A 128,967-nucleotide genomic window follows, 5' to 3' on the forward strand; every position below is an offset into this window, starting at 1 on the left:
TCTGCTGCATTGCTAGTACTCAGGAATATTTCACATTTATGGAAGTGATGATGTCATATCCCAGAAGAATAAGAATCAGGAAAGCCTCCCATCCTAACATGACAACGTAGCATGCTTTTTTATTACAATTAGATAACTATTCTTTATGAGGAAAGGCAGTTAATTGAAGTCAGCCACGGGGAGAGTGAATTCAGATGTTTTCTGGTGCACTTAAAAGTATATCTGATGGGACTTTCTGCTCACTGCTAGAAGTGAGCTCGTTAGAAAACTTAAAAGATTTGTTGGAAAATGAACTCCTTTCTAAACATTCTTCAAACCCACCTTAAGCAAGAGAGGGAAGAAAAATGGTACCTTAAAGGGAGTGCCCACTGTCAGCTCGTGATTGTGTACATTAATGGGATGATGGAAAATCCCAGCATGTGGACAATGTTTTAAAAAAACATTTAGCTTTGACTTTAAAATACATAGTTAATGTTTGCCAAGGTTAGGTTGAAGTAGCTTTTTCTCGGGGCGCCTGGGTGGCGCAGTCGGTTAAGCGTCCGACTTCAGCCAGGTCACGATCTCGCGGTCCGTGAGTTCGAGCCCCGCGTCGGGCTCTGGGCTGATGGCTCAGAGCCTGGAGCCTGTTTCTGATTCTGAGTCTCCCTCTCTCTCTGCCCCTCCCCCGTTCATGCTCTGTCTCTCTCTGTCCCAAAAATAAATAAACGTTGAAAAAAAATAGAAGTAGCTTTTTCTCTGTGTATATTGCCTGTTAAATGGTAGGAAGGTGTGTGTGTGTATGTGTGTGTGTGTGTGTGTGTGTGTGTGCACGTAGTGAGCATGCATGTATATGAGTGCATGTGTACATGGGCATGCAGTGTTTATAGATTCAAAATCTCTAAGCCCCAAAGGGAAAACACTACTAACTAGTAAGCATTGTCTCTAAATGTTTTTTAAATCAAGTATTGTGTTGATAAATCATTGATCATGTGTGCCATTGATTAAGGGCTGTCTTCTCTTAAGACAGAATTTTGGTTTTTTAATCAAATATTTTAAGTTCCTACTATGGGCAAACCATTATGCTAGGGATGAGGAAGATGTACAGCTTGACTTATGAATATCCAAATGTTTTCAGGAATCCCCAAAGTCTGCGCAATTTCATTTCCATTAAAAGTAACATGAATGCTTTCAACTTGTGCTACATGTTGTTAGTTCTAGGCCCAGTTTTCTTCTCACCCTCTCCCAAGTTTTCAGTTACTCTCTAAATGCTTCTGTCTCCCAAATGTATACCTCTTGCCCACTCATCTGCTTTGACCACCAGACACATATCCCACATTCAGTCTCTGCTTGTATATAGATGGTACTCAAAATTTAGTGTGTCCAACTAAACCTAGCAGTGGCATCTAAGAGAAGTTACCACTGTCCTTTCAGTTCCATGACACTTCCATCTCCCTCATTCTCTATGTCTAGTCCACGACTAAGTCATGCTGATTTTCTTGGTTAAAAATCTTTCATATCCACACGCTTCCTCTCCTGTCCATAGCCACCACTCTAGTCTGGATCACCATGACTTTGCTTGGATGACTCCAGTAGACCACCTCTCACTGGCACCCCCTTCTTCCCCTCTGGCTCCTCTCTAATTCTCTTTTTCAAAATGTGAATCTGATCTGGTCACCCTCTTTTTTTTTTTAACATTTATTTATTTTTGAGACAGAGAGAGACAGAGCATGAACAGGGGAGGGGCAGAGAGAGAGGGAGACACAGAATCTGAAACAGGCTCCAGGCTCTGAGCTGTCAGCACAGAGCCCAACGCAGGGCTCGAACTCACAGACTGTGAGATCATGACCTGAGCCGAAGTCAGACACTCAACCGACCAAGCCACCCAGGCGCCCCTGGTCACCCTCTTTATATCAGACCATTTACCAAGTCCCATTGCTCGTAGACAAAAATCCAGACTCCTCAATGTGGCCTCCAAGATCTGCATAGCTCCTCTGACTGTATATATTCCTATGAAAGAGCCTGAAATAATCTTCACCTGACTTCATACAGTTAACTTCTGGCTGCTTTCTAGACCTTACCTCAAAAGAAACTTCCACAGGAAAGTATCTTCTTGCCCTTTAAACCGTCATAGCACAGTGTACCTGTCCTCCATAGCATACAGCTAGCTGTGCATTTAGTTGTATGATTACTGATCAGTGTCTACCCCCACAGAACTATGGGTCCACAGAGAGTAAGGACCATGTCTGTTTGCTCATTAGTATATTCCTAGTTGGAGAGCTGGCAGGAGCTTTGTCCTGAGGATCTCCCAAGCCAAGTTAAGCTATTTGAAATTTATCTCAAAGGCAATGGAAAGCTTTTGATGGATTTTAAGCAGGGAAACAATGCGATTAGATGAAGAATCACTTTGGATGAGATGTAGAGAAATCCAGACAAATACTCCTAAAACAGAAATGAGGCAAAGTCACAGTAATAGCTGGTTCTTGCCATTCTACTTTTCCTATCCCTCCTTTCTAAATCCACTGAGGCAGGTTACCCATAGACCCTTTCAGATTCTTGATCATTGTCTAGTCATTTGCACATTGGTTGAGTTCCTAATACATGCTTGACACTAAGAATACTAAAATGATTCAAGCCCAGATGTATATTCCTAGCCCTCATCTCCCACTCTGATGGGAGAGACTGTCCAGTAAGCAGAGAGTATAATCCAGTGTGGAAAGTACCACAATGGAGTTTGAATGGAGTTCTCAAGTGCATAGGAGATTATAACTAAAACAGTTCCCTGGGGGAGCCAGAAAACGCCTCACAGAGGAGGTAGCATGGGAACTAGGTGGAACCAGGTAGGAATGGCAGATTTTGTCAAGTAGAGACAAATGAGGGGGCATTGTAAGCGGCTGGAAAAGCATGTGAAGGGCACAGAGCTGTGAAGGGAACAGCATATTGGGGAATGGCTTTAGCCCTGCAGTTTCACAGCTGCAGAGAGGGTGTGTGGGGATGGGAATGGGGAAGGTGGTAGGAGATGGGAAAAGACAGGTATGTGGGGCCATCCTGTACAGGGCCTGGTGTGTGTAATCTGGGAGTATAAATATAATTCTGTGAGTTGCCAGAAATCATGGAACCACTCATGAAGGGTCTAATGGTTTATCAGGAAAGCAATGACTGAGCCAGCAAGAGTAATGATGTCCTGAACCCAAGAAACACAAGAATGATTATGGTCCTGAGAGAGGTAAACTGAGATCTGGGCCTCTGAGGGAAGAGAGGGCCATGGTTCTAGCAAGCTCACTGGGGCCCGCCCCTGGGAGTCTGAGTAAGTGAGCCCGGTCACACACTCTTGCATGTTCCGCCATGACAAATGTCCGGATTTGTGTTTTGCAGTTCCATGGAGAATGGGAGGCCACCAGACCCTGCAGACTGGGCTGTGATGGATGTCGTCAACTATTTCCGAACAGCAGGATTTGAGGAGCAAGCTAGTGCTTTTCAGGAGCAGGTAAGTTGGTCTAGAGAGACACAAATGAACACGGTTACCTGTTCCCCACAGTGGGCACAGGGAATGAGGGGGGAGAGGACCAGTGAGCAGTGAGGGATCTGTGAGTCTGTGCGTGTCCTCCACATCACACACTGATCATACCAGACCCTAAGATACTGAGGAGGGTGGGGAAGGGCAGAAGGAAAGTGACAAGCTAATGATTCCTTCCTGCCAGAGGAAGCCCCAAGCCCTGGGACATAGTCACAGCTGCAGGAAGGAGGGCTAAAGCTCATTTACATCTGCATCCTCTGAAAGATGGGACAGCCCTCCCTTCAACACAGACACCCTGGAAAGGAGAAGACAGAAAAGAAAGGAAAATGAGGGATGGATCTGACTAGAGACATGCAGCACCATGTACTACTGGCCTCAGCACCAACTGAGCTAGTAAGCCCCCTCCAGTTTGCTTTCTGGGTGCTTAGCAAGGTAGAGGGGAAAGAGTACGGATTTAGAGTTAAACTCTGCGTGACCTTGGGCAAGTTACTGTATCTCTCTGAGTCTTGCTTTCATGTCCACAACATGCGGCCATCAATGCCTCACTCAATAGGGTAGTGGTGTAAAGATTAAAGGACTGTGTATGCACAGGGCCTGGGGTAGGCCCTGCACAATGTTTTTGCCCCCAGATTGTTAATTCTCTTCTCTCAGGTCCAGGGTTGGTATTGGAAAGAGGGAAAGAGAAGCAGGGCCCCTCTCCATTGTCTGCATGATTTCGGACTCCATTTTTAAGGCTGTGCCAGCTCTGTAGGGATGATGCTCAAAGGGCCTTGACCATGAGGAAGCAAATTGAGGGGGCATGTTTGGTCTACACCAGACCAGCCCTGCAGGGAAACAGAGATCCTATCTCCCAATCAGTGAAGGATGCAGTTTTCTAAGCATTAAATTTACTTTTTAAGTATTGTAATATAATTGATAGAATTATAAGTTGAAGAATGTGTCTGGCTGCTTTTTCCATATCTGTTTAGCCATCTCTTATTCTCTACACTGGGTTTGGGTAGGTAAACTTTTCTAATATATTAATATATAAATCTCTAAATCTCCTTCAATATTTTTTTCAAACCTGATCTCTGTCTCTCCCTCTTTCTCTCTTAATCTCTGTCTCTTTCTCTATTCTCCTCCCTCCCTCCTTTCTCTCTACATATGTATATGTGTGTGTGTGTGTGTGTGTGTGTGTTTGTATGTGTGTCTATTTGTTGTTGTCATTAATTTGGAAAATTTGCCAAAATAGCTGCTTAAATCACTTCACACTCATCAGAATAGCTAAAATTAGAAAGATCAATAAATTTAAATGTTCATGAGGATGTAGAACAAACACATTCTCCTACAGTGTTGGTGGCGGTGTAAAATACTCAGACATCTACCCCATGATCCAGCAGTTTCATTCCTGAGAATTTACACAAGGGAAATGAAAGCATATGTGCATAAGAGATTTGTACAAAACTGTTCTCAGTAGCTTTATTCATAACTGTCCCAACCTGGAAGCCTAACTGTCCATCAGTAGGAGAATGTAGTATAGTCACACAACGGAATACCACCCACTAACACAAACTAACTACTACTAATGTAGAGCAGTTTGGATGAGTCTCAAAGGATCACACTGAGTAAGAGAGCCCTCACACAGGAGTTCATACTGAAGAGTGCCTATCTTAGTCCATTTGGGATGCTATAACGAAAATACTAGAAACTGGTGGCATAAACAACAAACATTCATTTCCCATGGTTCTAGAGGTTGGGGATTCCAAGATCAAGGAGACTGCAGACTGGGTGTCTAATGAGGGCCCTCTTCCTAGCCAGCTGTCGTTTAGCTGTGTCCTTGGATGGAGGAAGGGATGAGAGAGCTCTCTGGGGCTCGTTTTGTGAGGACACTAATCCTTATAATCACATCTCAAGGGCCCTACGTCCTAACACTATTACCAATTACCTTTACTACCCCCTGGAGATGAGGTTTCAACATATGATTTGGGAGACACACAAACATTCAGACCGTCACAATTCCATTTAGATAAAGATTGAGAACAGGAAAATGCATCATTGATAGCAAGAATTAAAACAGTGGTTGCCTCTGGATAGGTGGGAGTGGAGAATGACTAGAAAGCGGCACAAAGGAACTTTCTGGATGATGATAGCATTTCGTGTCTTGATGAGGGTTTGGATTATACATATACGCATCTGTAGATGCACTGCATATGCACAGGTTTATGATGTTTCAGATTTGTGTGTTACATAGCGTCTACCTTTTACTTCAAAATCAAAAGAACTATATAACAAAATTAAACAATTTGGAATATGCAAGCTGAAATATTTAGAGAAATATACTGATGCATGCAACTTACTTTGAAATGCATCAAATATGTATTGACAGTTGGATAGAGGAATGAGTAGATGGACAGACATTATAAAGCAAGTATAGAAAATGTTAATTGTAGAGTCTTGGTGATGGTCATAAGGGTTTTCACTATATAAGTTCTTACAACTTCATGTTTGAAAATTTTTATAATAAAATTGTGGGGGAGAATAGCTCAGGTTGAAAAGCGAAGGCTGATTGGCTGGAACATATTTTATTTTCGGTTTTAATGGAGTGATATCCATTTGTGTCATTACAGTTGAATAACTCCCTTCTAAAATTAAATTTAAACAATATTGTGAAAGGTTAACCAAAAAAAGGACTTAGCTAAAAGGTCTCTTGGCCAAATTCCCAGCTTCCCAAAAGTGTTTTTCAGATTGCACTTTTACTCAGACTCCTCGGAGGCAGATGTCCCAGACTGGGGGCAGAGGGGGGTGTCCTTTGGGCCTTCCAGATTCTGTGCAGGACCTGAGAATGGAGCTGGCCAGCTCTGAGTTTGGCCCAGGAGCAGGCCCTTTCTCCCAAGGATGACATCACTGTGGTACCAGCAACACCGGGAGGCAAAAGGGAACAAATTCTCCCAAAGCATTTCATTCAGAAGTCCTTCAAGGGGGAAAGGGCATCATCTTGCTACTGTGCTGAACCCAACTCAGGAGCCTGAGAAATGGTCTAGAAGCTCGAGTTCCTTCATTCTCATGGAAGGGTGGTTGGAAAGAGTCTGCCTTGAATTATTCTCTGGAAGTAATCCCCGTCTTCCTCCTGCGTGTAATTATCGTCATCTTCCCTCCTGTCATTAAAGGAGGTAGAAGAAGGGAAAGGAAGGAATCACTGGTCAGGCCCCGCTGATAAGACAAGTAGCTGCTGTGATTTCCATGAGAACTGAGGATCAGGATCCTTTACTATGTTAGCCTGCCTCTTCCATCATCATGCCTCAGAAGGATTCATGTTGAGGCACCTGGGTGGCTCAGTCAGTTGAGCGTCTGACTTTGACTCAGGTCATGATCTTATAGTTCATGGGTTGAAGCCCTGCATCAGGCTCTGTGCTGACAACTCAGAGCATGGAGCCTGCTTTGGATTCTGTGTCTCCCTCTCTCTCTGCCCCTCCCCCACTTGGACTCTCTCTCTCTCTCTCTCTCTCTCTCTCTCTCTCAAAAATAAATAAGCATTACAAAATAAAAAATAAAAAGAAGAAGAAGAAGCATTCATGTTTCACCTCCAAGGATCTTCCTGCAGTGAACCTCAAAAGTCAGCAGTCACTCTCCAAGTTCATCCTAGATGGGAAGACTGAGACCACCCCCAGCCCAAACACATGTCCCTTCCAGGTACATCTTCCAGGTCTCAGCAGCTAAGAAACAATAAGAAGCACCACAGTGTGAAATCTCCTGGGGGAAAGCTTTTCTGCCATTGGACAGTAGCAGGACAGGACTGGAGAGTACCCTCTAAACCACTTTGGAAAGAGCAAGTCTGGAAAGGATAGTACAGTTGTCAATAATGTGGGGAGCTTAGTTTCATGGCTGACTGTTATGGACTGAATGTCTGTGCCCCTCCCAAAACTCGTATGTTGAAACCCTAACTCCCAATGTGATGGTATTAGGAGGGCTTTGGGAAATAATCAGATTTAGATGAGGTCATGAGCATAGGGCCCTCGTGATGGGATGAGTGCCCTGGAAAGAAGATACCAGAAAGCTTGCTTGTCTCTCTCTGCCATGTGAGGGTACAGCAAGAGGATACCACCTGGCAGCCAGGAAGAGGACCTCACCAAGAACCTGCCCATGCTGGCACTGTGAGCACTCCCGGCCTCCAGAACTGTGATCAGAACTTAGCGCTGGCTAAAATAGTGACATTGATGCCAGACATGTCCACCTTCAGCTGGGCTGACTTTCAGATATCCATCTTCGTGATATGGTCTCACAGTACCATACTGGATATTCTGTTGCTGTAGCAACCAGACACAGATGTGGCTTTCTAGTAGCATGCCTCCTTGGAAGATGTCAGGCCATTGAGTAAGGTTTGTCCAAAGGGCAGAAATGGTGTCCCATGTTCCTGGGGTATGAAGCATCTGGTTAAGCTGGTGATTTTTGCATGACTGCCTTTTCCCTGTGCAGACACATTGCGCTGCCACATGACAATGGTTTCCATTAAGTTTCCTTCTGGTACAGTGATCTCTATCAAGTTTTCTCCTGTAAAATTGTTTTGACCCTTCTGCGTAAGCCACAACTGTAAGCCAAAAGAACTGTCCGGAGGGAAGGTCTAAGCCCCTGCCTAGCCCCTTGCCCCACCCAGGATGACCCAGTGTCAATAGTGTATGTGTGTTTCAGGTTGTTTACTGTTCTGGTCAGTCCCCTTTAAGACCAGTGATATCACTCACTCTTCCTTGGTTCACTGGCCCCATTAACATAGTGTTCCAGAGGGTTCACTGACCTGTAAGAACAGCAGGCAGTGGGAGTCCTTAGTGGAGGACACAGTGATGACAACTCTGTCAGTGCTCTCTTTCCTATGGACACCATGGTGTGGTGACTATTTTCCCAGGTGTCTTCTGGCAGACAGATCTCTCATGCTGTGGTGAAGAGTGTTAGTTAGAGTCATGACTCCAAGTTTCTTTTCTCCTGATTGATATTGATCACTGGAGGATCCTGAAGAGTCTGCCCTTTCTAGGACACAGGTTTCTATAAAGTGAATGTTGATGTAAACAAGCAGAATATTGCTCAAGCTGCTGCGTTAATAGTCAGGTATTAGTTTAGAACTGGCCTTGATGAAGCATGCTTTCAATGCACAGCACAGAGCACAAAACCACTTGAGATATTGGGTATACAGTGTTGAATTTTGGTGACTAGATGATATGGCACTTGCCCTTAGATACAAGTTGCCTGGTTTTCAAGAGTCAAAGGTACTTATGAAGTTAAAGGACTTTTACTTTCCTAGCATTAGTTTTTAAGAGAACCCTCTGACTAATCTTACTCAAAAGCATCTCCGCTTCCCTCACAGAACATTTGGGATAAGGTTTACTCTGTCAGACTCTGAAGGCTAAATGAGCACCATTCTCCGGTATGAAGCCATTTCTACTGAGAGTGCTTTTAGTTGCCATTTAAGGAATTCTGGCAGTCCGGTTCATCACCACTCAGACTGGACCCTAATGTGGGTCACAGCCAGCTCTGCCGCTCGTCATGTAGTCACTACACCTCTGTGTCTTTGTCTGACTCACATAGTCACATTATATATGAAGGAGTTGGAAGACAGCAGTCTGCCACTCAATCAGTGTCCTATAATTCATATTGTTCAGGTTCCTCAAGCTTACAAGTGAGTAACATCGGTGATTCTGTTTCTAGAACAATATGTATCACTGAGATTTTTTTTTCCTCAGAGTATCATAACAATGGAATGTGCAATTCATGGTGACAAATTAATTTTACTCTATTATCTCCTCACTGTCCCCAAACCACATGACTAAGAGCAGTATTTTACTCTGAAATGCCCAACTGGTTGTTTAAACCATTCATTTGGAATGCATTTCTTTTCAGATGGCTATTTGCTAACTTTCTGAAGCCACTGACTTAACAAATATGAATACAAATTCTCACTGCTACAAATTGCCAAATAACATTATTTCCAAATGGAGCAGTCAAGTAGGGAGACCAATCAGAGCAACTCTGAGCATAGTGGCTGAAGTCATTGCCAGATGGATTTCAACTGTAGTGATTCTGGTGGATATTTCTAACTAGACCCAGGACCAATCTAGGTTTTGGGAAGCTTTTTACAATTTTAAGAGCCCTCCTTGTGGAGAAAAATCAGGAAATATGAATACACAATTACTAAGGCAAAAGTTAAGCTTCACTAGCTCCATGGTACATTCAGCTCTGAGTTAGATTAGTTAAGTCCCCACAAATTAGAAATCACTTTTATTACTTGTTAAGCTTTTTATAATACCAACTACTGAAAATATTTAAGGTGCTTTGACACCTTAAATTTCTTTACAGTTGGAGGCTCCTGAAATGCTTAAAATATTTTATAACATAATCAACAGAGGAAGTGGCAACTCAGATTCTGCCACTGTGTCCTTCCAGTCCACGAATATTTGGGAAATAGTTAAAAAGTCAGTGGATGATGCTAACAATAAGAAATAGTCAAGAGAATTGAAAGCAAAACTGATAAGGAATAAACCATTTGAATTTTTGATTGAAATAGAATATATTTCTATAAACCCAAAATCCCAAATGGTTGTTTAAGTCATTTATTTGAAATGAGACCAGTTATAAGACATTATCACATAGCCAGGTACATTCATGGTGCTTCTTTGTCTCATTCACTTGTTCAGTTGTTTCAATAGTTATTGTAGCTTTTTCTAAGGCTTATTAAAATAAATATAAAACTGTTGAAGTAATTAGTGCTCATCATTACAAGTATTATTTTACTTTAACAAACCACCTGAAATGATTGTAGGTGTGGGAATCATTTGAAGGAAGCACAGAATATTCCTGGCAGGGGAAGATCAAATACAAAGGCATGAGGACACGAGAAAAGTATGATTTATCTTGAGAATTCCAAGTACCTTGTAGTTAGAGGTGTGGAGCAGGGAACATCAAGGGATAAGCCTGAAAGATAAACAAAGGTCCAGGGTACAGACAATCTGGTTTGCCTGGCAGACGGAAGACTTCACCTGAAAGGCACTGGGAAACCATGGAAAGATATTAAGTGGGAAGCAAGTGCCAGGATGAGATTTGTGTTTCTGAAAGATCAGTCTGGTGGCAATGTGGAATGTGGCTTGGAGGACAACTAGATGGAAGGTGGGAAAGCTGGCTGTAATAATTCCACTGGGGAAAGGAAAAGATGGCTTCGAAAATATGGGAAGATGGCCAGAAAAATTTAGTGGATCATTGGCAATAGAGGATGAAGATTTGTCCCATCTCTGTTCTCTGCTGTAACCCAAGACCGAGCTCACTGCCCACAGATGGCAAAGAACGGGACTTGGGTGACTGCCAAGTTTCCAGATTGGGTGGGTTGTAAAGTGGTGCCATTAACTAGGATGTTTGTGGGAGGTAAGTTGTAAAAGGGCTAAAATGAGCACAGTTTGGGACACATTAAATCTGAAGGCCTGTAGTACCTCCAGGTGGACATATCTAGCAGATGGTTCAAGGGAAGAGTAAGACCTAGGGGCAGAGATATGAGGTCATCAACAGTCATAAGAAGGATGAGAATGAGAGAGGCATATAGAAGGGGGGGGGGAGAAAAAGGTCAAGGTCAGCACCCTGGGGAACACCAAGGTTTTTAATTGTTGGGACAAAAAAGGCAACTATGAAAAGCAACTGAGAAAGAAGTCAGGGAGGTGAGGAGAGAACCAGTAATGAGGGGTTGTACAGAAACCAGTGAAGGAGGAAGTTTTAAGAAAAATGAAATGATTGACAAGGTCAAATTCCTCAAAAAGGTGAAGCCCCAGTGGAGTCTGCGAATGATGGTGGGGTTTCAGTGGAGTTGGGGGCGGGGGAGTATTGGTGACTATTGAGGTGGAGGACCCTTTCCTCCAAGCTGAGGAATGAACAGGAGATAGGCAAGTGGAGGGAGAACCAGTAGGTGGGGGTAGGGGTGATGGCGGTATATAGACATGAGAGCTCTTTTCAGAGAGAGGAGACACTCAAACTTATTTACATGCAGGAAAGTAGCCAAAAGAATTAGACAGGTTAAAATTCAATGAAATTGAGGACAGTTAAATAAAGCAAACTCCCCGAGGATAAGGAAAAGGATGGGATCAAAGAGTATGGAAAGGCAAGGATAGGAGAAATTGGAACCCTCATGTATTGCTGGTGGGAATATAAAATTATGCGGCCGCTGTAGAAAAGTTTGGTAGTTTTTCAAAAAGTTAAGCATAGAATTACCATATGGCTCAATAATTCCCCACAAAGAATTGAAAAGAGGGACTCAAATAGATACTTGTACACAAATATTCACTGCAGTATTATTCACAACAACCAAAAGGTGGAAACCACCCAGGTGTCTATGAACAGATGAATGGATAAACAAAATGTGGTATATACATACAACAGAATATTATTCAGCCATAAAAAGGAATGAAGTTCTGGCACATGCCACAATATGGATGAACCTTGACAACACTCTCCTAAGTGAAGTAAACCAATTAAATATTGTATGATTCCATTTATATGAAATATCTAAGACAGGCAAATTATTCATAGAGACACAAAGCAACTTAGAGGCTATTAAGGACCGGGGGCAGGGGGAGTTACTGCTTAATAGAGCTTCTGTTTGGGGTGATGGAAGAGTTTAGAAAATAGATGGTGGCGATGATCTCACTACATTGTAAATACATTCATGCCACTAAATTGTACACTTAAAAACAGTTCATTAAAATGGCCGACTTGCTGTTATATATATTTTACCATAATAAGATATAATGTCGGCCATAATATACATGGTTCATTTCATTCAGTTTGGTCGATAAAATATTCAGATATTTTATTTTGTTGTTTTAAAAAGAATATGAAGGGATTAATTCTGAGCAAGACAGGGATATCTTCCCCTGTCCTTCCTGTTCTTCCTCTATCCTTCCTGTGCTCCAGGGACATAGGTGACGATGTATACCGATCTAGCTAAGATGGCCCTTGTCCCCAGGGACAGTAAGGGAGTTCCTGACAGTCTCTATTTCCTTTGCTAAACAAGAGGCAAGCTCCTGTGCTTGGAGTGGACAGGATGGGGAGAGGTTTAGTAAGGAACTAGAGGAAAGCAGTGACCGTTAAGAGCGACCACCATGGGGAATGGGAGAGAGATCTGATTGAGGATACCCAGAACTATTGAGGACTTTTACTGACCCAGCTGAGACCGGCACAGTGCCCACATCTAATGTTTCATCTTCACAGCATCTTGATTTTTTTTTCCCAGCTGCACCAGGTATAGGAGTCAGAGAAGCTGGATTGCTACACTGCTTCTGGATGGGGTGCTTGTGGCATGGGCACAGTGGGTGGCTAATAGCCTAAGAGAGCAGTTTGAGAGGGCATATAAAAGAATGGTTCCCAGTGCCAACCGGGGGGTGCAGACTTGATACAAAGAAAGAGCCTGAAGGAGACTCATAACCTTGGAAAAAGTGGATTTGAAATGTGAAAGTGGGTGTAATGAGAGTGAGGAGTGAGAGATAGAATTTTAGATTTTTAAGTGTTGCAGGATTTTGTAGTCTTCTGGTTAGTGACATTATAGAAGGTTCTAGAAGTAAAGGTGAAGTTGTAGAAGTGGTGTATTCTACTAACTGCTGTCCCAAGTAGATGAAAACATGTGTCATGGCATAATTATAGAATTTTGTTTCTTTAAAAAAATTTTTTTAATGTTTATTCATTTTTTTGAGAGACAGAGAGCTCACGCACGTATACGCACATGAGTAGGGGAGGAGCAGAGAGAGAGAGGGAGACATAGGATCTGAAGCAGGCTCCAGGCACTGAGCTGTCAGCCCAGAGCCCAATGTGGGGCCTGAACCCACAAACCTCAAGGTCATGACCTGAGGCAAAGTCGGAGGCTTAACCGACTGAGCCACCCAGGCACCCCGACTAGAAGTTTGTTTCTTATTCATGTAAATAGTCCAAGGTGGTCTTGGGAGTGTTCTCCTTCACTATAATTCAAGAACCCAGGTTGATGGAGGCTCTGTCATCTTCAGCAAGATCAGGATCATCCAGGCATTGACATCCAGTTGGCATAAAGGTAAGGTGCAAGGAGGGGCACACGTAGGCGGTTTTATGGGCCAGGTGCACATAGAAACACATCATTGTTTCATCTGTCATTGGCCAGAGCGTGGTCACATGGTCATACCACATTGCAAGGAAATCTTGAGAAATGTGTAGTTGTGTGTCCTGGAAAAAAGAGCCACCAACAGGCCTTGCTACACTTGAGCCTCGAAGTCATTTTTTAAAGCATTTCCTGTTGTGATGCTGCTACTTAGTTTTGTTTTTAAGTCCAGAGATAAGTTTCAAAAAGGCTAACTTTAAAAGATAGCTGAAGTGAAGAAGCCTTATCTGACCATACATGGGAAGCCTTCACTTCTAATTCTGTTCCTTGTATCTATTCTGGGTTTTGTTTTGTTTTGTTTTAAATCTAGGCAGACATCTCTGTAACCCAGTTTCCTCAGTTGATGAAGTGAGTTTCATTCTTTTTCCTTCATCAGAAATGTGTACAAGATTTTTTTTTGTAATAGAGCCCCTTTATCACCCACTTTGTGCCAGCAGCAAATATTAAATAACACAGAGATACCCATTAAGTCACTGAAGGCATGAGCCCTCACAATGAGCCAAAATGGATTTTGTGTCTGATTTAAGGTCAAGACCCGTTTTGGTTCTGACTATTACTTTAACAAATAAGGGAGACTTCTTTCTGAGCCACATAAACAGTTTTTTGTTTTGTTTTGTTTTGTTTTTCCTGTAGACAAGCTGCTTAGTGTTGGTTTCTTAAACTAGGTGAAGTCTTCCTAATATGTATATTATCCATCTCAAATTTTCCACCAATAGGAATGCAAGGCAAGCACAGCATCAGCTGGGAGTCATTGGCTGATAATATTGAGCTCATAGTCACTCCCCCACATTGAGCTGCAGGATCAGGGCCGATGGAGAGGGTGGAATTGTAGAGGACACCAAAGAGGAATTTCTTCCCCAGAGGAGAGTTTGTCCCAACAACCATGTGATGAGATTCAAACGGTCTTGGTGTAGACTTGAGTAGTTCACCATATTCCTTTCCAAAATTATATGGAAATTCTTCTGAAAACAAACTCTGTGTCTTAGAAAGGAAAGGTCTTTTAAAGAAACATGGTGAATTACTACAAAGTACTAGGAGTGCCTCAAAATGCTTCCCCGTCTGATATTAAGAAGGCTTACCACCAGTTAGCTCTTCAGGTACATCCAGACAAGAACCCAAAAAACAGGGAGGAAGCTGAAGAGAAATTCAAACAAGTAGCAGAAGCCTATGCGGTCTTGTCTGATGCCAAGAAACCCAACAACTATGACAAGTCCAGAGGAAACCTCATCAAAATGGAAGATAAAGGGGACTTCAGCAGGGACAAAAACTGTTTGAAAGAGGAACCAGGGTTTGAGAGGCCACACTGTGGCTTTCAAAATGTCTTTGAAGACAAAGACCACTTCTCATGGGACTATTTTTCCACTGGTCATATGGGTAGGGCCAGAAGATTCCACTCCTCCTTCTTTGATGTGATCCCCATACTGGACACAGGATTTTCCACGTTTGTATCCCTGGGCTCCAGAACAAGTCCCCCTTCCTCTGAAACATTTTTACCCTTTGTAAGCAGTGGAATGGGAAACTTCAGACTGGTCACCACTTGTAGCCAGATAGTGAATGGCAAGAGAGTTGTTACAAAGAAAGTTCTAGAAAATGTGAGGGGGAAGACCGAAGTGGAAAAAGAAAACCTATTTCATCAGATTCCTCCACGTCATTGGTAAGGAGTCTGTGCTTTGTTCTTTCACAGGGAGACTTTCCTATAAGGCTGGTGAGTCTGATGCGTATCAAAGACAGAGTTGGAATCTGAGAGTGTGTTAAACAGAATGGACAGAAACCAGCTTAGTGCAAACCCCTCATTTCACAGAGGAAAGAAATAATGGGCCAGATGTTAATGCAAGATACTAGGAAGCAGCAGAGTTTGGCTTCTAGCCGGTCTTCTGGTCTAAACTGAGCTTTCATTTCCTCTCCACCGTATAGGGGGTGGAGATCACCACCACAAATACGGCTTTCTGAGTTAGTTGCAGGGTCTCACCATCATAAAGCCCATTGACTTCTCTTTGACTTATTCCTTGTCCTTCCTTGCTATTAACCGGTTTGCCTCTTGCTTGACGGCCACTCTTTTTCTCTTCCTAGCCTCTTTCTCTTTTCTCTTCCCACCTCATCTTTCTTCCCATACATTTCCAACGGACCATATCACAATTAGGCTCAACTGAAAAAGCTACCAAGGTGTAGATTAGTGTTCGCAGAGAGAAAGAGTGAACAGTAAATGGGTTAAGATTTTTTTATATACTTTTTTTAATAGCTAGCATTTATTGAGTACTCTGTAGGTATCAGGCATTCTGCTTCACGTATATTATTGCAGTAATCCTTTCAGCAGTGAAATACAGTAGCTACTTTCCCTCCATCATATAGATAAGGAAATGAGGCTTAGAGAGATTAACTTGCCCAGCCCCACCTAATAAGCAATAAAATAATGTCTTACTCTAAAACACATGCTTATCTACTGAGCTGTAACATCTAAGGAGCCTACTCATTTATTTTTAGATCAAGGGTCTTGCCCTCATTGGAAATTTACACCGATCATCTCTAAGCCTTACTTCCATGCAAGAGTACTTGCTTGAGCTTCTTAAGTATGCAGACATTTTTTTTGCATGAATATTATTGCCCAACAGGTACTTGGTTACTCTTTCAGGAAGACAGAAGCAATGTACAAAGCTTCACTGAAAGTGACAAATGATTATCCCTTAACACAGGAATGTAAACAGGATCCCAAAATGTGAATTATCTCTTTGTTTTGACTTTAATCATGATGTATATGCAAAATCATGTATATGCAAAATCATGTTTTTTAATGTTTATTTATTTAACTGGATCTGGTCACACTCCAACCCCTTCATTTATACTAATAAACAAACTGGGGTATAGGAGTTGCTTGTGGAAAATTACTGGTGGAGTCTGCATCAGAAACTCTGTCTTCCAGTTTCCAATCTCATGCTCATTCTAGTACACCATGCTGACTGGCAAAATTCGGATTTCATTTGCATCCCAGTCTTTTATAGAAGTTATGTAACAAATGATTTGCTTCCTTAATCAAGGAACTTTTCTGTGTTTGCAATTTTTATGAGACAAAATTTTTTATGTAGTCTTTGAGCTTTTTTAATCTTACCGAATTTTCTGAAGTTGAACAGGAATATGCCTGCATCCCTCTGGCAACGGGTAGCATTCAGGCAGGGAGCACGCTTCCAGAAAGGAAGCAGTAGATGGATTTGGAATTGGAACACATCCTGTTTCTCTCAAAGCCTTTGCATTTCCACTTGGTAGTCATTGAAAATCTCCCATATGTCAGGCACTGTGCTAGGTGCCTTCCATGAATGATTTATTTCTAATCTCTAGAATCCTTCAGGGGCTTATTTCCATTTTACAAGTGAGGAAACCGGGGCTCAGGGAAGACAAGTCCTTTACTTTACCAAAGGTCACACAATAAGTTGCGGAGACAGGGTTTGGACAACAGTTTGCTTGACCTGGAAGCTCATGTTCCCATGATGTCGTGTTCCACTGCCGTTCATTTGAGCTGCTGTAGTCATGGCTTAAGAGGAAGGTTTTGTTGTATGTATGAGTTAGATTCATTTCAAATTTTTAAAATGAGGATTGCCAGATGGAGCTTTCTTTTACCGTTGCTAGTGTGAGGTGAACTTCAGTGTGGCTACTGAACAAAGGGAAAATCAAATTGGAGCATGAAACTTGATTTTCTATTTTGTCTTAAATAAAATCCAAATTTCAGCATCTTTCACAGACATACTTGGCTTCTGACAGAAATGCTGAGTTGTAGAAGGAGTTTTTTGCCAGCAAAGATAAAAAAAAAAAATTCACTTTCAGTTAGTCGAGGAAGTTTTCTTGTGTAGAAATGAAAGCAGTGTCATCTCTTCCTGAGGCCTGTTTAAAACATGTACAAAGTTAAGTATGAGCATTTGCTCATACTTTGTTGTCATTTAACAACAAAGGAAAGTTGGAGAGCAGGAAGGGCTTTGCTGGTTTATACAGCATTCCAAGCGAATCAGTGTTCATCTCCGTCAATCTAAGATAGACTTCGAGCTTTGAAGGAACCTGTGATTCAGATTCCTGTGACCTCACAGAGCCTTCAGAACTGCTACTGTGGTTTCCGCATGTCAAAAGCTCTTCTGCAAACTCTTATGCTTACGGGTTTTACTGAGGGGGCAGTCTTTGGGCTTGCTAGCTGCTTAAGGAGAAGAAAATACTTGAGGGTTAGCGTCCATTCCTATGTCCTCATCTAATTTTTCACTCTTGCCCTGTCAACTAACTGCTTTATGCACCATGTTTTTGAATAGTTGTCTCTCACAAATTAATGTGAGATCTTTTTTTCCTAGTAATCGGCAAAATAAAGGTTTTCAGAGTTCAAAAACACCACAGAGCGGTTATAAGTAATTCCTTGTCCTTCTGCTCTGGTTCATGGTAGGTGGTTGACAAATGACATGAGGACCATGGGTCTGTTGAGGAGTAATGACAAGCGATTGTCTAACTTATAGCTCAGGAAGCATTTGCGAGAATAGTATCTCATGGAATCCTGTCAGAAACCCCAAATCCCCACGTTGCCAACCAAGGAGACAGAGGAGGAAGGGATTTACCGGTCACAAAGTGAGTGTTTCGTCAGCCCACTAGCCCAGTGCTGTTTCTCCACACACAGAGATGTACAAAGCACATGTTCTTCACAGTCTGGCAAAACACAAGGGAATTTGGAGTTCTAGGGATCAGTGTAGGAAGGAGTCACAGTTTTGTAGAGTTACAGTTATACACCATGTCCCCTTGTCTGTCCATCAGTGGGAGAGGTGGGTACAGACATGTCAGGGCTTACCTAACATGCACACTTGGTCCATCTCTTGGGTCCAGGTCCCCTAAGAGCCAGCTCACTTGTCCCCACAATAAAAAGTAACAATAATAAGGTGGCATTCAGCATCCTTCTCAGTGATCTCTTTCCAAAAGTTCCAAACCATTTTCTGTATTTGGGATCCTCATGTCTTTGATGGGAAACCTGTTTGTATTTCACCTCCAAGCTTTGTGGTCTCCAGGGCACTCTGGTTGGGTACCTCAAGGGTGTGGGAAGTGGACTCCGAGAGAACAGGGGCAGAGCCCTGTCCCTCGCTACCTTATTTGGGATCTTGAGGATCCACTGAGAGGAAGTATGGTAGGACCTGCAACACAAGAGGTTGGTTTCCGGGTTGAGGCAGGATTGTTCTTCTTTTAAAGGACAGGAAAGAAGTTCACCGAAAGTATATCATTTTTCCATTGTCCATTGTTGTGAGTAACAAGATTCCAGAAAACCTAGGACTCTATGGCCCCATTGGTTCATCTATACCACACATATTTACTTGCAAGTGTCAAGCGAAACAGAAAGGAGTTATGGAAAAAACATTGGCTTTGGCTGTAGGCAGATGAGTTCAAATCCTGTTACCTTTGCCTAACTTCTTGATCTTCACACCTTGCTCCTTGTGTTTGCCTGTAAAATTATGATAATCCCTGCCCGTCCTAATTTATAGTTGTTTTAGGAAATTAAGTACACAGAAATTCCGCATAAACTTTAATATATTTTATAAAAGGAAAGTGTCATTATCTTTCAGAAACAATATCTTTGATCCCTACCAAGTATACATACCAACTCCGCCATCATTTTTTTAAGATGCAACTTTAGCAATGTGGTCTTGACAACCAGATCAGCTATGGATTGCATTTAATCCAAAAATAAAAGTGGAAGATGGAACATAAAAATAGAGGCGTCCATTTTTTCCATTTGGCATAAATAAAAAAGTAATGTTTTTAGCTTGGAGACAATCAATACGTCTTTTCTTTTGAACTTTGGATTTGGACTTACATGTTGCTTTCATCCTTTGCTTCCATTGTAGGAAATTGATGGAAAATCCCTGCTATTGATGACAAGAAATGACGTGTTGACAGGACTTCAGTTAAAACTGGGGCCTGCGCTGAAAATCTACGAGTATCATGTTAAACCTCTGCAGACAAAACATTTAAAGAACCACTCTTCATAGTACAGTCAAGTTGGGGTCTTAGACCTCAAAAAATACATAATGACATAATTTAGTTTCATGTGATGAAACTTTGTAAACAGAATACATACATGTGTATATGTAAAGAATTTCAGTCAAATGAAACGTTATCCTATTGGATAGACTAGGCAATCCATCGGCTGACCTGAATTCAGCCAGGAGGAGCAAGGATAACTTATAGACAGGATGGTTTTCCTGGTGGATCTTGTCAAATTGAGTGATCTTTGACACGATTAGACACCCCTCCCCACCAAAGGGATTTTCTTCACAAATTGCTTTCCCAGAATCCTTGAAAAAGGATTGAATTGAATGATCTTTTGGTTACAGATGTAGGGAGATTAAAAACAAGAACACTTGGGGGAAGGGGAGAAAAGAAAGATTGCTGTCTCCCTTGAATTCCTCTGCTCCTTAGAGCTTGTGTTATTTGGATGGAATTGCCGACACCCTTTTTTATAGAGGGTCCTCCACTTGACCTTATTAAGGTTTCACTGGGATATACTGCGATGTTTGAGACGATCGTGCGTCATGGCCCCTACAGGAGCAGAACCTCTGAAAAAGAGAAACTCTGTTGTGTCTTCGGGATGTCCCTCCATCTTCAGCTTCTTTCATAGGGGTAACGGTATTTTCTGCATAGATTTACTTTCAAATTGGCTCTTTGTTTCCGAAGAAGAAAACATTTTTTCACTTTATGGTTTGTATTTATACGAATTTGTTTCTGAAGGAATTTGCCAAGAGTTATAGATCAAAAAGCCTTGTTACTAGTACAGAGTATTTTTATATATATTCCTTCATGATGGTGTAATATTTTTTTAATTGCTCTGATGCTCTGTTGGATTCTTGGTTTGAGTACTTGTTTTTAAGAACTTGAAAAAGTGGGCTTGCTACATCTCTGTTCAAAGAGACATTGGTTCAAATCTCTGTGTGTCAATGCCTTGTTGAACTGGTGCTTTGTGGTCACAATAAAGCATTGCTTCGGTTTATTCCCAGTGTATGTTTGATCTTCTCTGTTTGGTTGCCTCTTCAGTTGGGATTAAGGATTAAGGTCATTCCTTAAAACCATGGAAAGAAAGTTAAGCCTAAAAAAAAAAAAAAGCAACTTTGGATATATAAAACATTTAGATTTGTTTGTGGGTTTACCTTCTTTATGAACTACATTGTCCAAATAGGCCTTGTTCCTTCTCTTACCCCCATCCAACAACCAATTTTAGGTGTCATTTTAGCCAAAGTTTTTTTTTTTTCTGTAGGCCACTGAGGGTCATGATTTTCTGGAAATTTGGATGAAAGCCATGTACTTTCCCTCCAGACCAAAGCTCATATTCCCACATATAAAACTTTGCAGAGTTGATGGACTCCCTGAAGTTCTGTCTTCCCCCTCCTCAAGTTGAGGGCCACTATTTTAGATAGTGTTATAATTCAGTCCCCTGCAAAGATCATTTCTGTAAAGACCAGAAAGTCTGAAGATGAGCGTGAAAAGAAAACAAAAACAAAAACACGGGAAGTGGTATAATGGGTGGGGTTCAAAATGCCTTCCAAATTAATTGTTATGGAGTTTATGGAGTGTCTGAAATTTAAATTATGCTTTGTTTTGCATAAGTGGGAGAAGGGGCTGCAAAAGAGACATTTTCCATCCCCACATTCTCACAGTCTACAAAGCATGTAAAACTAAAAGGCAGAACTTAGTTAAGTATTATGAGGAGTGGTAGTGATAAAAAGTGAGAGGTGCACCTGCTGGAGACCCAGGTGGGAAGGAAGGAACATGGGATCCAATAGATAGAAGATGCGATGAAGAACTGAATTAACCTCCCTGCAGGAATTTCCCACAAGTGAAATAGTAATGACGTTTGAACCCTCTCTGCCTCAAAGGGATAGCATGCAAATGTCCCAGCCATGCTTCTGTGTATCCACCTGATACCTTATGTATGCGTCTAGAAAAGATTTGGCTGTGAGTAATAAAACAAAAACTGTCTCATATCGGACAAAGGGCTAGTAGCCAAAATCTATAAAGAGCTCACCAAACTCCACACCCGAAAAACAAATAATCTACTGAAGAAATGGGCAGAAGACATCAACAGACAATTTAATAAAGAAGACATCCAGATGGCCAACAGGCACATGAAAAGATGCTCAATGTCGCTTCTCATCAGGGAAATACAAATCAAAACCACATTCAGATACCACCTCACGCCAGTCAGAGTGGCTAAAATGAACAAATCAGGAGACTATAGATGCTGGCGAGGATGTGGAGAAACGGGAACCCTCTTGCACTGTTGGTGGGAATGCAAACTGGTGCAGCTGCTCTGGAAAACAGTGTGGAGGTTCCTCAAAAAATTAAAAATAGATCTACCCTATGACCCAGCAATAGCACTGCTAGGAATTTACCCAAGGGATACAGGAGTGCTGATGCATAGGGGCACTTGTACCCCAATGTTTATAGCAGCACTTTCAATAGTCAAATTATGGAAAGAGCCTAAATTGTCCATCAACTGATGAATGGATAAAGAAATTGTGGTTTATATACACAATGGAATACTACATGGCAATGAGAGAGAATGAAATTTGGCCTTTTGTAGGGACGTGGATGGAACTGGAGAGTGTTATGCTAAGTGAAATAAGTCATACAGGGAAAGACAGATACCATATGTTTTCACTCTTATGTGGATCCTGAGCAACTTAACAGAAGACCATGGGGGAGGGGAAGGAAAAAAAAAAAGAGGTTAGAGAAGGAGGAAGCCAAAACATAAGAGACTCTTAAAAACTGAGAACAAACTGAGGGTTGATGGGGGGTGGGAGGGAGGGAAGGGTGGATGATGGGTATTGAGGAGAGTACCTGTTGGGATGAGCACTGGGTGTTGTATGGAAACCAATTTGACAATAAATTTCATATTTAAATAAGTAAATAAATAAAATTATACCAATGGGGGGAAAAAAACTGTCTCCCCACTCTCACCCCCACATTGCCAGGTAATGTAAACAAGACAGAAGGTTGTATCTTCTCTTCATTTAAATGTACAGCCAGGGGGACCAGAGATGATACAGCCCTCTATGATGTCAGACATTCTTCCTACCTTTTTGTTCCATCATGCATGCTGTTTATTCCCAGAATCCTTTCATGGCCCAAGATGGCTGCTTCAGCTCCCCCCATCACCACTTGACTTCCAACCAGCAGGAAGAAGAAAAGGGAAAGGAAGACACCTTCTCCCTTTAAGGAACTTCCAAGAAATTGTACATATTACTTCCTCTTCCATCTTGCTGTCCAAAATTCAGCCACAGTGTCATACCTAAGCTGGAAGAGAGGCTTGAGATACTCTTAGAGCCCATGGGCCCAACTAAAACTCAAAAGTGCCATTATCCTACCACTATGGGAAAAGGAATATTAAAGGACAATGTCCTATCACCACTGTCAGCTGGCAGTTGAATACTTTGAGCAAATGAAAGTATGTCTTTAGTTGTATTTTTCTCTAGATTTGAACTTGGGATTACACTCCATGCAGTCTTTGGATGCTTTTATCACAGTCGCCTTGTTCACTAACCCCAACCTAACTCAACTAAGCTTTCGACCTGGACTGCTCTATAAATGCTTGTCATGAAGAAAAAAAAAAAAAGGGAAAGGAAAATATCTTAATTGAAAAGCAAACTGAAAAGAATCAATTCATTTCTTAGCCCTCTGTTGACAGCTTTCAGGCAAAATTAGGAAATTAGTCTGCCTCTCTTACACCCAGAATAAAGGCCTACAACGGGCTGGCCTAAGTGCCTTGGCAATAACTGAGGGTGCTTTCTCCCCACCCCCCGATTCACGGAAAGGAAGTGTTATCAAAACAAGGCCATAGGGAGAGGCTGGAAGTACTTGAAATTCAGCAGGTAGGCAGCCTTTGTCTCCAAACAGCTGTAAAACCAGAAACGGCTGATTCCTTTCCGATCACACCAGATTTCTGTTAATGTGATCCAGGTCTGCAGCTAGGAGCAAACACACACACACACACACACACACACACACGTGGGGAAGCACTTCATGAGCGTAAATGGGAATGAGAGTGCCTTGATGCCAAATATGTTTTATGTGAGAATTGTTTGATGTGGAATTTGATTATTCTCAACCAGAGGGGCAGACAGGATATCAGAATCATGAAGGATTTAAAAAAAAAATAATTGCCACTCCACCTCTCCTCCCCACCCCGCATTTGAGCCTCCGGTTCAGACTCTACAAAGGACTATAATGAATTGATTTAAAGGCAAGGTCACAAACTGGTCTCTTTTCAGTGGAATCTAAGCTGACATGTTGTCCTTTGGCTAGTGCAGTATGTTTGTGTTCTTACAACTACATCTGCAGTCTTCTAGGTGAGCCTGAAAACTCCAATTTATTACAATCTTTTTAATTCCCTAATACCTTGCAGCCAGCAACTGCACACTTTTACATTGTCATTACAAGGTATATGAAATTTAGACCCCTGATGTAAAGCAAAGAACACACAGAGAGCCTCCTCAGAGTAAATTAATTCAGGAACTAGAGCTTATAAGTAGATTTGGTTGAAAAGAAAACAAGGTGGCACACACTGAGCTGGAATGTGCAGCAGCTTTGAGCATCATTTTTGATACTTAATGGACATGGTGACTATTGAATAATCTTCATATTCAGAGACCAGTTGGTGGCAGTCTCCTCGTTCTATCCTCAATAAGTACCCTATGAGAACATGGATTTTGTCTCTCTAAGCTTAGCATACACGGTCAGGGGCACATGCTATCCTTGTGTTGCATTAGAGAAATAGATCTTTGAAGGAATTTAATTTGGAAAAGTCTAATGACCCTCAGTTGCCCAACCACTCCTATATTTGGAAGCCAAATGCAAAGAGTACTTACTGGTGGTGACCCATCTGCCTTTGACGGTCATTGCAAATGGGATCTGCAGGGGTCAGGCCTGGGCACAGAGCCATTAAGTGTTTTTTGTAATGACTTGGAAGATGAAGTTAAATGTTCAAAGAGCAGACTGCTGTAGGACAGATATGCTTCTTATGAGAAAACTTGTTAATTCTGCTTCTAAACCAGGAACAGAAGCCACAGGAAGGAAAGAGAGAGCAATGGGTACAGTAATGAGCAGCTCGTTAGCTTCATGCTGTAGCTCCATAGGCAATTAAGTGGTTTGGGTACCATTGCTGGCCAGTGGTGGCCGTTCTACATAGAGAGAAAGAGAGTAAAACGATCACATCTCATTCTTTGGTGACTGCGGCCGTGTTGTATCTTTTCGAACCTCAAGAAAAGAGTTGCATCTTGCCTAGCCCTGGGGCAGAATAATGGAGGACCCTGTCAATAAAAGCAAGAGAAGTCTTTGACTACCCACCAGAACATACCTAGGTTGATGTCTCTTTACCGCAGTTGTGCAGGGTTTTCCTGTCCACCATTATCTTCAGGGAGAAATCCTGAAAGCTGGAGGTGCCAGGCAATCTCCAAATGGAAAATGTGCCAGACTTCCACAGAAGAGGTGCCTGGGCAGAGCTACTACCTTTATCATAGCAGAGGTGGGAAAGAGGTCAGTGAATTAAGGTGTAAATAATACTGATGCCCTTGGTAGCTGTGGAGCAGGCCATGGCCTGGGGAAGCCAGACCTATAAACAACAAAATAAGGGAACGTATGCCACAAGATAGAATATGCTATCATCTAAGCATCTGAGATCACAGAGCTTAGAGGCCTTAAGTTTCCAGAAGAGTCAGGTAAAGCAGCAAGGACAGACCTTCCACAAGATTCTCCAGCTCTGTCATCTGTGGGGCAGAGACATCTACGGCAACGTTGCAAGTCAGACGTCTTCTTTCTAAATTAAACACAGCAGACTCATTTGGTAAATTGTGCTTCATTTCCTTTTTCAGTGGGTCACACTCTTACTTTTCTGTGCCAGGAAATACACAACTTGAAAATAAGACTATAAAACTCACAATTACAAACATTTTGAAGGACGCTCAGGAAAACTCCTCAAGCAACCAGCAGTTCCTGTTTTTAAGACTTTGTGTTTGGCACTACGTGTTAACTACACTGGAATTAAAATATAAATAAGTAAATAAATAAAGAGGCAAACAAACAAATAAATTCGTGTTTGGGACTGTGTTCCTCTCCTGTGCCGCAACCCAATGACACGGGTTGATCTACACCGTGCCGCAGTGGGTGGGAGGACTGAGGCTGCTCCTATAGACCTGAGCTTGAGGCCAGCCCCACCATTTACTTGAAAGGGGAACTTGGGCAGTTATACGGCTCCCCTCAGCCTCAGGTACTTCACCTGTTCTCTACTGCAGCTACAGACACAGAGCAAAGCAACACTAGGTCAGCACTGTCCAATAAATATATAATGTGAGCCACATGTGTGACTTAAAATTTTCTAGCGGTCACATTTTTTAATGAAATTTTCTAGTGGTCACACAAGGGAGCAGGAAAATCATCTAACATATCCAAAATATTACTGTTTCCATGCACAATACCAAAATTATTGACATACTTTACAATCTTTTAAAAATACATTTATGGGGCGCCTCGGTGGCTCAGTTGGTTGAGCGTCTGACTCTTGGTTTTGGCTCAGGTCCTGATCTCAAGGTATATAAGTCGGAGCCCCACGTCCGGCTCCGCGCTGACAGTGCGGAGCCTGCTTGGGATTCTCTCTCTCTCTCTCTCTCTCTCTCTCTCTCTCTGCTGTTCCCTCGCTCTCTCTCTCTCTCTCTCTCTCAAAATAAATAAATAAACTTAAAAAAAAAAAGGAATGCCCTTTAAAGTGGATGCATAACTTAAAAAAAATAAAAATAAAGAACAAAATAATAAAACACATCTTCAAAAGCCACTGCACATTTCATACTTACAGCACGTCGCCATTGGGACAGAACAGCTCACGTATACCATTTAGGGCTGGTTTCAGTTGAAAATCTAAATAACAATGACTTAGACAAATAAGATTTCCCTACTGTATATATGAGGTCTGAAGGTAAGCAGAGCAGGGTCAGGACAGCCACCCCGCAGTCATTGGGTCTCAGTCTTCTCCTAGTGTGTTCCTCCACCATCTTCAATACATAGCTTCCTATGTGGTCCAAGATGGCTGCTTGAGCATCGTTTATCACAACTGTATTCCAGCCAAGAAGGAAAGAAGGGTACCTGTTTTGAGAAGTTGCATCCAGCACTAATACTCATATCTCTGTAACAAGAACTTCAATCATTTGGCCATACTTAGCTATAGGGGAGATTGGGAACTGTAGTGTTTATTTCAGATAGCCAAGTATTCAGCTACACAAAGACAGGAGGATGGATGCTGTGGGGAAAGTAGCAACCCTTCCATAATACCAGTCTCATAAGACTGACGGAGAATTGAATAAGAGTACATAGTACAGATATTAGTATAACAGGAAAATTACATTAAAGTATGATTTTATTACTATGCTCTCACTCCATATCAAGCCCAGAAGAGTCACAGAATGAGCAAACATATGCTCAGTCCAAATACTGTTCATTTGATACATTCTAATGCTGCTAAAAGATAAAACAATTACTTTCTTAGGTCCTTGGATTTGGGGTGGTTTTAGATACTTTATCTTCATAAGGGCACATAAAAGGAAAAAAAAACTTGCATTATTTAAGCTCCATGAAAAATTGTTATGCTGAGTTAAGGGAAATGTGCTGAGCAAAATGCATATAAGTTTTTATTGGTCCCCAAAGACCTAAGTTAGTTGAGGCATTTGGTGAATTCTAAATACATCTCATCCCTAATTCAAAATGAACATTCAATGACATTCAAAATGGTTTTGTGAGACTAATGAAAGGGAGCCCTCTGATACGTCTGGTCTGTGATTTTAATGAAGATGTGTGTGGGTCAAAAACAAACATCAACAAAATTTTAAAGATAAAATTTTAAAAATCTAAGTAGATCTGCATTCATTAATTTGAGCCAATTAGGTTGACATCAGTCTGTTTAATTATCTATTCAGGCAGATTTCCTAATTAATTTTTAATGCTAAGGTGACTTCTCCTAGCTACCCTAATGTCTGTAGGTTATTCATCAACCTTCTGTATGGTGTGCACGCAGAATGCGGAGTAAGTTAACATTAGCCTAATTTACACAGAGTTAAAAAGGAAAACTTTGAAGCTATGGATCCACATTGGAGGAGGAAAGGGACCCTGGACTACGGGTTAGCAGATCTGGGTTCTGATCTGTTGCTGACTTTTCTGTAAAACCCTGTACCAGTCTCTTAACTTCTGTTGGTTCAATTGCCTCCTATGTAAAATAAACAAATCCAACCAGAAGTTTATGTCAGCATTCAATTTCTATGATTTTCTAAGAATCAAATAATTTGAGTTACATGTGTCACCGCTCCCTCCACCATTCAAGTAAAACTCACAACACTGTCATGTTCTACAATGTCTTTTCCCCTGTATATCTGGGGTCCTTCTCTTTTATCCTAAACACACTGTTTTCCCTTTCTCATACAAGGGAATCAGTGTACCTTCCTTCCAAGTTTATTTGAATATATTCCTTATGTGTAAATTTCCAGTGGAATCTTTTACACTTTAAGGATTGAGTGTAAATGACCTCTTTGGCAGATATTGAGGTCCCTGTAGAGGCATGAATGAGCACTTTGCTGGGAAGAAGGTCCATAGCCACTCTTTCTCAATGGGATATCCATAGAATCTAAAAACCTTAAGAATTCCTGAAAAAGAGCCCAGGCAAATGGAAGAACAAAAGGCAGCCGCACTCTGACAGAAATGGGAACAAAGACTATGAAAAATTCAAAGAGAAAAAGTTTCCATTATTTGGAAGCAGGAAGAACCCAGTGAGTTAGAAGGCTTGAAATCCATGACTTTAGAAAGAAGCTCTGGTTTCCTCCAAAATGCAGCTAAGGAAGCAGAAGTTAAACAAAGGTTTTGCAAAGGAGACTCCAAAAGGCAAAGTCCATCCAGTCCCTAGTCTGGAGGGAAAAAAAAAAAAAAAATCAATGCTCTTTCTGAACGAGGCCTAGGAGGTTAGAAAGAAGTTCAGATTTCTGTAGTTAAATCTTTGCACGTGGTTGAAAAAGCTAAATTCTGTTTCAATAACAAACAAGTAAAAACACTGTTTCCAAAGAGTGATTTCTATTGTATTGAGAACAAAGGGAGAAAAAGCAGGTTACTAAAGGGGAAGAAAGGTGTGAACTTAAGTCTGACTAAAAAGGAAAAGGAATGGAATGCATTTTCTGAGGCTGTTTCAATGAAAGTTCTGAGATGAACTTTAGAGGATTTCGACTAAGTCTTAGAATTTTGGCTGCTGAAACCACAAGCCCCAGATGACAGCTGCTCTGTTGGGTGCCAGGCAAACTGCCTCCAGGCAGCAAATGGGCTGGAGTCACCTGCTTTATTCCCCCAGGAAAGTACTTGAGATGGGGCCGGGGTAAGGATGGGGGGAAGGGAAGAGAAAGCACTGTAGAGCAAGTGGGGTTCCCAGTAAAACTGGAACAGAGAGCCTGTAGCTTCTATAACAAAATTACAAAATGTTTTGATACAAATTACCTGGCCGGTGTTTGTAGTTCAGGCTGGCCTGCTCCTCTGCCAGCACTGACAAAACCGGGTGAAACCCAAAGCCTGTTTTTCAGCATAATTTACAATTCTAAGCACAAGAAAACATTCTTCACAAAATAGGATTCTGGCCCTTGAAAATTTCAGACTCCAGGCTCTCCTGCCTGGGAAATAACACCTGGGATACAACATCCAATAGCTCATTTGCAATCGACTCAGGAGAAGCACAATGCATGTATGTTCAAAACGGGCCACAACGTCTAAGGATTCTGCTCTAACATCAATTTCTTCTCTGAAGCAAATACAATGTTTCTAAAACTTTCCTGACCAAGATAATAGCTAGTAAGAAGGGCCTACGTTTTTTGTTCTTGTTGTTTGTTTGTTTGTTTTTAGAAAAAATCATGTTAAATTCTAAATTCCTCTTTAAACAGGATTATCAAATCAGCAGAGGAATAAAATGTACTAAGCAATTTGGCCACCCAAGTGACATGATATAGAAGCCCATTTTGTAACATGAGTATTCAGTGTGGCACAAAACTTTCCTTATCATATTATTTCATCCTGCTTATCTCGTGTTCTTTCCCAGCAGGCACTAGCTTGTGTGGGGTTTCCAGCATTTTCTAGGGCTTGCTGCTCTCCGGCCTCCCATCTCTCACCTCACTCATAAAGTCCAAAGAAGATTTTCTACTTGGGTCTAATAACACACGAAAAGAAGACAAGATATTTCATTTAACAAACACATACAGAAATTTCTTTTTTAAAAAAATATTTATTTATTTTGAGAGAGAGAGAGAGAGTGCATAGGAGGGGCAAAGAGAAAGGGAGAGAATCCCAAGCAGGCTCCATGCTCTCAGCACAGAGCCATCTCACAAACCGTGAGATCATGACCTGAGCTTTCAACCAACTGAACCACCCAGGTGCCCCGTACAGAATTTTCTGTGTGTCAGCCATAAACATTATCACAGCACTTTACAAACATTAACCCATTTGATGCTTGAAATACTTCTGAGTTAGATTCTATTTCACCTCTATTTTACAGATGAGGATACTTATCATATAGCTAGAAAGAAGTAGATCCAGGATTTAAGTGAGTTTGTGAAATTAAACACTATACCATGCTAGCTTATGTAGTATTACAAAGGGGAATGAAGCAGAATTATCAAATAATACTAAGTACTTATATGTAAGCATTTATAAAAAATGGAGATTTAAAAAAGTTAATAAGTGTAGATTTTTTAAATGGAAGAAGGTTCCATGTTCATGTGGACAGGTTTTCATCATGGGTTTCTAAAATTACAGTTTAATTATAGTTTATGAAGCTCTATGGTATATGATATATACCATATATGTATATTATATATAGTATATATATATAACATATATATATAGTGTTACTCAACTGATACAAAGATAATCACCAGTCAAGTCTGTATATATCTTTAAATCATCAATTATATTTATTTCTCTGATTATAAAAGTAATAAATGTTCAGATATGGAAGATTCAGAAAAGCACATGGCAAAAAATAAAAATCACTCCTAATCCCACAATCTAGAAATCATCATCACTGATATTTGTATAGAGTGTCGTCTTCTTTCTATATGTATATTCATTGATTGATATATTGACTCAGCACTTATTAGATGGGTTCTTTGTGCCAAAGTGAGACCTTATTCAAAGAAAAATAAGTTATACTTTTTTTCAGTGTGTACTATATATTCTCTAAGAGTTGTAAAAGTCATAAAACCAATACATTAAGATTATAAAAGTATTTTTAGAGTATAAATAAATTCCCAGTGATACATATGCTAGAGCATTCTTAGAAATCCAAATATTCAGTCCAATTGAAGTCACAATGGTGAAAGGTTTCAAAAGATGATTTTGTCGTTATATTTTCTGCAGTACCCAAAAGCAGTTTTTGCATCAGTAGGATGAAAACAGTGCTTACTTTTGAACTTGTGCACAAAGTAATTGATATGACACATCCATTAATTCATGATTATTTTCTTAGTGAATTGGTTCTAAAGCGTCTCCAAGATAGGAAGGCACAAGACAACTAAAAAGAAATCTTGATTTATGACTGTTCTAATACCGTGTAGCATTTGTAAAGTAAACTGCATCCATAAAGCATGTTATAATTACTAATCACAAAACACCTTGCTGAGCTAGGAGCAGAAGAATTCTTTCATACAGGAGGAAAATTAACACTATAAATCAACATACTAGTTTGAAAATTTGCATGGTTACATGCTATGATTTCCAGCATCACAAGAGGCTGAAGGAAATCCTCAATTGAGAGTAGGCTCCTGGAGATGGTAGCTACTTTGTCACAGCTTCGAAGTCAGCTTCCTCTTGACGGTTCCAGTAATTCTGCCGTAGGGATTGTCTAATGGTAGCAAGACCTGTAGAAAAACCACATGGCAACTTCAGAAGCATTAAAATAGACCTCTCCTGTTTTCTATGAATCAATATTAAATCAAAACCAAAAACAACAACTCACTAAATAGGAAAAACGTATATGCACTAAAGTCAAGTTATTTGAAGCAGGGTAGTGCTTTATTTTTCTGGCAATAGTGGAGGGATGAGTTGATTGTCCAGAAAATTTAAGAGTGTTTGAAAGATTTTAATCACTGGGATATAAATGTTTCTCAAATACATTATCTATCTCTGCTTTTTAAACAGAATGTGGTGAACATAATTTGGTCTTTGCTTGAGAATTCACTTTGAACACCTATCAATGTCCAATGCGATCATACCACGCCTTCAGGAACATCTGAGGTCCTCAGGGCTGTTAGCCCAATACTAAGTGGTTTCAGACAGCTGTAAATTTAGAGATGTTCTGTCTTCCCACCCTGTCATTTGTCACTTCTCTGCTGTTGTCAGTGCGTCCTGACTCCCTGCTTCTCATGTGTTGCCCTCACTCTGTACACGCCTGCTGGCTGAGGGCCTGAGAGCAGCTCCCACCCTCCAACCCCAAAGCACAGACACAGAGTCAGGACAACTTGTGTGGCTTCTCAGGTGCCTTCACGCGAACCCCTGGCCCCAAGGATCTGGGCCTTCCCGTCTCGGGGCCCCCACGCAGGCTTCGGGTGGGAGCTGAGGAAGCTGCAAGTCTGACTTCTTGGATATAGGGACACACCTGGCAAGCCCTGTGACACATCTTTGAGCTGGGATCAGTGCAGGTCACAGGTGTTTGGGGGCCCTGAGGAGACCTCGTTTCTTTGCTGGTTCCTCAGCTGAGCACTGCTCCAGTCATGACCTTGACCCTTTTCTGTTTGGGGCCCATTTGTTGTACCTTTGGTCGACATGGCCAAGATTACTTTCAGGTCCCTCTCTTGCCCTTTAGACGGTAATTATTTTAAAGGGCGTTAATTCTAATTAATGGTATTCTGGTAATCGACATCCTTTCCTTCCAGTGACATAAACGATGCTGCCTCCCTGTTCAGTTGAATGAACAGTACCTGGGATCAATGTTGCTCTCGTCTGTGACTCACAGTTCTCTAGAAGCTATCCCAGGTGCCTAAGCCTTTGTTTCCCAGTGCTGTTCCCCAGCCTCCACCTACAGCTGTGGTAGCACAGCCTGATGGAGCCCATTAACATAATTTGCAGGACAGAAACAGGAATAGAGAAATCCTACCATTCTGAAAATGGCTCAAGAGGGGAAAGACAGTTCCAATCTCCCAGGACACACTACTTCAGGCTGTCTAGTCAGACACACTTGGTTTAACCTTCTGCCATGGCTTAAAACAAGTCAGGGTGTTTTTGCAAAACAAGGTTTCCTTTCAAAAAGTGCATTTCCTCGTCTGTCTTTCTTTCTTTTTCTCCTTCCTTCCTTCCTTCTTTCTTTCTTTCTTTCTTTCTTTCTTTCTTTCTTTCTTTCTTTCTTCCTTTCTTTCTGTTTATTTATTTTTGAAAGAGAGAGCATGCGAGTGAGGTAGGGGCAGAGAAGGAATCCCAAGCAGGCTCCATGCCATCAGTGCAGAGCTTCACAAACCATGGGATCGTGACCTGAGACAAAATCAAGGGTCAGATGTGTAACGACTGAGCCACCCAGGCACCCCCTCATCTTGCTTTCTATAATTACAGTTGGAAACAGTCTTTCTTCCTTTCTGTTTACATTTTCTGTTTATATGCTACTTAAATTGACTACTTAGTCAAAAGTTAAAGATGATGAAAGAAAAGGGAAATAGAATCTTTTTTTTTCTCTTTATTGCCTCATGATGGAAGAATAACAAAGCTGTGACCCTGTGCAGCACTTTCGAAGTACATCTCCGAGCTGTCTCCTCTGGCACACTCTGTTCTTTCTTTGTCTTTTAATCTCTCTAGCTTCCAACCCTCCTCCATAATCATTCATCCACCTCTAAGGCATTCCAGCCCCAGGTTTTGAAAGGCCCAGAATCTAAGAGGACTCTAATCAGTGGCAACTATAAATATTCCAAAAGCAACAGCTGTTAAGAGTTTGGGTTGGTGATATTATCATCCCAATTTTATAAAGACAGGTAAGGGTGCAGGGGTAGGAGGGTAGACGTTCTTTAAATAGTTTTAAAGTTCTCTTACCTCTTCTTTGTTGATCAATCCCATTTTGGACATGTCAATATTAAAGTAGTGAATGTTTGGCAGGCTGATTTCCATATCTTCTATCTGGAATCCAAAGGAATATGGATCACATTGGGCAACTGTGAATCTATCTCTCTGTCACTCCTCCCCAGTAACCCAACTGCCCGTGAGTCCATTACTCAAGTTCCACCTCCGTCTCTGAGACACTTTCTGATGTTCCTCTACTGCGTGACACAGTTGTCTCCTGCTAGTCCCATTATTAGATGGTGGACGCATTCTTTCCCCCTCCAAGTACAAAATCGGTTTTCAGAAAAGTAAGCGTTCCTTGGGTCAGAAAACAGTGAGAACTTCAGGATATTAACTGGCCTCCTGGTGGTGGCCAGTCAACCTCCTAAATTCTTCCTCAGTCTGTTTCCTCCTCTCTAGCCTATCCTGAACATTTACAGACCCTGGGGTAAGAGTACAATTGGAGGCCCACATGCCAGATGTTTAAGGTTATGAATCAGGCAAGCAACATTTTGGTTTTTTTGCAGGGAGGGAGGAGAGGGAGAGGGAGAGGATCCCAAGCGGGCTCTGCACTGTTCGTGCAGAGCTCTATGTGGGGCTCAAACTCATGAACCATGAGATCATGACCTAAGCCACAACCAGGAGTCTGGCCTTTAACCAACTGAGCCACCCAAATGCCCCCAAGCAAGAAATTTTTAAGTGAAATATGTTCTATCCTTTTTACTTGACAAATATACCTTCATAACAGCCTGGAAAGCCAGAACCTAATTGAAATTTCTCTGACTGCTTGCAATGCAGGATGTTGTAGTGTGGGAAGAGCCAGACCCCAGCCCCTGGCCCATCCCTTCCTCTCTTTTGGCCTCATGTGGACATGCTAGCTTGAGTGTTTGTAAGCAGTTTCCACCCTTTTGCCCACTCGCAGGCCCAAGGGTATACACACTGATGGCATGATCTGCCTCCAGAGGGTGGATCTGGGGAAGAGGTTTGCGCAGGTTCTAAAAGTGGTCTCAGGGTTCTTTGGGCAGTTAATTCTGGGGTGCAGGTATCCAGAGAAACTGTAAAGGGATGTGTGCCCCTGTGAAGGATTTGTTGCCTTGGCCCCACTGACTCTTCATCCAGTGGAGAAAGGACAGCCAGAAAACATCCTGGAAAGTTCCACGTCATGGCAGGATCCCTCTTGCCCATGTCTAAGACTGGTACTCTTTTTCTCCACCCATCATGGCTTTACTTACTTCAGACCCTCTTTGCCAGATTTCTGCCTCCCAATACCCTCCCTGCAGGTCTCCTCATCTGTGGTCTGCTGTCCTTTTAATTTACCACCCTTCTTTTAAAGTGATCTTTCTAGAGTGCAAATTCAGTAGTGCTACACCTTGGTTAAACCCCTCCGTGGCTCCTAAGAGCTTTGAAAATAAAATACAGACTATAAACAAGCCCACAAAGATCCTCCTGGTCTGATCTCTGCCTCATCCTTAGGCACATGGAAAGATGTTCATTCCTGGCACTTCACATATGCCAAAACCTCAACAGCAAATGATTATTCCATGCTGCTCCTGTCTTATACCTACCATGCTCCCTCACCCTTGAGTGTGAACTCAGATAACCAACCCCTACTTGACCCTTAAGACTCAACTCAAACACCTCTCCCTCCATAAAGCCTGGCTGGCCCAATCTTCCATACCTGAGTTAGGTGCCTTTCTCTGTATTTCTATAATGCTTTATGCTTTACTGGATCGTTAGTTTACTTATTGTCTTCTTTTACCAAATGATGAACACTTTAAGGGTAGGCACACTGTCTAATTTATCTTTGTATTCTTCATCTGCTGACAGAGATATAATAACTACTCAATAACATCAGATGGATGGATGGATGGATGGAATCTGTCTGCATCTATCCTTCATTCTCCGGCTACCCTGAAACATAGACTCTTGGCCGAATTATCCCTCCTTCAAGGCATTTGAGTGTCCTGATATGAGGCTTAAATTGTGGCAGGTTGTAAGGACCCAAAGAATTTTCGACTAACTAAAGAACTACAGCAGTGGCCCATGTTTTCAGGTTGGACAGATTTTTCCATTTTTTGCTCTCTTCTCACTTGCTATAACAAGCTTTTGAACAACAACAGATGTCATTTTTCATGTGTCTTCCACTGTCTTATTTTAACTCTCAACTCTTCTGTCAGCGCTGACAGGAGACACAACAAGTTCTCTCAGTCTTCAGAATGGCAAGTGACAAAACATACCTCAGGAACCCGGCTCAAAGAGTGCACCTGGATGTCATAGAGGGTCTTCTGGACAGAGGGCGAGTACTCGCCTTTGTCATAGGGTCCAGCAAATTTCTCCAGGACAATATCCCGAACAGTATCCCTAAAACACAGAAAAAACAACTAAGGACTCATAGGGTGGCCTTTTAGGAGTGCATTATAAAGCTAAGAAGCGGTGACCTTCTCTCCCTGCAGTAAACAATTTTATTGCTGGTTTTAGAACAGATTAATATCGGGGCGCCTGGGTGGCTCAGTCAGTTAAGCGGCCGACTTCGGCTCGGGTCATGATCTCGCGGTCCGTGAGTTCAAGCCCCGCGTCAGGCTCTGTGCTGACAGCTCAGAGCCTGGAGCCTGTTTCCGATTCTGTGTCTCCCTCTCTCTCTGACCCTCCCCCGTTCATGCTGTGTCTCTCTCAGTCTCAAAAATAAATAAATGTTAAGAAAAAATTAAAAAAAAAAAGAAGAGATTAATATCTGGTAATGCCCCCTAAAAAACACCTCACTTCCCCCTTTTTTTACCCACACATGTGCATGCATGCACACACACACACACACACACACACACACACACACCCTATTCAACAAAGGTATTGAGTGTCACTAGGCTATCTTCATCATCTGGAACTAGGGCCCACCGGGCATTCCAGGGTAAATCTCCATCACATTTGATGAGCTTATGAAGAGGACCTCCAAATACTCCAACCCTCTTACTGCTCAGACTGGCCAGTTCCTTGAATTATTATGTTTTTAGGGGTTTTGTTCTGTGCCAGGCTCTGTGCTTTGGGTTTTATGTGATTGCTTCATTGAATTCTCTCAATATCCTGAGGCAGGTGCTATTATTATCCCCAGTTTAGACGTGAGGAATCTTGAAAGTTATATGATCCACACTAAGTTCCTTTCCTGAGTGGGTGGCCCAGCTAAGACCCTGACTCTGCCATGTTCAATTTTGTGCTCTAACAGAAATACATCAGCCTGCTGCCAATGGGGAACACGCGGGAAAAAGAAGATTGAGGTGAAGTTCTCTGTAAGTATTTTCAGACACATCACATAATAAAAGGAGTAGAGCAGAACTATACCACTGGGAAGAAGCTACCAGGGGGCAGATACTAGCTCATCAGAAAGTAGTAGATTCTAGCAATGAGAACTTCAGCAGAGGAATGAGATGCCTGGTCAAAAAGCAAACTCAGAGTCCAGAGGCCTAATTCCTGTTTGCCAAGGATATTATAATGATAGGCGTACCTTTACGTTGTTAACACATTTATCATTTATAAACTGCTTCTGTAAACATCATCTCATTTCGAGTTTAGCCCAGAGTGACCAACTGTCCCAGTTTGCCTACCAATCAAAGGGTTTTCCAGGGCGTGGGACTTTTCAGTGTTAAAATCAGAAAAGTCCTTGAAAAATTGGGATGCGTTGGTCACCCTCATTTAGGCCTCTCTGTACCTACCGTGAGGTAGTAAAGCCGAATATCATTATCCTCACCTGATATGGTGGTTCTTAAAGTGTGGTTCCTGGTCCAGCAGCAGCAGCAGCAGCTGGGAGTTTATTAGAGGTGCAAGTTCTCAGGCCCCACCCCAGGCCTACAGAATCAGAGCCTCTGGAGTTATGTCCAGTAATCTGCCTTCTACTAAGCCCCCCAGGGAATTCTGACACACAGTAAATGTTTGAGAACTACTGATATAATCGATGAAAAACCAAAAGGTCAGGGAATTTAGGTGGTCCGTTCAAGGTCACTTTAGCTAATAGCAGCTAAGATTTCCACGTAGGTTTAGTAACGGGAAGAGAGCATAGCCAGCGCCAGGCCTTAGCACACACTCCTACCAGGTAGTATCAAAGTCCACGTCTCTGTACTGATGATAGCGCCACTTGCAGTACACTTGGGTGGCAAAACACCTGTCCTTCACCTCGGGGAGGGTGGTGAACTGGTCCTTGATGAATCCTTCAAATCCAGACTGGGTCGTTTTCAAGACCTTGAGGTCTTTGATTCCAGAATGAATGACTGGAGGTCCTGTTTCAAGTAAAAAGGTAAGAGGCTCTGAGGTCATGGATAAAATAGTGTCTTCTTATTGGACAGCTAGCTCTGAGCATCCTGGTCACTAAACCATGGTGCACCGTTGAACAAAGAGCTACCTTACTACCCATGTTGTCTGTCTCCCTGTCTCCTCTGAAGTTATGAGGGTGGTGTGCCTATCTCTCTATCTGGATTCCACGACTCCCTGCCTTTCTCCTGCCCTGGCAGAACTTAAAGTCAAAGACTAAACCTCTGTCTTGTGTTGAAACCCACAGAAATGAATACCTTCCTCTCAGCTCCAGGTACAAATGACGTCTAGGCCAAATACTTTCTCCTTGTTGGGCTCCACTTCGCTCAATATATAATCATGATGAAATTAGTGAGTAAGCTCCCCCAGAGCAGTTCTTCTGTTTGCTACTCTGACTCCCTTTACAGGATGGGAGAGGGTTAGTCCTCGTGTTGATCATCTACACTGGCTGATGGCTCCAACTATCATCAGATCCTCAGTTTTCTTGTGTTTATGAGCTCACTGAAACCAGAAAACTTCATGAATGAGTAGCATTGTGGACCTGGCCCAGCCTAAATAGAGACTGGGACGATGAGGCAGTGACCCACCCATAGGGCATAGATATGCCTAGGGGAATACCCATAAAGGCTTTTGGTTTTTGGCTGAAGGAGAAGGAAAGTTGGTTCATAGAGACCTGGGGGAAAGAGGGCAGAGCTGGCAAAAATAGAGGGGATGATATGGTTCTCCTGCAGTCCTTGACATCACCCCATGTGGCAAATGGGGAAGGTGGAGGGATGATAGGCATAATCTGAAGAAGATATTTACTTGTCTGCCAGGCAGTTCTCGCTCAGGGCCCAGGTGACAGATGGGGGAGAGAGTGAGGGGAAGATTCTCTCTTTTTCTATGTGAAACACACTCTGGCAGTTTGGTGAAGCCTGGCTAGAACAGGGCACCAGGTGTCATATTGGGAAGACCCAGGGTAGAATGTTCTGTAGAGAGCATCATTCTTCACAAAGCGCAGGGACAACTAGCACAGCCAGTGCTGAGCAGAGCCAGTGAAGCAGTATTGTACCCAATGGGTGCAAACGTCTCCCTGAACACGTGTGAAACAGACCTCCCGACTGTCAGGAAGTGGGAGAATTTGGCTGGTGAGAGTTTGGTGGTGAGAGAACTATAAGGCCAGGAAAATTCAAGAATTAACATCACCATTCCCTTATTTGTATGTGCAGGCTGATGAGGCTGGAGGTTCAAGGAGTGCTTGGGTACAAACCACCAGTAGCATAGTGCCATGACAGGATGACTAAAGTCATCTCTTTAAAGCTTTGAAGTTAGTCCTGATTAAGATCTATCCTTCTTGGCCTGTTTAGTATATAACTCAAGGGCCAGAGGCATCAGGCATCTATGTTGTACATGGTCTTAGTTGAAGAACAAGAATATAACTCATGATCCTCAATTAAAATCCAGGGAAGCTCTTAATAATCCAATAGTTTACATCATCTATGTGGCTTCAACTGCTGTGGCTAACTCAGGAGCTGTGGAGCTTCGTAAGTAGGTAAACAATGACCACATTTTGATATTTTCCCAGCCACAAGTGTACATCTACCAAAGAGAGCAATGGCCAGTGGTTTGTAGTAGATCTGCTGATTAAATAAGGTGTTCTTATCAGAGTGCTCCAGGATAATGTGTCAACTAAAATGGTATTTAACATTTTGAAGTCCTCTTTGGAAACTATATCTGAAGAAGGACCAAGAGAGACACCAGCAACGCCTAATGCTTTAAGTTGCCTTCGTTTATTGGATTCTGGATGTGTGAAGACATGATGCTGCAAAATCAGCATTTCTAAATGCTGTATAGAGCTGACCCAAGTGAGGCTAAGCTTAAAATACAAGAGAATTGCAGAAACAATCAATAAGTGTCTATTGAATGAATGAGTGAATGCATGCAACAAGATTGATTCACATCAAAGAATCAGTATTTCACAGCTTAGTCTCTTTTTCTTTTAGACAGTTCTCCTCCACTCATCTTTAGCATTTCCCTTCTTGATCACCCCCACCCAAATATAATACACAGCATGGCAGGGGAAGGGGAGGACATCAACATTAGCTGAAGACTTCCTGATGATCAGCATGCATTTAGTTGCTGCCTTTTTCAATCATTATCTTACTTAATCCTCAAATTCTATTAACTATTTTTTTAATGTTTATTTATTTTGAGAGAGGGGGGAGGGGCAGAGAGAGAGGGAAACAGAGAAACCCAAGCAGCCTCTGCAGGGCTCAAACTCATGAACTGCGAGATCATGACCTGAGCCCAAATCAAGAGCCGGCTGCTTAACCAACTGGGCAACCCAGGCGTCCCTCTATTAAATAGTCTTATATAGGAGACTTTCAACCATTTGCCCATAGTCACATGGCTAGAAACTGGCAGGAGTGGAATTTGAACTCAGCACTTCATTATCTCCTCCTTTTTGGATACTTCCCCATCCCCATGATGTTTTCTCCTTCCTTTAACTCTGTCTTCCCATTTCTTTACAGTTTCTTTCCAGGAGACAAGAAGGTTGCCATCTTCCCTTCCATAGTATTTTTTGAGAGCCTCAGACAGAGCCCCAGCCTGAAAAATACCATCTCCACTAACCTGAAATGGAAACCGAAGCATCATTTTTAGAAATGGCCCCTAGGTATCTTAAAAACTTTTTATTCCTTAAACATTTCCTATTAAAATACGAAGACCCCATAAAGGAGTGACTTCTGAAGCCTTTATAAACTAATATAATCTATTTCCAACAGTAATCCCTTCTAGAAAAAAACCCTATAGAAATGAAATAAGGAGTTTGCAATATGGAATGAGGTTAGAACAAGCAGGGTTCGTGGAGGGGGAATAAAGAGAAAGTGAATGAGAACCAGAGGCAAATTTTACCTATTTCATTGTTTCCTACATAGCACTATATTGTCATCAGCATCCACATAAGCCAATAAGATTTTGGCTCTTCCAATGGTCTTAATCATAAAAGGATTTCTGGATGCATTGATGCACAGTGGTTGAGACCACAGCCTTGCAACTCAAGATTTCCTGAATTCTAATCTCAGTGTTCTCAGGGCCTCTCCTCCCCTATTTTATGAGCATTATTCCCCTCAGAACATTACTTAACCCCTCTTTACCTTGAGTTTCTCATCTTGCAAACAGAGATGATCACCAATTTGATAGATGTCGGAGATAACGTCCATGAAGGACTTAGTAGAATGGCTGCCCCACAGAAAATCCTTTATAAAAGGTATGACCATGAGGTTGTGATAATTGGCTTTTTCCTATCAACTTTAACTACTGTGAATATTTCTCATGTTTCACAAAGGCTCATTGGGTTCTGCAAACCACTTCTGACCTGCCGTCTCTATCCACCTCCAGCTCTGGGATGAGATTTATTGCCCTCTGGGGAGTGTCAGTTCTGCTAGGCAACTTTTTAAATGTCTATTTTCTTGCTAGCATCTGAAAATGAAGAAAGAAGTTGCATTTTTATTTTTTAACATTTATGTATTTTTGAGACAGAGAGAGACAGAGCATGAATGGGGGAGGGTCAGAGAGACAGAGGGAGACACAGAATCCGAAACAGGCTCCAGGCTCTGAGCTGTCAGCACAGAGCCCGACGCGGGGCTTGAACTCACGAACCGCAAGATCATGACCTGAGCCGAAGTCGGCCGCTTAACCGACTGAGCCACCCAGGCGCCCCAGAAGTTGCATTTTTAAATGTGTGTTGGCCTCAGTTTCACATAGAATAAAATGTTTTATGCTCCCAACGACAATTAACTATGGCCACAGTTTGGGCAGAACATAAACCATCTACTCTGGTGCGCTCATTGTTCTATGAAGAACAACAACAACAAAAACCCTATTCTCTTTTAATATGATTTGCCCCCCCCCCCCCCCCGGCACACATTAGACACTCTGGATGAAATCGAAGAGCTTATTTTATCTTCCCTGTTGGCGGTGCCCCAGCTTTCTGAACACTGGTACGAACCTGAGCCTTTCAGAATCATGGACCCATCGACTAAAAAGTACAGTGGCTTACGCACTCTGAAAACAACTTCAGCTTAGACTGGCAGAATTATTTCAACCAAAAGGACTGTCCTTTTCTAGGTTATTTGTCACGAAACCACTTAATCAGCTTTTTTTTTTTTTTTGCCTTTATGCCATGGTTATAGGGTAATGCAAAAGGAAGATTTTCACATTTTACTTTGCTAGAACATAATCTTTGCTAGCTTTTAGTGTCCTCCTACACACTTAACAGATTGTGGTTTATCTCTCAGAGAAGCATACATCCTACCCTTTAGCTCTCTAAGGGGAAGAAACTCACTGTGAATTAATAGAAAATAAGCCCAATTCCTTACCTACGCATCAGGTGTCACAAAGCACAAAGCTTTATTGAGCCAAGGGAAAAAAAAAATCCTGTCATGAACAGGATAATTGCTTCCATGTTTAACACCTCCAAAAAGGACACAAATAGCTAAAAGGAGGATATTTTAAAACCATATTAAATCATTCTAGTAGAAAACCTCAAACTTGTAAAGTGCTAGAAAAAGTGAAAACTAAATATCATTTGCCTTTGGGAGTCCCTTTCACTCATGCGGGGAGAGTGAAAGGTCCCTCCATGCCATTCTGGAAGGGGAAAGATGGCATCAGCCATGTGGGAGGAAGTTAACTGGGCTTTTGTACAGCAAGGTTGTGGTTGAGGTGAGTTTAAAGGACTTGTGTTTACCAAAAACTCTTCTTTTGGAGAAACTGAAGAGTGCTTCAGTTTGACACCACAAAGGGCACACACAGGACATCGAAAAGGTCTTGGGTCTCCCCCTTCCTCCATCTCGCTTTTTCCACCTGCCCAGCTTGATGCCTCTGAAATTACTGTCCTCCAGGACCTCAATTTCATCACTTTTTTTCCCCTTAAAACCACCTCCTATGCCCCCCTGGTCTCCATGTCAATAGATCTTTTTTTTTTTTACTACCAGAAGACAATATCTCTTAGTTGAGATGTGTTTTCCATCTACCATCTACTTGGCTCTGTTTTTGCTGAATTTTTTTCTTTTTAAAAAAATTTTTTTTTAAATATTTATTTTTGAGAGACGCAGTGACAGAGTGAGAGCAGGGGAGAGGCAGAAAGAGAGGGAGACACAGAATCCAAAGCAGGCTCCAGGCTCTGGGCTATCAGCACAGAGCCCGACATGGGGCTTGAACTCACGAACTGTGAGATCATGACCTGAGCTGAAGCCGGGCGCTTAACCGACTGAGCCACCCAGGTGCCCCAGATGAATTTCTATACTCAGTGGCAGATTGGGAGGAATTTGATTCTTACAGAATTGTGGGTTATAATTCAAATAAGGCAGAGGTTTGGGGGGACCATTTAGTCCAAATTAGTGACTCAACCATCCCAGTGATTTCAAGACTCAGCTATGCTTGTAGTTTAGGGAGACACACGGAAGAAAGAGCTTGGAAGAGCCAGTCTCCTTAGAACACCCAAACTAACAACTTGCATCACATGGACAGCCTAGCTCTTCTCTCAGAGTTTGGCAAGTCACAAACATAACTACAGTCCTCATCCCTTTGCGTGAAAAAATTCGTCTCTCCCTTCCAGATTCTCCCATGGAACTAACAGACTTTGAAACAGGCAAAAGTACACTTAATGATGTAGCTTTCAAATATCCACTAAAAAAAGAGTATAATGGGAGTTTTACAGCAATTCTCAGGGTCTAAAATGGTGCTCGAGATTCAGTAGGCTTTCTATAAATGTTTGTTCAATTGATAAGAAAGAATCCAGTCTGTCAGTTACATATCCTGCTGGGAAAAGTCCCTATTGGGAGCCACCTGGCTAAATGTGTGATTAAGTACATGTGTTAACAGGGCAGAATTCTCACCAACTAACTAGCCCCTCATCAAAAGCATTGCTTACAGGTTTGTAACAGTCTTTGACACGCGAATTGGGGCTTGTGTGTGTGTGTGTGTGTGTGTGTAATGATTACTTTCTTCAGTTAAGCCTATGCAAGGGCACTTCTTATGGCAATGCCTGTACATTGACTTACCTCACAATATCTGCAGTTTTAGCTTTTGGATAAAAAGCAAATGAAGAATTAAATTTTGCTCTCCTAAGATCATAGATCTTTACTCTCCAAACAGGGACAGAGTGCAAATGTCATCTTTATATACACAACACTAGAATATACACACACTCATATACATGTACACACATATACTGCATACGCTTAAGGCAATAGATGCTTCTTCTGCTCCCTGATCCCTGCCATCCCCACATGATATCAGAGAGACTCTGGATTCTAGATGTGTCAAGCTGGAGCTTCTGGGAACACAGCCACAACAACTGCAGTATGCTGAGGCTTTGTGGCTCTCTGCAGAAAGAAAAAGCTTTGGTTTTACTATGGTGACTAGTTTTTCCATTCTGTAGCAAACAGGTGACTAGAATTCAGGCTGATGATAGCTCCTGGTAATTCCTGGAAAGAACAAGGGTATGAAGAGTGGCTTGTATTCTTCTTATGATCAGCAGAGCCCTATACTCTGCCACTCCACAGGGCCCTGCTAAAATATTCTTGTGGAAGTCACCAGTGATCCATTTACCAAACTGCACACTTACTGTTCCACTTTCTTTTAATCTAGACTTCTGAACCTTCCCATAGCAAAGACTGCTTGCCATTTACTAAATCTATTTCTTCTTCCTCCTAGGTACCTGGTTAGACTACATTTCCCAGCTTCCATTGCAGTTGGGTGGGGCTGAGAGGTTAGGTTCCTTCCCAGAGAAGTGTGGTGCTCTATTCTCAGGCCTGGTGTTATGCTGGAGGGGGTTTGTCTCCTCCTTTTGCTCCTCCAAGCTCTTTTCCTCTCCTGGTTGTCTGGTAAGGGGATCTATTCTCAAGGTGACCCAAAAAAAGTAAGGATAAAAATGTTAGGTTGCATCAACCTGGGTTCCTGAGTAACTTCTTGGAGCAGAACATTACCTCAACACAAGTGCACACAAACACACACATACACACACACACACACACACACACACACTGAACTGGACTTTTACAAAAAGCAGTGAACTTCTTGTATGGAGCCACTGCATAGGATCCTGTGCGTTATGCATCCTGTTATCACAATAACTATCCCTGATTTCTTAATTTATTTTTTCTTTTGCCTCCACAACACCACTCTCTCCAATCTTCCTTCTATCTCTCTGACCTTTCTTCTAATTTTTTGAACTGCCCAACCTGTAAACTGAGGAATTTCCCTTGGGACCTGTCACTTTCCTCTTCTCGCTTCACATGTTTTTCTGGAATGGCTCTTTCTTGCCCACAGCCTTACCTACCATCAGTCTGTTGATGGTCTGCAAATCTATTTCTATCTCTTATTCCCCCAAATCACCAGCTTCCCCCTGAACACTTTCTAATCATACGTGTTCTCCTTAGCCAACTCCCCCAAGCCCTCGACTTTAGGGCAACTTTCTTCTCTCCAAGCTCCACCCCTATCCAATCACTCAGACTCATTCAGTACCCTTCAGAAATGCCTCACATAATGCCCTCCTCCACCTCTGCAGTCATTCTCTCCATCTCTACTTCTCACTGCCTTAGATCTGACTCCATCATTTCTCCATCTCTGCAACAAGTTTCTAAATGTCTCTCTACTGCCTGTTTCTGCAGCCAGATCACCATAACCTTCATCAGAATTACTGAACAGGACACACACACACACACACACACATACACACACACACCTACCTTTCCTGGGTCTCTATTGCCATCCTAAATAATAACAATCGTATCTATCATTTAAGGGGGCGCCTGGGTGGCGCAGTCGGTTAAGCGTCCGACTTCAGCCAGGTCACGATCTCGCGGTCCGGGAGTTCGAGCCCCGCGTCGGGCTCTGGGCTGATGGCTCAGAGCCTGGAGCCTGTTTCCGATTCTGTGTCTCCCTCTCTCTCTGCCCCTCCCCCGGTCAAGCTCTGTCTCTCTCTGTCCCAAAAATAAATAAACGTTGAAAAAAAAAATTTTTTTTTTTAAAATAAAAAAATTAAAAAAAATAAAAAAAATAAGGAATGCTTTCTATGTGCCAGGTCCTGTGCTAAAATGCTCTATATTAATATTTATCTCCTTTAATTCTCTGGGAAATTAAGGTGGACACTGTTATCCTCATCTTACAAATGAAAACCACTGAAGAAGCATAAGTAACTCACAGTCACAAAGTTATTAAGTAATGGAGCTCAAATTCAAATACGGTATAGTCTGATCCCAATACGTATGGTTTACTGCCATGTAAAACTACTTCCAAATTATACTCATCTTGTTAGTATGGTACATGAGGCCCTTCAAAATCCAGCCCAAACCAACCTCTTCACATACATCTTGGCTCCTTACACTCTAAGAACTAGACCTTCGAACTTGCTACTGTTCCTCAAATGCTTTGCCCTTTCAACACTAAAATCATTTGTCCAGGATGGTGGTTGGCATAAGGCAGATATCCAAATTATGTTAGTTTCCCTCTTCCACTTCTTCATGGCTCCTACCTAGATACATTCTGTCTCTTCCACCTGTAATTTTCTTTCCTCTTCTGTGCCCAGCATATTCTGAATCATTTTTCAAAAGTCAACTGAAATATATCCTCCTCCCCTGTCAAGCTTTCCAGACTCTTCCTAGGAAGACAATTTTTTGCACCTCTTTGCTTCCCTAGCATAACTTTGATGCCCTCGTTGCAGTTTTTAGCCCTTTTATTGCAATAAATCTTTTTATAAGTCTATCTCCTACTATTCATCTACTGCAAACTCACTAGGGCCAGGGAAAGTCTTACTCAACTCTGAATTTACAGCCCTAGGCTACATAAAAAGCCCTCAAAATCCAATTGTTGAATGAATAGTATTTCAACATGTTCTTATTCATTAATTAGCTCTCCCAAAATAGAATTCTAGACCTTATCTAGAACTATTATTTTACAGACTTGAAAGTTGAAAGAGGAATATGCTATGCTAAATGTTGCGAAATCACTTAAAAATGGTTTAGAGCTAGGCTAATCAATATGGTAGCCACTAGCCATGTGTGGCTCTTAAGCACTTGGAATATGGCAAATGTGAATTGAGATGCCCTGTAAATATAAAATATGCACAGGATTTCAAACATTTAACTTTTTAAAAAAGAATGTGAAATATTACATTAGTAATTTATTTTTATTACATACTTAAGGTGTATTGTAACTATATCAGATTAAATAGAATATATTATTAAAAGTAATTTATTTTTTGCATTCCTAAAGTGACTGCTAGAAAATTTTTAAATTACATACGTGGCTTGCATTACATTTCTGATGGACTATGCCAGCTTAGAGTTTATAATTTTACAAACATGATGTGATTTGAGAAGGAAAACACTGACCTGGGGAGTTAGGGAAACTTTCTTTCTCTTTCTCCCCCAAAGTCACATTCAGAAGGAAGGAAGGAAAGAAAGAAAGAAAGAAAGAAAGAAAGAAAGAAAGAAAGAAAGAAAGAAAGAAAGAAAGAAAGAAAGAAAGAAAGATGGAAGGAAGGAAAGAAAGAAAGAAAGAAAGAAAGAAAGAAAGAAAGAAAAAGAAAGAAAGAAAAAGAGAAAGATGGAAGGAAGGAAGGAAGGAAGGAAGGAAGGAAGGAAGGAAAAGTAAGTTTTATTTTAACTAACAAACAGCTCCATCAGCAAGTTAATATATATGACTACACATTTGGGGGATTAAGAAATCATTATCTTTTCAACTTAATATAACAACTAGTTATTCAGTCTCCTTTATATGGCAAAAATTACATAACTGTTAATCAAACACCAAGACGTCCCTGGCTGTGCCTAGAATTTAATACAGATAGCAAAAAATATTAAGTAACAGCTAATACACTAGAACTGTCTGAGGAAGGGCTTTATCCAATAGAACTCAGAATGAGAAGAGACTTCTATTTTATTAAGTTTATAATGTTTCTATGTTTAAGAGATGCTACCTCAAATTCTTACTGAAGAGAGCTAGAGAAGAAAGAGGAGATACAGAAAAGAAAAGGAATGGAAGAGAAGAGGAAAAGAGAGGAGAAGAAAGAGAAGAATGATTGAAAAGGAAAAAAGTTCAGAGTCCACACTCTCCATTTATAATGATCATGAAAGTTCATTTTTTATTAGGATGGAGACCTTTCTACCACATTTGGCTCCACAGTTCCTAGAGGTCCTCTGGCCAGTTATTGCCCCGCCCTGACAATCCTAACCAAACAGTGGAAGACAAGCTTTGGGAATTTTGATATTTGCTAAGTTCAATCCTCAGTACTAATAAGGTCCCTATTGTAATTATGCTCCGTGGTTAAGTTTTAAATTTCTTAGTGAACACAAAGAATTACAGAATTGTCATTGCTATTTAAATGAGGTTCCTTCTATAGTAATTATAATAATATCAGTGGTCTTATTATTATGAAAATAAAATGTCAGGGAAACGTGATTGTTATTTACTATTTCCTATAAAGGTAATGATAATTAGTAGCATGGTATAGTACAAAAAGTACTGGTCAGAACATTCAGAGATTTGGGGTTTTGTCAGCCCAGGCCTTTTTTTTCCCCCTCACCTCTGAATCAGGTAATAAAAATGATCTACCTCACTCAACCCCTAGATTTCTGGCAAAATGTATTATTTATTTTTTATGTTTTTACGATAAAGGAGGAGATTGTTTTTAAATATACTCCAGAGTCACAGTGCTCATTCCCATCTCAGATTTAAATGCCTTCAAAATCCTCAACAGTTTTCCTCGATATTAACAAACGGAATTGTTTGGAAGAAAAAAAATATTGAAATTGCTATTGTAGAATCAAAGCATGAAAAATACTTTCTTACCACTCCTCATCTGTTCCACCTCACAGAAGTGCGTTCCAGTGGGAGTGTGAATAAATGCATGGACATGCTTAACTCCATTCTGAAAATTAGGGACAAAAAATCGTTTCCAGTAAAATTTCAGCATATGTCATAAAGCCAATTTCTTTAATTAAACCGAGAGCACAAATAACTGAGCAAACCTTTTCAAGACGCTTCCAGGGGACTTCTTCCACGTAGACTTGAGCTCGGATGACATGGTCAAAAGAGGAAAGGAAATGTTCACAGATGCTCATTGCAAAAGTTTCTATGCTTTTGATCTGTAAAGTGAAACAAAATGCTAGTGATCAGAAATACCTGCCCCACTTAGAAATAATTTTTAAATATCCACGGAGTTCTCTTTCCTGTTCAAATCCTTTTCAGAATCAGAGAAATACACATTTTGAAAGAACCATGAGACATGAATTGGTCCTTATCCCAAATTTTCGTAAGGTCTCCTAAATGTAGTTAATACAGCACCATTACCGGGGTGAGACTACCCTGTTTTTAAAAGAAACCTGTTTTGCAGGAAGAAATGTGTCAATCAATGGATGAGCACAAGAAAACTTAACATTTAGATTCTCCTTTCGGTGAGCTCAGTCATCACCCACGCCAACGACAATACTACAGTGGACTCCAAAACACTCTGGTGTCTCTATGAGGTTGCCAAATGGGCCTCCCAGTTTCCCAGGGGAAAACATTAACACAGGGCCACTTCTGCTTCCTTGCTTTGCAAACAGACCTTCGATTGACTATCCCTCACTCCCACCCCCATGAAGCAGCTCCCTACTTCCACACAAATTCTTCATAATAATCTCTAGACAATGCGTTATGGTCTTAGCAGAGTCTACAGATGATTTATGGCTTGCCTAAGGTGGACTATTTGTACAGGTTTCCCCAGGATAGTTCTGTTTTATGCCTGTTGTCCCAGAATAATTATTTAGCATCTTATTTCACTCTCAGAAGTGTCCTAGTTTGGAAAACAAAAATACTAACTCAAAAAGATATATGCACCCCATGTTCATTGCAAAATATGGAAAATATGGAAACAACTTAAGTATCCTGTCAGTGGATAAATGCATAAAGAAAATGTAATATATATTGGTAATATACATAATGGTGTACATATTTATTTATATGGTGTGTGTATATATATATATAGTGTGCGTGTGTGTGTGTATAAATATATATATATATAATGTATATTCATCTAAAAAGGAGTGAATCTTGACATTTGTGGTAACACAGATCATAGATGAACTTTGATGGGATTATGCTAAGAGAAATAAGTCAAGAAAAGACGAACACCATATGTTCTCACTTATATGTGGAATCTAAACAAAACAAAAACAAACAAACAAAATCAAGTTCATAGATACAGAGAACCGATTGGTGGTTGCCAGGAGAGAGGAGATAGGCAAAGTGGGTGAAGGGAGTCAAAACAAACTTCCAGTTATAAAATTAGTAATCATGGGGATGTAATATACAAGACAGGAAATACAGTTAATAATACTGTATTATGTATTTGAAAGTAGCTAAGAGACAACTCTTAAAATTTCTGATGACAAGAAATAAAAATTTATTTCACCATATACACAAATATCAAACCATCATGTTGTGCACCTGAAATACAAAGTTGTATGCCAATTATATCTCAATTTAAAAAAACAAAAGAAAAAAAAGTGCCACCTTGTTTTAGATAAGAAATTATATGGCCACTCTATCTACAATGAATGAATTTGAAATGTCTTTAAGATCCAGGTCCATTCCTTCACTTTTCTGCATCTCTCACATAGTACAGGAAATATGAGAATCTGTGTTACCTGGCCCTCTTTTGTAGTGCAGTACCGTAGCCTATTTTCAATTTATTTTTTTACGAGAGCAATGCCTTTTTCTATAGCCATGTTTGTGCATGCTGGGCCACTCTGAATAGCAAGAAAAAGGTTCGGGGTGGAGCTAGGCCTTGCAGAAATTATATTTCAATTAGTTGGTTCATTTCATGCATTCTGAGTGTGGATTTCATGCAAAAGCATGAGAAAAGAAACTTTCTAGTCTACATTTCTTGTCTTTTTAGACTTCTTTGCAAAAAGAAAAATCATCTTGAGTTTCCCAGAAATCTGCTGGAGGTCCGACACAGCTTCCCTCACACTTAAACTAGAAGTTGAAGTGCTAAAATATCAGATACTATCAGCTCCAAGGCTCTCTTGAAGAATACAGCTACCAACATATATGGATACTAAGTGGTCATGCAGTTGAGAACATTAGGAAGCCATTAAAAATTGGACCAATAGATTTCAAAATATATCTTATCCTCAAGATTTTCTTCTATAGTAACACCAGGAAGAGAAATGGTACTTTCTTCTATAAATGTACACCATTCTAAAAGAAAAAAAAAAATAGGTAACAGGAATCAAAGAAATGCATGACAAAAAATGTGTAAAAATTCTATTCTGAAATCCTCCCAGGGCTTTGATTTGCCAATGATCCTAATTAAGAGAGAACATGTAAATTTGTCAGATAGGATTCTCTTCCTAAAAGATGTAGTAAGTTGAGAACCAAAAAAAGCAAAGAAATGAGATTAAGAGGGGAAAAAAAGAAAAAAGCTTTTCTGTAAGGCTGAGAATTTTAGAATCCAAAAGAAAAAGAATTAGTGGCCCAAATGTAAAAATAGGGTTAGAAAGTAAAGGGAACTTGCAGTAAGCAAGTGATATACTCATGTTATAGTTTAGTGAATTCTGCATCAAGATAGGTAACAACATAGGGGTGCCTGGGTTGCTCAGTCAGTTAAGTGTCTGGCTTTGACTCAGGTCATAATCTTGTTTGGTGATTTCGAGCCCCACATTGGTCTCTGTGCCGACAGCTCAGAGTCTGGAGCTTGCTTCAGATTCCGTGCCTCCCTCTCTCTCTGTTCTGCCCCTACACGCACTCTGTCTCTCTCTCTCAAAAATAAATAAACATTAAAAAAAATTTTTTTTAAAGACAGGCAGCATCTAAGAATGATACATACCCCTTTAAATTTTGCCAAGACGTGAACTGTGTTCTTGATGGTGTCTGTGGGGATGATGTCTGAATTATCTCCATGCAGATAATCTTTTTTGGAGCTCAGAGTAAGTTGCACTGAAGTTGCCACCTCTTTAATGCTGTGATATTTCCCATCTCGCTGAATATGGAGAACTTTTACCATATCCTTCCCATAGCCGGTTCGGACAAACTCCACCTCCTCACTCTGCAATGAAAAAACACTGTCATCGTATTGAAGAAAGATACATGAAAACAAAAAGTCACCTGCAAGTTCTTCAAGCCTTGATTTAATCGTATAATTATAACAGGTGAGCGTTAAGAGTATTCATGAAAGCAAGACCCTATCCTACCTTTGAAGAAAAACGGGAACTTTTATGGAGAAAAGAAAATTGCAAGAATCATATGAAAATATATCAAACTCGCCTGAAGACAGACAGGTAGATGGCTTTCTTGATAATATTAAGTAATAATAATAATAGTAACAGTATCTCCTGGACCAAACTATTTACTCTGTTTTATTTAATAACTGCTAACTGAATCCTTGGAACAGCTCTGAACTAATATTGTTCCCATTTCACAGAGGGAGAACCTGAGGTTCAGAGTGTAAGTGACTAGCTCTACTTCACACAGCGAGTAAAGGATAGAGCCAACAATTCATACTCAGATCCGTGGGCTCCAAAGTTTATTCTCCTAACCACTATGCAGACTGCCATTCTTCTACAAAAATGTGTGACTATGTTAACTGAAAATAATTATATCCTGTTTTTTTTTTTTTTATACAGAGTGATATGCTAGAGAAAATGCCCTATGATCACTAAAAAAAATTTGAAAATTGCTTCCCCTTCTTGCTGCCGGGAAGAAGAGTAATTAGTGACAGGGTCCAGATTCCCTTCAGGAGTGCAGAGCCAGGCCATCTGGCTGCAGGAAAAGCTATGCTTTTAGCAAACAGACACTTAATAAAAGCCTGGTGATTGACTCATTAGTGCCCTTATTTGGAGCTGGCGCTCTCACGAGCAAATACATCCATCTCCACTGCTAGGATTCGTAAGATTTGTCCCTGGGCTTTACTGGTGTTTGAAAGAAGAGGCAAGCATCAAAATTGAACATTAAGATGATAATGCAGAAAGTGACAAAAATAAAAGTAAATGAAAAACAACATGCAGTGAGAGTCTGGGGAGGGTCACAAAGAAGGAACCTCACCTGCTAATTGCACATAGGCTACCTAAAAATTTGTTTACATAAAGCATCACCAGATCCTCTGGGAGGAGTTGTAAAATACTAGCCAACATTAGAAATTATTGTTATGTTCTAAAGGAAAGTGGAAGATATGGGAGGTTGTCTTCAGTCTTGGGGACACAGCATTCCTGGTAGGGCATGCTCCTGATTTAAGGGACAACTCTTGGAAAGGCCCCTTAAAAGCCTCTGACCCAGTTTTGGAGGGACTCATCTTCTAGGAAAGGATCAATGAGAAAACTCAAAGAGCAGACTTAGAGGATCTTAATAAGAACTATACCACTGATGGGGAAAGAGTCACTGCTTGTGGTTGCAGGGGCTTTGGAATCAGACCACGTTCAAACTCTATCTTGCCATCTACAGCTTTGTGGCTTGCAACAAATACTTTGTTGGCTCTGAGTCCTTAGTTTCCCCAGCTGTACAAATGGAGATAACCACCCCTACTTGTAGGAGTTGCTGGTGAAAGGCCTGACTCAGTTCCTAGTACCTAGCTGCGGTGAGGTCAACCCCAGCAAAAGTGGCCACGTCAGGCCTGGCTGTGGGCACAGCCCCAGCAGAGACAGTAGATGGGACTTTGAGTAAAGGCACCGGTTTTTAGAGTAGAGAGCACTGCTGGCAGCAGTCAGAGGAAGACTGTGACGTGTCTTTTGAGCCACAAGGAATTCCACCTGGGGGAGGAAGGCACTTGGCTGGCTGGGGGCCCCTGGATGGCATGAACGAGGATCCAGAACCAAAGGTCTCCAAGATTGTCCATCAGCCCCGGGATACACATGAATATTACTTCTCAGTCCTATCCACTGTCATTAAATACCTAAGCTATGGTAGCTCGGTCTGTGAAAGCAAGTGGTTCCTGCATGGCACATAGATTCAGGGGCACCTGGGTGGCTCTGTCGGTTGAGCGCCTGAGTTTGGATCAGGTCATGATCTCACGGTTTGTGAGTTCGAGCCCTACATAGGGCTCACTGCTGTCAGTACAGAGCCAATTTGAATCCTCTCTTCCCTTCCCCTGCTGGCTCTCTCTCTCTCTCAAACACAAATAAGCATTTTTTTTTTAAAGAAAGATTCAGTGACAGCCACCCTTCAGATCCCTAACTTTGCTCTCATCTTGCCACAGCCTGTTTCAAACTCTGCTTCAGCTATCCTGAGCTGATTGTACTTGCCCAGGACTCGGCAGCCTTTCTCTGCCTGTAGGCTTTGAATATGCTATTCCTTCTTTCCTGAACACCCTTTCTCTTCCTTCTGCCCAACTACCGACCCCTTCTGTCACCTGCCTAACTTCTTCTAGTCATCCTTCAGGTCTCAGATGCCACTTCTCCTTCGGGGAATCAGCCAGCCCGCCCTTCAAGGTCTGGTGCCCCTTCTGTATGCCCTGGCAATACTGTTATCGCCTTATCACAGTCTTTATCATATTATATTGCAATTGCCTCATCATGTGTTTGATTTGTCCAAAAATGGGAAATTATGAAAGCAGGAACAATTCTCAGTTGTCACGGCAACCCCAGTGCTCAGCACAGTGCCTAGAACACAAATAGGTGCTTAATAAACGCGTTGCGAACGAATGAATGGTGCACCCCCACCTCCACCTCTTGCGTGGTGACACGGAATAGTTCAAGAAACACCCAAAAGATTTCAATACAGGAATTGCCACTTCAGCTCAAACCCCAATCAGGAAGTTCCTCTTCTGGGGAAAGCGGGGAAGGCGCCATCTGCCGTCTGATCACCACGGCCTGGAGATCACAGGCACAGCGGACTGGAGAACAAAGGCCCAGGAAGGACCAAACTGAGTGTAGAGAGAGTCAGCCATGCGGCACAAAGTGCTCACCCTGCTTAACAAGACAGAGCACTCCGCACAGCGCAGCCCTCCCGGAGTTTCTGCACGAGGTACACAGGAGAGGTCAGCACTCCTCAGCAAGCTCCTGACCGGAGCAGAGCTTGAGTCGTTACACTTGCTGGGCAGTAAGTCAGAAGAAAAAGGACATCACCATGAGGATGGAGCAGAAGGGAACAAGAACGGTGTGGGACGCCCGGAAGTCTCTTGGTAGGACCCGACAGAACAGATAACGGTCCAGACCAGAAATGAGGCTGTCCCCCCCATTAAGACTCCCCCCAGTTCTGTAGTCCAAGAAATCGGAAGTAGGTGCCAGAACTGTGTCCTGTATAAAGCACAGTATGGTGCAGAGATCCATGTGCATGATAGCTGCACAATGAGATACCATGAAAGGTCACTCTCATCTGGAGGGTTGGCAGGTGGCTGAGAGGGTAGGCTCTGGGCTCTGGAATGAGGCAGCACAGGTGTGAGTGAGTCTTTGTTCTGCCACCTATTAGCTCTGTACTTGGAGGTCAATGCCTCCATCTATAAAATGGGTATAAGAGTAGTGCCCACTCTCAGGATTGCTGTGAGGATAACATGAGGAAAAAGAAAAAGCACTCAGAATAGTGCCTGACAAATAGTAAGTGTTTAATAAATGTTAGCCATCATTATCATTGATAAATAATAACTAGATGTCAAATTTTGCATCAAAGGGTCCTTCCAATCACTGTTGCAGAGAAATCCCCAGGTTACACACCAATCCAGAAAGACCGCTGCTAGTATAAGGCGTCCTTCTGACTTCATACTTCGGTTGTCCTTCTTTGGGCTTGTGTGGCTTCAGGAAACAAAGTCGCAAAAGGAAACTCAATTTCCCAGAGTAAAACTCTGGATAGAACATCAGAAGGAATACATCTTTACCAGGCTCTATAAAAGAAAACTCCCTTTTTCTTAGACATGTCTTGAAAGATAAGGGGATGGAAATCATTACTTATCTGCAAGTAAGACTGGAGAGAACTCTCAGAGATTTTAAATTAATCTTATTTTTCACTTCTGTAATGAGCTAGTGAGTGTTCTCTTATCTGCAGGACATGGTGAAAGTGCTAGTGGTTATCGCTACAGGACGAGAGGTTCTTAGCCAGGAATCTGGTAACTTCTAGAAGGTCCAGTGGATAGGTTTGAGGTGGAAAATATTAAGGAAGATTTAAAAAAAATTTTTTTTGTAAGTTCAAATTTTATTTTTTTAAGTTTATTTTTATTATTTATTTTGTGAAAGCGAGTAGGGGAGCGGCAAAGAGAGAAAGGGAGAGACAACCCCAAGCAGGTTCCGCGCTGTCAGCACCGAGCCCCACGCGAACCGTGACATCATGACCTGAGCTGAAATCAACAGTCGAACGCCTGACTGACTGGGCCACCCAAGTACCCCATGTAAATTTAAATTTTAAAATGACTAGCATTTTCTCTTAAGTCTTTGAAGAGCTTCGGTAAGCCTCGTGTCTTCCCTCCATAACGGAGAGAAATGTGGAAGTGGTACAGCTATTTAGACCCTATCACACAGGCATAAAAATCAACTCCGTTGCAGCGTGTCCGGATGGAAGAACTGTGCAGGGAGACAAGCCTCCCTCTCTGTCTTTGGAATGTGCTGGAGAAGTTCTTCCAATTCTGTGCCCAGGTTTTTCCTTTGCCTGACGCTTTCTTGGGCATTCATGAACAAAAAGCTTTCAGAGAAAGATGCTGAACTAATGTGAGAAAAAGAAACACTCGTCCGAACCATTTTAATATCGCTTTGGTGGATCTTAACAATACGTGAGGATAAGAACAATAACGGTGAATCATAACCTTAGAAGCAGCTGGTATTTTTCTGGCTGCCTCAGATCTACTCAATGTCAGATGGAAAAATATTGATATCTAGCAGAAAATGTCATGTTGCTTTAAGCTGCAGAATGGCTTATTTTTGCTAGCAAGGGGGTATGACTCTAAAAGGATTTGTCAAGCAGATGCTTCAGAAACAGTCTAACAAGTCATATGCATAATGATGGTAGAAAGAAGGTGACCTGTTACCTAATGAAGAATCCATTTACAGGTGCTTAGTTATTTTCATACTTCTGCCTATTACAAAGGAAGAGAAACTCATCACTAAATGTCAGAGGCAATGCTAATTTTCTTGCCGGCCTCTCCACAGCACCAATAGCCTTAGGGCTGGGAACTGAAACAGGGAAACCCCTCAGGAGCCTCTCGGATTGGGGGCAGGAAATTCCACAGCAAAGAAGTAATGGAGACCTCCAAGAATGCAGTTGGAAGAAAATTTTACTGAAATGCACACATTGAAAGATAATGTCTTTCCAAATGTGTAAGTCTTGAAAATAAAAACAACCATTTAGTGAGGGTTTCATATATGTCAGGAACTTTGCATGTATTATTCCCTCTAGTCCTTTGTAAGAACCTGTGAAGTGGATATTTTGATCCAAGTTTGACCGCGGGAGATATGAGGGTTAGGTGTCCTGCCAAGGTCAACTGTTACTAGGTGACAGAGGTAGGAAAGGAGAGCCCAGTCCATTTGCTGCCAAATGACACGCTCTTTCCCACCACAAGCAGCATCCCTATACCCGCTTGATGGTTAGCCCACTCTTTAGAGAAAGAAGGGAACCATTCTGATCCCAACAGGAGAGAAATGGCCATGTTACTGCAGAAACTTGAATTCCTATGCCATTTTTTAAATTCTACTCATTGGAATCTACATTATCTTATCTACTCCACACACACACACACACACACACACACACCAAACAAACAAACAAAAATCCCTGCAATTTAAGAGGAAGAACGCTATTTTATTTTTTAAAAAAATTTTTTTCAACGTTTATTTATTTTTGGGACAGAGAGAGACAGAGCATGAACGGGGGAGGGGCAGAGAGAGAGGGAGACACAGAATCTGAAACAGGCTCCAGGCTCTGAGCCATCGGGCCAGAGCCTGACGCGGGGCTCGAACTCCCGGACCGCGAGATCGTGACCTGGCTGAAGTCGGACGCTTAACCGACTGCGCCACCCAGGCACCCCGAAGAATGCTATTTTAAAAGAAACTAAGTCAGAGATGGTAAGTGAGCTTCCCAAAGCCACATAGCTAACAGGCAGGCTGGTACAGTGGAAAAAGAGCCCTTCTGAGACTGAAGAGCCTTATTCTGCTTACTCTGTACCAGGCTGAACTTACCCAATGCCCAGAGGTACCCCCTGCCCAAACCACCACTTTTTCTGGAACTTTAGTCATTTGTTAAAATTACAGGGGAATTCTAAGCTCACATGGACTCTGTGGGTATGGCAAGGCTGTTCACATTGCAAAGTACGGGGAGAATGAAAGGCTGACTGCCCTTTGGGGCAGAATGAAAATTCAGCTTGGTGTCTTCAATAACAAGACGCTACCTTTGAGTCAAACACTGACTTTTATCTGGGTAAGGACTACTGCAAACATGAGCGATATAAGTTTATTTGTGGTCTTTAAAACCACATCGCCAAAGGACCCTTTTTAGTCCATCTGCAAAGATAAAGAAATAACTGTGCCACAGAAGAAAAGGAAACAAGGTGGGAAGAATGAGCATTTAATAAGCATTAGTCATGTGCCACAGGCTATGCACACAGTATCTCACTGAATCCTGAGAGCATATGCTATGAAAGTACAGATCACGAGCCACCTTTAGAAAAGGAAGTTGATACTGTTGAGGTTAAGTAGTTTGGCGTGAGGTTAACTACATGGCGTGTAAGAGGTAGGGCCAGGCATGGAACCCAGGTCTGCCTGATTATTTTCACTATACCCAGCTGCCTCCTTGACAAAACATTATAATAACGTTCTTTAAAATGGGATTTTACCTACCTACATACTCATTTTTATTTATTTATCTGATTAGATTTAATTCATCCTAAATTCCACATAACCCCAAAATAGAAATCTCTGAAATCTTTTTCATTTAATCCATTCATTCATCTATACTTATCCAGCCACTTCTAGGTGATAAGCACCATGGTAAGTGCTAGAGATACAATAGCAAACCAGTCAGACATTGTTCTGCCCTGATACAGGGCATTATACACTAGATAGGGGTTATACACTAGAACAAACTTTCTCAGTAAAGAATCAAAAACTTGGTATTTTAGGCTTTGCGGGCCATATGGTCTCTTGCGGGCCATATGGTTGCAACTGCTCAACTCTGCCATTATAGCAGAAATAGTTATACGTAATACATCAGTGAATGGGTGTCACTGTGTTCCAATAAAACTTTATAGAAACAGGCAGTGGGCCAGATTTGGCTGACCCTCGCTCTTGAGAGGAAGACTCAGAAAAGTAACCAAGTAATTAGAATACATTGTAATAATTGCTCTAATTGAACAAATACAGCAAAGTCTGGGATACCTAAACCAGATTAAGAGAGATCAAAGATAGTTTCCAGGAGGGACTGGCATCCATAGAGCTATGAAGGATGAGTAGGAATTAACAAAATAAAATTTTCTGACCCTCTTCCTTTAATTCTACTTACAGCTTCCTTTAACAACATTTTTCATGAACAATTCTTTGTTTTACAAATGCCTGAATCATGTTGCTTGTCTCATCGATTTTCATCAAAATAATTCAAGTCCCCTCCCCTTCCTCCTGCAACAAGAGTATCAACTTTTTCCTTCGGTTTTTCACATTCTAGATTTTATCCAGTATCTGAAGTGGTCTTGTAAAAGTTTGAACATTAAGGTAAAGAGATAGACTCTCTGGCATGTAAATCACACCTCAAAAAGCTATTGAAAATAACTAAACACAGCCGGCAGCCTGACTTCCAGAAGTCCTCACAGGATGACTAAACTTTGATGAAGCCAGCATAGACCAGGGTGTGGAAAAACCCAACTTAATCTCAATCTCAAAAAGTTCTTACAGATAAAGCTTCAAAGAATACGAATTCACAGCCAAAAATAAAAAAAGCACACAGGGTAGCTTTCAAGGTGTCATGAGAGAGAGCTGCAGAAACAACAGACAGTGAAGTGTGACCTGCAAAGGCTCTAGATACTGGAATCATCAAACACAAAATATAAAATAATATCTTTAATACCTTTACAGAAATAAAAAGAGAAGACTGAGCATATCTCCTTTTTAAAAAACGTTTATTTATTTCGAGAGAAAGGGAACACAAGCAGGGGAGGGGCAGAGAGAGAGGAAGAGAGAGAGAGAGAGAGGAAGAGAGAGAGAGAGAGAGAGAGGAAGAGAGAGAGAGAGAAAAAGAGAGAATCCCAAGCAGGCTCCATGCTGTCAGCACAGAGCCCTATATGGGGCTGGAACTCACAAACTGTGAGATCATGACTGAGCCGAAACCAAGAGCCAGACGCTTAACCAACTGAGCCACCCAGGCGCCCCTGAGCATAGCTCCTTCTTGAGACAAGGGTGTACCTTCCCTTGAGCAAAAAACAAGAGACCAGAAAAAAGACTAAGTAAATTTGAAGGAAAAAAAAAAAAAAGCAAAGAACTTCTTAATGCATTAATAAGTGCATTAAGGAACAGATTTAACACAACTGAAGAAATAATTAGATATTTGAAAGAGATAGATTAAGTAACAGATTAATGTTGCCTAAGAGAGAACTTGAGAACCGAAAGATAGATAGATCCAAATAAAGAATCAGGATTAATGAAGACACTGGAAACAGAATATATGCAAGAGACATAGAATGTACCAGGACAATATGACAAGAGAGAATGTGGAAGAGGCACAATTTCAAAGAGATCGGGACTGAGATTTTCCAGAATTACTAGATGAATGAATACAAACCTTCAACTATAAAATAAGAAGCCTATTACCAAGTGAAGAACTCTACCTTGTTCACTACACTGGGCCAACTTATAATGAAGGGATTTTCTGCTATTTTTAGAGGTAATCATGTCGTGAAGGTATATGTGGTATTTTTGTAATCTTATGCTCCTCGGGCTTCAAAAGAGGGTAACGTGAAAACCATTCTATCCTGTTTGCATTTTCTCCGTCCACCAAATTCAGTTTCTTTCCATAACAGTACTTTGCCATTTTTAGTGAAAGTCAAGACATACTGGAATCTAGGCTTTAGGGTAATGTTGAAATCCTTGGAGCCCCTCAGTACAGCTTTTGATACCTGGTGATTGCATAATAAAGCTTGTTGACTGACAATCGGCGCCATCAGGTCAGCGACAAGGAGAGATAAGAAGAAAGCTTCCTGAAAGTTACATCTGAAACAAAGTAACCTAACAGCATTTTTCCAGACTTTGAAATAAAATTGGATTTAGCAAATAGCATCCCAATACAGATGTCCCCCAACCACAGGAAGGGCTCAGGTTATAGTAAAAACAATCTTAGCTATTATTTGTGGATCATTTACTTTTGGCCAGGCACTGTGCTAAGCATACAATGAGGAGAAAATAGGAATTACTTTATATCCTATTCAACAAAGGTTCTTTAGTCTACATAACTGAAAACACGTTGCTTATCTTCTCTAAATGCATCAATAAATCCTAAGCCTCATGTACTTAGTTATTATCATTGTAATACCAAAAGCTATCACAAGATAAAAATAACTTTATTTCATTTTAACTTAGAAAAATAAACCTCATGCTATGAAAATTTTTAAAAATTGATGAAAAGTTTGCAGTTGCTGAAATCTTTTTTTCTGAACGCAATAAAAACATATATAAAACAAAATGATACTCATGGAGGAATGTTCAGAAAAAAAATGTTGTTTTGTTTTGTTTTGTTTTGTTTTTTTCTAACTTGATTGTTTGCAAACCTGGCAGATAAGGTACAGCCTTGGCTCAGAGCAGCAAGCCTCAAAGTTTCGAGTGCACTGGCATCATCACAAACTTTATAAAAAATGTAGATTCCTAAGCCCAACTGGGAGAATTCTGAGTTAGCAGGTTTGGGCTAAGACCCAGAATTCTGCCCCTTTTGCAAGCACCACAGGAAAATGTGGGTACATGGTCCAGACACCCCAAACAAAACTCTGTCTTAGGAGAAATAGAGCCTCAGGCCCTCCCTTTCCTACGAACCTTGAATCCTGAACAATTCGAGTTCAACACAGAAGTGATCTGAGTTGCAAGATGCCAGTTTGGTGTGGGTCCCTAAGTGACTGGTCTGGATCCATAATCCAAGGGGTAGATCAGAGCTATCCTTCTGGTAAAGTGCTCCTAATTATGAGAGCATCTTTAAGAAGTGAGTCAAAAGCATCATACACTTAAGGAAATCCTTTTCATATGCCTGTCTCCTCCCTCCCCTCCTGTAAAAAGAGAATGGTCTCACCTTTTTATAGTCATTGTGGTAATAGGCCATTTTCTCTTGGCTTTCAACTTCAAATTTAGTTTCAAGAGTGAGAAAGAATAGTTTGGGCAAAACAGATGTTTGTAACATTTTTTATTTGACCTGAAGGGTGAGCGGTCAATATGTTTACCCGATTGCATTACAACCAATTGGACACCAAGGCCTCTCAAAAGTAGAGCACCAAGTTGAATGGCTAAAACCAGAGGTGGAGGCAATACGTAAACATCTTTTGTAGAATACAATTAAATTGCTCTTTAAGGCAACCCTTTGAAGTCCACTTTAGGAAAAGTTTACTTAAGATTGAGAATATTAGAAGTGACAGATCCTAATTTTTGCTAAGACTTAAGGTTTTGTCATTTCTGCTTAATGTGTGAACTGCAAGCATTTGCTTTCACTCATAGAGAGGCTAATCGTGAGGGGAAAACATGAAATACATTTAATTCAACCTCTACTTATCACCATGGAGTTTCCCTGCCCACCGAACTTCATAGTACATGATGTTCCCTCAGAAGAGTTAACTGTATATCCCATTTTTCTCGCTGGGACTTTTGATGACTTTGCAAACTAGTCAGCACAAAGGCATCCGGAGTCACGCTGGCATGTTGTGACAGAATCACACAATTACATGAGGTTCGCCCCATTCTGAAAATGCCCGAACAGCGAACAGCAGAGGCAAACGGAAACAAAACATCAGAGCCAGCACAGCCTGAGCGAGACCTGAAACTCAGACTCCTCGTCCGGGGGGCAAGTTTCCTGCTGTGGTGTGGAATATAGGTGGCAGATAAAAAAAAGAAATGACAGCCAGACTTCTAAGAACAGCCCTTCCTTTGCTCTTCTTCGCCCTCTTTGGGGTCCTGGAGCCGACAACAATATCGTGCAGAAATGAAGAAGGCAAAGCCGTGGATTGGTAGGTAAATGAAATGGAAGGATTTGTGCATGCAAATAGAAAGCCAGAGTATGGGAGGCAAACTGGCTCACTGTAAAGTTCCACAAGGAGTCTTCCCCCTCCCTCTCCCTTCTAAAAAGAAGGGAAATTAAAGTACATGCATGGACCAAATATCCAGAGAGGTCCTGAGTGAAGGAACTTCCACCTGAGAAAGCTGCCAAGCAGTGCCTGGTGGACCTGATTCGCTTCTCCCAGCGGGCCAAGGCCGGTGGCCCCAGATGTGGGGGGCCAGTTGGCAGGTTCCTTTCATTGCATTGCGCCTTCCCTAACGGGACCCTTCCAACATCCTTTCAGAGATTTGCAAAGGAGAGAAGGCAGATTGCTTTTTTTCTGACATGGGACGTTGTGCCTCTCCTTCTGAGAATGAGAAAGAGGGCTTGATCGAACACAGCAGTGTTTGGTTAACCTTGTTTATTAGGGCAGCACAGGAGCACAGGAGTGGGTGGTAGGTCCTTGGCCTCCTTCACGCTGTGGAAGAGACTCAACACAGCATTGCATTATGGTTATGGATTCTTCTACCGCTTTGATCGCTTTTTCACTCTTTAATTAGGGTGTTTAGGTTGAGCATTATGATTGGCATCAAGCTTTGTGTAAACTTCAGGCTTGAGAACACAGAGACACTCAGTCTCTCAGCAGTTACTGAGCTCATGCCAGGCCCTGTGCTGAGGTTTGAAAATACAAATATGAATGAAACATAGCACTTGCCCTCAAGGAGCTCAATTATGTGGTGAGGGTATAGATGGGACCTCTAGGGAGCATGAGCCCCCAAGCTAGTTTTGAGCTAAGTTTTAAGAACAATTATGAGCTGGTTAGATTTTTTTTAATGTTTATTTATTTTTGAGAGAGAGAGACAGCAAGCAGGGGAGGAGCAGAGGGAGAGGGACAGAGGATCCCAAGAAGGCTCTGCACTGACAGCAGAGGGCCCAATGCGGGGCTCAAACTCACAAACGGTGAGATCATGATCTGATCCTAAGTCGGATGGTTAACCGACTGAGCCACCCAGGCACCCCGTGAGCTGGTTAGAAAAACAAGGCAGATGCAAGGGCATCGCAAGCCAATGAGGGAGCAATGGGGAGGTACAGAGGCAAAAAGCAGTGGAGAAGGTTCAAGAACAGTGTTGCTGGTGCTTCAGGAGAATGGTGGGAGATGGCAGGAGGTAAGCTCAGTGAGCAGTGAGGGCCAGGTCATGAAGGGCTTTGTGTGTTGGGCTACAGCGTCTGAATTTGACTGTCAAAGGGAGCTACCGAAGACCTTCCAGCAGGGATGTGACGTAGTCAGATTTGTATTTTAGAAAGCTCACCGGTGGTACGGTGAAGGCCAACTGCATGGAGACCAGTCTAGAGTCATGGACTCACCAGGACTTTTGCAGCATTAGAGATGAGATGATGTGTGGACCTCATCAGTTTAAAGTTTAAAGACGCGGTAGTAGAAATAAAGAGGAAGGAACACTCTGGGAAAACTCGGTAACAGATGGGCTGAGGGTCGTAGGAGAGAGGGAGAAGTTAAGAAAGACTTTCAGATTGCTGGCTTCTCTGACTGCGTGGATGTGTTCCCCGTCTGCAGGAGAAGAGCAGAGTTGGAGCGAAATATTATAAACTTGGTTTCAAAAATATGGAGTTGGAAGTCTCTGGGATATCACTGCATTTAGGCTTATCTGGACCTCAGCATAGAGGTGTGGGCTACAAACAGATTGAGGAAACTTCAGAAGATAACTGGAAATGGTTACTCAAGAAAAATGTTTAAAAGCACTAGTTTTCGGGGCGCCTGGGTGGCGCAGTCGGTTAAGCGTCCGACTTCAGCCAGGTCACGATCTCGCGGTCCGTGAGTTCGAGCCCCGCGTCGGGCTCTGGGCTGATGGCTCAGAGCCTGGAGCCTGTTTCCAATTCTGTGTCTCCCTCTCTCTGCCCCTCCCTCATTCATGCTCTGTCTCTCTCTGTCCCAAAAATAAATAAACGTTAAAAAAAATTAAAAAAAAAAATAAAAGCACTAGTTTTCAACTGATACGCCGTGACACTGATGGTTCTCAAACCCTTCACTGGTGAGCGACCAAATTGCGATCAATACATAACATTTGTTTTTTGCTGCAAATGAATGGACACATTACTCAGCAATACCCGTCAGAGAGAATGTTGAGCTGAGCAGACGGGGAGGCACAGTCTCGAGCTGCTACAACTCACTGTGAGAGTAAAAGGGCAGAGCAACATCAGGTCGGCACCAAAGAATAATTTTATGTTTCCTGCCACATGTGAGGACCCTGTTCTGAGAGTAAGAACGCATGCACAGGGCAGGAAAGAGCTCGTGTAAATAAATGGAAGCATAAGAGTGAATAGAACCAAGTGAATAACATGAAGCGTTCACGGGCAGTGTGAGATGTCATCGTGTGGTCATAGTGAATGCATTAGACTGTTTGCCTCCCTGTGGGTATTTGATGGTTCATTGTGGGATTTTTGCTATTAGAGAGTATTTGGCAAGACCCGGGTGATTTTGCCCTCTGGGGACTTTCAACATTGTCTGGAAACAGTTTTGATTGGCATAGCTGAGGAGGACTACTGTCATCTGATAGGTAGAGGCCAGGGATGCTGCAATGCACAGGACAGCCCCCACAACAAAGAATGATCTGGCCTGAAATGTGACTAGAGCACATTTGAGAAGCCCCGGGGTTACATGATCCAAGAGTGCCTCCCTGCCATACGGGCCCAACCGCCTCCCCTCCCTGTGAGATACGCAAAGAAGATATACAAGGAGATAATAGTAAGGACAACAAAATGCTTGCTTAACGAGCTGGTCTTGGCCCTGAATCCTCAATGCAGAGCGGTCTGAAAAACTGAGTTAAAGAACGTGGCCTAGGCCAGAGACTCAAGGGAGCCTCTGTCTACTCTGAAAGCCAAACCCAAATCTCGGACCCAGCCAGCCAACTGCAAAGAGATGAGCGTGCCAAGCACTTGGGGCAGAAGAGAAAAACACATCCAAGGCCTTTCCAGTCCAGGCCTGGGCTTCGTCTCTCCCCAGTGCAGCCATATGGCATGTGGAAACAAAAGAGAGCCACTGTCAACCTACATGGGCTTCCACAACAGGGACCCTACCCACCCTAGGCCAGTTGATGTCTTAGGACACGTCCAGTCAGAGTCACATTCCTTTCTGGGAAGGAGAAAAATAAGGGCGAGAAAAGAGACAGAAATCCTGAGCAAATCCCTTTCCTTAGACCTAGGGAACATAAGTAAAATGATATAGTTAGACGCTTAATACAGTGGCTGTCACCAGAGAAGCTGTCAATAAGTGTTAGTAATTCATAATTATTTCCTTTGTTAGGTTTGCCTTTTATAAGTTACCTAAAAGGCAAGACAAGGAAAGCAGACAGACGGGGTTAGAGTACCTATACCTAGACTCTGCAACCAGGAGCTGGAGGAGGAGTAAGCAACTAATGAATACCACCAACAGTGTGTTGGGAAGGACATTACAACAGCTCTATGAAGCATATGCATCCGAGGTATGTTACAGTTTATCATTCATCTGAATCACATAAAATGCATAAACAGAATCTAAAGCTTCCAAAAGATTCTGACTTTGAACCTCCCTAACCCCTGATCCTAGCAACTTGAAGTAAGCTAGCACACAATCAATCTTAGACCTTCAGGAATATGTCATCAGACTCTACAGCGACACCAGATTATGGGCACATTCAGCACTATATCCCATAGCATCACCGGGTAAGGTGTGAACTACCTACATATGGAAGCCTTCTGGCTGCCAAACTCTGCCAATTCACTCCGTACTTGCTGTCTTAGACCTCTAATAGAAATAGCAAGAAGCCCTCTCCCATTATAATGCAATACAGATCAGCAATTAATACACCACGAAGTATGGGTTACTTATGCCATGGTGGTGATGAGTGCTGGGGGCCAAAACGAAGGGTTCCACCTGGTCTTCCTTTTCATTTATCATTTTCCAAGTAGTAGGTTGAGAGCTAGGGCTGTAGTTCGATGCCCTAGAACTCACTTGCCTGAGTGGAGATTAAACCTGCTATCTGGACTTGATCAGGCAATGCGCTAACCAGCCAAAGAGGCATAGGTAAGTAGGCCTGCTGGCTCAATGTGGGCAGTCTCCCAATGATCCAGGCACCATCTGCCGTTCAGTGGCAAGATACTGCTTCCCAACCAGGGGTGACAAGGAAAATCATACAATAATATTCAGTTACACGCATATATGCCTTCCTAACAATCACTGAGAGAGAGGTAAATGTGTAAAATGACTCAGCACTTACGGTATGCTAGGCTGTTACATATGTCAATTAATTGAATTCCAACAATAATGTGTTAGATCCTAGCGCTGTGGCACATGCATATCTGAGTATTTACTCAAAATGTGCAGAGAGCTGTCACCGTGTTCACTAATACTCATGTTTTTATTCGTCTGCCACGAAGACCAGCCTTCAGAGCCAAATTACAAAGTAAAAATGTATTTTAAAAGTGTTTGAGTACATGTGATGGACCAAGCCCTGTTGTAGGTGCTTTTAAAAATTATTTAAACGCAGCAGCAACCCTGCTTTCAATTAATAGATTATTATGTAAAGTCCAAACTGCCTGCAGCTGCTTCTGTTTTCCAAGTTTGGGGATGGAGGCTGGGAGCGTAACCCATTAGTGAGAAAATAAACACTTCTGTTGTTCCCTTCCCCACCGGGGAGAGAAAGGAAAGAGCAACATTGTAGAGCCTCTGTCTTTTACCTTAGTTGGGACAGATGGTTCTTACTTTGGCGGAATATAATAATGATCTGTGGAGGCACAAAAGTGGCCCCAGAGCCTAGGAGGGCAAGAGAGCTAAAATGCTCTGCAAATTAAAAAAGAGTGGATGAAAGCTAGGATTTAAAAAGTATAAGAAACCCAGAGAGAGACTAGAGGCAAGGCCAGGTGGTGATGTAAAACCATTCAATGTTTTGTACCTTCAGTGAAATCTGATCACACGTAAGGCCTTCAGTGAGGGATTCTGGGAAGAAAATGACAGGGAAGGGGCTGATTTCCATGTCTGACTGGCATAGAGCCAAAAGAAGAGGACCAACAATAGTGGGGACACCTAAGTGAGACCGGGCGTTCTTTGGAAGCTGGGTCTGTGTGCCAGAAGTGACAGTGAGAACATAGCTCCCCCACCTCCTGGTCTGGGATTCTCTCAGAAAGCAGAATGCAAGATCACAGCAACTGGCTTTAAATCTCAAATGTCAAGATGACCTAGGCCAATACGTGGGTTACGTTTGGAATTGTTTCCCTTCTTTTGCCTTTGTCAATAAGAACCTTCCATACACCTTCGTGGTAACGCTTATCAAACTATATTGTAGTTGCCTGTGCCTGCCTGTCTACATTCCCTGCTAGACTAGGGGCAGAGATTGTACTAGTCTTGTTCAACATCCAGTAGTCAAAATAGTACCCAGCTTATGTGTTCTAGAAACAAAGCTGTCCAGAAGGACATGCCTAGGCCTACCGATCCTTAAGTCCATGGTCTTTCCCCTGTATCAGAGAGCCTTTCTTCACTAGGGCTGCCTCCCATTTAACCTTAGCTAGCTGTTACACTCCTGGTTAGAATAATACACTTCGTCTATTAGACGAATAAAGCTCCTCAAAGATTCTTCCCAAAGCCCCTTCGCATTGCACGCCAAAGGCACACAATGGCCTCATGACCACATTCAACGCCAGCTCATTGAACAACTGTCAGGGTCTTCCAGCAGAGAATATGAATGCCAACAATAGCTATAGTCAGTTGTGAAAATGAGGCTAAGAAAACAGCTTCTTTTCCTGGATATTTCTAAATATAGTAGCCGAGAATGCTACACGGACTATATGGTGCATTAAAAAAAAAAAAAAAAGGTTTTAGATTACCTCAAATAATTAAGCAGTTGTAAACAACTCAATTATTGGCTTTTTTTTTTCCTGAGACAAAAAGAAGAGCCTTTTTTAAGGAGATGAGTTTTCCTTCCTTGCTTTTAATTATGTCCCTGAGATTTTTGTTAATATCAATATTATTGGCTTCAGTAAAAATCATTGCATCGTGACACAAACGAAAAGGAACCACACAGAATAAATACAAGCAAGCTTCCAAAACATGACAAAAGAGATCCCATCAAAATAATAGCTTCATTTTTACTCAGAGATTTGGCCAACTGTTTAGAAAATTTACTCATATTTTGCCTTACCAGAGGCAATCCAATATCACACATTCAATTTCACTACTTTTTCCAAGCAGGGAAATATCAAGCAAGAAAGGTGAAGTGACACTAAGAAATGAATTGAAGGGAAATCCTCCCCTGCAGGGAGGTAGTGGGAGCAGAGAATGAGGAATCCTGATTAAACACAAAACTATGACCAAGCTGTGAAGCACAACGTAGGCAGAGGAAAGCAGACCCTGACAGCCAGTTCTGCCATGGTGCCTGTATCAGTGGAAAAAACCCAGGTGTAATCCTAGGCCGATTGTTCCTACACAAATATTTGTTCCTCAACAAATATGTAAGTACTCCTTTATTATACAGTGGTTGCCAAGTGAGAAACGCAGGTCCAAAACAGCCAAGAGAAATAGGAATAGTACCTTCACATGCACATCATGATGCACAGGGTCCCTGTCACATAGGATGAAACCATGCACGGTTAAGAATGGACTTTCTGTTCCCTCCCTTGCCTGTCACAGAATTCAGTCTGATGGGGAAGCTGTCTATTAGGATAACGGATGATTTCTCATGTGTATTAATGAAAGCTCTGTATTGCAGACTGGGTAGCTGGTAGAAATGTTGCGAGCATTTATGAGCGTAAGATTTACATCATTATAACCCTAATGTGCTCCTGCAGAATAACAACACAGCCTATCTAATATACAATGATGGAGTCCCTACATCTGTGAATTACAGCAGAAAGTATGGACACACTAAAGGTATGACAAAGGCTCTTGGTTTGTCTTTTCTACTGGAAATCAACATTCTCTTAAATATTCTATCTTGAATATTCTTTTTTTTTTCCACACTGAAAAGATAGCTTTTTTTTAATGGTTTATTCTGAGCTATCAAAATTCTTGATTTCTATATCACAGGTTATAATTATATAATTTCACTTGGAAATCTCCTTTTCACAAATTCCACTTTATTTCTTAACATAAAAATATATGCTCTATAGCAGAAATCCCAGAATTCTACTGGGAATACCAGCCAGTCTATATAGTGTTTGTGTGTGTGCACGTGTGCACGTGTGTGTATGTGTGTGTGTGTGTGTGTGTGTGTGTGTGTACACATTTCAGTTAAGTTCATTGAGGTGTAATTTCCATAGAGTAAAGTTCACTCTTTTTAGTGTATAGTTCCTTTTGAAGTAAACGTTTTTGAAAAGTACTTTTAATAAAAAAAAAAAAAGGAAAGTACTTTTAAATATATTTGTTATATTTTGGTAATTTTTGTTATATATAGTTAATATATTTTAAGAATTTTATTATAGTAATTTTTGGCATTTTTCTATAAACTATGTATATGTATTACTTAAAAATTCAAAATGCCAGTAAGCAAAAAAAAAAAAATCTGTAATTTTAGCACCCATTAGATAATTCCATTAATCTTTTCTACTCACTTTTCCTATAATATGTATTTTAAAACATTTTTATGAAAATATTGTAATGATTATCTTCTACTGTTTTTCAACTTCATAGATCATGAATACTTTCCCATGGCAACAAATATTTTTCAGAAGACCCCAAAGTCGGGGCGCCTGGGTGGCTCAGTCGGTTAAGCGTCCGACTTCGGCTCAGGTCACGATCTCACAGTTCGTGAGTTCCAGCCCCGCATCAGGCTCCTCACTGACAGGAGGAGTTCCTCTTTCTCTCTCTCAGAATAAATAAATAAACTTAAAAAAAAAAAAAAGAAGGTCCCAAACTCAAATGGCTTCAGAAGCAGGCAAGTGGATGTCAGCAAGCCAGGTGGAGTAAACTAGCAGGGAACTGAAGAACCGGAGGGTGCATGCTTGGTGAAAAGGTACAGGTAGTGCTCAGGTTGCTTTGGAGGGATGCGATTTTTCAGGAGATGTTGAAAATTAGCATTTGTGGAAAATCTCCCCAATTTTTAAATGTTGGCAATGAACGCAAAGTTTTAGAAATATTCTCTGAGAATAATAATATGTATCTGCAGGATAGATTTGGCCAGTAGGCTGCCACTTTTGCCACCTCCAATTAAGAACGTAATTTGTAATGGCTGTCAAATATCATGAGTAATGAAAGCTTTTTATTTAGCCGAGTTGCCCTCCTGATGGTCCTATTTGCTTGGAACACAGCAATTTTGGTAATACACCACATTCTCCAACCTCTCCTCTAACAACCGCCAACCACCATTCTCCCCCCACCCTGTTCGTTGCTAAAAGGGCTTGGGAAAAAGACCACAAAGGGAACGGGACCCCATGTCAAGTGCAGGAGTTCTCTTTGGCAACAGGTGCCCTGACATCCGGTGGCACTGGTACCAGGAGGTTAGGATTTCAGGCCAACAGTACATTCATCTGGGCAGAAGAGGGCCCCTGAAGGTCATCCAGCTCTGTTTGGCAACAGAACATTGGATATTTTCCACCTGGACACAGGGAATGAGAGACTAATAGCGTGCTTTCTTCAAGTGTGTTTTTTGCAAAAGAAATAACTAGCAAGCATGTGGTTTCCACTCTAACAATAAGGTAAACATGAATAATTTCATATTTGCATGGTCATATGCAAACTGGAAAGTCTAGTCAGTGTACCAGAACTATCCCGATTTATTTATAAACACAGAAATAGTACTGATGCCTGTTGGGTAGGATTCATTTTGCCATGTCACAAAATGAAAATCTTTCTGTTTGCTTCCTTTCCGTTTTCATGTCATTTTGCTCTAAAAATTTTCACTAAACACAATTAGCTGGGTCATTTTGGCATGACTTCTCTTTCATTCTCTCTGTCTCTGTTTTTGGCCTTGTGGAGTTGATTACTCTTCTACACGTAAGTGACCATCAGTGTCTTACAATGAACTATCGCAAGTACATTTCTTCATTTGATACTTTCTCTTTCAATTCTTTTTCAGCTGGCTTTTGAAAACAGCTTAGCTGCTTAGCGGTAAAGATAACTCATTATGTGAAGCTTACCAGGTGACTGTGTAGTTTAACAAGGTCAAATTCCAATTTAGCAAATTTGCATTCCGCCAAAACAAATTCTCCTTGTGGTTTCAACACGAAATTCCTCTTAACTCTTCACAGGGTGGCTGTCCTGGCTCTCTTTTGTGGTGGCTTATTATCAGTAATGGGGCAATGTGATGTGTGCCCAAGTTAGTTTTGAAATCTTTGAAAAGCAAGCATGATCTTTGTGATTATTAACAGAGTAAAATATTAGCCTGAAGTACAAATGGGCTTAAATGTTACAGCTTTGAACCCTATCTTTAAAAGGAGCTTTGTTTTTCTAATTTACCTATATTAATTGTATCTTTGGTAGGTTTACTGCTGTGGAACCGAGTGCAGGGATTTTGGCTGATTCATTCTATTCCCAGATTTCCTCCAGCTCCTGAAGAAGGCTATGATTATCCACCCACAGGGAGGAGACATGGACAATCTGGCATCTGCATAACTTTTAAGTACAACCAGTATGAAGCAATAGGTAACATTAGAGTATGTTAAAAAAAAAAAAAAGAGAGAGAGATAGCAGTGTTAAAGAAGGGATTTGGAAATGTATGAATAAATTTATTACTTCATCCGTTTCTCTATTCATCAACACTCTGTTACCTAGATGCTATTAGATTCTAACATGGGCGTTGCCATGGTGAGACCTTGAGCAGATTCACTTACTAGACCTTTGTTTCCTGATCCACCAAAGAAGTCTTTGAAATTGATCAGGGGTGGTATTTTCAAATGTCTAGCGTGGCCTGGCAGGTAACAAAAATGGGTGAAACAGGCAAGCAACGCTGCATGGGCAGTGGGGACAGAGACAAACAGGGATGTTGACTCTCCCCTCAAAAGCCTCAGCTCTGCAATGTGGCTCTGCAGAAAAGCAGACCTAATGGTTACAGATCTCCATACTTTTCAAGAGAAACTAGAAATCTAGGGTGGGGGGATGTGAGAGAGTTGGGAAGAGAATATGATCTCAATCTTATTTTAAAAAAATAATTGTGGGGGCACCTGGGTGGCTCAGTCAGTTGAGCTTCTGACTCTTGATTTGGGTCAAGAGTCTCACGATTTGTGGGATCAAGCCCCACATCAGGCTCTGCCCTGACAGTGTGGAGCCTGCTTGGGAATCTCTCCCCCCTCCCCCCACCCCTCTCCCACTCACACACGGGTGCATGTGCTCTCTCTCTCTCTCTCTCTCTCAAAATATAATGAAGTAAATAAATGTGCTGACTACATGTTGCCTGTAGGCCACCAATCTGACATCTCCAAGTCAGATGATCTTCCTTTAAGATCCCAAGCTGGAATGGCCAAAAATACTTGGATTTGGAAAACTATGGTGGGGGAGAAGGAGAAGTAGAACACTATTTTAATCAGTCACTTTTTACTGAGGAGGCTGCTAAATTGTGGTAAAGAGTGATTTACCTCTAGATATATGAGGTTTAGAATATGTTTTTCATCAAATTTCCATCTTATGGCAAGGATTACTGAGGCTCTCACCCAAGTTAAGTCCTAGTTTAACTAATTGAGTTCCTGTAATGTTTATAGAGCTGAATAGCATAGAGATTAGCTGTGCATGCTGATGAGTTGATTATTCTTTAAGCTGGATGATCAATACATGGGAGGGCTCTACTTTTGTATATGTATGTATACGAGAAAAAAACATATGGTCTCCAATGCCAGACTGCCTAGGTTTGAATATCAACTACAAGTTTTATAACCCTGCATCTGTGACAGAAATTCTCTATTAATTCATCTATATGAAGAGGATAATGACAAAAGAACTTACTTAATAATATAATTGCTATTAGGATTGAGTTAGTACACCCATATAAAACTTGTGGAATAACGCCTGGAAAGTAGGAAGCGCTCAGTTAGGGTTAACTATTTTAACCAAAAGTGATTTGAAGGCTATTGGCTTAAAAAAGAAATACTTTTGTTTTTGTTTTTGTGGTTTTTAATTCACACAAGATCTATAGTATCAACAAGTATTTCCATCTGTATCCTAATTCTCAATTTTTCTTTGTTCCTCCATTCAGATTCTCAGCTCTTGGTCTGTAACCCAAACATTTATAGCTGTTCCATCCCAGCCATCTTTCACCAGGAGCTCGTTCATATGCCCCAGCTGTGCTCCAGATCCAGCTCATCAGAGATCCCTGACCGGCACCTCACTGCACTTCAGTCAGCCCGGGGCCAAAAATTCCTCCATTTTGCAAAGTCTGGTTCTTTTCTTGACGGTATGAAAGACCATGATCAAACAATATATAACTCTGCTGTTGGACTCACTTTGGATTGTATGGCAGAACTATTCTGATTATTTGGGGATGGAGAAGAGAAGGGAGGAAAAAGGAAGGAAAGGGAAAGGGGAAGTCAAATTAGTCCAAACGTTCGCCTGCTCTGCTTGAATAGCACAATTGCTGATCCAACCATGGAAATATCTCACAACCGTCCAAGCCAGGAGTCAGTGAAAATTTGCAGTCCCCAGCCTCTGTTGGGCACGGGACCACAGTTGTCTCCTCCTTTTTTCCATTCCCTAAGCAGCTATTTTAAGACTCTTTTACTCTCAAGTCCTTTATATTACGCTGCCTCCTCATTCTCAGCCTCTCTTTTTCCTTCATAGAGAGAACAGAGATCACCAGAGAGAAACCACCTCAAGAACACACTCCACCCAAAAAAGTATGGGGGTTTCTCAAAAAATTAAAAATAGGAATATCATGCGATCCCATAATTCCATTACTGGGCCTTTTCCCAAAGAAACCAAAAACACTAATTCAGGAAGATATATGCAGACTATGTTTATCGCAACATTATTTACAGAAGCTAAGATATGGAGGCAACCCAAGTGTTCATCAATAGGTGAATGGATAAAGAAGATGTGGTGTGTATACACAATGGAATATTACTCAACCATAAAAAGAATGAGACTTTACCGTTTGTGACAACATGGAAGGACCTAGGGGGTACTATGCTAAGGGAAATAAGTCAGAGGGAGATAAAACCATAGATTTCACTCATATGTGGAATCTTAAAAACAAAACAAATGAACACACAAACGGAAGCAGAAACAGACCCGTAAATACACAGAACATACTGGCGGTTGCCAGAGGGGAGGGGATGGAGGGAATGGGCAAAATGGGCAAAAAGGAGTGGGAGGTACAGGCTTCCAGTCTGTGGAATGAGTAAGTCATGGGATGAAAGGTACAGCAGAGGGAACATAGTCAATGGTATTGTAATTGTGCTGTATGGTGACCAGATGGTGGCTCCACTTGTGGTCAGCATAGCATGACATACGGAGGTGTCGAATCACCATGTTCTGTACCTGAAACTAATGTTAACATTGTGTGACAGTTATACTTGTATTTTTAAAAATGACTAAAAAGGGGCACCGGGGCGCCTCAGTTGGTTGAGCATCCAACTCTTGATTTCAGCTCAGGTCATGATCTCACGGATCCTATGAACCTTGTACCTATCGAGCTCTGCACTGATAGTGTAGAGCCTGCTTGGGATTCTCTCTCTCCCTCTCTTTTTGCCTCGCCCCGGCTCACTCTAGTACTCTCTCTCTCTCTCAAAATAAATAAACATCTTTTAAACATGACTGGGGCACCTGGGTGGCTCAGTCGGTTAAGCCTCCAACTCTTGGTTTTGGCTCAAGTCATGATCTCACAGTTTGTGAGTTCAAGCACCACATTGGGTTCCATGCTGACAGTGTAGAACCTGCTTGGGATTCTCTCTCTCCTTCTCTCTCTCTGCCCCTCCCCTGATCCCTCTCTCTCTCTCTTTTCTCAAAACATAAATTTAAAAACATTTTTTTCAGTGACTAAAAAGACCACACACACACACACACACACACACATACACACACACACCCTCAACAATCTTATCTGTTTTTATTCCTTTTCACGAGTTTCCCTTTATCCCAACAGAAGCAGTGCACCTCTTGTGCCTTGGAACCTATCCCAGTCTCAGAATACTTTGATTCAAACACTAGATCTCTTCTCCCTCTTCTACTTCAATTTTCCCACTCTATAAGCTCGGTCCCCTTAGCACACAAATATTCCTAAAAATCTTCCCTCAATTCTAGATCCCCTATATCTCTGTTTTTTTTCTTTTCTTCCAAATTTCTTTCTAAAAGTCTCTTCAGGGGGCACCTGGCTGGCTCAGTGGGTTAAGCATCCGAGTTCAGCTCAGGTCATGATCTTGTGGTTCACGGGTTTGAGCCCTGAGTCAAGCTCTGTGCTGAAGGCTCAGAGCCTGGAACCTGCTTCAGATTTCATGTCTCCCTCTCTCTCTGCCCCTCCCCCACTCATGCTCTGTCTCTCTTTCTCTCTCTCTCTCTCTCTCTCTCTCTCTCTCAAAAATAAATAAACATTAAAAAATAATTTTAAAGACTCTTCATGGGCTTTCACTTGCTCAATGCTCCTTCACTGTAGTCTTTGCATCTCTGTCTGTAGACACTCCAATCTCTCCCCAGTCACCAGTGACGCTCTTAGTTGACCTCACTGTCTTCCCTCCTTTCTTGCTACCTTCCTTCCTTTTATACTAGATAAAATTTACTGAATGCTTACCACTTGCCAAGCCCTGTATTAGGCACTAGAGATCCAAAAATCAACAGGACAGAAATAGCCTCTGCAGAATTTGGCACTGTTAAAACACTTTCCTTCCTGAAACACTCTCCCTTCCTGATTTTTGGGAGTGTGCAGTCTCTTGGTCTTCTTCCCACTTCTCTTAAGTCTCTTTAACTAGGTCCTCCTCCTCTGCCTACTCCTTAGGTGACTGGGTTGCCACGTGGTCTTCCACTCTTCCTTATCTCATTCTATATACTCATTCTATGCAATTCCAATAAGCTTTCAGGCGATTCTCAAGACCTCTGGACTGACAGAGCCATCAGTATTCAATAGTGGGTGGGACATTGCCACCTGGGGGTGGTATAGCCATGCCAAATTCAACGTGCCAAACTCATCATTATTGCCCACAAATCTATTCTTTTTCTTATATTCTGCAGAGTCAACTGAGGACTCTAGATCCCTCCTTTTTCTTTACTGCTCTAGCAAGTCATCAAATTCAATCAGTTCTAGGTCCTTAGTAACACTCACATTTATCTTTTCCTCTCCAAGCTTTATGCCACTGCCTTAGTCCATGCCTGTGTTTAGTGTCACAATTATTGTGACAACCCTGTGTTTTCCCTATCTCCAATCTAATACACCTTTCTTAATTCATCCTGCACGTTGCCTCCCAACTGATATTTATGATCAAAAATCAGTTTCTATTATCAGTTTTCCACTAACATTTCTCTAAAAATTCTCCCATTGAGGGGCGCTTGGGTGGTTCAGTCTGTTGAGCATCTGACTTCGGCTCAGGTCACGATCTCATGATTCATGGGTTGGAGCCCCACATTGGTCTGTGTACTGATGGCTCGGAGCCTGGAGCCTGCTTCAGATTCTGTGTCTCCCTCTCTCTCTGCCGCTCCTCTGCTCACACTCTGTCTCTCTTTCAAAAATAAATAAACATTAATTTTTTTTTAATTCTCCCTTTGATTTCAGGAAAATCCAAACATTTTGGCATGATGTGCAAAGAGCCCTTGAAGCTGGCCCCTGGTTACTTCTCTAGCTTCATTCTGTCTAAAGATCTTTTCAAGACAAAAGCATATATTGCTCTCTTGTTTGTGTGGAACAGAAAACATTTTTAAACGCCAATATCACCTTAGTGATAAGAACTTTTATTTGCATAACACTTTAGCACTAACAAAATGTTCTCCCATCTACTATCTCAATTATGTTGTTATTATTGTGCTCGTGACATCTATATATCAGGGGTGAATGATAATTTCCATTGCTGAGGATATTTTCAGGGACTTATCTAAGTATAAATACTAACCTCACTATCTTTCTCCCTGTAAACCCTAGACATCTTTGCAGCCTGGATGGCTCAACAGTTGAAGACACATTTGCTAACAGAAACCTGGCAGCGAAAGAGACAAGAGCTTCCTTCAAACTGCTCCCTTCCTTACCATGTCTACAATGTCAAAGCAATTAAGATATCTGGACACTCTTATTTCAGTTCTTACCAGGATCATGCCAAATGGTGTGTTTCCCAAAAGAGGACCAAAAATCGCTGGGCCTGCATTGGAGACCTAAATCGGAGCCCATACCAAGCCTTCAGAAATGGAGGATTCATTTGTACCCAGAATCAGCATATTTACCATGCATTTCAAGGACTGGTTTTGTATTATGAGAACTGTAACTAAACTTGGTGAAAGGACATATGTACCATTATTTTCAGCACTGACAATGGGTCTTCTTCCATTAGATCCATTCTTTATACACTAAAAGCCTTTGAATATACTTATAGTCACAAATCATCAAATAAAATGCTTTTCTACCGTGGTCGCCATTTTATCTTCCATTTAGTGAAAATTTATCTACTTGGCAATTATATGCCATAAGCATAAATCATTATACATAGCCAAGTGAGAATTGAAGAAACGGAAGAAAAAAATCTTCTTGACTCTTCATGGATTGACTGAACATCTCCTAGATTAACTTCATCTCCCTCACAAAGACTTCTCTGACTCTTCTACTCATCCCTTGTTGAAGAAAAAAAATCTCTTTCTGTACCTCATGCTACTCAGTCATATTCCTCTTAGAGTTCTTTCACTGGTTTATGGTTAAGTCTTATTTATTATTCTTGCAGTTGCTCCTTACTAATCATATGATCTTAGGATATTCACTTGAACTCTCTAAGCCTTGTTTTTTTCATCTATGAAACAATGTGTAGATATTTTTAAGCACCTAGCACAAAGCCTGGTGGGGTTGACACTTAAAAATACTGGTGGAATTTGAATATGAATCTCCCTCCCAAGTTAGAAAAGACAAGAGGAAGTTTAGAAATGAGTAATATTTTTCAAAAAAAAAATTGTTAAGTCAGATTAGGAGAAAGAAGTAAAACAACCCACCAAATTGGGGTCAATAAAGAAGCCATAATCAAATCTAACAATCTTAATTCTAGTGTGTTTCATTTTGGGAGTTCTTATCCCTAAATATGACTATTATATAAATAAACAGCAATAAACTCGTATTAAGAACTAACTGCTTAAGAAAATTTGAAATATATTTCTCAATTTCAAGAAAATTGCAATTTAACAAAAGAAATCACAATAATTAAAGCCAACACTTATTAAGCATTTACTATGTAGAAACAGTCAACCCACATCTTCTTATTTGATCTTCATAACAATGCTACATAGTAGGAATCATTATCCCCATTTTACTGACAAGGAAACTGAGGTCTACAAAGCTTCAGTAACTTACCCAACATTATAGAAGGTCTATCTGACCTCTAAGGCTATGCTCTTTACTTATATTCCAAGAGACAATAAATGAAAATGATGCAATATAGGATAATATATATGTGATGTCTTAATACCACCAAAATTCATGGGACATGATGGCACTAGTTCAATGAAAAGCAGAGAAAAAGCTAAGTTTGTCTTCCCGTCGGAAGCAAAGATAAGCTAAAGAAAAGCCTGTTGAATACTAGCTGGCTAAATTACATGCTTGAATGTATGAAGAGATTTGAAAAATATGTTTTATTCTCACAAAGTATCTGAGTATAAATAATTCCAAAAAAATAGGATTAAAAGAGAAACTAAAAATATAAGATCCTGGGGTGCCTGGGTGGCTCCATCAGTTGAGCATCCGACTCTTGATCTCAGCTCAGGTCTTGATCTCAGGGTTGTGAGTTCAAGCCCCACTTTGGGCTCTGCTCTGGGCAGGAAGCCTACTTAAAACAAACAAACAAACAAACAAACAAAAAGTACAAGATCCTGACTTTAATGGTGAAAAGGGTCATATCTTAATCCAACAGCACAGATAGGAATTAATGAAAATGAAAAAAAGAAAGCAAAGGTCAATTGAATAAGAAATTCTATTGGACTGAAAATATACACTAAGGTATGAGCTTCCTCCAAAAGGTAAATCCAGTCCTTCTAGAAAAGTGGTTTTATCTCAAGCTCAAAAGAAGAATCTAAAGAAGAGGAGAATCAAAATCAGAATCTGTACAATAAAGAGTATAAGAATGTGACAGAGAGAAAACAAAGAAGTTGCTGGCCCACTGGCAATGCACACTAACAATGTGCTTTCCACTGAAGCGGAGCAGAGAAGTGACTAGACCTTCCTTGAGGAAGGAAAAAATGCTGGAAAGGAATTGAACAGCCTCAGTAGTTCAAGAATATCAAATACTGACCTTGGGAGGAAAGAATGTGTCTTGCTTGGTGTTGGTAGTTCCTCTAGTCATTTCTTCTCCTCTTTGGGAGATAAAATAGTGTATTTAACCACAAACTAACCAAAAATTGGTTTAGCTGAATGAGACTCTTAGTAAATGTCCAAATATTTGAAACTGTGTCAGTACTCTTTCTTATTCTTTCCCATCAAATCCTTCCTATGGCTTCCTGTGAAAGTACATTTACCACGCTGTGCTACAATTGTGTGTAGCATGATTGTGATGTGCTAGAAGCAGCTACAACAGACTAAAGAAACTAGTATCACTATCTTTCTCAAGCATATGCCGAGGCTTGTTACCCAGTCATGCTGATTCCTATAGAGACACTGGGGAGTATCTTCAGAATTATAATGTCATTGGAAGGAAACTGAAACATTTGAGATTATAGGGGATGTTTTCATTGATTCCCTTTGGGAGGAAGAGGAGGATATGGGAGATAACGATGAATGAAATTTAAATTCTAAACCATGGTTTAAAATACTGGAATTAAAGACTCATGTCTAAGATGGGAGTGTGCTTTACAAACAAGTGTTAGGTTGTGTTTGGCTGGAAACTACCTAATGTAATTCCAGAGAAAAGAAATTGAACACAGAAATAGACATATGGCAATAATTAGGGTGGAAGATGGCAATCCTGACATCGAAATTCTAAATAATGTCTGCTGTGCCTTCCCATCCTGCTTAGGTGTGAGCTTCTTAGAAAAGCTATTTTCCCCAGTCTATATCACGCAACCCTTTCCTCTCCAGCTCCAAATGACTGGACTGAGTGAGCTTGTGACACAAAAGAAAATAAGCCTTATGGCATTCCAAGGCGATATGATTCAGAGAAGAGTTTGAAGTAGGGGTATCAAGACTGAGTGTTGGGGTATGAGCACTTGATCTGGAGGGTCATGTCCATTGGAGATCAGATCACCATTGTCTGCCTTGTGCTTGCTGAAGCAGAGAAGGGTGCAAATTCACCTCAAGATCAAAGGAGCACAGAATGATATCAATTCCAAATGTCCAGATGTCAGATGAGTTCCTTGTGGAGCCCAGCTCTTCTCCCAGTCCCATATTCTATGACATATGACTCTGTTCTCCCATTAACTAGCCCATTTTTAGTTTAAGTTGGCTTGAATACGTACCTATTTCTTGCAGGCAAACAATTCTCATCTAAGTTATATAGAAATAAGAATGACAGTTGTGAATGTAGTGTCAAATCATTTCAATTAAAATAATGACTGAGAAATGGGTCATTAAACAACTCTCAAAGTCCCGCAATCTCAGATGTTTTACACACTAACACAGAAGCTGGGTTACAGAGGAGGTACACTTGAGATTGTAGCACGACATGACAAATGTACATTCACAGGAAGAATTAGGAAGGATTTGGTAGGGAAGAATAAGAAAGAGTACTGATTATAGTTTCAAATATTTGGACATTTACTAAGAGTCTCATTCAGCTAAAACAATTTTTGGCTAATTTTTGGCTAAATACACTATGTCATTTCCCAAAGAGGAGATGAAATGACCAGAGAAGTTTCAACTCAGAACCTAAGACTGGCAAGCAAGGAGGAGTTCACTGGTGAAATGAAAGTAATGGTGCCCCAGGAGAAAAGTGTCCCCAGATGATCATCAGGGAAAGAAAAGTTGAATGTAGTTCAAGTTTAGGTAGTATGAGATTGAGGTACAGAAAATAATATGGTTCCATGGCAAAAGATTCTAAAAGGATATATAGCTCAAGAGATTGAGAAATCATCAAAAAGAAATTCTGACTATGTGATTTCTCCATGAGGAAGAAAGGGAGAGAACAATGTAATTACACAGCCTGCTTTCTACCAATCTCCTCTATAACAGGTACATCTAAAACATGGGAGAAAAAGCCCATTGAACAAGAAAAATTCTTTAAAGTGGCACCAATCTGTTCACTGAATTATGTGAAACTGTACTATGAAACTTATTGCAAAAAAAAATGCTAAGGCTAACAAAAAAAGTTTTGTACTTACATTTAATCACAATTTACATTGGAATTAACAGGAGTTTGTGAATGCCAAAAACAAAAACAAAAACCTTTGTCTCTTTTATTTCTGTCTTTTTGGTAAAGATGCTTAGTTTGGTATTCAAACTAAAAAGGTAGAAAAAAAAAAGTGCTCAGGGAGAACTAAATCAAGACCTCTGCAAAGCAATCTTAAGAGAGCACACAGCTCCCTACAATGAGTTCATGTTTCCAAGCTCAACAAATCACAGTGAAAATGACTGAAAGACCAGAGAACATTAAGTAAACACAGAAGACAGACAAATGTCACTTTAATATACAAAATCAGATGGAACATGTGTTCTTAAACATAATCCCCGGAATGTTTCCGTGTGCCTCTTTAAAGGGCCAAATTTTAAGCACTTACAAAGCCATCAACTAGACAATCTGCAGGTGTGAGCATGCACTAGGTTCTCTGTGGGTCATTTCCCTTTTCTACAAAAGTTCTAAGGCCAGTGGATAATAAGATTGCAACAGGTATGATATACGTGAGCAGCAACAAAACAAAGGTCGCTCTTGATATCCTTATGGTCAAGATGATAACATTGGGTGAATGTGAATACAGTCCATTGAACTTATGCATTATTCAAAGGGTGGTAATAGTGGATTTGTGTCAGTGTGAAAGGAGGCTCATGGTGTTATATCCAAGCACTTTTCCCAATTTATTCCATCAAACATACTCTGTACTAGATCCTGTGATGAGCAAAAGGAACAATGAAGAAGACAGTCTCTGCCCTTATAAATATTATACTTAAGTCTCTGCTTAGCCTTGCTCCATAAACATTTTTAGATGAATTTGGTGAGTATTCAGAAAATACATTTATTAAATTGGTACATGACCAGCAGGTAAGAGGAATAGCAGATCCAGCAGATAAAATTGCCTCCCAAGGGGCCTTGAAAGGTTGGTGTAATGGGTTAAACCAAGTAATACTAAACACAATAAAGATAAATATAAGACTCTTCCCTTGAATAATAATAATAAAAAAAAAGGGGGGGCACCTGGGTGGCACAGTCAGTTAAGTGTCCGACTTTGGCTCAGGTCATGATCTCACAATCTGTGAGTTCGAGCCCCGCATTGGGCTCTGTGCTGACAGCGCAGAGCCTGGAGGGTGCTTCAGATTCTGTCTCCCTCTCTCTCTGCCCCTCCTCTGCTCACGTTCTGTCTCGCTCTCTCTCAAAAATAAATAAATATTAAAACAAATTAAAAAAAAAAAAACAACCCTGCACGATGGCCATCACAGAGGTATAGGTTGAGGGGAGGTACAGTTTAGTAGCAGATGATATAGAAAACGATCCAGGGTTTTGGCCAAAAAGTCATTATAACTGGCTGCAAAGAGAAAAAGAAGCTAATAAAATCTTGAGATGTGTGAGTAGAACATGTATTAGAAAGGATAAGGAAATAGACAACCTCTATCATGTGTTGGTGACCTAGATAATCACTGTTATAAGGAATACAGAGTGCAGGATGAGTAGAAGACGTTGGCCAGAATAGTATAGTTCCTGAGACAGCAGAAAGAACAGTGGAAGGAAATGGGAATGTCTATCCCTAAAAGGACTCACTGGGGACAGGATAGATTTCTTCAAATATATATTCTGTGGAGGATAGTCTACATTTGTTCCCTATGACATTTAGAGGCAGAGTCAGGACAAAGGAATAGAAAATAGAGTGAGCCATATTCAGCTCAAATTAAATACAAGCTGTGTTATCCAAACCTCTTGCTTTGACCCATGAGCTCTACAGCATACACCCCAGGCTCACTCTCCAGCCAGTCTCCCACCTTTCCCCCACCCACTCACTGCACTTCACCTACTGCCATTCTTCCTCTTCCTCAAACTCTCTAAACTCACCCCCATTCCTCAAGGCATGCCTTTACTGTTCCTGCTGTCTGAAAAACTTTTCTCCCATATGTGCACATGGCTGCCTTTTTCTCATCAGTGAGGCCATCAGCATTGAAGTAATTTCTTAGAAGAGGCCTTTTCTGGCCACCCTAAGTTAGCATCTCTAATGCAACACCCTTTATTTATTTTATTTTGTCACTTGTCACTATATGATATGATCTTCATGAGGGAAAGTGGAGTTTCACAACCAGTTCACTGTCGAATTCCCAGTCTTTTATGCCCTGTCTGGAGCACTGGGTGTGCAGTAAATATGAGTTGAATGAATGAATGTAAAGATGGCAAGATCTGCCTAGACATGCGTTTGAGTGCAGAGCAAAAGTTTACTGGGAAGGCTGTGATAGAGGGAATCACACACAGATTGAGAGGTAGAACTGGATGATCTTAAAGTCCTTTTCAATGCTGAAATTCTATAATTAAGCACTAAGTCAAGGGATGCATTATAATTTCCCTAACAGTTCAGAGAAGGGTAATTAATGAAGATTAGAAGAGTCAAGAAGGATTCATTGAAAAGGTGGAAATTAAGGGCTCTTCAAGGACAGGTGGAATTTCGACAGCTGGAATTGGAAAGAAAGATGTTCTAGGAGAAAGGAATAGTATGAGCAAAGTCTCAGAGGCAGACCTGAGGAGAGAACCACGAGGAGTTAGGCTCAACTCAAGAAGATGATCTGCTTTGGGAACTTGAGAAAAAATGAAGTTAGTCTCTGATAAGATCTGAGCCTTGAAACTGACTTAGACTAAATGATGTCCCTTCCATTCTAAAACAGTTTATTTCTATTCTATTCCATTTTAGGAGGATCTGACAATAATCCTGATGTGAGAGATGAGGTCCTGACCTAAGATGGTAACAAGTGAAACAGGAAAAGATCAATGTGAGAAACATTAAAAAAGAAAGAAAAGAACAATCTACCAGGAATTCGTTTCTAAATTAGTAGGTACTCAATAAATATTTGCTTCTGTACCATGAAAAGATCCCGTCACTGAACACTGGCAAGATAAATACAAGCCTTTGTGTAATGATGATCATGGATTTACACACAGTCTCTCACTGAGATTCCTTTGTCACCACTATCCTGCAGGTGGCCAGCTGATCGTGGTCAGGTGCAAAAGATGTCTTCTATTACAAAAGGGCCTATATGGCTATGACCTTATTAGAATCACGCTCCATCTAGACCAGTTGTTAAACCTTCTGTGACCAGGCCTATATGAGACAGCACCATAAAGGGATTAAAATGATTTCTTATCCATCTTGCCAGCACTTAGACATACAAATGAATGCCATTCTTTCCAATTAATCACTTTAAAAGCCCATCCCTTAGTATCATTCTTCCCACCCTTCCTGACATTTCTCTTTACAAAAGTCTTTCAGAAGCCACACACCAGCCAAACAATTAAAATGTCTCATCAGTCTCTGTTGAATCTCCTTTGAAGCATCAATACAGTTCCCTGCTTTAGGCAGTGATGGTTAGAGATCAAGATCCCTGCTGGCCTAACCCCTTTTCATGCCCTTTTCCTTGTTAACTGGTCTCCCTTTCTTCTCTTTGCACTTGACTCATTTATTTCTAACACTGCTTGATTTTTGTTGTTTTTCCTCATTTCTTCTGAAGCTTTTTGAAAGAAATATTAAATATGTTAGCGTTATTGAATGAATTCAGGATGCTACCCCTTCAGAGCCCAGTCAAATTTGGGAAGTAGCATAGTGCGGTATAACAGCTCGGAAATCACATAGCCCTGGTTTGAAACCTGACTCTGTCGATCTTGAGCAATTACCAGCAGTGTGACCTTGAACAAATTACTTAACCTCTCTAAGCCACTTTCTAAACTGGAGAACAAGAATGTTGATAATAGGAATGAGATAATCTATGTAAAACACTTAGTGCCTAGCACATACAAAATTTCCCCATTTTCCATTTTAAACTATCTGAACAACAAATATTAACTATATTAATTAATCTTATTACTCCAGAGGTTGAGGGAAAAGCAAAAGCTCTGCCTGTAGTGCATTCAAACCACAACTTGGTTCCATGAAGAAATCAGTTTAACAGGTTGGTGTCAATAGAGTAAAGGAATACAGAATGCCATTTATTTGAATTGCTCCCTTTCTCCATGGTGATAGTGTTTTTTCAATAACAAATAGGCAAATAAAAGCCAGTCATTTTTTACTTTATCTCACACTTAAGGAAATCAGGAGGAAATGAATGCAATATTCTCAGGGAAGGGGAAGTACAGGCATAAACCCTACCAATGTGCATGAAAACTCTTCGCAAATGCTTTCAGTGCAACATTAACAAGCAGACTAAAGGGCGCTGCTGCCATTATTTGCAGAGTAAACAGGCATGAGGCCCTTCAGGGGAGCAGGGCTTTGGAGGCTTAAATTCCAGTTCTGCCATTTTCCAAGCAGCCTCGGGGGATCTACTTAAACCCTCAAAGCCTTGATTTCCTCATCTGCGAGATGGAGAAAATTAAGAAGAGTAGTAATATATGTGACATTGTTACACAAGGAAAGCAGGCAGTTGACATTGTCTCCCTACTCCCTTAAGGCAATGTTAACTAAATAAAACTGGGTGCTCTGCTCAGGGTTTCTAGGCTGCATCATCTGAAGCGTACGTGGTACTTTGGTACAAAGGAAGACTTTGTATCTGGATATTAGGCAGGCAGGTGTTCAATAAATATTTGATCATTTGTTTTGGCTTTAATGGAAGTGCCTTGTGTACCCCATAGCTAGTCTAGGATCTTTTTTATAGCATTTGTAGGCAGGGAAGTCACCAGCTTCCCAGGTCTGCACCATATTCCCCTAATCCCAAGATCCTGTCTAGTTCATTCACTACTGTTTGTCATTTTCCCATAGTCTCAAAATGTTTGGTGTGGTTCGGCAGGAGAGACATTCAGGAACGCAATCTCTTTTCTATGTTTGGACTGTGTGAAGCTTCCACTATGTTTAATTATCACTCTATGACTGGAAGGTATTTCAAACAGAATTGAAGGAGAAGGAGTAATGTAAATGATTGTCCTAAACAATCAGTTGGTATGAATGTCACATATGTACCACCTTCTGAAAAAGGGGGCTGTCTCACTTTTCTCCATTTGGAGTGAAAAGATTGTTGTAACCTCTAGAGGCTACTGATTCACAAGGGGAAGGGTAAGCTGCTGATTTGGGGGAAATGGGTTGTTCTGAGCAACTCTGGGTCGGCTAAATGACTAGGGTGTGTGTAGGTGGGTGGATGAGGGAAATCCTTTAGAGTTCAGGGGGCAAAACAGGCAATGGAAATCCCATACTTTGATGCATATGTTATGGGGGAGAAATACAGCCATCAATTTTGAAATGACTTCCCCTTATAGATAATTTTTTTTGGCATTTCTTTCCTATTTTCAATCAGAGGCTTAATTTTTTTTTCTTTTTTTAACTTTTTTGTTTCAAATTTTTATTTAAATTCTAATTAGTTGACACATAGTGTAATTTTGGTTTCCGGAGTAGAATTTAGTGATTCAGTTTTAAATATTTTTACTTTTAAAATACATTTTTGCAGCACATACTAATACATTTGAAGCTTTGTGTTGCCCTCTGACCACATTCCTCATCCTCCACAGAGGTAACCACTATCCTGAATATTGGTTAATCTTGTGTTTGTTTTTCTTTGTTTTTACCATATGTATATACTCTTAAACCATATAATGATTTGTTTTATGTGGTTTTGAACTTTGTTTCTTCTGTTTGGGGTTCATTGAGCATCTTCAAACGTTTACAGTCTTAATTAAATTTGGGAATTAAAAAGAATAGAAAATAAAATAAGTTTTTTCTTTATTAAAAAAAGATATATGTTCACTGAAGCACATTCCAATACACAGATAAGCAAAAGGAAGAAAGTACAAAGCGCTGCAAAAGAGCAGTTGGGGGAGGTGGTATTGACTAGAAGGGGCGTGAGGAAACTTCCAGGGGGAGATAAAAATGTTTTGTCTTGATTGGGCTGGTGATTACAAATGTGTATACATTGTCAAAATTCAAGCTGTATGCTTAAAATGAGTGTATTTTGTGTGAGTGTATATAAAGTATTCCTTATAAAGCCAGTCAATATTTTTCGAAGTACTTCTGTCCTCACCCATACAAAACTACGATTAATACCCTTACGTACATTTTTTAAAGGATTTTCTATGTATCTATGTATACACATATCTATGTATATCTATATGTATCCATATATCTATATATTTGTTTGTTTACACAAAACATGGTATCATTTTTTTTAACAAATGTAAGTGGTTCTTAGGAATTTTAATTTTTCACTCTCCTACTTGGAAGTACATTTGACCACCATAACCAACTGCTCCCATAAAGCTTTATTACGTAACACCCAAGGGAAGAAATTGTTTTGGGGAGAGAGAAACAGGAAACTATTTTCACTTTTACAGGCTCCAGGATCTCATTATTGACGATTTAACAATCACTGCACGCATTGGCTAGCAACACTTGCCATTGATAATTTAATGACAACTGACTGCCGAGTAACCCACTGGCAGTTGCTACCAATAGCCTTGATTGCATCATAGGTGCCTCTGTAAGTGTGATTCCACTTACATGTTTGTGCCTGATGTGCAACTATACAAGCCTCTGCATCTAGAGTTTTACTAGATATTTTAAAGGAGATGACAACAGAAAAATCTGACCACTTCCTCCAGAGGCAAAGGAATCATATTCCAGAGGTAATTGAAAGACAGGGAAAACTTTATCTCTACCCTCCCAGAGTCCTCAGCTGGGTCTAAGAATTAAACTGACATAAAACACATTAACAGGAGAAAATCACACACATTTTATTTAGTATGTTTTATGTGACATGGGAGTCCTGGCAAGGAAACAAAGACCCAAAAAAGTGGCAAAACCTAAATGCTTTTATACTAGGTTGATCATTAAAGACAATTGTGGAAGAGTTACTAAGAAACTATGGGAAGGTTAAAGGAAGGAAATAATCATTTCAACAATCTGTACAGAATTCTCTCAGCTTCCACTACCCAATTCTGGTGATAAGAATGTTTCTTTCCTCCTGTTCCCGGGAAAACATCTTTCACATGCGAGTTCATCTGCTTTTAGGAAGAAAAGGGAAGGTCAGAAGCATCCTTCCTGCACTTGTTGTTTTTCAAGTGCCTTTAGCTCGAAATAATCCTCTGCCAAAATGGCATATTTCAGAGTGACGTTGTGGTTTCCTTCATAATTCTGAAACCCTGACTGCCAGCTCCTTCTTATCTATGGGAGTCCTCAGGAACAAGGAAGGAGCCAGAGAAAAGAGAGTCAAACCATCCCTGCAGTTAATATGGATGTCAACGTACGGACCCAATTGCAAGGGAAGCGGCAGCAATGAGCGCCTGCCTCTATCTCCGTGCGCATGCGCGCGCAGGTAGGCTGCTCCGCCAAAGGAATAGGAGGGTTAGACAAAGCTTCTGACTCAAGGGTAATCTGCCAGGGGTTAACGGGTTCCTAGAGAGCTGGAAAAGAAGCTATAAAAATCTAGCCACTTCTACCAGGGACCAAATAATTTGGCCCCGTTGACAGGAAAACAAAAACAGAAATAAAACGCTAGTCATTTCGTGACTCATCTACAGCAGGGCCCAGTCGCTCAGGACCATATGCAGATGAGGGTTTCATGAGAGCCTCCTGATGACTCAGGTCTATCTCTCCACCTCCAGGAGGAAGAAGAGTGCCTGGTGACCAACGGGAGGCCGATCCAAGCTGCGGGGCTTGCCAGGTGTGTCCCTATATCCAAGAAGTCAGACTTGCAGCTTCCTCAGCTCCCACCCGAAGCCTGCGTGGGGGCCCCGAGACGGGAAGGCCCAGATCCTTGGGGCCAGGGGTCCGCGTGAAGGCACCTGAGAAGCTACACAAGTTGTCCTAACTCTGTGTCTGTGCTTTGGGGTTGGGGGGTGGGAGCTGTTCTCAGGCCCTCAGCCAGCAGACGTGTGCAGAGTGAGGGCAACACATGAGAAGCAGGGAGTCAGGACGCACTGACAACAGCAGAGAAGTGACAAATGACAGGGTGGGAAGACAGAACATCTCTAAATTTACAGCTGTCTGAAACCACTTAGTATTGGGCTAACAGCCCTGAGGATCTCAAATGTTCCTGAGGGCATGGCAGCATTATAGCATTGGGCAATGACTGATGTTCAAAATGAATCATCAAGAAAAGGTCAAATTATGTTCAGAACATTTTGTTTAAGAAGGCAAAGTAAAGCATTTTGGAAAAATCAGTTTTCAAAATAAAATGTTTAAGTCACCATGTAAGTTTGGGTTGTGCTATGTGGCTATTAATAGTACCTCCACTTAAAATATTAGTTATATTCTATGTTACCATATTAAAAATCCCACGTGGAGAGAGTTGATTTTTATCGTATATAGGCTTACTGATATGCAAATATATATACACATATATACCTATTTCTTTTTTATTTATTTATTTTGAGGTAGAGAGAGGGAACCAGGAGGGAAGGGGCAGAGAGAGGAAGGAGAGAGGATCCAAAGTGGGCTCTGTGCTGACAGCAGTGAGCCCAATGCAGGGCTTGAACGCACGAACTGTGAGATCAGAACCTGAGCTGAAGTCAGATGCTTGACCTATTGAGCCACCCAGGTGCTGCTATACCTATTTTTAAATATAATCCCATATCTTTCTACCTCCTTTAGAACCTGATGCCATTATTTATCTCCTCCCACGTTATCTGTCAGCCACGTGCTCGCAAGTAGATCTTTCTCCTCAGCATATAAGCATGTTTAGCTCTCTCCCACTTTGAAAACAAAAGAAACAAACCTGCCTAGGCCCTACATCACCCCACGCTCTTCCAGAATTGACCTATGCCTTGCCTTTCCTTCAGAATCAAACTTTTAGGAATGGGCTGAATCTCATGGCCACTTGTCCAAGGAATCTTCTCTTACTAATTTCCAGTGCACTCTACTTAAAGTTTTAATCTTATCTTTACACATTTTTATTTGCACATTTCACTGTGCCCCCCTTCATAAGCCATGATTTCCTCCAAGTCCCTGTGATACTGCTCTGCTTTATTTTCTTCCTACCTCCTTTCAAGTTCCCTTTCCACCTCAGTGTCAATATTTCTCAGGGTTCCATCTCTGGATCTCTTTTCACTTGAAACATTCTCCCTAGGCAGTCCTATCCACTATTGCTTTGATGACACCCATATATATATTACTGACAAAGTTCTCACTTATGTGTGTGTTTATGTGCAGGTGACTGTGTAAAACAGTGCAGTAAATATCTCTATTGGAATGGCAATATGTCCTTAAAATTTCCTATATTCAAGACTCTTTTCTGCTCATCATACCTGCCCCTCTTTTGTTTTTCCTGTTTGGGAACTGCTCATCCAGTAACCCAACTTTGGAGACACTAGAGATTCTTCTCTTTCCTTCCTCTACTCATCCAAAGGATTACCACTTCCTCTTGATTCTGCTTCCTTAATACCTCTTATATCTATCTCCTCCAGACTGCCTCCTGTGTGCTGCTTTACTGGATGTTAGATCAGGGTACTGCTTCAGTACTCACCTTCACACTTCAGGTCTTGATTCCTGAACTTTGTGCTATACTCCTGGGCTTCTCTTTGGAATTTTGCATTTGGTAATCTGGATTTATTCTCATTCACTACCCAAGACTTGAGATCCTGGTCCTGTTGTGCAGGCCAAAGACCATCCCTCCCTTTCTCTTACCACCACCCTACATAAGGGGGAGAGAAACAGGATAATTTCTCTTGATGGAGGACACTCCCTCACAAATCATAGCAAAATCATAAATAATTTGTTGTTCTGTATTGGAATTGTTGATTCCTTTGTTGTCTTCCCCTTTATGCTCTGAATTATTTTACAGTTCTTGACTGCTATTTTCAATATCCAGATAATCAGTGGGCCTGGTTCTATTATCTGTCTTTTCCCTTGATCATTACCCACATTTTATTGCCTCATCACGTCTATTAGTTTTATATCCTATACCAAGGATTAGACACAAAAATATCCCAGAGAGTCCAAGTGTTATATTTCATGAGGGAAGGTCCCCCCTTTTCTCTGTTAGGCAGAGAGGGTAAGGGCTTGGCTCCTTCAGTTACACGAGAAATTGGGATGTGTTGGGCCCGTGCTGCAGTTTAACTAAGCTTGCTCTACCTGTGACCAGCCCCTGTTCCTTGGGCCTAGCTCTCCTGGCCTTGTATTTCTGAGCTTAAGAGTCTTCATCTCGTTAGCCCTGACAGATTGTAGGAGATCCTGCTCTGTCCTTCAGAAGTTCCAGACCAGCTCTTCAGCCTACCTGTCCCCCACAACTTCAGCTGTTCTCCGGTGAATGTCTTGAGAGACTAGAAGCATTTTGAAACAAGGTTCAAAGACCCCAAAGGGTCTTTGTTTCCTAAGCATTTCAAGAGTGAAGTCTGTCTCTTAGAAGCTTTTACCCTAGCTCTGTAGCCTCCTGCAGAGTGCCAGAATTCCACAAATACGTTATGGGGGAAATCAGCCACGTGTTTGAATCTTCCTCCTTATCTGTCACACCATCCCTATTTGTCATATCATCCCTTTATAACTGCAAAGACATTTACTGATTTTTCTTTGCCCCAGCAGAGGTTCTCTGCCTAAGCAACATCCTCATCAAACACTCTGAATCAGCAAAGGCCCTTCGGAAAAAATATCAGATGGTGTCATCTCACTTTGGAAAGCATTCTACTCTCTCTGGAATTTTAGTTTATGTAATCCTCAGTGATTCCATAGCAACCCGATGTGTTTAAAGTACAATTTTTTGCCAGTTATACATTATCCTAGTTGTTGTACTAGGAGGAGTGTTGATCTTCTGTGACCTATTACATTTTACCCAGAAAAGAAAGTCCTATATAAGACTTTTTGATACCTATCTCGGTATTTTGTGCATAATACACCATAACATGCCAAGTGACTTTTAAATTAATAAAGAAATCATTTAAATTTTCTTAGCATCATTTCCTTCTAGTAAGAGAGTAATACCTTCCATAAATTTAGTGTTTAATACTATACAAAATATTTTCAACTCAAGAAAGAACGTGGTGCATATTCCATATTCATTTAATTCTCACAATACCTCTTCAGTAGGATTTATACTAATGACGAGAAGGATAAAGATAGCTACTAGTTACTGACTACTTATTTTGTGCCAAACCCTATGCTAAGTAGTTTACATACGCATACATTATCTTATTTAATTCATATAATAAACTGGGAGGTAGGTATTTCTCTCCCCAATTCCAGAAAGAAATCAAGGCTGGAAATGTTAAGTGACGTGTCTAAGTGCTGAAAAGTGATCAATGAAAGAGTTGGATTCAAATACTGCATGTTTACCTCCCAGTCCTGGATATTTTCCACTGCACTTTAGCTTTTTGTCTGGTATGATATCAGTTTTCCTATAGGGTTCAACTAACAAACCTAACATTCTTCAACCTACGATCTTTCCTAAGTACTATGTAAATATAAAATATAATTATGAAGAGCTGTCCCAAGATGATACTGAAAACAGTTAGAGTTGGGTGCCTCTTATTGATAGAGATGGTTTTTTGCTTTCTTCAGATGACGTTTCATTGTCTGGTCTCAGATCTGGACAGCAATAATAATTGGTAGGATGAATGAATACTTAAGATTAGAGATGTGTCTGTGGCCATAGTAATGAGTAAACCTAACCTCGCAGGTTAGGTTAACCTCTGAGTTAACCAGCCATAGATCAAATGGCTCAAATTGCATTCTTTGGTAGAAGAACATATTGGTAAAAATAAAAGCTGTTCTATTTGTTTCTTTAAAATTCACTACCTTCAGAAATAACAATCTTAATGTCATATTGAATTATTTGTTGTCGTTTGGGAAAAGAGAAAGATTTACTGAAAAAAATCAGCCATTTTAGCAACTAAGTGAATAAAATATATGCTTTTTTATCATATTGAACTAGATTTCTCTTTATTCAGAATCATGTATATTTTTTTCCACTTATTTCCCTCAAAATGCTTACAAAAAATTTTGATGCCATGGTTCTATTCAAGGTACAAATAAGACAAGGGAAAAGTGAACTGACACAGTGTTTTAATCAGGTGTATTATTAGATAAGGATGGGTGTGTATTATAAGCTTTAGTTGAAGCATCATCATTAATTCTTTCCTTATAAATTGAGCATGGGAAATAGGAGATATAAACTTCTTCTCACCAGATAAGAATTTTAGAAAGTAAATGCTTATCAAGAGTCCTGGATTCTTTATTATTTCTGCCTATAAGCTATTATTGTTCTTAGTGAGTGGGTGGAATGAATAATTATTATAAACAGTGTAACACTTTCAGAAAAAAATTGTCTTCACCTGTTTACTTTCTGTGTGTATAGATTGCATATACAGAAAGAGAGATTTCATATTTTTTATTATAGAGATATAAATATATATATACACACACATATACACACACATATACACATACACATGCATGTACTCACACACACGTGGAGTACACATGCACTATACATGTCAAATGAGATCTTTAGTGTAAATTATTGCATAGCTATTTCTTGATCTTTCAAGATGTTTTCAAATCTATTATATCATTTCCTCTTCATAAAACGTTTGTGAGATTAATAAAAGAAGAAATCATAGTACAAAGAGTTGGGTGAAATATATCATCCGTGATCACGAGCGGAATCCAGATGAGAAGTTGGTCTGACTGTTCCTTTTCACGGCACTGGCACCCTTGCTTGATAGGATTCACTCCAGCTGAGTGTGGGAAGGACACCGCGTCCCCATTGCGATCTCCTTGAATCCATTCACTCAAACAAAAGGTCATTTTAGACAAAAATCTGGTTTTGACTGATTTCTTTCACTGTATTGGCCAGTTTGAGCAAATCAGTGTCTGTTTCTGTGTCACATAGACACTGCCTAAATGCTGACCAGGTGCTGTAACACTAGCCTCCGTGACCTATTTAAAAGCCTATCTCCTGGACTAAATAAACACCTCTCTCTCTCTAATTGGAATGTGACCGAAAGGCAAGACAGAGAGGATGAAAAGACAGCAGATGACATCTTCTTAAGCAAACACTATTGAATTACAAAGGCGAAAAAAAAAAAGCTATTTTTAACAATTGCAACCACGAGGGAGCAAATGTATTGATTGTATCATTGTTTTTTTCCTTCTCGTTGCTAGGATGTGGTCTATATTAAAGATAGTTGTTGCCTTGGTAAAAATCTTGCCAGAGCAAAGTAGTAGTGCTCCCCCTGCTGACCAAGAAGCCAGGTTGTTTTTTTGTTTTGTTTTGTTTTTTCAATCCAAAACAAAATCAAAAAAAAAAAAAAAAAAACCACTAAAAACAAAGGCGATTAGACATCTTTAGTAAAAAGATTAAGACTTTAAATGCAAAATTGGTAAGGATATTATAAACTTACTGAAAGAACACTGAATATTTTCTTTCCTGCTAGGTGTGACCAGAGGAGGCAAATTTTGACCAGGTGCCAGATTTCTCCCTGCTTGGGGCTATTTCTTTGTTTCATCTCTAACTCAGAGTGAGTCTGGAAAGTAAGACCTTTTTCACCGTGATAATTTCAGCTCTGTGGGTGACATCTGAGGTTTTCTGAAAAGGCCTGAGGCAGGGAACTGCTTATAAAATTAACCAGTAACTTTTGCTCATCACCAGATGCTTGTAATAGAGGAAAGAGGGCAAGAAACAGAACTCCACAAAGGTTTTAGTTTCTTTCACCATGGAAATTACTGAAAGCCCAGACAAATGATAAGTGGTAAGGATTGGGTGGTCAGATTATGGAGGGGCAGATGCCCCTCACTGAATTTGAAAGGCCTGTAACCTATCCAGTCAGTGATGACCAGAGGGACTAGGGTTCAAGAGAGGGGCTGGGAAATGAAGTTACAGACTTGAAAATCATCAACCTTTATGTCAGAGTTGAAGTCATGGGTGTGGGTGAGGTCATCAAAAGAGAAAATAGAATGAAGAGAAAAGGGCTCAGCATGGGAATTTGGGGAACATCACCAACTGTTAAAGAATGGGCAGAAGAGGAGAGCCATTAGTGGAAACTGAGACAGAATCCTCAGAGATTTTGGAGGAAAGCCAAGAGAAACTATTATCAGCTTGACCAAGGAGGAGAAAATTTCAAGAAGGGAGAAGTCAACAGTGTCAAAAACCAAAGGGAAACCAAGAAGTATAAGAACTTAAAGAAACCATTGGCTTTGTTATTTAGGAGGTCCCTGGTGTCCCTGAAAGAGTACGGTGGTGGAGGGGAAGACCCCATTTGAGTGACCATTTGAATGATAAATGAGGAAGTAAAAGTACTGAGGACAAACAACACTATGGAGAAATTTGGCAGTAAAGTAGAAGAGAGAAACAGGGTGGTGCCCACAGGAGAGAGTGGGGCAGGAAAAGCTTCCCTAAGACCAGCTGACTTGAATATGTGTGGAGGTTAATGAGGAAGAGCCAGTGAAGAGGGAAAGACAGAGGAGAGAAGAATGAATGGTTCACAGATTCAAGAGAAGTTGGGAGGGGAAAGGATCAAGAGCACAGACTGAGTCTTGGAAAAGAGTAGAATACATCTTCTTCTGGGACAGCTGGACGGCAGGAAAGGACGTGCCTTCTGAATGGTGGTCGGGAGTGGTGATTTCCAGAGGACCACACTGAGATGAGGGTCTAAGGAGACAGGTAAAGGTTCTGTGCTAGAGCAGTTGCTATATGAGAAAAGGAAAATCAAACCTATTAAAGATTTGTAAAAGACACCCTGGGCAGTACAGAGGGGACAATAGGACAGCAAATATAAACTGAAGGAGATGAGCATCAACACAGTTGAGTAGCATTTCTCCAGCAGTTACACGTAAACCAAAGGCATGAGAAAAAAAAATAAGTAGGATGATTCAGAGTTATAGGTTGCCACGGCCAATGCAATGGACAAAGAGTATTGTCTTGGTGAGATTGTGGCAGTGAATATTTGGCTGTGGTATGCAGGAGGAACATGAAAGGAAATGAAGATGGTGTGAAGAAAAGGGATAGGGTGGAGGGTGGAGGGGTATGGCTGACAGTTTGGGAAAATAAGATGAGATCCAGAGACCAGAGACGTCAAAGGGACAGAAAAACCCATTTAATGGGAGAGTAAACTTAGAGGTTAAAGGACAGAAGCTGGAGTCTGAAAGGGGTTTTGATAACTTGGGATCTCTGGGATAAAGCAATTGTTGGTCTATGAATTACTGGAGGGCAATGTTCCTGAGTCTCTATGAGGCAGAATGAAACTAAGAGCCAAATACCAAAACCCTCAGAGAATTTCTCATGGAATGTTGCAAGATGAACCTAAATATCAGGTTATAGTGATTACAAAGATGGGAATCTATAATAGGCTCCTACTATGTACCAGGCACTCTGTGGAGGTAATTTGTATATATATTCTCATTTAATTCCCTTTTAATTGTTGCTACTCTGTGAGAAGTTACTCCCATTTTACAAAAGATGAGACTGAAGCTCAAAGAGATTAAGTGATTTTCCCAAGAATGCTCAGGAGTAAATGGTAAAGATGGAATTCGAATCTTCCCCAGGCTATAAGCACTATAAAGTATGATTTAGTGTTATGCCCCCGGCAGCTAACAACACCAAGCACGTTTTAGGAGCCTAAAAACAAATTGTTAAGAAAAAGAAAAGGAAGGAAGAGAAAGCATAAATTAATGACAAAAAAAGAAATGAAAAAAGGACTTGAAAGTTCACGTGCTTTCTCCACTACCCCATTGCCTTGCCAGAAGGGTGTGGTCTAATGGGATGACAAAATCTAATTACAAGCAAGAAAAAACAAAAGAGCCCTCCCCTTCTTCCCTTCCTCTTCCCTCACCATTAAACTTAAGATTTCATTTTATTTCTTTTTTAAGTTTATTTATTTACTTTGAGAGAGAGTGTGCATGTGTACAAGATGGGGAGGGGCAGAGAGAAGGAGAGAGAGAAAATCCCAAGCAGGCTCCTTGCTGTCAGTGCAAAGCCGGATGCAGGGCTCAAACTCACAAACCCTGAGATCATGGCCTAAGCAGAAATCTGGAGTCGGATGCTTAACCAACTGAGCCACCCAGGTGCCCCTTATTTTTAAATCAGAACCTAAGCTGAAGGAAATTGCCTACAATCAAGCCTTCCTGATTGTCTTCTATCTGTCCTAAATTGTCATGTGGGCCACGCAAATAAAACAATATGTTCTTCTCTAATGTGGACCTTTCCAAAAGCCCATCACCACTATCAGCTTTGTGCCAATCCTCCCTCCACTTCCATTAAAGTAATGAAAATAAGCTTAGATTCCTCCGAGGACAAAGATAATTGATCTGAAAGGAAATGCAGCTGGATTTTGCTGGTCAAAAGCTGAGGTGAGAATGTGAAATGTTTGGTGTCTTTGTAAACTCACAGGAAAGCGCTTTCCCACCAAAGTCACTGGAAAGGAGGACATTTTCACAAGTCTCTGTTTTTGCTTAATATTTTTAAGAGTGCAATGTTCTAATGAGTGAAAACTTAGCACTGAGGTGCAGGCTCCTGGAATAGTTTCAGGGACCCTTCTCCATCAAACCTAGCCTCATGACGCTCACGAAGGGTGTTAAGCCTGTGACCACCAGGGGGCTGGCCCCTCGCTCTCCAAGTAAGTTGGGGGCAGGTAAGTAACAGCCTCAGTTTCATTAGAACAGAGATCAGACCTCCAAGAGGCTGGAAGAAGTACAAAATGAAGCTCTTGGGCAAGCCCCATCTAGCATACCAGGCCATTTTCAGAGGTCTTTGTGGCAGAGTGTTTCAATGGTCTCTGGGCTGCTCTGGGATGTGGAGGGGGAGAGGCTGGGGGAGGCCAGGGACTGATTGCCATTCTGTCTGGCACGGCTCTATGCTTACTTGTTTTTATACACTAGATTTCCAAGTAAGGCTTCTTTTAAGAAAAGGTCGTGCTAATTAAAAACAAACAAACAAACAAAAATGGAAAAGCTGTAAAGTTCTTTCTAGTTTTATTTATTTATTTTTTTAGTGATTATATTTTTTTAAATAAGAAAGTCAAACACCCAATAGGGAAATGGGCTGCAGATGAGACCAGGCATTTTATGTTATGTTATGTTATGTTATGTTATGTTATGTTATGTTATGTTATGTTATGTTATTATTTTATTTTATTTATGTTTATTTTATGTTTGAGAGAGAGAGAGAGTGCAGGCAGGGGAGGAGCAGAAAGATAGGGAGACAGAAGATCTGAACAGGCTCTGTGCTAAAAGCAGAAAGCCCAATGCAGGGCTAAAACTCACAAACCACGAGATCATGACCTGAGCCGAAGGTGGATGCGTAACTAAGCCACCCAGGTGCCCCTCTTTCTAGTTTTAAAAATAAGCTATGATTATAAATCTACAGAGCAACTACCCCCAAAGTGGAATGCGGTGATTCGCTGAGGTTTGAGGAGATCCACAAGGGTTTATTTGTTCAATAATCTATCCTAAAAGATTCTAGATGGAGAATTGAAGGAGAACAGCAGCTAGGAGAGGTTCAGATTGCTTGGGGGAGGAAGAGGACCTATCAAGTGATCCAAAGGGGGGAGCACAAACTGTGGAGGGACATCATGGGGGCTCAAAGAGCCTGCAAGGGAGAGGGGCCTTGAGCAAGGCTATGAGCACCTAGGAAAATTCTACACTTCGGCTAAAACTGGCCCTAAACACAGTTTAGGCAAAAAGCTTGAATTTTTTTTTTGGTATCCAAGGAAACATAATTAAGGGGACACAGGTGGTAATCCCTCCTAGAACTGACAGAGAAATTCCTCAGAGGTTTGAATACAAGGTTTGTGTCAAACAAATAAGCTTGGCTAATCAGAGGAAATCAGCGACTGTGATTAGATAAGATGAAATATATGTTTAAGAACTTTGGGCATGGATGGGAAGTGAAGGATAGGGATATTAGATCCTTGTCTATTCTAAGTCTGAGGAAGAGAGAAGACAGCAATTCTCAAATCCAGAGTCAATACAGAAAAGGTAATATTCTATATTTGTAATATTTTATGTGACAAGGATTCATTTTTAGCTTATGAACAGTAAAGCCTAAGGTCAGTGGTAAAGTTATTATTAGTAGAAAAGTATAGATTGCTGGTGCAAAAGAGTTTAGAGTGGGAGTGAGCCAAAGCATAAGAGAATCTTAAAAACTGAGAACAAACTGAGGGTTGATGGGGGGTGGGAGGGAGAGGAGGGTAGGTGATGGGTATTGAAGAGGGCATCTTTTGGGATGAGCACTGGGTGTTGTATGGAAACCAATTTGGCAATAAATTTCATATATTAAAAAATAAATAAATAAATAAATAAATAAAATTTGGTTAAATCTAAAAAAAAAGTATAGATTAAAGATAATTCATACATTTATTAGGCTATTTCTTTTGATTCTTGAATATCTGTACTCTCTCCACAGCAGCTTGCATGTAATAGGTGTTGAATAAGTATATGCCGAATGAACAGATAATGAGAAATTTTTGTGAGTATTAAGCCATGGGATTTTTGAAGTCTTTTCTGACCTGAGATCACCAATAAAGTCTCATTGGGAGCACAGGGTGAATCTTTGAGCGTCCCCACATCAGTGTTAGCTGAACATCATCATTATTATTATACACTTTAATACCCAGAATCAATGATTCCTGTGTGAAAGGGTTGTGGAAAGATCTCTGTATATCTAAAAATGTGCTAAGCCCTTTCTGGAAGTATGCTAGCACACACATACTGTTTGCTTTCAGGGACAAACTTTTCATAGCAGTGTTAAAGTTTTCCAATAATTAATTACAAAAAAATAAACTGATTGACTACAGTGACAATGCAGTGCATTTCAAATAATTCTAGGAAGACACAAACAATGGCAATGCAAATAAAGACTTTGCTGGAAAGTAGAACAGGTGTGAAGGCTGAGTTTCCATACATAAAAGAAAAGAAAGCATGTTTGTATTCCATTTCTTATCAAAAGAACTTCCTAGTTGGAATTTTTAGGCTAGATTAACACAGTCAAGGAGGGACTACTCCTAAATGTCCTAAATTTTGGAAAATGGGGAAAGTTTCTACAAACACAGAATGTTAATTAGAATCATATTTACATTTCTATCCATAAGTCTAATCATTCATTTAACAATCTCGGTGATTACTGCTGAGCCAACTGTTGAGTATTTTTAAAAATTATTCCCTGGTTAGTGTTCAACTTTTATATTATATGGTAACTCATTATTAATGACAAACCTTGATCATGACAAGTACATTACTAACAAATTCTTGGTTCATGAGGGTGTGCATATTCCAGTATAGATGGGATGATTATAAAATCAAGATCTCTGGGGTTCCTGGTGGCTCAGTTGGTTAAGCAACCGACTTTAGCTCAGGTCATGATCTCGTGGCTTGTGGATTCAAGCCCTGCGTCAGGCTCTGTGCTGACCGCTCAGAAGCTAGAGCCTGCTTTGGATTCTGTGTCTCCCCCTCTCTCTGTCCCTCTCCTACCCCTTAAAAATAAACATTAAAAAATTTTTTAAATTCCAGCCATCTAGCCATCCACTCTATTTTCACCCTTATCTACTTTCTTTCTATCCTTTTAAAAAAGAAGTCAATCAGGGCGCCTGGGTGGCTCAGTTGGTTGAGCGACCGACCTTGGCTCAGGTCATGATCTCACGCTTTGTGAGTTTGAGGCTCGCATCTGGCTGTGTGCTGACAGCCCAGAGTCTGGAGCCTGCTTCTGATTCTGTGTCTCCCTCTCTCTCTGCCCCTCCCCCACTCATGCTCTGTCTCTCTCTGTCTCAGAAATAAACATAAAAAAATTTTTTTAATAAAAAAATAATAAAAAAGAAGTCAGAAGACCTCATTCCTCTGCTTAAAATCCTACAACAGCCTAAAACCCCAAATCCTTACATAGTCTGTAAGATCCTGTCTGGCCTCATCTCCTATGACCCTGTGCCTTGTTCACTCTGTTCCAGCCGTGTTGGCCTTACATAAGCCAGGCACACACACACTCTGCTCAGGACCTTTGCACTTGCTGTTACCTGTGCAGGGAACATTCTTATCCAAAATATCCTTGTAATTTGCTCTGCTTTTCCACAACTTCACTCAAATGTCACCTGCTCAGTACCTAACATCTCCCCTATTTAACACTGTAATATTACTCTCACTCTGGACATTCCTGACCCCTTTTCTCTGTTTTATTTTTTCTCCTTAGCACTAATCACCATCTAAAAATATATATATTTGGGGCACCTGGGTGACTCAGTTGGTTAAGTGTCTGACTTGGGCTCAGGTCATGATCTCACGGCTCATGAGTTCAAGCCCCGCATCTGGCTCTGTGCTGACAGCTTAGAGCCTGGAGCCTACTTCAGAATCTGTGTCTCTCTGCCCCTTCCCCACTTGTGCTCTGTCTCTATCTCCTTCAAAAATAAATAAATATTTAAAAAAATAATAGTTTACGTTAGTATCTTTTTTATCTGTCCCCTCACTAGGAGATAAGCTATATGAGACGAAGGGTAGTTCTCTGTTTTGTTCCCTGCAGTATCCCCAGAACTTAAAAGAGTGCCTGGTATCTAACAGATATGCATAGATATTTGTTGAATGAATTGCATGAAGTCAAATAGCACCAGCTCCTGAACCAAGAATAAATAGAAAAAAGGTGAGAAAATATGTGACTTAAATTCATTAGGCTTTACTACTCTGGATCAACTGCTTTTGACAAAGTTAGAACACCTGTATAATATGAAGCTTCTGATTAGCAAATATTTTTCATCTATCCAAGGGTTTCTGTCTTCCCACAAAAATTTCCAAAGATGATGTAATAAGTAGAAAAAATATTGCTTTGCATTTCATCCACTTTCTCTATTCCTTTCTATCACTCTAGAGGCATAATAAAAGGGATTAGGAGTAAAAGCAAAAAATATAGGTAATGTCAAATTGGGCAAACTGTACCTGAAAAAAAGAGAAAAGGATGGTTGGTTTTATAAATGGAAACTGTCAAACACGGGCACAAAGAGACTTTCTTCAATGAGGCACCCTATCTGGTTTGGATTGTTTAAGCCACTTAATTCAAATGAAAATGCCTTCCAAAAAAAAAAAAATATCAATTAATGGACTAGACAGTAATTATCTTACACAAGGAGGCAGTGTTGCTCAGAAAAACTGAAGGTTCTACTTCCTTAGCTAAGTCATGGATATGAATCATCAACATACACCCAAAACCACTACAGAAAGAACGAACATAATTTTCCATATGACTACTTGTTCAACTTCTCCAAAACTCTTCCCTTCTAAATGAAAGTTGTTGCAAGAAACCCAACCCAAATGCATTTATAAAACCCCACTGGAAGGTGCTTTGTTTGAATGTTCACTCAACACAACCTTGTTTCAGATCACGATTTTGCCTTCCACAGGAGCTCCTATAAGATTCTGTTTCAAGAATGCCTTTGAAAGGTAACTTTAAATGAAAAAACAAAAGCAGGCATTTATATTCTACAAATTTTCAAGTGTTAAATTTGTTTCAGCAGGAAGTAAAGTCTTCTTTTAAATTAAGTCTGCAGCTATCCAGGGCTTTGTTGGCAGTGCTGGTGGTGAGCACTGAGGATTTCCCTCCTGGTGCTCTATCAGAATCTTAATTCCACTCTTAGATAAAGATATTGCCAAGGTATGGCATGGATAGTGGAGTTACGGCTGAACAAAGCCACAAATCAACAAGAGTAATGGGTTTTGCTTGTAAAATCAACTCTCAGTTATTCCCTATGTGGATTCCTATTTTGGTACATTTTCTACATAGAACGTCAAGACCAGTCTGGCTTTCCGCTGCTATCGGCATTCTCCCAAACCCACATGACCTACTCCCAGTTGACGGGTGCTTCTCAAACTAAAGTGATTGTAAGTATCACCCACCTAAAGCCAACCATAATTAGGAATGAAAATCCACTACAGGATAATAATACAAATATGTCCCAAGACCAGACAAGCTACTTAATGTTTTAAATAACTAGCACCACAATCCTGCTTCCTAGGATACTGGTTGCTAATAGAATAGTACCTTATTTGAAGACATGACGTTTTTGAGGTATACGCCTAAAGGCCTAATCCAGGACCCAGGGTAACCCAATGACTTGCCTTCTGACAAGTTGGTCCTGGAGAGGAGCAGGGTATGTTTAGAGCCTTCCCTGGATTCTTAGGAGTAAATCCAAGGAGCACTCTTCCGTTTGTTGCTTATCTCCTCCTTTTCAGTTCTCTCCTCTACTCCAAATCAAGGTTGACATGTGCTTTAATTTGATGAAAAGTAGATTACAGGAAACTGTTCCAATATCAGGATAACCTGGGCACACCTTAGTATTAAAAAGCAGGATTTTTCAAAAAATTGAACAGTGGAAATAAGATAAAATCCATTGAAGCCAAATATAATACTTCTATTATGCAAGAATAAGAGCTTAAACATGTGCTCCTCAGTAACAATAAAGATAAAGAAACTGGGTGTTTACATGGAGACCTAATACTTCGTTTCAACATATAAATCACTAGAATTCAAGGAATGACCCAGTGAGTACAGGAACATCCCAGTGACCGTTATGTGAGTCCAAGCTGGGTACTCCAGATTTTGTTAGAGAATATTATCATTGCCCTTTGTGCCACAGACCATCAATAAATATGTATCAGAAAAAAAAATGTATCTGACCATAACATTATTTGCACTCCAGTTTCTTTCCAAAACTATAATTTTGCACACGTTGTTGCCAAACTCACACTGGCAGCTTACTGACCAGAAATATTTAATAAGAGTTGCCCCCAAATATGTTATCCATTTGTTTCTCTAGATTAGTGATTTTTCACTTTCTTAAAGGCAAAGACTGCTTTCTTCAAAGCAAATCATATTCAGAACCCCAATTTTTTAATAAATAAAGCTACCCTGATTAAAATGGGGGGGGTGCTCAGAGCCCCTCAGCCACTCACCATCGTTAGATGCAGATAAACCTCTGTGCCCTCTTAGGGAGTGGCTTGAATCCATTGCTCAAGATATTCTCAATTTTGTTGTTGTATCAAACCAAACCATCAGAGAGATACACATTTGAACCAAGATTTGGGTCTTTCTAGAATTAATTCTCTGAAAGTACTGCATAAGTTACCTTCTTTTTAAAGTTAATTTAGATTTACTTAAAAAGCAACCCCCCAAACAAGAATAATGTTTAGTATGACAGCCAAAGGTGTAGATTTCAGAGCTAGACTTCCCAGGTTTCAAATCATAGACCTACCATTTATGAGTTGCATGATCTCATGCAAGTTACTTGACTTCCTTGTACCTTTGCTTCCTCATCTGTAAAAAGAGGTTGAAAACATAATAGTACCTCCCCCAGAGAATGCTGTGAAGACTAAATGAATTCCAATATATAAAGCAGTTAGAAATACACTGTTTATGAAGAGCCATGGAGAATTCTTTCCTTTAGCCATCAGTGTTAAGAAAATTTATTTTTCACCCTAAACCGTATATTTTTTCTTGTGAAAGCATTGAGATTCTTATAAACGACTATGACTTCTTTATTGTGCAAAATGTAAGGATGTTATCTCCACTTCTCCCTTCAGGGCCCGTGGGGGACACAACTGGCCAATCACACACTGAGATCAGACAAAGCCTCGGAATACTTTGCAAGTAATCCAGGTAACTACAACTACTAAGTCAAATCTGGCCTGTAAGTGAAATCTCCTTTCCCTGCGCTGCAAGTACTCTTTCCATTTAACCATGCTGCATTCTGGATAGAAGGAATGGTAACACCAGAGAAATGACTATAGAACATGCTTATGAAAGAGCAAATAAACCAACATAGGTTTTTATTTATCAAAAATTAATATTAACAGATTATGTACCAGGTACTTTGAAATATGAACTGTTAATATTAAATACTATAAACCTCATAATCACCCTTTGAGGTAGATATGATTATCCCCATCGTACATAAGAGAACCGAGGCAGAGAGAAGGTGAGAAACTTCTCAAGATCACAGAGCTAGTAAATGATGACCCAGGCAGTCCAACTGCAAAGGACAGCTTTTCATCACCCTGTGATTAGGCATCTCTTCGGGAGTAAAGTCCAGTCAGAGCTGGACTTTAAGAGGATTAACCTGAGGGCAGAAAGTAGAATGAATTAGGAGTACTGAGCAGTGATCATTATTATTATGTGTTCAACACTGATTATGTGCTAGGCATTCTACTGAATGTTTTACATACATTCTCTCAGCTAATTCTCACAACAACCCCTTGAGGCCCATACAGCTGTGTACCCCATTTTACAAGGAAGGTAACTAAGGGTCAGGGAGGTTAAATAATGACACACAGGCAGGAAGTGGCAGAGCTTAGGACTCAAACCCAGTTCTGCCGGACTCCAAAGCTATGTGCTTAACTGCTCACAAAATATGACTTTAGGTGACACATGTGAAAAATAATAGGAATGAAGAAGAAAAACCGATGTAAGACATTTTGCAAAAAAAGGAATCCATGGAGTTTAGTGACTATTTCAACATTATCAAAGAAAGGGGAGGGGTCAGGGATGACTAAGGTTTGAAACTGTGAGTAATTTGGAGAATAGTGATGCTGATCAAAGAGAGAAGTCAGGAAAAGCCAGCCTCCCAGAGCAAGATGAGTTCATATTTAGACAACACTCACTCCAGAGCAGGAAAACTATGTGGCACAGAGTTGTCATTTTTATACTAGTTCACGCTACTCATCCATCAGATTTTCTAAAACTCATGCAGAGGCTGAACTGAAACTTCCGGTTCTTGCTCCTCTGAACAGATTTTTCTGAGCTCTTTTACTATTTGAACGATGAACATGATTTTAAAAGTCAAGTCAGAAGGAAAAATGTTTAAAAAAATTATGTTTAATGTTTATTTTTGAGAGAGAGAGGGAGAGACAGCACAAGTCGGGGAGGGGCAGAAAGAGGAGCATACAGAATCCAAAGGGGCTCCAGGCTCTGAGCCGTGAGCACAGAGCCCCACACAGGGCTCAAACTAATAAGCCAAAGTCGGACGCTTAGCCAACTGAGCCACCTGATGCCCCTGGTTCCTTTGTTTTAAGGCACCTTGCACTTTAGAGAGGTAGCATCGGCATGAGCCTAGAGAATCTTAGGCTTCCTCATTCTTCTTCTTCTTCCTTTTTTTTTTTTTAATATTTATTTATATCTGAGAGGGAGACAGAGAGACAGAGCATGAACAGGGAGGAGCAGAGAGAGAAGGAGACAGAATTCCAAGCAGGCTCCAAGCTCTGAGCTATCAGCACAGATCCCGACACGGGGCTTGAACTCAGGAGCGGTGAGATCATGACCTGAGCCAAAGTTTGATGCTTAACTAACTGAGCCACCCAGGTGCCCCAAAAGGAAAAACATTTTAAGGTGTTAGTTTCTTTTATTTTTACTTTTATTGGGGGGGGGTGGAGGAGAAGGGCAGAGGGGGAGAGAGAGAGAGAGAGAGAGAGAGAGAGAGAGAGAGAGAGAATCCCAAGCAGACTCCATCCGTGTTCAGCGCAGAGCCTGACCTGGGCCTCAATCTCACAACCCTGGGATTCTGACCTGAGGGGAAATCAAGAGTCAGGCACTTAACCAGCTGAGCTGCCCAGGCACCCCTTAGTGTATTAGTTTCTTAAAGAGTAGGGTTCTTTGTGTTTAACCCTTAAGCAGCCAACAAAACCTCTGCACAACAGTCACCAATATTTTGGCATGAGATATACAAGAAGCGTCCTAAAAGGTGAAGCCATCTTAGCAGAAACAGGAGTTCCACCTTTTTGTGAAAACTTCTGTCTCTTCTCCACACATTATCACCCCAACCCCCACCACCAAAAAAAGATTAAATTTTTTGACAAAAAAATTCTTGATTGATAAAAATGTCAGGTTTGGGTTATTAATTAGTTGTGTGACCTAGGTAAGTAACTTGACTTTTCTGTTCTCACCTAGGTTCTTCTTCCTCTATACACTAAGTAGGTTGTTTAGATTCAGTTTAGCTCAGACTTAACATTAACATTAACTTAACCGATGGCAGCGTTCTTTCCCACACTTTATATTCCATTATTCAAGAAGCTAGAAAGGAGGGATTAAGGGTCTGGAGCTCAAACAGAACATCAGAGCTGAACATGCTGCTACCATTCATCTCACACAATTCCTTTAGTTTATAAACCAAGAAAATGAGGCACAGAGTCTAGACTCAGCTGGTTAGCTACAGAGTCCAATCTAGAACTGAGATTCTGATTCACAGTCTTATGTTTTCCCACTACACCATAGTGTCTTTTCCAACCAACTGACCGGTTTAGAAATATTTGCCTTGGATGAACTCAGAGTGAGTTACAAGAGAGAAAAGGAAAAAAACCAAAACCAAAAACAAAAACAAAATACAAAGGCTCGCTGACCTGAGAGAGATTTATGTGTTGGACTTAGGTTCTTATAAAATGAAACCCCATAACACTTCAACTGCAACATAAAAGTATTAGGCTGTGTTGTGTGCTTTTTATAGAGCAGTATAATTGCTCAAGCCTCAGACAGAACTTCAGGTCTTGCGGCTGCAAACACAGTGTAACCAGGAAAAGTCACTCTCAAGTCTTAGCTCCTGAGACTACAAATGGGAGGCGATAGTACCCTCCTACCTGGGGAATGCCCTTGGCCAAGTCTGCATTTGCTCCCACATTGACTACGCTGCTGGAAGAGCAAAGAGGAAAAAAAGATGTCCTGAGCAAGGTAGACAGGTAAGAAAGTGGCTAACAGAGAGGGTGCCAGCCAAGTCCTCCACCCACCCCCTGTCTTTACCACTGGATCTAAAAGGATACAGAAATAGAGGAACAGCAAATACAAAATCCAGACACAGAGACTGAAGCGAGAGTCCGCTTGGCATTGCCTACGGAGCTCTGGGCAGAAGCCCACACTGCCCGCCCTAAGGGCTGCCTCTGCTCACAACCTCTGTGCTGAGTTGCCAGGTTTAATATAACCATCTGAAGATTCTCTTGGAATTCCTTAGAGACAAGAACTAAATGCACACAGAAAAAACTAACGAATAAAATGAATTCATTGTTTTTATAGTTCAAAGTCTTTTTACCTTCCGAAAGAGTAAAATAGCGATGAAATTAACCTCTGAGGCAAAACCAGTCTGGGACGTGAAATAGTTGCCCTCCTGAACATACAGGAGTGTGCCTTCTCTGACACCTGGATGATTCAAGTCTTCCTCAGAGTATTTTTCTGAATGCTGGGCCTTCTGCTGCTCGCTATTTACGGTTCCGGGTCAAATGTGCTTAGTATAACTCTTACTCCAAAATGAGTTTCTTTAAAAAAAAAAAACGCTAATATTCATTCATCAACAAATATTTATTAAATGACTTCTCTGTGTCAGGCACTGTTCTGACAGTTAGGGAGGACCATGAATGAAATAGACAAAAATCCTGTGCTCATGGAACTGACGTTCTGATTGAAATCTCTCCCTCTTAACCATAGTTTGTATGATTCTCCGCAAATTCTGTGCATCTTTGAAGTTGAATATTGATGATGGAACAAACATTTAGTAAAACTGTGTTATTGTGAACTTAAAAAAAATCTCTCCCTCTTTATCTGCAAAGTGCCTGATTTCATAGATGTTTGTTGAATGAATAATATTTGGGGTCATCTATGAGAATCAGATTGATGATAGTACAAAGATGAGCAGTGAGCCACGTAAAACCTAAAATGTATGTATTTTATTAATCGATTCTTAAATTTCATTTCCATTCCCCTTCAAAACTTTTTCTTATTGGCTATAGTGCTACAAAATAAAATGGAGTTAAGTCCTGGGAAGTATTTCTCCCAAGGCACTGAGTCAAAATATCAACAAAGGAAAAAGGGAGAGCCTACTAATGATCACCATCATTCTGTGAAGTCCTGCATTTAGACATCTCCTGCTTCTATACGGAGCATCAGTTTTGTTTTGTTTTTTTTTTTTAATTGAAGAATCATTGACAGACCACCTTATTTTAGTTTCAGATGTACAACATAGTGATTTGATATTCATATACATTATGTAATGACCACCATAATGAGTCTAGTTACCATCTGTCCCAAAGTTTTACATATTATTGGCTTTATCTCTATGCTACACACTACATCTCCGAGTCTTTATTATTTTATAACTAGAAGATTGTACCTTTTAATCCCCTTCACCTATTTTGTCTATCCCTCCACGCCGCGCATCAAATTTTTGGAAACCAAATGAAGTAGCATCTCAAAACCAACACTAAAATAAGTAATAATGTGGCTGAAAACTTACTTCAAGCAGATTCAGAGATGACCCTCTACAGATTGGCCTTTGGGGTTCCATGTTGGTGTAAGCTCTTCTGAACCCAGCAGAGTACTACTGACCTCCAGTCCGTGGCAACTTCATTTTCATAGTGTCCTGGGTGGTGCAGCCTATGGAGGGATGGGTCAGACAAACCCAGGTATTTCATAATGCAGTTAGACACAAAGCGTGTCCTTTGCCTCTGGGGAGTAAAGTTATGAGGATAAAGGTTATGAGGGAAATCACCTCTAGCATCAAGGAATGGCAACAAACATGGAAACGTAGACATCAAAGCCTAGGTGGTTATTAAAACACATCTCCAAAGAAAGACATACCATCATTGGATGAAGCCGCCTCTCACCATCCCCTTCTAAGGTGACTAGATGAAAGAAGAAAGATATTTATTATTATATCGGAAAGTTAAAAAACAATAAAATACTGGAACACCACAATCACATAACCGTTGTGGCATAAATAATGCTACCTCCATCTCAATGTAGACTCTCCTTAGAAGGAAAGCCTATACTAAAAGGAATGGACTTGACTTTTCTTTGCCATCACTCTTGAGCAAAGTACCATTTATATTACAATCAGCTACATTCACATCGAAAGAAAAGGGCAGGAGTCAAACAAAAGTTTTAAAATAATACTGAGAATATACAGATGAAAAGAAATCATACACACACCCACACCCACACCCACACCCACACACATATACACACAAACATGAACAAGAATAGACAATGACATTACAAGGTCCAGAGGACAAGCTAGCTCCATCCTGACAATGACAACAAGAGCTGAGTTCAAACTTTGATTCCCTTCCTGGGTCATCCTCCCTGGAAGGCCTCTGCAAGAAGGTTATTCACTACTGGTAATGAGAAAGCAGTCAGAAGCAGTTCTCTGTTTAGAAGAACCCAAGTAATGATGAGAAACAGCTCTAATATGTACGTTGGAAGAACAAGCGCAAAACCATTGTGACTTCTGTGAAGTGTTCCTGTATCTGCTGAAATGGCTTGCATGAGAAAGGCTTGGGGAGGAGACGGATGGTGGTGGGGGTGCAGATATAACAGAAGGAGAGGAGCATAAGTGATATTTTTGTGTTTTTGTTGACTACTTCTAATCTTCTGCTTTTGAAAACTTTCAAAATATTTCGAGAGTATTGGGTCCTCCTTCTCTTTCAAATTTTTCATCCTTCTCGCCACCTTCCTTTCTTGGCTTTTTCCCCCTTTTGGTGCCTGTTCTCCTCCTCTTTGCCTCCAGCCTGTATGTATGACAGGGCTCAGAGTTTCTGTGTCGAAGAAAGCAATGCTACGGGAATGGAGAATGGGAGTGTGATCGCGATTCGAGGAGGAACCATTTTTCTTCCTTGAACGCTGGTTCTATGAGAAGATCTGTGCAAGCTGGTGAGAATTATTGCAGAATGTGGCAGAGGTGGAGCCTTAGGAAAGAAAGTCCACCATTACAAATTCTAGTCATGAAATGTAAGAAAATACAGTCATTTATTGCCCCATGATATAGTCCCCCATCTGGATCTGATGTTACATAAATGTATACAGGAAGCTTTGAATGACAATGTCTGGAGGTGTGCATGAAAAAGATGACTAAGACACCACCTTGCCAGTGACCTGAAAGTCAAAGTTTAAGGTGGACAGGCTGTGCCCCAAACACTCAGACAGGAAGCTTGTCTTCCAAGAGCTCTTTCAGGTGATTTGGAAAATGAGTAAAGATTGTTCATCTTTGGACACAGGCTTAATCATTGCTGGCATTATACTGACTAAAAAGAGCCACTACAGACCCAAGAGAACAACAGAATACATCTAGCAATAAATGTACACTCTCCATACATGAGTATTAAGTAAAACAAAATATACAAAGAAAAAACACAATAAAGAATGGTAGTAAAGATGTCTTGAAAGTTCCCACTATTTTTATTGTTGAACCACTGGGGTGTTTCAAAGTATGGACTTCTTTTCTTCTTCTGTGTATTTTCATTTTTCTTCTTTCTTCTTCTACCTCCAACCCTTTTCCCATTTCAAGTACATAGAAAGTTATGTGTTTATACCTCTGAGTAGCTTTGGGGCAAAGCCAAAAGTAGAAAAGGCCTGTAAATCTTTCATTACTCTTCCGGGATCTTAGGAGAACATGGTGGTTTTGTGAAGGAGATGAAAGTCTCTATGCTAAACATGAAAAAAGTGTCTTGGCCAGAAACAAACAGGGAAGAAGAGTTTCACAAGTAGAGATCCCCTTTGTTCCACGCTGGTGGTTGGGGGGAGAAGAGAAGGAGAGAGGAGGAGGTCTGCAGGTTCTGAGTGCAAAGAGAACCTAGTCTGCCTTCTCACCAGCATATTGGTCCAGCAGCAAGATCCACAGAGTAAAGGGCTGCCTGCTGTGTCTAGACTGGTAAGAGTACAGCAACTTTAGGACAGAATTCCAGCTGTTTTCAGTAGGGAAAGGTAAGCAGATCACCCCCACAGGCTAGGTATAAATCAAGGTCCTTCACTTGGAAGCAAACTACACCTGTTTGAGCAAAAAGAATGTATTACCATCAAGCAAAAATGGAATGTATTGGAGGGTTATGGGAGAGTTCAAAGAATCAAAAACAATCTGAGAGCACCCAGCTTCAGAAAGGGGAGGACTGAAGTAAATGTGGTGGTCTGGATAACAGGAAGTATGGGCTTCCTCCAGGGTGCTGACACCAAGCGGATCAACTACAATCTTTTCTCATCCTTGGGTCATTCTTCACAAAATTTAAATTCCTGGAGAAAAAGAGGAAGCTTACTCAGATCCTTTGTTAAACTTTCAGCTAAAGAGAGTATGAAACTTGTTTGCTCATTGTAGAAGATTATAGGGATTGGGGGAGGATTAAACACCCCCACCCCACCAAAGAAAAGTTGAGGTGTTATTATAAAAAATGAAAGAAGGAAAGAATGGATGCTGGGCAGGCCCACTATAGATGGCCACTTTAGATATACAAAAATCTCATATACTTGATTACTTTTTAATACATTATTCATGTGTGATAATCAATTGGAAGAGTTGGAGCTCAATTTGACTGAGCATTAAATACATCGTGTCACTTTCCTGCTTACAACCATTTATTGACTCTCCATTCTTTCCAGTAAAGTTCCAAATTCTTCATGTTCTTCTGGACCTGCCATTTCCTCCAGGTTCATCTTTAATTCCTTTCTTTCCCTGAAACTTCTGTCCTCATAATACTATGGGATTGACAGTTCCTTGAACACATTATCCTATTGCATATCTATGGGTCTTTATACGTGTCACACCCTCTTCTCAGAATGCCCTTCCCTATCCCTTGTCTGCCTGGAGAACCATTCACCCAATTCAAATACTTCCTCTTTGGAAATGCCTCCCAGATACCTTCTTATTCCTGTCATCCTTTTCCCCCCACCACTTCTCTTCTTTGTTTTGGTACCCCCACTATATGTCTTGCACATTGCCTCTATTTTTAAATTTGTTCTACTGTGTTGTAATTATTTGTGTATATGTTTATCTCTCCTGCAGATCTATGAGGTTTTGGTGGGAGGAGGTTCTGAACAGATGGTTGTTGAACGAACTAATGAATTTTCCAATCAGACACCAATATTCACCAAGGGCCCACTCTGCATGGAATCATACACAGAAGACATTAGTAGGGAGTCATGCAGCATATTGACTGAAGCAGTAATTCTCTACTAGGGGTATGCAGACTACCAGTGGGGAGAGAAAAGTGGTTTAGGTAGGACATAACGTTTTCCTTAGAATCCCCAAATTCTTCCTTAATGTCCATGTTCACTTGCAAGCACAGTGCATCACTTTCTGCCTACTTTTTAGTTGCTGATATTACTTTTGCAATTTTAATTTATCTTCATTTCAGATATATAGTAGTAAAGTTCATACTCTAAAATATTATCAAAATTTTAAAGTTTATTTATCTTGAGAAAGAGAGAGAGAGAGCAAGGGAGGGACAGAGAGAATCCCAAGCAGGCTCCATGCTCTCAACACAAAGCCGGATGTGGGGCTTGAACCCACGAACCATGAGATCATGACCTGTGCCCAAATCAAGAATTGGATGCTTAACTGACTGAGCCACCCAGGTGACCCTACCATATTTTTAATTACTAGTGAAGCACTTGGTTTTATTTAGTGGATCATTTTATAGCGTAGCCCCTAAGAATATGGATGCAGGAGCCAGAGTGCCTGTGTGTGGATCCAGGTTCTGGTTGAGTCACTCTCAGCAAGATACTTAACCTTCCTGTGCCTTAAATACCTCTCTGTGCCTCAAATAAAAATGAAACTCACAATAGTACCCAACACATGGAATTGTGGAGGAAATTAAATGAGTCAGAGATGTAAAGCACTTAGAACATTTCTCAGCATGTGAAAATTGCTGAAGAAATGTTAGCTGCCATTATTAATGCAATAAGATGTACTTCCTATCATAATTTTTTGGTCATTAAAATAATACAGTAAATGAGAAGTATAATAACATAATGCAGGTAAATATGAGTTTGTTCATCATGGTAGGATTCAGGTTCTTGGTGAAGTAACTATCAGGACATAAGAAACCATTCAAAACCACTATAACTGAGAATCACTCTTAAGGAATTGATAAATAAATGGTGGCAAAGAGAATAAACACAAATCCAAATCCACCAAAGGCATGGTTGAATACACTTTCTCACATAAGAACTTTGTAACTGGAAGATAATAACATGAGTCCAAAGGAATTACTTCATTTGAGTGGCCAAAAAAGAAAGGGGGCCATCTTTCAGTTGGGAAGGAAGGCAGGAATAGGTCTTGAACTTGCTGAAAAACAATTTTTGCCCCACTTAACGTGGGGAATTAGAACTAATGAATGAATCCAGTTAATTCATGAGTCACTATTCACATTTTCAGTCAGTCTTGTTTCCTAGGATCAGAGTTACAAGGTTTACTAATCAGTCATGTATCTGAGAGTTTCTACTCATTTACTCCCAAACTGACTTTCATTAAAGGGAATTTAAATAATTCATCTACTCACCTAAGTCTATAAGTCCAGGTGAAGCTACTGTTAGATAAAACTGGTTTTCCTGGTTTTCTAAGCATGCTGGTCACTCAGTAAAAGTTATTTAATGAGAAATATTATAAGTTTGTTTAGGAGTTTTCATATGGTCACTTTGTTTCTATGGGAAGATGCTTAAAAATCCAAACTTATCCCTGTAGTTTTTATTACAAATTGACAAAGGACATTGTGTATTTTTATACTTATGAAAATAAGCACTTGCTGTAAGGTCCAGGGTCAAAGCTTAGTTAATGATAATTAAGCCTTAAGACTTTGGAAATCACTGAAATATATTTTCCTTCTCCCTAATCTCTTAGGGTTTAGCTTTGTTAGGATGTATATGAATGAGTGAAATGAGGTTACTGGCTATGGAAAAATAACTGTGCTATTTTAGTATGTTTGGAACAATATGTGAGGATGTTTTGAAGGGGGAGTGAGACATGTTACCTTGGGAAATGCCGTAAGTCAAATGGAATTTGAAATCTAAAGGCTTCCACTGATGATGACAAACCAATGATAATGAATACTCTCTATTTCCAGTTAGCTAAAATTTCACCATATTACCTCACCTCTACTACCTCAGTAGGTCAGAAACTCAATTTCCCAAACAGAAATCCACACATCTATGTAAAATTGCCCAACTCCTTTCTCACTAGTCTTTTTCCTAAGGTTGGTCCTCTTCTTATGCTCTGGATGCCACCCCAACTACCTTCTCTCCCCAGCTACCTTCTTCTTCATTCAATTTCTAATGCCCTCTGTATTGGATCCTTCCCATCAGCTTTCAGACATACTCAGTCTCTTCACCTCTAAAACATCCTCCCTCAACCCTACCTCCTCCCCTAACTACCACCCTGTTGCTGTCCTCCCCTCCACAAACAAACTGAGAAAGGATTTATGTGCTCTGTATTCCTTTTCTCACTATACACTGCTTTTTAGACCCACTTCAATCTAACTTCCATTTCCAGTCCCCTGAAATGGCTGTCACTAAGTCACCAATGGCTTCTAGGTTGTTAAACCCAATGGACATTTTAGTCCTCACCTTACCTGATCTCTCAGCAGCATTCAACACAGTGATGACACTCTCTTTATGAAACACTCCCATCTCTTCGGTCCTCCTTTTTTTTCTTCTACTATTCTTCCTCAGACTCTTTTGCCAATTGTCCTCCTCTATTCAACCTTCAACTGTTGGAGTTCTTTAAAGATCAGTCCTAGACCTACTGTTCTTCTCAGGCTATATCCTCTCTAGTTGGTTATATGCATTAATTATTATCTATATACCAAATGACTCCCAAATTTCTACTTCTGGCTCAGACTTCTTGGAGCACCAGGCCATATGTCCAACTACCTACCTTATAACTCCAGTTAGGTTTTCAAAAAGTACCTCATATTTGAAATATGCAAAATCAAAGCCAGGGCCTCCCCTCTACCCTGACTAGCTGGTCCTTTCTTAACTTCTCACTGTCTCACCATCCCTTCATTTTCTAGATCAGAAATGGGGAATAATCCTTGACTTTCTTCTCCCTTATCTCCCATATGCAATGTTTCAGGATGGCAAACTATTCTCTCCCTGTATTTTCAGAATTCCCTCCAAAGCTCCAAAGCTGAAGAAGACAGGCATCGATGAAACTTTATCATCTTAAGATAACCACTGGGTTGGGGCGCCTGGGTGGCGCAGTCGGTTAAACGTCCGACTTCAGCCAGGTCACGATCTCGCGGTCCGTGAGTTTGAGCCCCGCGTCAGGCTCTGGGCTGATGGCTCAGAGCCTGGAGCCTGTTTCCCATTCTGTGTCTCCCTCTCTCTCTGCCCCTCCCCCGTTCATGCTCTGTCTCTCTCTGTCCCAAAAATAAATAAACGTTGAAAAAAAAAATTTTTAAGATAACCACTGGGTTAATGAGATGCAACAGAACTGGCTTTGCGCGTGCATGCACCCACGTGTACACATGCGCGCAGGTGCACACACACACACACGGAATATGAAGGGAGTCCCTGGGGGCAAATGATGTGTCTCTTCCCCTCCCACAAGCCAAGTTAGGAAATTCAATCAAATTAATTGTAAAGATAAGAACCCCTTCAAGAAAAAGATACAAGTATCTCATTGCTAGGTTGGACATCTACCAAGGCAATGGACTTGCTAATTTACTCTAAGCCCTGAGCAACAGAAAAACAGAATTGGAGAACAAAAAGAAGTAGCACCAGTTAGGGTGACAAGATGTTTAGATTTCCCAGAAGACACCAGAGAAGAAATCCAAACTTGAATAAACTGCTGGTACTGCCCAAGAGGGCCACACCCCAAGTGAGGGGACCCTAACACCAAGAGGCTGTGGGAACATTGCTAAGGTAGTGTCAAAAGTGGTCCTTCCCACATCACAGAACTGTACAGAAGCCCTTGCCAGGCATGTCTTTCATCAGCCACGTCAAGTACATTAGGTGCATCCTCATTTTGTAGAAAGCATAGTCTCCTCACAGTTCAAAAACAGTTAAACCTCCTTTTAGCAACTCAAATTTTAAACCATGTAAAGTCTTATTCCTGAAAAAAATTTTTTTTATTCCTGAGAAAGAAATCTGGAAGAAAAATCTATAACTCTCCTGGCCTCTGACCAAGAATTTTTTAATTGTGTTAACCAAATAATTTTCAACTTATTACCTCACCTCAGGGAATCAAAGATTATTCTTTCCCACTTTCTATAATTGGGAACCCCCAAAATGAGTCTTCCTAGTTTAATTAAGTATATGGGAAACAATATATCAAATGTATATGTTTTTGGCTTAATTTCATTGTGCTGAAATTATTTTTTGTTTGTTTTTTAAAATGTGTATTTATTTTTGAGAAAGAGCAAGCGGGGGAGGGGCACAGAGAGAGGGAGACAAGAGAATCTGAAGCAGGCTCCATGAGGTCAGCACAGAGCCTGACATGGGGCTCGAACTCACAGACAGTAAGATCATGACCTGAGCTGAAATCAAGAGTTGGATGCTTAACTGACTGAGCCAGCCAGGCACCTCTCCTTGTGCCAAAATTGTATCAAGCTCCACCAGAAATGCAAGAAACAAATGCGTTGAAATAGTTCAATGAGAAACACATATGACTCTTACATTCAGTACATCAACCTTCATGCATCCGATTCTTTTAAAGAGTCCACATGTTATCAAGTGCTTCGTTCCTAAACACTACCGGCTGAGTCAAGAAAAAGAATATGCAGTTATATGCAGATGTATAGGGTTGTGTTCATTTAATAATTTACTCTAAGTAATACTGATCTAAGGGCATGACACATGATCAGTTGAAAGAGCAATGGCCTAAGTACTATAAATTGTAGTTTAATCTGAGTGCTGTCTTTCATCTCTTTGAATTTCCACTTTCCCACTGGAAAAATGGTGATAATTCCTGCCTTGTATGTATTTATAAGAATTTTAGGTCTGAAATGATATATTGGAAACATTTGGAGAATCTGTAAGGTTAGATGTGTCATAATTCTTGATATTTTAAAGTAACTTTGGCTTTCGTTTACAGAGATACTGCTGATGAATATCAGAGAGATAAATCGTTCCTTCTATTACAGGCATTTTCCAAGACAGATCAACAGCCAGACCAAGATAATATTTGTGATCCTTGATTACCTTAAAAAACAAAATACACTAAAACAGAAAGCATGGAAGAAGTAACACTGGTAACTTTCTGTTCATCCCAAAATTTATTTTAGAAGTGTTAACTTCACACGAACTATTCACCTTCAGTCTTGAGTGTATTTCATATGGATGATTTAAATTTTTGATATTCTGGTTGCCACTGACAAATTCTGCATTTTGACAAGTTTTGATGAAGTCTTTTCATTCTAGACAATTTATGCAAACCTAACTTGAATAGTTGATTTTGACTTTATCCCCTTGAGTTCCTAGAACTGCCCTGATTAAATTTTAAAATATAATTACAGGTAGCACATTGAGTCAGTCAGTTAGTCAGAGAAATCTGAGCTCTGAATGCCTACTTCCTGCATCACACTGCATTAAGTGCTCTGGGGGAGGGCGGGGGTGGATGGGAACAGTCATCCATGAAATGATTTGAGGATTATTATTAAAACAACATATCACCAAGTACAAAGTACTCAAGTAGAAACTATACATAAAAGTTCAAGGAATGAAGAGTAAAGGAAGCACCTTTCCTGCTTTAATTGCCTGTCCTATATATTTAACAAATATGTTTGGTGATTGTTAGTAGTCATCCCTTTGCTGGCATCCCAAGAAAACAAATTAAACAATGTTGCTCCACCTAACAAATGGGCAGCCTGGGTTGGTATAGAGAAGTTCTTTAATTTCTTTTATCTGCTCATACTTGAACAGCTTTGTTAAGTGAAGGGTCAGTCAGGGTTGTTGGTTTTTTGTTTTTTTTAATATTTTTTTATTTTGGAATAATTATAGATTTATGGACATATTGCAAAAATAATATAGAGAGTTCCTGTACACCCTCATCCAGTTTTACCCAATCTTAATATTTTATCTTGCCATAATACATTTATCAAAACTAAGGACCCACAGTGACACATTACTCTTAGCTAAGCTCTGGGCTTTATTCAGATTTCATTCATTTTCTGCTAATGTCTTTTTTCAGTTCCAAGATTTAATCCATATACCACATTGCAAAGAGACTTTAATGTCTTACTGCTGAGATTTAAAAATCAGCCATTTCTGGGCAATGAAGCTAATCCATGTCAAAATATTAATGTGAACAGTAAAAAGTAAACTGAAAGCCCAAGAGCTACCTGGGCATACCACAGTCCTAGGTTCTCAACTAACTTTGGCAAGATATAAGCATGATTTTATATCAGTCACTATCCCTTTTTTATTTACTTAAAGATGATGATTGCATCAATATGAGCTTTACCGTAATTGCTTGGGTATTTTTTTAAATATCCATGAGAATAATTCTTTTGGTATCATATAGGGTGGACACCTACATTTTCATACATGAAGACACAAATAGAGGTTGATTGAGTTTCCAGTTAGGGAAGCTTACCATAGTCACTAGAGAAACAGAACTTTAAATAGTCAGCTGAAGGGAATCAGAAGATAATAATGGATCAAGACCAGGGGGTGTACAACTTGGGTATGCATCAGGATCACCTGGAGGGCTTTCTAAAACACAGATGTCTGAGTCCCACCCCCAGAGCCTCTGATTCAGAGGGTCTGGGCTATTCTCAGCATCTGCATTTCTAACAATATTTCTGGAGATGTGGATGCTACTGGTCCTGATACTACACTTTGAAAATCACTTTCTTTGGTAGTTGCCCGGAAGAAGAATGCAGTCATTTTGTTCTGACAAGGTATAATTATAGGTCCCTAAATTGATATGTTGTCTATCAGTTAGGGAATCTGTTGAATCTCATTCCATATCTGTGCAAGAACTAAAACAGAAAATAAAACAAATATATTAGTTTTCCAAACTGGTGTTTACCATTCAGTCTTCCTTTCAATTAATGCTTTCATTTTAAAAATAATAGAATATTGTTTATAACAATAATAAAATATCATTATAAATGAACCATAAACTTGTGGCCTGAAACAAGACCTCTACCTTGTTTAATAGAAATTAATAGGGGTGAGGGATATAACACTCTTCTTCAGCAGTGTTTTGTTTTGTTTTGAGATAGAGAGGGAACACATGTGAGCAGGGGAGAGGGGCCGAGGGACAGAGAGAGAGAGAATCCGAAGCAGGCTCCACGCTCAGCAGGGAGCCCAATGCGGGGCTCGATCCCATGACCTTGGGATAATGACCTCATCCAAAATCAAGAGTTGGACACTCAGCAGACTGAGGGATAATTGTAAGGAAACTAAATTAATAATATCTCCTGGGGTGTACTGGCACATGGTGGAAATTTTTAGAAACATTACTTATTGAGAGGTCTTTTATCCCTAATCTCCACTTTTTCACCCTTGTATCAATAAGTAATGTTAGTGCTGATCTCATAAACATATCTTCAGTTCCTCAAACTGTTCTTCCATATCCTTACCTCTCTCTCTCCCAGAAGCCTTCCTGACTCTTGTGATAGAAATTCCAGGAAAGCTACTGACATTTGTTACTTCCCCTAAGTGAAGCTTAGCAATTTTTCAGTTTTTGTGAAGGCATAGACCAACATTATATAAGACCTCATCATCCCTATTAGAGTGTAAAGAGATAAAGGATAAGGTGCATTTTATTTCTATTTCATCTGGTTGCTACAGAAAGAAAAAGAAAAAGGAAACTTCAGAAAAATTGAAAAGGTATGCTGATTGTCTCAGGACAAGAAGAGAAGATGTGAGAACACATTCTTTTTCACAGTGGGTCAGAAGAGAAAAAATCCTCTGTCAGAAGCAACAAATAGTACAAACTTTGGATCCTGCAAGACCCTGCCTTAGGATCCTTCATATGGTGGGTTGGTAGCTTACATCCTGCACAAATTAATAGGGTACAAGAACCTCTACAAAGCACTCCTTGGATTCCTCTGCAAGTACACTCCAAATATATTCAGGGTTTCTGATAAGGTTGTTCTTGCTAACTAATGGTGGCAAAGGAAAAGTCAGCCAACTTTCAGGGTCCACAGATAAAAAAAAAAAAGGTAACAAGGAGATGACCTAGCCCTGGGAAGTATACATCAAGAAGAGGCTCCTATCACACATGACTCTCCTGAACCCCTGTTTCTATCCCCCTGCATTGCCATCAGTGACAGAGGGTTCACGGGGTGGGGGTGGAAGGAAGTCCCCATTCAGTGAAAATCAGAATTTCGGGTAACCTCTGCCCACCACCGTAAGCTGGACAGCTTACCAATGCCAGTATTTGAAGACTTTTCTGATGAGATTAGCGGTGATTTTAACAAATGTGATTTTTTAATACTGTATAATGAAATGTGTCAACTTTTGGAAGATATGCACAACTCAGTGCACCAATATATTCCAAATGACCACTATAATGCATGATGTTACAAAGTCATGCATGGGTAAAAAATCCATTCAAAATGAAAGCCAGACCAATAGATTTTAATGTGATAGAGTACATATAGCCTGTTGATATGATTTCAGATTACACATTGCAACTAACCTTTAAGAAACTTAAAACTTCTCAATTTTTGGTGTAATATTAAAGATGAATATCCACAGTTACCTGAAAAAGCTCTTAAATATTCCTTCCATTCCCAATCACATACATTTTTGAGGCCATATTTTCTTCATGTACCTAAACCAAAATAGTATGTCACAACTGGTTAAACGCAGAAGTAGGTATAAACCAAGTTATTTCCTATTAAGCCAAACATAAAAGAAATTTGCAAAGCATGTAAAAAAATGCCACTTTTCTTGCTAATTTTTTTGTTTTTGAAAATACAGTCATTTTCATAGAGTGTGTATATTATCATATAATGGATTTGTTATTTTTTAGATAAATGAATACATATTTAATTTGTTCTCAGTTTTAATTTCTACATGGTGCACATTGATATGATCTAAATAAACAGAAGCTCTTTGGGGTTCTCAATAATTTCTAAGAGTGTTAGAGGGGTTCTGAGACAAAAAGTTTGAGAACTGCTACTCTTAAGCCAAGGACTATGCTTCATAACCTTTCATTTTAAATATTGTGTTTCTGATAATTGTGCCCAATGTTTGCTATACTTTATGTTTGTGAAATGTATAGTAGGGAATATTTTATTTCACATAGTAATTCTTTCTAAGATTATGGAAAATTAAAACATAAATATGGAGAAAAGTTAAACAGCTGAAAACAAAAGAAACAAATGAATAATCATGTCTCTAGTGTGGGTGATCTAATCATTACATTTGGGCTAATTTCTATGGAAAATATATTCTCAGCTACCAACGAGGGACGTACAAATGCATCTAATCCGGCTCTTTGAAGAAGACATGAGAAGGTATCATTCTAAATTTGGTGTTGATTACACAATAAGGTAGAAGTCATAGAACCTCTTCTACTTTTTGGATTTGCTTGTGTAATTGTTGGTCTCTCCCAAGTGGAGTTGTTTGATGGAAGGGAATAGTTTCTTTTTTACTGCTAGAACCAAAGGATCTGGCATGAAGTATGATTTAATAAGTATGTGTTGAATGCATGAAACAACAGAAAAAGTTCTTAGACACATAAAAGCCATTCCAGGTTGTTATTTAAATTATAGGGGCGGCTGGGTGGCGCAGTCGGTTAAGCGTCCGACTTCAGCCAGGTCACGATCTGGCGGTCCGTGAGTTCGAGCCCTGCGTCAGGCTCTGGGCTGATGGCTCAGAGCCTGGAGCCTGTTTCCGATTCTGTGTCTCCCTCTCTCTCTGCCCCTCCCCTGTTCATGCTCTGTCTCTCTCTGTCCCAAAAATAAATAAAAACGTTAAAAAAAATTTTTTTTTAATTATATTTATGGTTGTTCCATTATCAGAAACATAAGCCAGAGGCACCATATGCATTCCAAAGATATACATAAAAGCTCCTTTGATGACCCACACAACCAGAAATCATTTTAGGAGATGATATTTTAGTGTAGTGAAACTGCAATTTGATTGTGGTGTTGCTTTCCCTGGTCAAATAGGGGTCAAGAATGTGCATCACCAGGTAAGACACATGTGGAACTATATATACTCTGGAAATGTATATTTTCTTAAATGTTTTTAGTGTTTATTTTTGACAGAGAGAGAGACAGAGCATGAGAGGGGGAGGGGCAGAGAGAGAGGGAGACACAGAATCAGAAGCAAGCTCCAGGCTCTGAACTGTCAGCACAGAGCCCGACGTGGGGCTCGAACTCACAGACCGCAAGATCATGACCTGAGCCGAAGTCGGACGCTCAACTGACTGAGCCACCCAGGCACCCCTACACTCTGGAAATATTAACAGGCAGAAAAGAATCTGTTTATCCAAATAGCTCACCTTATTGCTTAGCATCAAGTCACTCGGGAAATATAGTAAAAACTGCCCTTGTATCCTATTGCATCATGGCCGAGTTTAGAATATGCTGAAAAAAGTTAAATGCCTCAAGGAAACAATTAGAAATTACTCCAAAGGCATGATCTGAAGACTTATTTCTGGAAGAAAACTTCTGGTCTCCTAATATATTTCTAGTTTCTGGAAAGGGTAGCACACGCATTATGTCTCTTTCACAGTGTGGAGTATACCAAGATGACGGCATTCACCATACAATTATTCTTCAGGTCTTTGATATCTGAAAAATCTTCATGTTTGAGTCACTAATTGAGTTTCAGGTAGGAGGGGGTGTGGTTCTAACATCTCACAAAATTGTACTGATTATACTCTTGCTGACTTTAACTTCTTTCACAGGAAAGCTGCCACTGTGACAGTCCTATTGACACTATGAATCCCTGTAATAACTTTTCAACCAACTTCCTGGTCAGTAAAGCCCGAGAAACAAACCTCCTTAATCATGTAGACAGCTTAAAGTATAGAATAAACAAAAAAAAGAGGATTCTCAAAATTCCTTGAGATAAGTAGTTTAAGGGCCAATAACAGCTCTTGAGTACCAATGAAAGCACCCACAGTTGACAGGCTACTTCTGTAATAGGTCTATTGTTTTTGTCAAAAGAAACTTCTGAGAGCTTTGTTTGATATGAACATTTTATTGAGCAAGAAACAAAACTCTTCGCAGAGAGATTTCAAGCTAAAAGGGGTTAGGAGCTCAGCTTTTAGCAGTTACAACTCAGTTTATAAAGCATGAATGAGAGAGTACATTGTTGTTTAATGTGTTTGGTAACTAAAAACTTAGTCTTTTTAGTGTAGTAGCACTGTGCAAGCTTAATTGTGTGCAGCTGATTAGCTGGGAAGCTACAAAGTGACACTGACTTGAAAAAAAAGCTCAAGTTTTGCTTTAGGTCAGTCAGTATTTGGGGGAAATCAGAATAGTTTAAGTGTTGGTTATGTGACTATGAGTGCTGGTTAGTCTAGAGATATTTTCAAACTGTGGCCCCCATTTTGTTTTTTCCTTAACAGTTCTTACCAACAAATTATATGGCATAATTCAAGTTCAGGAAGCATTAATTTAGTGTTTGTCAAACAAAGGTTTGTCAAACGTTTATACCACATTATAAATAAAACATCTTCCAATCCCAAAACTGGTACCCCTTATTCTTATGCAATGGATTAATATTTTGTGCCTCTGGAATAATTTTTGTGATACAAAGAGCTTAAGTCATATTGTAAAATAATAGATCCAATTTTGTGAACAGACTCTTGGTCATTTGTTAGTTTGGATCATTGAATTCATCTGGTGTCTAAGAGTCCTATTTCAGGGTATCTCATATGTCAGAATGAATACAGATAAGCAAAACATATTTATTAAATATTTAAATTGTTTCATTTTAAAACAACATATACTATATCGGGAATGTACCCTGAGAATATCAGACAATGAAGCAATTAGTGAGAAAAAGCAAATGGCCGAAATGGACATCAAGTAAAGGAACACTCAACATGAACCACTTTTTTTTTTTTTTAACGTTTATTTATTTTTGAGACAGAGAGAGACAGAGCATGAACGGGGGAGGGACAGAGAGAGAGGGAGACACAGAATCGGAAGCAGGCTCCAGGCTCTGAGCCGTCAGCCCAGAGCCCGACGCGGGGCTCGAACTCACGGAGTGCAAGATCGTGACCTGAGCCGAAGTCGGACGCTTAACCCACTGAGCCACCCAGGCGCCCCTTTGAACCACTTTTTAATACATATACTAGAATTATGCTTCAACTTTTTCTAAGCTATAAGCTACTTGAGGGCAATCATATCTTTTTTCTCCACACTGTTTGTCATAGTCTTTTATACCCAGAATTATAAAAACAGCTAGTTAGCATTTATTGGATATGTTTCTTTAGCATACATTATCTCAACAACCTACATGACAATATAATTAGCCCCATTTACAGATCAAGAAATTGAGGCTCACAGAGATTATGTGATTTAATTGAGATTTTATAGTGTCTAAGCGACTGAGCCACCCAGGCGCCCCAAGCCCACTGTTTCAATTGTACTCATTCACACTGTTCCTTTATTGAGCAGTTTAAATATATATTGGCAGAACTGATCGATGCTTTTGTGACTTCTGCAGAATATGGATTTTATTCTGATGACAGAAATCCTTTCATTCAACTCACACAACTGTTTTGACAAATAAGCCATGAAGAAAAAATAGGAAGTCTCTATATTAATCACCTTATAATCTCATTTGTATAGTACCTCTGAATAAACTTAAGACAATTATCTAAATCCATTTCAGGATTGGGGTGCCTAGGTGACTCAGTTGGTTAAGCATCTGACTTTGGCCTAGCTCATGATCTTGCCATTCCTGAGTTCGAGCCCCTCATCGGGCTCTGTGTTGACGGTTCAGAGCCTGGAGCCTGTTTCAGATTCTGTGTCTCCTCTCTCTCTCTATCCTTCGCCCACTCACACTCTCTCTCTCAAAAATACATAAACATTAAAAACAATAATACATTTCAGGATTATTTTGTGTTCTTATGAGGAAAGTATATATTATATGTAGGGAAATAAAATATTAAGACTAGAAGACATTTCCAAAATACTTTTGCAGTCTATATGTTTTAGATAAAGTTTGGTTTGTCTCCTCTTACTTCCCCCTCCTCTCGTTCTTGATCTGATTGTTCCTCTTTAGATGTTACATAAAATCTTATGACTTACTGCAGCCAAACCAAAGTATGTCAGTAATTTTAGAGCTAAACATCTTTTCCTTTCTATTATATTGCATAATTCAGTTTTGTATCTAAATATGCTGGCTTTAGTTTTCTAATCACGATTTTGGACTTGTGACTTCATAGCAGGTTTTGTATTCTGGAAGATGAAGTTTCGATGTTTTCAACATCCTGCGTAAAAGAACTTAAATGGGTAAAAAATGCAGTATGGACATCAAAATATTGGATTATCAAAACATTCAGGGGCGCCTGGGTGGCGCAGTCGGTTAAGCGTCCGACTTCAGCCAGGTCAGGATCTCATGGTCCGTGAGTTCGAGCCCCGCGTCAGGCTCTGGGCTGATGGCTCAGAGCCTGGAGCCTGCTTCCGATTCTGTGTCTCCCTCTCTCTGCCCCTCCCCCGTTCATGCTCTGTCTCTCTCTGTCCCAAAAATAAATAAATGTTGAAAAAAAATTAAAAAAAAAAAAACATTCAATGTCAATATTTAAACATATAATTTCAAATTAAGGCAGTTTCCGGAAAACTAACTCCTAACAGTAAACCAAAAGGAAGTATTTTGCCTCTGTTTAATTTTCATGAAATTAAAATGAAGAATACAGAAAAATTTAACCATTGGGGAAACATTTTCTTCCCTTGGCTCTTATGACATTCTCTTCATTTTCCCTTCTCATTCTCCTTTAGTGGGTCCTCCTTTTCTCTCCAGCTCTTTATGCAGGATCGTTCCAGTGCTCAGTCCTTGGTCCTCTTCTTTTTTTCAGTTCTTTATCCACACTCACTGTAATGATTCGAAATACTATCTATATTCCAATGACTCCTACATTTTTATCTCTAGTCCATACCTTTGTCTCCTGCTGCAGAATCATACATCCCAACCAACAACAACAATCAGTTGACTACTAAGTGTCTCAAACTCAATTATTTCCAGAACTGAAATCTTGATCTTACCCTTCAAATTAGCTCTACCTTAAGTCTGTCTCATCTCAAATGATGATAGCCCCATCCTTCCAGTTGCTTAGTTCAAAAGTCTTGGGGTCATCTAAACTCTTCTCTTTCTCTCATGCACTTCATTCAATCATCAGGAACTATAGCTTGCAAAAGAATCTGATAACTTCTCACCACCTCCATTAGAACCACTCTGGTTCAAGCCACTTGTCATTTCTCCCCTCCTTCACTTTCCTTCCCCTAAAGTCTATTCTCCAAAGAAGGGCTTGGATGATACTTTCAAAATGTAAGTCAAATCGTGTCATTTCTTTTCTCAAAATCCTCCAGGAAATGTGCATCTCACATAAAATAAAAGCCAAAGCTCTTACAAAATCTTACACAATCTCTTCTAAACCCTTCCCCTACCCACTGTCCTCCTTTCTCATATTACTCCTGGCTTCCACAGTTTCCCAAACGTACCATGCTTGCTGCAGACTAGGAGTCTTGGAATTGTATGTTTCCGTTGCATGGACAGCTTTTTTCCTAGATAAAAGCTTTACTCAGATGAGCAGCTCTTTTCTCAAATAATTGAATAGTTTATCTGTTACCTCTTTCAATTCTTTGCTCAATGTAACT

At 40.6% G+C, this 128,967-nt stretch overlaps 2 protein-coding genes across 5 annotated transcripts; one reads left to right on the forward strand and one right to left on the reverse strand.

Moving 5' to 3' along the window:
* Positions 1-3,354: 3,354 nt before the first annotated feature.
* DNASE2B (deoxyribonuclease 2 beta) lies at positions 3,355-78,661 on the forward strand. 3 transcript variants are annotated; one of them, XM_043575436.1, is made up of 7 exons: positions 3,355-3,463; positions 36,922-36,985; positions 66,469-66,646; positions 69,984-70,065; positions 72,613-72,774; positions 74,318-74,515; positions 78,182-78,661. In XM_043575436.1, the coding sequence occupies exons 3-7, from the start codon at positions 66,581-66,583 to the stop codon at positions 78,520-78,522; spliced, it is 849 nt and encodes a 282-aa protein (XP_043431371.1). In that variant the 5' UTR covers positions 3,355-3,463; positions 36,922-36,985; positions 66,469-66,580; the 3' UTR covers positions 78,523-78,661. The 3 variants fall into 3 exon arrangements, with proteins under 3 accessions (XP_043431371.1, XP_043431370.1, XP_043431372.1); XM_043575435.1 differs by lacking the exons at positions 3,355-3,463; positions 36,922-36,985 and adding an exon at positions 62,863-63,120; XM_043575437.1 differs by lacking the exons at positions 3,355-3,463; positions 36,922-36,985; positions 66,469-66,646; positions 69,984-70,065; positions 72,613-72,774 and adding an exon at positions 72,895-73,046.
* On the reverse strand, positions 30,576-110,813 carry LOC122480700 (uricase). 2 transcript variants are annotated; one of them, XM_043575440.1, is made up of 8 exons: positions 110,700-110,813; positions 51,856-52,074; positions 49,013-49,129; positions 48,834-48,912; positions 37,783-37,969; positions 35,942-36,065; positions 33,699-33,782; positions 30,576-31,543 (listed from the first exon to the last, which is right to left on the reverse strand). In XM_043575440.1, the coding sequence occupies exons 1-8, from the start codon at positions 110,748-110,750 to the stop codon at positions 31,469-31,471; spliced, it is 936 nt and encodes a 311-aa protein (XP_043431375.1). In that variant the 5' UTR covers positions 110,751-110,813; the 3' UTR covers positions 30,576-31,468. The 2 variants fall into 2 exon arrangements, with proteins under 2 accessions (XP_043431375.1, XP_043431374.1); XM_043575439.1 differs by lacking the exon at positions 110,700-110,813 and adding an exon at positions 62,196-62,375.
* Between the last annotated feature and the right edge of the window lie 18,154 nt (positions 110,814-128,967).

The sequence above is a fragment of the Prionailurus bengalensis genome, chromosome C1, assembly GCF_016509475.1.
Source record: "Prionailurus bengalensis isolate Pbe53 chromosome C1, Fcat_Pben_1.1_paternal_pri, whole genome shotgun sequence".
Taxonomy (NCBI): domain Eukaryota; kingdom Metazoa; phylum Chordata; class Mammalia; order Carnivora; family Felidae; genus Prionailurus; species Prionailurus bengalensis.

Excerpts from the sequence above, each read along its gene's own strand:
- LOC122480700 (XM_043575439.1), bottom strand. The coding sequence starts at position 62,303 with ATGTTACAAACATCTGTTTTGCCCAAACTATTCTTTCTCACTCTTGAA. Across the intron at positions 49,130-51,855 it reads TCTTGGCAAAATTTAAAGGG|ATCAAAAGCATAGAAACTTT; the intron begins GTATGTATCATT and ends TTCACTTTACAG. Across the intron at positions 37,970-48,833 it reads GGTGGAACAGATGAGGAGTG|GACCTCCAGTCATTCATTCT; the intron begins GTAAGAAAGTAT and ends TACTTGAAACAG.
- DNASE2B (XM_043575435.1), top strand. The coding sequence starts at position 63,008 with ATGACAGCCAGACTTCTAAGAACAGCCCTTCCTTTGCTCTTCTTCGCC. Across the intron at positions 70,066-72,612 it reads AAAGTATGGACACACTAAAG|GTTTACTGCTGTGGAACCGA; the intron begins GTATGACAAAGG and ends TATCTTTGGTAG. Across the intron at positions 72,775-74,317 it reads CAACCAGTATGAAGCAATAG|ATTCTCAGCTCTTGGTCTGT; the intron begins GTAACATTAGAG and ends TCCTCCATTCAG.